This window comes from Delphinapterus leucas, chromosome 7 (genome assembly GCF_059928025.1).
Source record: "Delphinapterus leucas isolate spDelLeu-1000000601 "Yukka" chromosome 7, BTC_Dleu_Yukka2, whole genome shotgun sequence".
NCBI classification, from domain to species: domain Eukaryota; kingdom Metazoa; phylum Chordata; class Mammalia; order Artiodactyla; family Monodontidae; genus Delphinapterus; species Delphinapterus leucas.
The window spans coordinates 99,025,690-99,169,868 of record NC_143135.1 but is presented as its reverse complement, the minus strand read 5'-3'; the positions used below and the strand labels follow the sequence as shown (position 1 = coordinate 99,169,868).

At 42.0% G+C, this 144,179-nt stretch overlaps 2 protein-coding genes and 1 pseudogene across 2 annotated transcripts; 1 reads left to right on the top strand and 2 right to left on the bottom strand.

The window, feature by feature from the left end:
- Window positions 1-51,016: 51,016 nt before the first annotated feature.
- Window positions 51,017-55,596, bottom strand: LOC149748827 (uncharacterized; annotated as a pseudogene).
- Window positions 54,463-58,418, top strand: BSX (brain specific homeobox). The gene is made up of 3 exons (XM_022560420.3): window positions 54,463-54,736; window positions 56,727-56,923; window positions 58,007-58,418. The coding sequence occupies exons 1-3, from the start codon at window positions 54,475-54,477 to the stop codon at window positions 58,244-58,246; spliced, it is 699 nt and encodes a 232-aa protein (XP_022416128.1). The 5' UTR covers window positions 54,463-54,474; the 3' UTR covers window positions 58,247-58,418.
- Window positions 58,419-74,625: 16,207 nt separating this feature from the next.
- On the bottom strand, window positions 74,626-138,160 carry JHY (junctional cadherin complex regulator). Its single transcript, XM_022560406.2, has 8 exons — window positions 137,839-138,160; window positions 123,152-123,671; window positions 105,470-105,583; window positions 90,468-91,129; window positions 86,053-86,347; window positions 78,403-78,483; window positions 77,156-77,284; window positions 74,626-75,214 (listed from the first exon to the last, which is right to left on the bottom strand). The coding sequence occupies exons 1-8, from the start codon at window positions 138,150-138,152 to the stop codon at window positions 75,017-75,019; spliced, it is 2,313 nt and encodes a 770-aa protein (XP_022416114.2). The 5' UTR covers window positions 138,153-138,160; the 3' UTR covers window positions 74,626-75,016.
- Between the last annotated feature and the right edge of the window lie 6,019 nt (window positions 138,161-144,179).

The window sequence follows — 144,179 nt, the reverse complement described above, 5'->3', positions numbered from 1 at the left end:
GGTGTGGGCCGGTCCGCACCGATCCTCTGTGCGGGAATCTCTCGGCTTTGCCCCCCGCACCCCTGTTGCTGCGCTCTCCTCCGCAGCGCTGAAGCTCCCCCCTCCGCCACCCGCAGTCTCCGCCCGCGAAGGGGCTTCCTAGTGTGTGGAAACCTTTCCTCCTTAACAGCTCCCTCCCACTGGTGCAGGTCCCGTCCCTATCCTTTTGTCTCTGTTTATTCTTATTTCTTTTGCCCTACCCAGGTACGTGGGGAGTTTCTTGCCTTTTGGGAGGTCTGAGGTCTTCTGCCAGCATTCAGTAGGTGTTCTGTAGGAGTTGTTCCATGTGTAGATGTATTTCTGGTGTATCTGTGGGGAGGAAGGTGATCTCCGTGTCTTACTCTTCCACCATCTTCCCCTCGTCCCCCTAGTTTCATTCTTTTACATGTAGCTGTCCAGTTTTCCCAGCACCACTTACTGAAGATACTGTCCTTTATCTATTGTATATTCTTGCCTCCTTTCTCATAGATTAATTGACCAAAGGTGCGTGGGTTTATTTCTGGGCATTCTGTCCTGTTCCATTGATCTATATGTCTGTTTTTGTGCCAATACCATACCGTTTTGATGACTGTAGCTTTGTAGTATAGTCTGAAATCAGGGAGCCTGACTCCTCCAGCTCCATTTTTCTTTCTCAAGATTGCTTTGTCTATTTGGGGTGTTTTGTGTTTCCATACAAATTTTAAAAATTTTTTGTTCTAGTTCTGTGGAAAATGCATTGGTCATTTGATAGGGATTGCATTGAATCTGTGGGCTACCTACTCTTGATAGTTGAAGAGTGTGAATATATCAGGGTTACTCTGGAGGTCAGAACTGGCATCTGTGGCTGAGTTGAAGTAACAGGAAGCAATTTGGGGGCTGTCAGTTATGAAGTTATTTTCTCTAGTGCCAAACCAATTCTTTTAGACTCTGCTTTTTTTTTTTTTTTTTTTTTTTGCGGTACACGGACCTCTCACTGTTGTGGCCTCTCCCGTTGCGGAGCTCAGGCTATGGATGCGCAGGCCCAGCGGCCATGGCTCACGGGCCCAGCCACTCTGCGGCATGTGGGATCTTCCCGGACTGGGGCACGAACCCGTGTCCCCTGCATCGGCAGGCGGACTCCCAACCACTGTGCCACCAGGGAAGCCCCCAAGACTTTGCTTTTTGATGTAGGGCCTGGGACTCTGAAAATCACATTTCTCCTTTCCAGCTGGATCCTCGTTAAGTTCACCAGTTAGGGGGCATCAAAGGGAGCCTGGAGAGCAGGAGGAAGGATAAGGGACATCCATGTTCTGGTTTGCTGCTACTGATAGCATTACTCAGCAGTGGCCCTCCACCATGACAGTGGCAATTTGTTCTAGTGTTCAGCTGTTTTTCAGCACACCCGGAGCAAATATCAGTGTGGCCCTTCAGAGGTTATCAGCACTGGGTAAAACTGCCCCCTCAGAGGTCTCAGTCACAGCTCCACTGGGCTCCCCTCCAACCTCCTGAGGTCCCAGCAATAACGAGGCAGTGCCCTTCCTCAGAGGTCTGGGTCCAGCTTTACTGGGGACTCATCTAAACTTCTAGGCTCCAGTAGCCTCTCCCCGTCCCTTTGTGCCCCAGCCTTGGATGAGGTGACTGAAGTTATTATCTCTGTATTACCTCAGTGTCCCCTTTTAGCTTTGTCAGTTATCCAATACCTAGTTTCTTACAGGAAATTCTCTCCATTGAAATTACTAGTATGGTTTCTGGTTTCTTCACTGGACCCTGACTTAATTACTGTCAAGAAAGTTTCATTTAATACTTATATATAGCACTTACTATATAGAAGACACTGTTCTAAACACTTTGATAAATAGCTCATTTAAACCATAATCACATTCTCCTGTAGGTACTGTTATAAATCCCCCTTTCCTAGGGTGGGAAACCGAAATACAGACTGGGTAAGTAACTTGCCCAAGATCACACAGATAATAAATTGCAAAGCCGAGGTTTGGACCAAAGATTTCTGGCTTGAGTTCCTACTTTTACCCATTTTCTCTCTGTTGCTGTTAACTAGCAGTAGTGCCCAGATTAGAGTCTAGGACAACTGACTTCATTCTAGCATTCTCCTGCTGCCATGCTGATGGTAGGGCAGGTTGCCACTCTAGGCTGGAATTCCGTTTGGTGAGCCTTCCAACACTCGGATACTAATTTATATTACCTTTTTATAAACTTCCTGTCACGTATCTCAAGAAGTTCTATGTTATATTGGTTCACCACCTATAGTTAAAAGTTCCCTAGGGCCTTGCATGGTGTCGGGCACTGTGCAGAGTAGATACTCAAAGATGTATTTAAAGAGAGGCTGGGTATATAATTACTGTTAGTATTCATATTATCAGCAACACCTAATATTTATATTAAATGTTAAAAAAGTTTTTTTTTAAGATTTAAAATATTTTTAATTGGGGTAAAATACATATAACAAATGTTACCATCTTAACCATTTTTAAGTGTACAGTGCAGTCGTGTTGAGTATATTCACAGCGTTGTACACCCAATCTCCAGAACTTTTCCATCTTATAAAACTGAATCTCTGCACCCATGAAGCAACAACTCCCCGTTTCCCACTCCCCCCAGCCCCTGGGAAAGTAGAAGTACCATTATATTTTCTAACGGTGACTATTCTAGAAACCTCATATAATATGTAAGACCTTTTTATAGCCAACTAATTTTTACCGTCTTGATCTTATTTGATTACAACAATCTCTTTTTAAAATAAATTTATTTATTTATTTTTGGCGGCATTGCGTCTTCGTTGCTGCACGCAGGCTTTCTCTAGTTTCGGCGAGCAGGGGCTACTCTTCCTTGCGGTGTGCGGGCTTCTCATTGTGGTGGCTTCCCTTGTTTCAGAGTTCGGGCTCTAGGTGCGTGGGCTCAGTAGTTGTGGCTCGTGGGTTCTAGAATGCAGGCTCACTAGTGTGGTTTACGGGCTTAGTTGCTCCATGGCATGTGGGATCTTCCCGGACCAGGGATCGAACCCCTGTCCCCTGCATTGGCAGGCAGATTCTTAACCACTGCGCCACCAGGGAAGTCCTACAACAATAATCTTATAAGCAGGTAGGACAGAGCCTTTTAGAGTCCTGGACCATTTCCATTTTTCTTTTTTAGACTCTGAAGGTATTAAGAAACCTGAAACTGAGATTTAAAAAATTGTGATATATTAACATTTTTATTACATGGAATAAATGAATACTTTTAAAAATGCAATGCCATATGCTTGTCCCAGACAAAATTTGTTTTAAAAAATCCTTTAGAATGTGCCACAGAAGGTGTGGTGAAGCTGTGTGACACATCAGCTTGAAAGTGGAGGATGAACATCTTTCACTCTTGTCAGTATTTCTGTGCAGTTGAATGTATACTCATTTTGAGATAACGTCAAAATGTAAATTTAGGGAGCTTCATTAATGTGAGACTCAGGTGAAATGACTCTTTCTGTCCATCAACACTTCCCATTGGGAAAGTCCGTGGGGTAGATGCCATCCCCATTTTTACAAACCAGAAGGGTCTCAGCAAGCGTTGTTCCTAGTTGAAGATAGGACAGCAGATTTGGTGGTGGTGTCAAGACCTGAACTCAGGTTTTTGGCTGGAAGTGTAAACACTCCAAGCACCAAGCCCTACTCACCGGGCTGCCCACCTTTGGGTTCGCTGCCAACACAAGCAGAATGTTAATAAGGCTGCTGTAAAGGACACTGCTGGGCTCTGCCGAACGTGCTGATTGAGGTGGGCTGCCTCGGAGGTAGTGAGAACCCAGGCTCTGGGAGCAGTCAAGAAGAGGTTTGCCGAACGTGATTTGGGTTTGCTGCAGAGGAGAATCAAAAGTAGGGGGTGGGAGTGAGGAGGAGGGCGTTGCGTGAGATTATTTCTACTTTCCTTTCAGAACCCCCAGCATGGAGCTAAGCCCAAACCATCAGCATGTCTGCTCTCTGGGGGGAGGCCGTCTGGGCTGCACGCTCATTCCCCCACCTTTTCATTTGCAGCAACCTGCCGCTGGTTGTTGGGCAGCCGCAGCTTAATTTGCGCAGTTGGGCCCTGGTTTCCCTAGGAAAATAGTCCGGGTGCCTGGGCCATCCATCAGTATTCTCTTCAGTCCCCCGACAGCTGCTCACTGCGGGCTGGCTCAACCTGTGCTGACCTCATCTTCTCACACAGAGCACAGGAGGGTTTGGAAAAAATTAGTTATATTAGTGACTCCCCGAAACACTCCGTTTACTTGTGATATGACAAATATTTCAGCCATTAGGATCTCTCTGTCTCTTATCATCTTAAATGCACTCACTTACATTCCAAATCACTACTTAATTTAAAAGCCTATTTGTCAAGATTGTCGCAGGCCCAGGGAAAAGGAGAGACAGACGCTCAGCTCTGGCTCGAATAGAATCAGACTTGGAACCTTGATTGAATCTTTCTCCCCAAGACTTATGCTCAGTCAGGTACGATCTAAACACGCCGGAAGCAAGAGACTTAAAGGGAAACCCACACTGGAGAGATTTATAAACTCTGCTCTGAAGTGGCAGAGTGGCAAATGTCTTTATTGCTGGGTGTCCTTGTGCTCCCCAACCCCTAGACATAGTGACTCATTCAGTGAACATTTATTGTACCCCTAGGATATGCTGAGGGTATCTGAGGGTACAAAGATGAAGGGGCAAGTCCCTGTGCTCAAAGCTGTTTTCAGTTTATTATTAACAGTAAGCATTTATTGAGCACTGTTGGCCAGCTATGCTGTAGGAGTCAACCCCCCCTTGCCGGGGGTTCTGCATCCGCAGGTGTGGAGGGCCAGCTGTACTAGGCCATTTTATATAAGGGACTTGAGCATCTGTGAATTTTGGTATCTGTGGGGGTCTTGGAACAAATCCCCCGCAGATGCCGAGGGATGCCTGTACATGCTTTTTTCTTTTAGTCTGCCCCATAATCTTGGGTAATACATTTTATTCCCATTTTACAAATGAGAAGACTAGTCTAATTCTTTAAAATCCATAATATTAAACACTGTGCAATACTGTCTCCCCCCAGAAAACTTCCCCTCGTGGAATTTGTAAATGAAAAGTTTCTGGAATAGACCCACGTTCTACAGACGTGTATTGCATGGTCAAGATACTGATATGCTGTCCGATCTGCCACAGGGACAGAACTATTCTCAACATGTGAGGTGTGAGGACTGATAGAATTCATCATGACAGCCATGTCTAGTCTGTACACGTCAGACACCTTGTTATTTACATTATTAGATACTTCTCATTTTCCTTTATTTTGGTCTCTTTGGTTCCTCTTGAAGCTTGGGCAATTTTTTTTTTTTTTTTTTTAAGTCTCAGCATTTTTCAGTTGTGCTAAGGGGAAGCAAGGAAGGACACTCATCCTACCTGGGCTTGGGTTTGAAGGTTAAAAGCAGAGATAGCAACCTCCTTGGGATACAGCATGGAGGTGATGGGAGATTTTCAACTTGGGTGACTCCTGGGCACCCGTCTGTGCCAGGAGACTTGGCCCCTCACCTCCCAGCTGGTTGATTCAGAGGTAGACTCTTGACTCAAACTTGGAGCCAAGAGGCCTGGACACCAGGTTTTGGAGCAGTCACATAATGAGAACTCAGACTTTGCACAACTCCTGCTGTGGAGAGCCCCTGTAGCAGTTACCTATTGCTGCATAACAAATACTCCAAAGTGTAGTGGCTTCAAATAGACATTTATGATTTCCCATAACTCTGTGAATTGGCTGGGAAGCTCTTCCCAGCTTCTGGGCCCACTCATGCAGCTGCATTCAGGTGGCAGATTGACTGGGAACTGAGCCTGGGGTGGCTTTCTTTTCATGTGGTCTTGTATCCTCATGAAGTCTAAACTAGGCTTCTTCACATGCTGAGACAGTGTTCCAAGAGGGAAAAGGCAAGACACTGCAGCCCAAGTCTTCCCCGATGTTTTACCATTCAAAACCTGCTGCAAGCTAGTCTGGAGTGAAGGGGTGGAGACATAGACTCCATTTCTTTTTTTCTTTTTTTAAAATATTTATTTATTTTGGCTGTGCCGGGTCTTACTCACGGCACACGGGATCTTAGTTGTGGCATGCACGCGGGATCTAGTTCCCTGACCAGGTATCAAACCCAGGCCCCTGCATTGGGAGTGCGGAGTCTTACCCACTGGGCCACGAGGGAAGTCCCTGAGCTCCATTTCTTTTTTTTTTTTTGTGGATGCGCAGGCTTAGCGGCCATGGCTCATGGGCCCAGCCGCTCTGCGACATGTGGGATCTTCCCGGACCGGGGCACGAACCCGTGTCCCCTGCATCAGCAGGCGGACTCTCAACCACAGTGCCACCAGGGAAGCCCTGAACTCCATTTCTTGATGGGAGGAGCTGCAAACAATTGTGGCCCAAGGATGGACTGTGGCAGATTAAAAATGGACACAAAATTATTTTGTGGTCTTTCCGATTAAGGGGTGGAATCTGTTTCCTCAACCCTGGAATCTGGGCTATTCTGGTGAGGTTCTTTGACCAACAGAACATAACAGAAGTTACAGGCCTTACAGCTCCACTCTCACCCCCTTGAAGCATTTCCCATCACCATGTGAAGAGGCTGGTTTAGCCTCCTTGAAGATAAAAGATCAGTGGAAAGAGAGGGCCAGTCTTCACAGCCTTCCCAGCTGAGCCCAGCCCCAGTCTGTCCACCAGCTAAATGTTGTCACATGAGTGAGTCCAGGAGAAACCAACCGAAGTTATTTCCAGCCAACACATAAGGGGAATGAGAAGTAATATGCTATTATTTTAAGTCACTAAGTTTTGTGCTGGTTTGCTCTGCTGCAGTAGAAAAATAAAACAGCTCCCAGCCTGCCCTGCTCTAAGGGCTCTCCCCAAAGTGTGACTGGTCAGCACTCCGTTTGATCCTGTGACTATCCTGCTAATAGGTCTTTTTTCCCCTCAAGGCAGTCAGAGGCTATTTCTGTTGCTTGTAATGAATACTCAGTAGAAGAGAACCCCAGGCAAAGGGAAGAAACTCCCTGTATTCTGGACCCTTTGGTCCATACCCAATCCAGGTGGAAGGTCTCTTTCCAAAATTAAAAAAAGAAGAAATTAGGATTTATTGCATAATCTCTGTTTGCCAAGATCTTTACTAGCTTTTAAAAATTTACCCTTTACATCTTTTTTCTTACATTAAAAATCTTGGTTTCTGACATTAGTATAATTACTTATTAGCATTGTTCTACAATACATAAAATAGTTTTTAAATAATTGCATTAATATTATTACTAGCAATTGAACTACCAAATGAAGTTTAAAGTTTCTCTCCAGCTTTATTTGCCTTTAGAATACATTTCTCTATTACTGTGGTCTAACGTCACTTGGACTAATTCTTCTCTCTGAGTGTTTATTCATCAAATTGATTTATAGTTAATTTTGCTCATTTTAACTTTTAGAAATTACTTTCTAACATACATACTGTCATTTTTTAATATGTAAACCATTTATATGTTTCCAAAGTCAAATTGATATGTTATATTTAAAGAAATCTTGCTTCCAACTATCACCCTGCCAACCCTCCCTCACTTTTATTAGCTTTTGATCTATTTTTCAGTGTTTCTTTTTGCAAATATAAGCAAATACACATGCATATTTGCACTTGGTTCCTCCTCCCCCTTTTTACACAAAAGGTGACATTCTATATACATATATGTTCCACATCTTGCTTTTTTCACTTAGTATATCCTAGAGATCACTCTACATCGGCATATACAGGTCTATCTCATTACTTTTTACAGCTTCACTGTATCCATTGCATGCATGTACCATACATTCAACTAGACATCCATGGACGTTTGAATTGTGAATTGTTTCCGATTATTTGCAATTACACATAATGCTGCAAAGATTAACTTTATATAAGTTGTTTTGAATGTTTGCTAGTGTATCTTTGGGGTAGATTCCTAGTAGTGAGATTTCTGGATCAAAGGGTTAATGCACATGTTTTTCTAGATATTTACAAATCCCCTTCTAATAGAATGATGCCTTTTTGAGTCCCCAACATCGAATGAGTGCCTATTTCCCCACCACTTCATCAATAGAATATACTCTTGAACTTTGGGATTTTTGCCAATCTGATAGATGTAAAGCAGTATCTCAATATAGTTTTATTTTGCATTGCCCTTATTATGAGTGAGGTAGTGAGTCTTCCCATGTATTGGATGACTATGTTCATTTTTCTGCCTGTTCAGATCTTCGCATGGACTTTTAAGTATTATATTGACATACAGTAATAATGTCAGAACAACCAATGAGGTAGGGGGCTGGTATCATTACTTCCCCTTATAAAGATGAGAAAATGGCCAGTTAGAGAGGTTAAGTCATTTACCCAAGGTTACACAGCTAATATGTGTCTGAAGTCACACTCCTGACACTTAGGCCCTGTGGATTCTCTATGGATCTATTTCCAGGAGTGAAACTTGGAGCTTCAGTGTTTTGCTTTCAATAAAGGATCAGCATGTGGATGTCACATCCCTGACACAGGACTGCTTTAGGAGATTCTGCCATGACTGGGCCTAGTGGGGGGCAGAGGAACCTGTGCTTATAAACAGGAGGATGGTACCCGATGTGTCACCTAGCAGCACCCAGCACACTGGGGCCTTTTGAGTCTCATTGGTGGAGGACAGTTGTGAGAGACCTGCAACCTATTTAATTCTGTTAGAGAATCAGTGAGGTGCTTGATGAAGCCATTAACTGGGGTTCGTGTCTCCATTCTACTTATAAGACTCCAGGAGGGCAAATGCTGATGGAAATTTATTGATTTCTTTTTCTGCTTTTACCGAATGGGTCAAATCCATGGTATAACACTGCTGGTTCCAATTAAAATCACCTGTTAGCTTACAAAGGTTGGCCCTTTCCACCCTCCCCCTCCTCCCCCATTTAAAAAGGGTTTAAAAGATTTTCATTTAATTGATTTGCTGTAAAATGCCCTTTACAATTACCCAGATAAACTAGGCATCACCTGTGGAGTAAGAGCCAATTTGAGCTGTTTATCAAGACTTCACCTCTGGCCACTTCTCACCCTGGGGTCTTGATTCTCTGTATTGATAGTTTGCATCTGTCAACATTGGATATTTTTAGTGGGCTGCAGAAAGCTTTTAGGGAGATGGGGATGGTGGGGCTGCATCTTTGAGCAGGTGAAGAAAGCATGATGGATTTTTTTTTTTTTTGTATGAAGTGAGAATGCCCTATTGTGCTGAAAACAAGTTCAGAAAATCAGTCCTGGCCCCATATGCCTAAAAATAATCAGAGTGGGCCCCATTTAAAAACCAGGCAGCAGGGCTCAAGGAAATGGGAAGGCAGGCAGTGGATAAAACTGAGTAACACAATTTGCCCAGTTTCTCTTGGTCTGGGTTTAATGTCAAGCTGTATTTTAATGTTAGGAGAAAGCTGGGGAGCTTTTATGAGAGCTGTCTGTGAAGTGACATTTGTGTTCTTTGAGCTGATGGGGGGCAGGTTAGAAGTTATGGAGGATGGGAAGCAAAGAAAGGACATAAGGCTATTTATTCTAGGTCTTGTGTATTTCTGAAGCTATATTCTTGAATCCACTTAATCACAGAAACAATATCAGTCCTGGCTACAGAATTATGAAAAAAAATTGATATTGGAAAGCAAAAAAATAGGTAAATGTGGCAGAGGAAAGATATATTCTGCCAACTATAGACCAATAATGAAATTGATGATGGCAAAGTTATAGAATAAATCATGAAAAAGAAATGTTTTCTGCCATTTTTGAAGGAGACGTACCTTTGAAAGAAGAATGAGGTATAATTTCCATTCTGACAGGGCCATTCTCTAGACATAGGGAGTCTTGATGGAATAGGGCGGTTGAAGAGAATAAATGACAGAAATTTATGGAAGTTCTTGGCACATAGTAGATGCATGATAAATACTAGTCGTTCTACTTCAGGCTTTCAATCCATCCTTGTCAAACGACTTCAGAGACTTGTCTCCTTCTGCCATCTCTCCTTCCTCCTCGCCTTCATTCTCGACTCTGCTGTGAACCCCACCTTCCACCAACACTGCTCTCTCCTTATTTCCAGTGACCAACTGGTCACTAAAGTCAATGGATATTCTCAGTTCTTATTTTGCTTGAACTCTTTGAGAATTTTGACATTGTTAATGTCTCTCTTCTCTACGAACTTTTTTCTGCCCTTGGGTTCTCTGACATCACGCTCTCCTGGGTTTTCTCTATTCTATCTATAGAATAATAGAAATGCCAGCATTTCTCTGCTGTTCCTTAACCAATAGTGTTACTCGAGGAACGCTCCTAGATTCCATTCCCCACTCTTCTTTTTTTTTTTTTTGGCCGCACTGCGCAGCTTGTGGGATCTTTGTTCCCCGACCAGGGATCGAACCTGAGCCCTCAGCAGTGAAAGCGCAGAGTCCTGACCACCGGACCGCTAGGGAATTCCCTCCCCACTCTTCTTGGAAGTGATTTCAAAACAATGCCTATCAAAATCTCATCAAGGTGGACAACCGAATAGCCATACAAAATAAAGAATTTAGACCCCTACTTCACACCATATACAAAAATTAACTCAAAATTGATCAAAGTTCTAAATGCAACTGCTAAAACTATAAAACTCTTAGAAGAAAACATAGGTGTAACTCTTTGTGAACTTGGATTTGGTCAATGGTTTCTTAGATATAACACCAAAAACAAAAGCAGCAAGAGAAATATAGACAAACAGGACATCATCAAAATTAAAAGCTTTTGCATGTTAAAATATATCATCAAGAAAGTGAAGGGGCTTCCCTGGTGGCGCAGTGGTTGAGAGTCCGCCTGCCGATGCAGGGGACATGGGTTCGTGCCCCGGTCCGGGAAGATCCCACATGCCGTGGAGCGGCTGGGCGCATGAGCCATGGCCGCTGAGCCTGCATGTCCAGAGCCTGTGCTCCGCAACGGGAGAGACCACAACAGTGAGAGGCCCACGTACCGCAAAAAAAAAAAAAAAAAAGTGAAAGACAACCAAAACAATGGGAGAGAGATTTTATAAATCATACATATGATAAGAGATTTGTATCAAGAATTCATAAAGAGCTTTTACAGCTCAGTGATTAAAAGAAAAATAGCCCAATTTAAATATGGGGACTAGATCTGAATAGACATTTCTTCAGAGAAGATATACAGATGGCCAAGAAGCATATGGAAAGATGTTCAACACCATTAGCCATCAGAAAAATGCACCTCCAGTCCACAAGATACCATTTCATATTGACTAGGATGTTGAAAAGTTGGAACTCTTATGCACTACTGGTGTGAATGTAAAATGGTGCAGCCATTTTTGTGTGTTTGTTTGTTTGTTTGGGGCCACACCATGAAGCTTGCGAGATCTCAGTTCCCTGGCCAGGGATCAAACCCGGGCCACAGCAGTGAAAGAGCCAAATCCTAGCCACTAGACTGCCAGGGAACTCCCATAAAAGGGTGTGACCACACTCGAAAACAGTTTAGCAGTTCCTCAAAAAGGTAAACACAGAGTTACTATATGACTCAGGAATTCCACTCCTACTTATATACTCAAGAGAAATGAAAACGTATGTCTACACAAAAATCTGTACACAAATGTTCATAGCAGGATTATCGATAATAGCCAGGAGGTGTCAACAACTCAAACATCTATCAACTGATGAATGGATAAATAAAATGTGATATATCCATAAATGGAATATTATTCAGCCATAAAAAGGAATGAAGTACTGATACATGCTAAAACATCGATGAACCTTGAACACATTGTGCTAGGTGAAAGAAGCCAGTCACAAAAGACCACATATTATATAATTCTTTTAATATGAAATATCCAAAATAGGCAAGTCTATAGAGACAGAAAGAAGACTGGTGGTTGTCTAGGGTTGGGGGAGGGGTTTTGGGAAGAGGTTTGGGGAGAAACGTGGAATGATTGCTAAAGGGTATGGGATGACAAAAATGTTCTAAAATTGATTGTGGTGGTGGATGCACATCTCTAAAAGTCATTGAACTGTACAGTTTAAATGGGTGAATTGTGTGTATGTGAATTATATCTCAATAAAGATGTTTAAAAAATTCTCCTCTCAGGACTTCCCTGGTGGTCCAGTGGTAAAGAATCTGTCTTCCAATGCAGGGGGCGCAGGTTCGATCCCTGGTCGGGGAATTAACATCCCACATGCCGTGGGGCAACTTAGCCTGCATGCCGCAACTACTGAGCCAGCGTGCCTCAGCTAGAGAGCCCGCATGCGGCAAACTACAGAGCCCACATGCTTTCCAGCCCACGTGCCACAACTAGAAACCATGGGCTCCCGTGCTACTAGAAAGAAAACCTGCACGCCACAGCTAGAGCCCATGGGCTCCCGTGCTACTAGAGAGAAAACCTGCACGCCACAACTAGAGAGAAGCCCATGTGCCGCAGCAAAGATCCTGCGTGCCACAACTAAGACCCGATGCAGCCAAAAATAAATAAATATTTTTTAAAAATTCTCCTCTCATAGTGTTCATATCTTAGTGAAAAGTAAATTAATTCAGCCTACTAAGTATCTTTCAAATCTGTCTATTTCTCTCTGTCCAGCCTGCCACCCTCTCCTATTTGGATCACCACAAAAACCTACTGACTATCCTGGCTCCAGTGTGATCCTCTGTAAATCTCCACTCTGCTGCCTTGGAAATCTTTCTAAAGGGCAAACTGGTCACATTGCCTCTTGCCTCAGTCTTGTCCTGGCTTCCCATAGTTTTATTTATTTATTTTCTTTTTTTTTTCTTTCCCATAGTTTTAAAGGTATCAAGTCCAAACTCTTTAACCCAGCATAAAAGGCCCTGTATGATCTAGTCCCTGCTTGTTTATCTCCCTATCCTCATTTCTCACTACTCACCACTCATAATTCCAGACATTTACATCTTCTTTCAGGTTTGTGAATTTCTTTGCCCTATCTCATTTCTCTACCTTTGCAAAGGCTGGTAGTCATTTTGATTTTGGGGTCTCAGCTTACATGTCACTTGCTCTGGAACATTTTTTTCTTAAATACTCCCCTTCTTTACATATTTGGGTTAAATACCCCCTACCCATTGTTCCCACTTATTTTATAAAGTTTACTATGTGCCGGGCACGGTTCTAAGTGCTTTATAAAATTAACTCATTTAATTTTCACAACAACTATAGGATACAGATATAGTACTATCACCTTCATTGTGCAGATGAGAAAATAGAGGCACAGAGAAGCTCAGTATCTTTCTCAAAGTCACACAGCTAGTGGTAGAACCAGGATTTCAATCCAGAAAATATAGCCCTAGAGTTTGTGTGTGATGTTACACTGCCACAATTGCTTAATACATCACAGCACCTATTATACAATTTGTAATTGACTGTTTATCTCCATGTGACGTTTAGTTCACTGAAAGTAAGGATTTATGTCAGGCTTACTCATGGTTGTATTCCCAGCGTGAGGCTTAGTTCCTAGTCCTTTAATTTTAAAACTCAATGAATGAACAAATCAATTAATTAATTTTGATACTTACATGTGAGATGTACAAGAAGAGAGTCATGGGGTTTCTAGCTGGTGGAACGGTGATACTCTGATAATTCTTTGATATTATGTTAAAAGATCTTTTTTTGTTGTTGTTAAAAGATCTTTAATTTGCTGTTACATGTCTCAAGAACTTATGTTCTGGTAAAGTACTTTATACATATCAGATGATCAATAATCTTTGTTTAGTTAGAAGTTTTTTTTTAATTTTTGGCTGAGTTGGGTCTTTGTTGCTGCACGCGGGCTTTCTTCAGTTGCAGCGAGTAGGGGCTTCTCATTGCGGTGGCTTCTCTTGTTGCAGAGCACCGGTTCTAGGTGTATGGGCTTCAGTAGTTGTGGCACACGGGCTTAGTTGCTCCGCGGCATGTGGGATCTTCCCGGACCAGGGCTCGAACCCGTGTCCCCTGCCTTGGCAGGTGGATTCTTAACCACTGCACCGCGAGGGAAGCCCTAGAAGTTTTTTTTTCATGTCAAATTAATGTAAGACTTACAAACATAGTAAAAAAATTCCTATAGGCTCTTTACCTAACGTCTCCAAATGTTAACATATTACATAACCGCAGTATGATGATAAAACCAGGAAATTGACATTGCAGCTATACTATTAACTAATTATACACCTTATTTGATTTTCATTAACTGTTCCACTACTGTCCTGTTTATGGTCTAGGATCCAGTCTAGGATCATACATTTCATTTCTTTGTCACATCTCCTTAGTTTCTTGAAGGAAAGGTATCTCAGTTTTTCTTCATCTTTCATGACCTTGACACTTTTGAAGAGCACTGGTCAGTTAAATTGTACACTGTTCCTCAATTTGTGTTTGTCTGAGTTCCCTCGTGATTAAATTCAGGTTGTGCATTTTGGTAAGTATTCCACCCAAGTGATGCTGTGTCCTTCTTAGCACGTCACATCAGGAGGAACAGAGTGTCTGCATGTTTCGTTACCTTGACCACTTGCTTGAGATATCTGCTGGGTTTCTTCACTGTGAAGGTATTACGTTTCTCACTGTAATTAACAAGCATCTTGTGGAGAGATACTTTGAGACTATGTAAATATCCTGTTTCCAGCCATATTTTCACAAATTTTAGCATCTAGTGATGGTACTTCCTTGAAACAATTACTACTGTGGTGCTTGCAGCCGATGATTCTCATTTCCATCATCCCTTCTACGTTTATTAATTAGAGTGCTACAGTAAGAAAGAACTTTCCCTTTTCCTCCATTTGTCTATTGATTTATTTATTCAATAATATTTATTTATTCAATAATCTATTTATATCAATATAGACTATTGAATATTGTTTTATTCTGTAGATTATAATGCCTTATTATCACTTCTTACTTTATTGCTCAAATTATCCCAGATTTTGAAGCCCCATCAAGTTAGCTTGTGTCATTTCAATACATCCCCATGATTTTTTGAGTCCTTCCTTACTTGCTGGTTCCATGTTCCCTCTGTACTTTCCCTGCCCCAGTCATGTAATCAGCCATCTCTTGAAGTAGGCCTGATCCCTTTTTATTGGACAATAATATTTAGAAACAAAGATCTGGACACGAGGTACTTATTGCTCCTGGGGTGTCATTGTTTCTTCACTCAGTGGGCAGAGCTAGGAAATATATGTATGTGTGACATATACACACCTCTACTTATTTTTATATCTGTCTACCTATTAAAAACATGACTTTGGGCTTCCCTGGTGGCGCAGTGGTTGAGAGTCTGCCTGCCGATGCAGGGGACACAGGTTCATGCCCCGGTCCGGGAAGATCCCACATGCCGCGGAGCGGCTGGGCCCGTGAGCCATGGCCGCTGAGCCTGCGCTCCGCAACGGGAGAGGCCACAGCAGTGAGAGGCCCGCGTACCGCAAAAAATAAATAAATAAATAAATGACTTTATACTGATACCTCCCGTTTCATTCCAACACTCAGGGTTCATTCTACCCTTTCCCTTTATTTGTGATTACTTTCACTCACAGTACAAAAACCTGGTGCTTATTTTTAACAATATATTTACTTATTTGCTCAACCCTAGATTATACATAAAGCAGTTTCGGAATTGCTAACCTATAACCTATTTGAAAAACAAACTTACTAATTAGAGTACAATACTGTGTACTCTTTAGCCTTAGAGTATATATTGTAAATTACTGTCTAAAGTTACTTAGGTTCTTTTTTTCTTCACACCCTTTATTGTCGTTATGTTATTAACTTGTAATAAAGTCAATACATGTTTTTAAAAATGAATAGTATTTGTAAAAATATCTTGAAAAACATAGTGTATATGGACTGTTTCTCTCTCATAACCCGGAAGGCCTGGAGAAATATTCCGAGGCTAGGTACTCCTAGGGAGATCCCTGCAGGTTATTTCTGTAGGGAGAGTCAAACCCTGATCACTTCCTGCCCTACTCCTTTCACCAATGCCCTTCTCTGCTCCTGTAACGCCTTTTTTAAAAATTTATTTTTTGACCGTGCCACGCGGCTTGTGGGGTCTTAGTTCCCCGACCAGGAATCAAACCCAGGTCCTCGGCAGTGAGAGTGCAGAACCCTAACCACTGGACCGCCAGGGAATTCCCTATTTCCTGTTTCTTTAATGCTCTGAGAAGTGCTTTAAAAGTCCTGAATTTCAATCCAGCCCACCTTCACTGAACTCCCCAGCGCTTTGGCCTCAGCCCACGTAAAACCTTTTGATACCTGTCACACCACCTTCATCCATGGGGAGTTCTCCACACCCAGTATCAGTCCTACCTGGATCAACCTCTTAATTCAACCCCCCTTTCCTTTCTCTTGAGTTGAAGGAGGCCACCAGGTGGCGCCTCAGAGTCCACTGCAGTCCCATTTTAAGAGTCAGCTTCTGGAGTGGTGAGTTTGGCAGTAGGAAGTGATTGCATTCCTGAGAAGGGGGAGGGACATTCTCACTGTATTTTTAATTTAGTTAAAAAATTTCTTTCCGTTTAGGTCTTCAGCTCAGCTCTTGGCAAAACAACAAAAGAACCACAATTTAGTCTCTGTCCTGTCTCTGCCTAGAAACGGTGGGTTTCTTCCCTTTTCCTTTCATTAAAACTTCCTCCAAGGAAAAACAAACTTTTATCGCTAGTTAACAGCTGTAATGGGTTTACCTGCCGGGGGCCTTCCCAATAAGTGTGACTGAGGGCCTTGGTCTGTCAGCCTCTGCAAAAAAATCGTAGCCAGGACATCAAGAGGCTGGAATTCATGCAGGAACTCCACCACTATCAGTGCCTCCTCAAGGGGTCACTGGGCTGTCCTGGACTTCAGTTTTCTTATGTGTAAAACGGAGGGATTACTGAACTCCGTGGTCTTAAACACAAATCCCTCAGGAGCCAGGGGTGGGGGTAGGGATAACATAAATCTAAGTAAAGCTGAATTGGAAAGTGCATGCCCTATTAAAATGCATTCATATTTAAACTTTTAAAGAACATTCAGTAGACCAAACAAAATTACATTTGGACATTGAATGTGTCCAGAAAGCCACCAGTTCGCAGTTTGTGAACTAGAGAATCTTTCATTAAGGTTTCTTTTAGGTCTGAGGTTCTGTGATTACTCTATAATTTATTCATACTCTTCTATCTGCTTGGTAGCCACAGCCATCCTTTTCCATCGCCTCTGCATGTCTAAACCCTAACTCCTTCTTACAAAACCCAGTCAAATACCACGTACTTCCGGAAGTTTTCCCTGGTTTGTCCTCTGTAAATTGGAAAACATTTTCTCTCTCCTCTGAATTCTTCTGGCTTTCTGACATACCCTCTTCATGACTCTTATTGCTTTTTTACTGCGTTGTGTTTATTTATGTGCTGGTCACCAATCTTTCCCTACATATATATTTTTAAGCTCCTTGAGGGACTCCATAAATGTTTGCTGAGTGACTGGTATTAAGCAGGAACCAGAATAATGAAAATAAGAAACACAGTCAGTATCAAATGTGGGGGAAGACAGAGAGCAGCTCCAGTGCTCCGCTGGCCCCATAGCTTTGCCCTCTAGAGTTTCCTCTCATTACCTTAACGCTGCAGGGCCAGAGGGATTTTGCAGATGTAACCAAGATTACTAATCTGCTGACCTTGTGACAAAGATCATCTGAGTGGGTTCGATTTAATCTTGAGTCCTTTAAAAGCAGAGAGTTTTCTTCAGCTGGTGGCAGAAGAGGGTATCAGAGAGATTCAGAGCATGAGAAGGACTTGATGCATTGTCGCCACTTTACTGGGCCTGGAATTGGCCTCTGGAAGCTGGGAGCAGCCGTCAGCTGAGAGCCAGCAAGAAAATGGGGAGCTCAGTCCTATATACCTGCAAGGAACAATTCTACCAACAACCTGAATGAGATCGGAAGCAGATTCTTCCCCAGAGCCTCCAGATAGGAGCCCAGACCAGCAGACACCTTGATTTCGCTTTGTAAGGCCTTAAGCAGAGAACCCAGCCGAGCTTGCCTGGAGTTTTGACTACAGAACTGTGAGATAATAAGTGCGTGCTGTTTTAATCCACTAAGTGTGTGGTAATTTGCTATGCAGCAATAAAAACCTAATACAGACGCTCAGCCAGCACTGTGGAGAGACCCTCGTGGGGCGGAGCTAAGGCCTCCAGGTAACAATCAGCGTCAGCGTCAACTTGCCACCTGGGGACGAGCCTTCAGGTGCAGCCCCAGCCAACATCCTGACTGCGGCCTCACAGGAGATCCCGAGCAGAAGCACCCAACCAGCGGCTCCCGAATTCCGGGCTTACAGAAATCATGAACTAAGAAATTATTATCATTGCTGTAAGCTACTGAGTTTGGGGGTAGTTTGTTACACAGCAAATGGAGTAAGTGTGCAGCAAATGTCTAGGGACTGCCTGGCCGCCCAAAGCATGGCCACCACGCGGGCCACCTCCGCCCCTTTATTCTCTGGCGTCCCGGAGTTCAGACGAGCAGGCAGCCTCACTCTCCCTAAAGACAGATCCTCTGGGTCTTTTGCCCAATTCCCTGCCCTTCCGCAGCCCCTCCTTGGAATTCCTGCCTTGGATTCTGAGGATCTAGAGTTGCCCGAGCCGCTCTGATGAGCGAGCTTAAGAGTAAACTAAGACAACTTTTTGATTGGCTTGTTTGTTTTTTTTAACAAAATTAGTTTATTTATTTATTTTATTTTTGGCTGCGTTGGGTCTTTGTTGCTGCGCGAGGGCTTATCTCTAGTTGCGCTGAGCTGGGGCTACTCTTCGTTGTGGTGCGCGGGCTTCTCATTGTGGTGACTTGTTGCGGAGCACGGGCTCTAGGCACGCGGGCTTCAGTAGTTGTGGCACGTGGGCTCATTAGTTGTGGCTCACGGGCTCTAGCACACAGGCTCGGTAGTTGTGGCGCATGGGCTTAGTTGCTCCGCGGCATGTGGGATCTTCCCAGACCAGGGCTCGAACCCATGTCTCCTGCATTGGCAGGCGGATTCTTAACCACTGCACCACCAGGGAAGCCTGGGTTGTTTGTTTTTTTGATATTGAACTTCTCCAAAGAAGATATACAGATGGCCAACAAACACATGAAAAGATACTCAACTCACTAATTATTAGAGAAATGCAAATCAATACTACAATGTGGTATCACCTCATAACAGAATGGCCATCATCAAAAAATCTACAAACAGTAAATGGTGGAGAGGGTGTGGAGGAAAGGGGACCCTCATGCACTGTTGGTGGGAATGTAAATTGATGCAGCCACTATGGAGAACAGTATGGAGGTTCCTTAAAAAACTAAAATTAGAATTACCATATGACCCAGCAATCCCACTTCTGGGCATATACCTGGAGAAAACCTTAATTCAAAAAGACACATGCTGGACTTCCCTGGTGGCACAGTGGCTAAGAATCTGCCTGCCAATGCAGGGCACATGGGTTCGAGCCCTGGTCCCGGAAGATCCCACATGCCGTGGTGCAACTAAGCCCTTGCATCACAACTACTGAGCCTGCGCTCTCAAGCCACAACTACTGAACCCGCGTGCCACCACTATTGAAGCCTGCGCGCTTAGAGCCCGTGCTCCACAACAAAGACAAGCCACTGCAATGAGAAGCCCACGCACCGCAACAAAGAGTAGCCCCCGCTTGCTGCAGCTAGAGAAAACCCTCACGCAACAACGAAGAACCAGCTTGCTGCAGCTAGAGAAAACCCTCACGCAACAACGAAGAACCAATGCAGCCAAAAATAAATTAAAAAAAAACAAAAAGACACATGCTCCCCAATGTTCATTGCAGCACTATTTACAATCGCTGGGACATGGAAGCAACCTAAATGTCCATCAACAGAGGAATGGATAAAGAAGATGTAGTACATATGTACAATGGAATATTACTCAGCCATAAAAAGGGATGAAACTGGGTTATTTGTAGAGACGTGGGATGAATCAGGAGATTGAGATTGGGAGGGGTGGGAGGATTAGGGAGATTGAGATTGACACATATACACTATTGATACTTTATAAAAAAAACAGGTAACTAATGAGAACCTACTCTATAGCTGAGGGAACTCTACTCAGTGCTCTGTGGTGACCTGAATGGGAAGGAAATCCAAAAGAGAGGGGACATATGTAAACGTATAGCTGATTCACTTTGCTGTACGGTAGAAACTAACACAACATTGTAAAGCAGCTATACTCCAATAGAAATTAATTTTCAAAAAGAGCAAACTAAGCTTCCTTAGGAGGAAGATGAGAGAAAAATCTATTTTTTTTTAAAGTGGGAAGAAACAGATTTACTTCATAGGCATATTGGTTTTTTTTTTTGTTTGTTTGTTTTAGATATGGGCCATGCTTTTTGCGCAATTTAGGTTATTTTATTTTATTTTTATTGAAATGTAGTTGAGTTATTGTCTTGTGTTAGTTTCAGGTGAACAGTAAAGTGATTCAGTTATATATATATAAATATATATATTCTTTTTTTACATTCTCTTCCATTATTATTGGTATTACATAGGTTATTACAAGACATTGAGTATAGCTCCCTGTGCTCTACAGTAGGTCCTTGTCAGTTATCTATTTTACATATAGTAGTGTGTATCTGTTAATCCCAAACTCCAAATTTATTCCTCTCCCCCCTTCCCCTTTGGTAACCATAAATTTGTTTTCTATGTCTGTGAGTCTTTTTCTGTTTTGTAAATAAGTTCATTTGTATACTTACACAGCATATTGTTAATTAAGTGATAATAGTATGAAAACAAAACACTATATATAGTCATCAAAAAGATAGGAAAAAAATCTCTCTATATAGATGTGGAACACTGACCAATAGTAACAGGCAACAGATCTATTTTTAAAGGAAAAGAGCAAGGTTCAGAACAATGTGTCCACTTAGCTATCACTGTTGTAAATATGTACTGTGCAGGCATAGAATATCTCTGGTAACAAAGACTGACTTTGGGGAAGAGAACTGGATGGTTGGGGGCAGGGGTGGGAGGGAGCTCTCCTTTTACTATGTATCTTTTGTACTTTTTAAGTCCATGTCCATGTATTATCTACTAAAAAGAAATTCCTTTCTTGGAAAGAGATGGTAGGAGCTCACCAACAGTATACTATTCCCTACTCCCCTCCCTTAACACACTCACAACTAGAATTCTCTGCACACACACCCCTTCCTTCCACGCGTGCATTTGAACAGTTAACGTAGAGCAAATGCTCTCTCTTGTACCACAGGCCCAGCTAGGCACACGAAGGCAGCCATGTGTCTGTGGTGTGCAAGGAGTCCTCATGCATGTACCCAGCAAGAGTCCCGTGTGTGAATATGTGTGCTTTAATGTACATTTATGTATGTGCATATATGTATATGTGTATGTGTGTATGCATATGTATATATATGCATGTGTGCCTCTGACCCAGCCCCCTTACTTGCTACCCTCACCTGTGCCTGCTCCCATGTGTGTACACCTGGATGGAGGCCTCCAATTACAAGGCAAAATAGGTTAAAGGTATCCTATTCAGAAGCACTGAAGGGCCCTAATTATAGGTGACTGTAAAAATCTAATTAGATGAGGACTCATTAGCTGCCAAACAAGGGAGGAGAACGCAGACCTGAAAAGACCTGAATGACAAATGCAGCCTAGGGAGAGAGGGGCTTAAATACCCTTTGAGAAAAACAGGATGGGGTAGACAAGAAGGAGGGCAAGGCCAATAATCAGAGGATGGGGGAATCGTGCAGACAAGTCTTTCCCTGCTTGTTCCTCCAGCATCTGCGGGGAGGCCATTCCACTTGCCTTCCAGTGCTGGTGGATGAAGTAAGAGGAACTTGTGACTTGCATCCGCTCTCTCCTTCCTGCTGTCTGAGCTGCCTCTGGGCTCCCTCAGGAATCCTGGGTCCTTGGTCCCCTCCCACCAGTCTAAATCCATTCTGCGGGCTGCAAACGTGCCTCGTGAAGATGGCTCACATTCTAATCCTAACTCAGCCACTCCCTAGCTGTGTGACCTTTGTAAGCCACTTACACTAAATGAACCTGTTTCCTCCATTGCAAAATGGACTGATAACATCTATCTTCCAGAGTTGTGAACAAGCACAGAATTGTAAACGAGAAAGTGCTACGTAAACTGCAAGTTGCTACGTAATTATTAGCTATTATGGACCATATCAACTGGACCACATTGGACGTTCCTGAAGGACAAGAATCATGTCTGAGTCATCTTTGCGTTCAGACTCCAGCTATGGGTATCTGATTGAATGGAACTGAAGAGTCATTATCACCGTGGGTTCATTAGCAGACCAGAACAAATACGTCCTCTCTGCCCTGGTGTGAACAAATGGACAGAACCACTGGCAATGGGATGGAGCTGTGGTGACTGTACTTGAATTCCAGTATTTATTGAGCATTTATTGTGTAGGAGGCATCATCTTAAGTTTACATGTATTTATTTATTTGATCCTCGCAATGTCCTTAAGAGGAAGCACCTTATCAGCATCATCCCCATTTGAAAGATGAAGAAATGGAGTCTCAGATTTGGGAACTTACCCAAAGCTACGCAGCTGGTAATTAGGGGAGCAGGTCTTGAACCAAGGCAGTCTGGCTCCTCAGCCCACGCTCCTTAACAATGTAGAGTTTAGGTACCAGCTAGCATGGGAATTACATTTGGGGTTTGTGACATTTTTGATGCGCTTGGATTATAGGTAACATTTCCTGAGTAATTATAATACACCAGGTACCATGTTAAGACTTTTACATCTTATCTCCTTTAATCCTTCCAACAACACTATAAGTGCTACTGTTTATTTTCTCGATTTTACAGGTGAAGAAACTGAGGCCCAGAGAGGTGAAACGAATTACCCAAGATCACAGTAAGAGATCAAGGTACAGGTGTACCTCATTTTATTGCAATTGCAGCCGGTGTTTTTCTTCTTTTTTTTTTTCTTAACAAACTGAAGGTTTGTGGCAACCCTGTGTCAAGCAAGTTTAACGGTGCCATTTTTCCAACAGGGTTTGCTCACTTTGTGTCTCTGTGTCACATTTTGGTAATTCTTGCAATATTTCAGACTTTTCCATTATTTATTTATTTATTTATTTTTTTGGCTGTACCACACTGCTTGTGGGATCTTAGTTCCCCAACCAGGGATCGAACCCGTGGACTGTCAGGGAAGTCCTGAAACTTTTTCATTATTATTATATTTATTACGGTGATCTGTGATGAGTAATCTTTGATGTTACTATTGCAAAAAATTACAAATCACTGAAGACTCAGATGATGGTTAGCATTTAATAGCAATAATGCATTTTTAAATTGAGGTATATACAGTGTTTTTTTAGATATAATGCTATTGCACACTTAATAGACTACAGTATGGTGTAAACATAACTTTTAAAAAAATTGAAGTATAGTTGATTTGCAATATTGTATTAGTTCCAGGGGTATAGCATAGTGATTCAGTTATTTTTTTTCTGATTATATTCCATTATATGGTATTACAAGATATTGAATATTATTCCCTGTGTTATACAGTAAATCTATGTTGCTTATCCATTTTATGTATAGTGGTTTGTATCTGTTAATCCCATACTCCTAATTTGTCCCTCCCCCATGCCCTTTGGTAACCTTTGTTTTCTATGTCTGTGAGTCTGTTTTTGTTTTGTACATAGATTCATTTGTATTATTTTTTAGATTCCACATATAAGTGATATAATACAGTATTTGTCTGACTTACTTCACAAAATATAATATTCTGTAGGTCTATCCATACTGCTGCAAATGGCATTACTTCATTCTTCTTTATGGCTGAGTAATATTCCATTGTATAACTCTACCGCGTCTTTTTTATCCATTCATCTGTTGATGGACATTTAGATTGCTTCCATGTCATGGTTATTGTAAATAGTGCTACTATGAACATTGGGGTGCATGTATGTTTTTGAATTAGAATTTTTGTTTTTTCTGGATGTATACCAAACAGTGGGGTTGCTGGGTCATATGGTAGCTCTATTTTTAGTTTTTTCAGGAACTGCCATACGGTTTTTCATAATGGCTGCACCAATTTACATTCCCACCAACAGTGTAGGAGGGTTCCCCTTTCTCCACACCCCCTCCAGCATTTATTATTTGTAGACTTTTTGATGATGGCCATTCTGACTGATGAGGTGATAACCTCATTCCAGTTTTGATTTGCATTTCTCTAATAATTAGCAATGTTGAGCATCTTTTCATGTTCCTGTTGGCAATCTGTATGTCTTTGGAGAAATGTCTGTTTAGGTCCTCTGCCTGCCAATTGTTTTGATTGAGTTGTGTTTTTTCTGGATATTGTTTTATTAGCTTTTTGGATATTAACCCCTTGTTGGTCACATCATTTGCAAATATTTTCTCCCATTCTGTAGGTTGTCTTTTTGTTTTGTTGATAGTTTCCTTTCTTGTGCAAAAGCTTTTGATTAGGTCCCATTTGTTTATTTTTGCTTTTATTTCTTTTGCCTTGAGAGACTGATTAAGAAAATATTGTTATGATTTATGTCTGAGAATGTTTTGCCTATGTTCTCTTCTAGGAGTTTTATGGTGTCACGTCTTTATTTATTTAAAAAATAAATTTATTTATTTTATTTTATTATTTATTTTCGGCTGCATTGGGTCTTCATTGCTGCACGCAGGTTTTCTCTAGTTGCGGTGAGTGGGGGCTACTCTGTTGTGGTAAGCGGGCTTCTCATTGCGGTGGCTTCTCTTGCTGTGGAGCATGGGCTCTAGGCGCACGGGCTTCAGTAGTTGTGGCATGCGGGCTCTAGAGCGCAGGCTCAGTAGTTGTGGCACATGGACTCACTTGCTCCACAGCATGTGGGATCTTCCCAGACCAGGGCTCGAACCCATGTCCCCTGCATTGGCAGGTGGATTCTTAACCACTGCACCACCAGGGAAGCCCTCATGTCTTATATTTAGATCTTTGAAACATTTTGAGTTTATTTTTGTAGATGGTGTGAGGGAATGTTCTAATTTCATTGGTTTACATGTAGCTCTCCAGCTTTCCCAACACCACTTGGAGAGACTGGCTTTCCTCCACTGTATGTTCTTGCCTCCTTTATCATAAACTGATTGATGATAGATGCATGGGTTTATTTCTGGGCTCTCTATTCTGTTCCATTGATCAATAAGTCTGTTTTTGTGCAGGTACCACGCTGTTTTGATTACTGTAGCTTTGTAGTATAGTTTGAAGTCTGGAAGGGTTATACCTCCAGCTTTGTTCTTTTTTCCTCAAGATCGCTTTGACAATTCTGGGTCTTTTGTGGGGTTTTTTTGTTTTGTTTTGGTTTGGTTTTTGGTTTTTTTTGCAGTATGCGGGCCTCTCACTGTTGTGGCTTCTCCTGTTGCGGAGCACAGGCTCTGGACGCGCAGGCTCAGCGGTCATGGCTCACGAGCCCAGCCGCTCCGTGGCATGTAGGATCTTCCCGTACCGGGGCACGAACCCCTGTCCCCTGCATCGGCAGGCAGACTCTCAACCACTGCACCACCAGAGAAGCCCTCTTTTGTGGTTTTTTAAATCCCGTATAAATTTTAGGATTCTTTCTTCTCGTTCTGTGAAAAGGGTCATGGGTATTTTGATAGGGATTGCATTAAATCTGTAGATTGCTTTGGGTAGTATGGCCATTTTAACAATATTAATTCTTCCAATCTAAGAGCATAAGAAATCTTTCCATTTCTTGGAATCGTCTTCAATTTCCTTTATCAGTGTTTTACAGTTTTCATCATATAGGTCTTTCACCTCTTTGGTTAATAAACGTAAGTTTTATATGTACCGGGAAACAAAAAATTCATGTGACTCACTTTATTGCAATATTCTCTTTATTGCAGTGGTCTGGAACCAAACTCACAATATCTGAGGTGTGCCTGTAGAGTTAAAGTTGGAACTTTGTTAGTCACACTCAGAGCCTACATCCTGAACCCCACGATATTTTGCAGTTACTTTGCAAAAGCAGCCACCTCCTTTGTTGAAGCTGTAAGAGTGATTCTATGTGGTCTTGTTCTAAGAGGAGAGAAGTCTGGTTGGGGAGGACCATTATGGATGTAGAGAAGAGACTGAGCAGGTCGTGGTGCATGAGGGCAGAAGGAGGGAGGGGAAAAAGAAAGCTGGTGACAGTGACAGTGTGTCTTCTAAAAGCAAGATATCTTGTTAGTCTCTTTGGGGTGAAAAGATGATATAGGCCTCCAGAGTATTTGTGGCCTGGAGGTGGCACAAAACTAACTCTCCGATGATTAGGCTATAAAGCTTACATGTTGAAGAGAGGTGCTTTGGAGGTTCATCATGAAGAGATATGCATATGGTGGAAGGAATCAGAAAGGATAAGGAGGTATTTGACCTGGGTCTTTTTTTTTGGTTGCGTGGCATGTGGGATCTTAGTTCCCCAACCAGGGATCAAACCCATGCCCCCTGCAGTGGAAGCACAGAGTCTTAACCACTGGACTGCCAGGGAAGTCCCCCTGACCTGGGTCTTGAAGGGAGGAGAGGATATCAGTGAATGAAGAGAGCTGAGAGCGCCTTTCCAGGAACTACAGCTGTGATGCCTAAACTTTCCTTTTTGCAATGGTCCCACATTTGAAAGATTGTACTATCAAAGTACAATAGATTTATTAAGTAATACGTTTTCCTATTTATAATTAAAGCAATAAAGCTGTCGATTAAAGCTCCTGATCATCACTTATTTGCCAACATTTATTCAACAAAACAGGTATTTAGCACCTTCTATGTGTATAGTACTGTGCCTGGTACTTGAAATACATTGATAGATAAGAGACTGCCCTCCTTCAAGGGACTTACTGAGATTTCTAGTTGAAACCAAAGAAACTAGACATCTCTGTCCCATACTATCTTGGGTACATCTGTTATTAGGCCTTTTGAAATATTTGAAAAGAAAAATGATTACCATTTACTGAAAGACAGCGATCTGCCAGACATGCATTGGGCACTTTATATGTGTTTTTATTCATTCGTGTCTCCCCTCCACCTACACTCGAATGCAAGCTTCATGTTTTGTTCACTGCTGTGTCTCCAGTCTCACTGTGATGCCTGCCACATACTAAGTGCTCAACAAACACTAGTCAAAGTGACCAAATTAACTCGAATCTCTCAACAATCCTGCAAGGTAGTGGTGATTTGTGTTCTTTCACTGCTGAGGAATCTAGGACTCAGAGAGACTGAATAAGTTGCTCAAGTTCACGCAACTCTCAGTGACAGGGCGGGGGTTTAAATCTTAGATCTGTCTGACTTTAAAGGTGCTCCTCTCATTCTATTCTTCTGCCAGAGAGGCCTAAAGAGAGGGACACTAGGTTGGAAAACACTGAGATGAGAAACGAATATGCAAAAGAGGGTTGGAGCAGGGGGAGTGGCCTGGGCACAGGGTCAGAAGAGGAGTGGGGATGAGGCTGCCTCTCGTGTTGGTGTGGAAGGCCAATACGCTGGGCAGAGGACTTTGACTGGATTGGGAAGGCACTGTCTAACCCAAATTTCCACTTGATTGGAATTATGTTTTAGAAAGATTAGCAGCAATGCATGGGGTGGTTTGTCTTTTAGAGAGATGGGAGATGAACGGGGTCATTAATTCACCCATCGAGGGAGAGGTAATCAGTAATTGAATGGAGATGGTGACAATAGGAATGGGAAGGAAGGATGATGTCAGGGCAGACTCAAATGCCCCAACGAGGGGTCCAAGATAAAGCTCAGAGATGGATTTGCAGTGACAAGTGGGCGAGGCAGCTGGTACGAATGGTCTTCTCCCTCTTCCTAGAGTAACCTCCAGGTGGGTGGCAGCCTCTGTTTTAGGGCCACAGCTGTAAACAGTCATCTCGGCAGAGCCTATGGCTAGCCATTTCCTTTGCAGATATTTATGGAGCTCTTAGTGTGATCTGTTCACAGCCTCAGCAACAGCACTTTTTCGCACTTTGGGCTTAGGTCAATAACATGCGTTAAGGCTGTGCTGCGGTAGAGTTTGGAGATACAATGAGAGCAGACATGTGGGACTCGATCAGGCTTCCTAGTTCAATCTGTACATAACACCTCCTTTCATGGGAGCAGACATGTGGGACTCGATCAGGCTTCCTAGTTCAATCTTTACATAACACCTCCTTTCACTTTCTTCAGCTGTAAAATAGGGATAATAATTGCACCCATCTTACAGGAGTGCTGTGAGGATTCAATGAGCTAATACAGGTTAAGCAAATAGAACGGTGCCTGACATGTACAGTAGTAAGTGATTAGTATTTGCTAATATGATGTGGAAGACAAAGTCCCTCCCCTCAAGGCCATCATCATGTAACTGTATTCATCCAGTCCAGCAAGACACTGCAATAACAGATACATATACAAGGGACAGAAAGAGTTCTAAAGGGGAGTGATTTTTTTAAAAAAATTTTATTTAAGTATAGTTGATTTACAATGTTGTGTTAGTTTCAGGTGTACAGCAAAGTGATTCAGTTATATCTACGTATCTATTTTTTTTCAGATTCTTTTCCCTTATAGGTTATTAAAAAATATTGAGTATAGTTCCCTGTGCTATATAGTAGGTCCTTGTTGATTATCTATTTTATATATAGTAGTGTATATATGTTAACCCCAAACTTCTAATTTATCTCTCCCCCGCTTTCCCCTTTGGTTTTCTGTGTCTGTGGGTCTATTTCTGTTTCGTACATAAGTTCATTTGTATCTTTTTTTTAAGATTCCACGTATAAGTGATGTCATATGATCGTTGTCTTTCTCTATCTGGATTAGTTCACTTAGTATGATACTCTCTAGTTTCATCCATTTTGCTGCAAATGGAATTATTTCATCCTTTTTTATGGTTGAGTAGTATTCCAGTGTGTGTGTGTGTGTGTGTGCGTGTGTGCAGCGCGTGTGTATCACATCTTTTTCTTTTTTTATTTTAAAGAAGGGAAGGAAACTACAGCTTTATTAAGATATAATTCATATACCCTTTTTTGTTTTTGGTTGTGCCGCGGGGCATGCGAGATCTTAATTCCCTGACCGGGGATTGGACCCGTGCCCCCTACAATGGAAGTGAGGAGTTTTAACCGCTGGACTGCTAGGGAAGTCCCCCACATCTTCTTTATCTAGTCATCCATCTGTCGATGGACACTTAGGTTCCTTCCATGTCTTGGCTATTGTAAATAGTGCTGCAATGAATATTGGAGTGCATGTATCTTTTCGAATTATGGTTTTCTATGGATATATGCCCAGGAGTGGCATTGCAGGATCATATGGTACCTCTGTTTTTAGTTTTTTAAGGAATCTCCATACTGTTCTCCATAGTGGCTGTATCAATTTACATTCCCACCAACAGTGTAGGAGGGTTCCCCTTTCTCCACACCCCCTCCAGCATTTATTATTTGTAGACTTTTTGATGATGGCCATTCTGACTGATGAGGTGATAACCTCATTCCAGTTTTGATTTGCATTTCTCTAATAATTAGCAATGTTGAGCATCTTTTCATGTGCCTTTTGGCCATTTGTATGTCTTCTTTGGAGAAATGTCTATTTAAATCTTCTGCCCATTTTTGAATTGCATTGTTTGGGTTTTGTTTTGATATTGAACTGCATGAGCTGTTTGTATATTTTTTAAAATATTTATTTGTTTATTTTGGCTGTTAGTTGCAGCATGCAGGATCTTTTTTTAAAAATTAATTAGTTTATTTTTGGCTATGTTGGGTCTTCGTTGCTGCGCGCAGTCTTTCTTCAGTTGCATCGAGCAGGGGCTACTCTTCGTTGTGGTGTGCGGGCTTCTCATTGCGGTGGCCTCTCTTGTTGCGGAGCATGGGCTCTAGGCACGCGGGCTTCAGTAGTCGTGGCACGCGGGCTTCAGTAGTTGTGGCTCACGGACTCTAGAGCGCAGGCTCAGTAGTTGTGGCGCACGGGCCTAGTTGCTCCGCAGCGTGTGGGATCTTCCCGGACCAGGGCTCTAAACCATGTCTCCTGCATTGGCAGGCAGATTCTTAACCACTGCGCCACCAGGAAAGCCCTGTTCGTATATTTTTGAGATTAATTAAAGGAGAGTGATTCTTATGGATGCCTGTCTATTGTTCAACCTCATCCCAACCACTGACAGCCAAGCTCTCTTTATATCTCCTCAAACTCCTCAGCAATAAAATGACTATAGCTCTTTCCAAGCCTCCATGACCCTAGGACTTGCCACAAATGTTCAGGAGTCAGAGCCCCCATACAGCTTTGGAGTGGATCTTTATCCCCCTCCAGCTCAGCGGATCTGCAGATGTTAAATCCCGGGACAAACAAGATTATGTTCCCTTTGGAGAGAAAAAAAAGACAATCGTCTTCACCTCTCCCTGGACACAGGTATTCATTTGCCCGATCACCTGCAAAGCAGATGAGCCTCTGAGATGCCCTTTTTCTGTTCACTTAGGGGTGAAAAATTACCAGCAAAAAACCAATTAGTATCTTCTACGAGCAAGTCCCCAGCCTTCTGGAGCCAATTCTTTTACTCCATCCTCTGCACATGAGCAGCATCTACTTTGGGATCTGGTCCTAATTGAGTCCAACCTGTGCTGTTATCATGTGTTAATTGTAGCCCCAAGAGAGAAGAGGGAGGGAGGGAGGGTGGAAGGGAAGGGGCTCTCTCCTTCCTTTGTCTTCAGCCTAGAAGAAGGCAATCAAGAAAGAGGGTGGTTGGCCAGAGGGGCAGAGGTCAGAGATGGAGGAACTACCTAGATGCCTGAGTGGCTGATTTACATGTGATGAAAAAGAATAAAAACGATTCTTTGTTGAGCACCTATTATGCACCAGGCATTATTATTATTATTATTATTATTATTAGGCTTGCGGGATCTTAGTTCCCTGACCAGGGATCGAACCTGGGTCCCGGCAGTGAAAGCGCTGAATCCTAACCACTGGACCACCAGGGAATTTCCACCAAGCCCTATTCTACATGCTGTATCTGGATTAACAGATTAACAGATTACCAGAACAAGTCTCCAAGTTAGGTATTGTTATTAGTTCTCGTTTAAAAAAATGAGGAAAATGGGGGCACTAAAAAGTTAAGTATTTTCCCAAGGCCACGCCACTGAAATGAAGGGAAGCCAAGATTTGGGCCTTGACATTCCTGCTGCTGCCTCTGTGCTTGTACCCACTGTGCTGCACTGCTTCTCCCCTCCGCTGCCCCTTGGCTGCACTTGGAGAGCTGAATCAGTGGCAACATGGGGGCAAAGACTCAAGTGTAGGCGCTGCCGCTGAGAATCACCAAGCCTGGGTCTCCGAGGTCTCCCAGTTATCTGCTGAGAGAGCCTGGATGAGCGCCAGGCAGCGGGTGGCCCCTGAATGTAGAGCTCTGACCTGGCTGCAGACGGGAGGTACAGAGGAAAGAGTCACAGTGTTTGGGGACAGCCGGTCTATTGGGGAAACAGGATATGCAACGGATTGAGATAAGCAAAGGCAAGTGAATACCTGCCATTTGGGCCACGGCCTGAAACCTTAAGCCCAAACTCCCTAGTAAAGCATGAGCGGCCCCTTGCCCTGTGGCCTCTGCCAACCTCCCAGCCTCGGGTGTTTGCCTTGGATGAAGACTGAGAAGAGGAAACCCCTCTCTCCTGTCACAGCTTCTTCTCATTTCCACCCTACTGGCAAAGCCCAGCATCCCCAACTGCAGTAGAATTGCTTGGGTTCAAATCCAGATGCCAGGCTCCAATCCTATTTCTTAGAGCACAGGGCTGCATGTTCACATGTCCTCGGGAAATAAGGGAGGTATAATCCAATAGTGAGTGAGTGGTGCTGCATGCCTTAACCTGAAGAGCGTGCATTTTGCCTGATGGCTTTCAGGATAAAAACATTTAAAAACCACTGCTGAGTGGTGCAAGGCTCTTAGCTCCCCAGGAGGAGGAGTGATGGGAGTAGACCTAGAATTTCTCCTTTCCTGTGAGTTCCTAACAGTAAGGAAGTAGCACAGTGTGGTTCATCCACACTGTAAAGGCGTGGATGGACTCCGAAGGCAGGTTACGTGATTTTGATCCCGGCTCTGCTATTTGTTGCCTCTGTGACCTTGGGCAAGTTATATGCCTCCCTCCGCCTCAGTGTCTTCATCTGTAAGATGGGGAGAATGGTAGGACTCACCCACTCCACGAAAGCCGTTGTAGGAATTAAATGAGTTACATGTAAAGTGCTTAGAACAATGTCCCACACGCATTTAGAGCCATATACGTGTTAACAATTATTATATCTATAGTGCGCATTTCACAAGTTCTGGATGCTGTGGACATGTAGCGACAACCTACGGTTCTGTATGCAGCCTGACAGCAAGAAGGCAATCAAGAGTTACATTTGTCATGATATCTCTAACTTCCCAGGTTCCCTGGAGTTCACCATTATCTCACTACTTATTATTTTATAATTATTAATAATAAATAATTAGTAATAGTATTATTTATTATATAATACAATGTTTAATAATAATAAAAGTAATAATAGTAACAGATTACATATAGAGAGAGCTTTCTGTAAGTTGGGCACCATCCTATATATGTTCTATATGTCATCTCAGTCTTCACATTAATTTTCTGTGACAAGGACTATTATTATCTCCATTTTACAGATAAGGTCCCTGAGGTTTAGAGAAGTTAACTAATTTGTTCACTTTTAAAAAGCACAAAAAATGTGCTGCCTAGATTTAATATAATCCTATGTCATTATCTGTGAATATTATGGACAAGAAATTCTGGGTATAAGAACTATTCTTTTTTTATTTGGCCTCGCTGCACGGCTTGCAGGATCTTAGCTCCCCAACCAGGGATTGAACCCAGGCCTAACCCCTGGACTGCCAGGGAATTCCCAGAACTATTCCTTAAAAGGAAAGCCTTCTAGTGCTTATTTCCAGGTAATGACCTGTTAGGCTGGGAGGAGACTTCTTGGAATAAAAGGAAGCAGAGAAACTCAAGACTGAAGATGTACATCTTAAACTGTGCAAATGTGAAAGTGGGAGAATGTGCACAGCACTTGGCATTTTATTAAGTGCTTTCTGGTTGCACCAGATCCTTTTTGAAACAAGGCATTGTGTAGCTAAATAAATAGTGATGTCACATTCTTTTTCTTGAAGAGTCCCCTACAACAACTGTGAGATTCTCATTTTATAAATGGGGAAACTGAGACTAAGAGGGCTTAGGTGACTTGCCTAAGTTTGGTGCAGAGCCAGGATTCAAACCTACGTCTTACAGATTTCCATCTAGCAGCCTTTCCTTACACTGTACTGCCTAAGAGTTCGCAACACTGCTGGCGCAGCCAGTCAAGCCACCATGTTCATGACACTGCACTAAGCGCCATGGAGGAATCAGAGAGCATCTGGACTAGCCATTCCTTATGCTTCAAACGGAGAGGCAAGACACACAGGGAACTGAGTTAATGGTAGGAGAAATGTCCCGAAGCAGTGTAATCGGAAATAAAGGGAAAGCAGTTCTCAAATGTCAAGGAGGAAGTCAGATTCTGTGCCTATAAAAGAGATTTGTGCACAAAGTATATGGAACATGCTGACCGACGAGAGGAAGCCAAAAGGGAGAGAGCCTGCTGCCCTGGTCAGCCCTCAACCCTGTCATCCAGCACCCAGCTGGACCCTCATGCGCAGAATCCTTTACGGCCGCAAAATGGCCCTTCCTTTTCCTTTAGAGTCGCGAGCGTGTTGCCAGCGTGTTTCATCGTGGTTTGGATTGAGGACTGGAGAATTTACGCCCTGCAGCCCTTCTCCCCAGCATTCTCGTCACTTTAATTGGTGGAGCTGCCTAATTACCTAAATACTTCTGGCCCAGAAGCAGGATGGGGATGTTGAGGCCGGTGCGCCTCTCCCCTCCTTCTCCCCCAGCTGGGCCATCCCCATCTCAATTCCAAAGGCCCAGCAGTTTCCATTGAAGTGTAGCAGCTCCATTTCCCTCCAGTATTAATAATTATGACATTAGAAGGGTGATCTGCTGCAATCCAGCCTTTCTATTTGCAGGCTGGTGGCTGCATATCAATGGCATGATTAGGCAAATGAAATCAGATTGACACTGTCGTGAAATATTCACATGGCCAGAATGCATATGCTTCAATCTCATTGTTCCCATTATTAAAGCCATTTTATAATCTCATAACATTTAGACTCACACTTTGCATTTCTAATTAACTTGAGGAGTGACTTCGCTGGGAATTAATTGCAACTTGTGCATTCTTATACACACAAACTCGCCGAGCAACAAACTCCGGTTGGCAATCACGCAGTTCACCCGCAGGATGGACCCTAGGCTGACTTCTGTTCTAAACCATCCTCTCTGTCAGTTGGGAAAAGTGGCTGGGGACATTGGTTTTCATTAAAATTTGGCTACAAATTGCATGCAGGAACAGTCTGAGTGCCAGAGTCCCATTTCCCTTTGGGGGGACTTGTGTCCACCTGAATAGCCTTTCACAAAGAAGAGGTTTGATGTGAGGCAGCGGTTTTCAGCCTTTTGGATTTCATGGATCAGTAATATCTTTAAAGTAATAATAATGAAGATTTGGGCTATCTAAATAGCTGTCATATCGAGCTATTATATTGCCTTTATTGAAAATTACTTCGGGATGAAGAATGTTGTGTATCTCTCACACTTTAGTTGGTTAGTTAGCATTTGAAAATCTCTAATCAAAAGTCCATACCCTTGAAGTGGCCGCTACAAGCGCTTTAATGATCTCTATCTCCTATTAACATCAGAGCTTTGTTAATGCGCACAGTTGGTGTCAGAAATGGTTTGTTTTTTGTTTTTTTTTACTGGTGAAATGAATGATGTTCAAGACATGTGGATTGGTTAGAAATATTGACGAGGCACTTTTCATGAATGAACTGCATAGCCCGGTAGCCTGCACCCTTCAGAACAGTGCCTAGGCCCAGAATTTTGCCTGGTCGTATTTTAAGAAACGTATACAGGATCTGGCTGCCTGGCATTGCTTAAAAAGTGATCTGAAAAAAAAAAAAAAAAAAGGTTCTGAAGAACCTAGGGGCAGGACAGGAATAAAGACGTAGATGTAGAGAATGGACTTGAGGACACGGGAAGGGGGAAGGGTAAGCTGGGACCAAGTGAGAGAGTAGCATGGACATATATACACTACCAAATGTAAAAGAGATAGCAAGTGGGAAGCAGCCGCTTACATAGCACAGGGAGATCAGCTCCGTGCTTTGTGACCGCCTAGAGGGGTGGGATAGAGAGGGAGGGAGGGAGACGCAGGAGGGCGGGGATATGGGGATGTATGTATACGTACAGCTGATTCACTTTGTTATACAGCAGCAACTAACACAACAACGTAAAGCAATTATACTCCAATAAAGATGTTTTTTTAAAAAAAGTGATTTGCGTCTACTGTGAGTGAAATTTGCTTGCAGGATGCTTGATGGAGTGACTGATTCTCAACTGGGGACAATTTTGCACCTCCTGCCCCCGACCAGGGCATTTACAATGTCTGGAGATATTCTTGTTTGTCACAATTGTGTGTGTGTTTTGTGGGAAGCCATTGGCATCTTGTGGGTAGAGGCCAGAGATGCTGCTAAACATCCTACAGTGCACAGGACAGTCCCCTTCCCCAACAAAGAATGACCCACCCCCAAATGTCAATAGTGCCCAGAAACCCTGGAAAAGGATAGAGCTTCAACTTCATTGAACCCACAGAGCTGGCTGTAGGACTGTTTTTGTAGCTAATTGCTAATGTTTGCATGTGTGGCAGAATTTAGCCTGTGCCTCTCTTTCACTGTAATTTAGGACCTGCTGGTGAAGTTGGAGGGAAGTTACCAATGTCTGTCAAAAAGAACCTAATAGGGACTTCCCTGGTGGTGCAGTGGCTGGGAATCCGCCTGCCAGTGCAAGGGACATGGGTTCAAGCCCTGGTCCAGGAAGATCCCATATGTCATGGAGCAACCGAGCCTGTGTATCACAACTACTGAGCCTGTGCTCTAGAGCCTGCAAGCCACAGCTACCGAGCACGCATACCACAACTACTGAAGCCCAGGCACCTACATACCATGCTCCGCAACAAGAGAAGCCACCACAATGAGAAGTCCGCGCACTGCAACGAAGAGTAGCCCCTGCTCGCCGCAACTAGAGAAGCCTGAGCACAGCAATGAAGACCCAACACAGCCAAAAATAAATAAATAAATTTATGAAAAAAAAAAAAAGAACCTAAAATTTGTGCAAGACCAAGCTGTCTTGGGTCAGTTTGACACAACAATGTAGAGTCTCAGGGGTGTTTTTACTTTGGAAACTTTAAATTTTGTTAATTCCTGCCTTTAAAAAGAAACAACTACCATCCACTATCACCATCATATAGTAACTGAATAAAAATCTTTAATACCAAAGACATTTCTTCCCCCCCAACTTTTTTTTTTTTTTTTTGGCTGCATTGGGTCTTTGTTGCTGTGCGCAAGCTTTCTCTAGTTGCGGTGAGCAGGGGCTACTCTTTGTTGCTGTGGGCCGGCTTCTCATTGCGGTGGCTTCTCTTGTTGCGGAGCATGGGCTCTAGGTGCGTGGGCTTCAGTAGTTGCAGCACGCGGGCTCAGTAGTTGCGGTGTGCATGCTCTAGGGCATGTGGGCTTCAGTCGTGGCATGCAGGCTCTAGAGCACAGGCTCAGTAGTTGTGGCGCATGGGCTTAGTTGCTCCACAGCATGTGGGATCTTCCTGGACCAGGGATTGAACTCGTGTCTCCTGCATTGGCAGGTGTATTCTTAACCACTGCGCCACCAGGGAAGAAAGACCCTTTAATACCAAATACATTTAATAAGAATGATCCTTTAAGTAAAATATGTTCAGCTTTTTAAAAAACTCACTTTTTTCCCTCAACTCATTGCATTACGATTTGCTCCAATTTCCCCTCATACTGGCAAGAATGTGCCCAATTTAGAAGCAGATGTTGCTCTTTTTCTCTTCAAAGGGTATCTTGGATCCAAGGACCAGCCTAGAAAAGGGACCATCTTTCCCAGAGAAGATTGAGAAAATCTTCAGGCAGCCAGGCCACTGGGACATCCTTCCTTCACAGGGCTGAAAATCCACAAATGGTACACCCCTCCCCCAAAGAAAACAAAACAAAAACCAAGTGGCAGGACTCCCATTCTACAGAGGAGAAAAGACGCTTCAGCCACTTGTCCAAAGTCATATGGCTCATATGCTTTCCAGTATCTGAGCCCAGATCTCTCTGCCTCTAAGATCTCAGAAAGGAAACATCTCTTCCGGGATGTGGCCTAAGGACTGTGAGCACGTGTCCATGCAGCGTCTGATGGATCATAGGACTGAATGCTCTTTGGTGGATCATCTGGTCCAGAGATTCCCAATCTTAAACATGATAGATCCGTGAACCTTTTAATTATATACCTTGATTTTTTCCAAGGAAAAATATTTTTTTTAAAAACCCCGAAACCTGACACTACTAATACCATTTCAGCAAAGGAAGGATATTTTAATGCTAGGAGAATAGAAAGGAAATAATTCATTCCTTCATTCATTCAACAAATATTTATCAAGTGCCCATTACATACAGGTATTCTGGGTGTTGGTGAAAAAACAGGGAATGAGAATAGCAAAGTCCTTGTCCTCTTGGATCTGACGTTGCAATAACAATCTCCGTTCTTTAAGTGAAATAAATTTAACTCTATGAAAGATTCTTCCAGTGTTCTTATTGTTCTCTTTTCATCTTAATCAGTAAAATCCTTGTGTGGCAGCACTGGTCCACAGACGAGCATTTGGGAATTCTGCATCTAATGCATTTGTCTGTTTCCAGGGACAGAGCCCTGAAGTTACCTCAGACAGAAGAAAATCAAATCAAAATTTAGATGCTGTCTGGATTCTCACAGGGCTCAAATGGGAAATGGGGCATGGCTTTGTACGCCACTCGGTGGCATGAGCCAGGTTTCCATGAGTGCAACTTCTGACGCTTTGGTTTTATCGGTAAAGTGGCGATGTCCGCCTCACTTTGCCTGCTTTTTCTACACCTTCACGGATAACTCTGGAAACCCTCCAAAGCATTCCAAGCACCTTTCCATCTCCCAGTTCATTGAAGCTCATTAACAGCGCTGGGAGGCTAAGTTCATTTCCCAAACAGGGAAATTGAGCCCCAGGAAGAGGTCACCTGGCAAGGCAGAGATGGCTTTAGGACCAATCCCAGCTCTTCTGCTTTTCATCCATGGATCTACTCACGGGACAAGTCAGAGTTATCTCTGTTCAGAATAGAAAAGGCCAGAAGCATCTCCAGGCCTCTGTACCAACAGCCTTGTTTGTTTCTTCCCCCCAATTGTTTGGGTTCTACCTCTTCCAAATCACCCTTCCCACTCTGCCTGAAGCAGTGACCTAGGAGTTCAGGGTAACGGGTTTGCAATGGCTAGTATCTCTTACTTGCTGAGCTATCCAGCAGGCTTAAATTACTTGAGCAATAAAATTACTTAAATACTGGGACATCCCTGGTGGCGCAGAGGATAAGACTCCACGCTCCCAATGCAGGGGGCCTGGGTTCAATCCCTGGTCAGGGAACTAGATCCCACATGCATGCCACGACTAAGGAGCTGGCGAGCCACAACTAAGGAGCCCTCCTGCTGCAACTAAGACTCAGCACAACCAAATAAATTTTTTTGTTTGTTTTTTGTGGGGTTTTTTTTGTGTTTTGTTTTTCTTTTTCTGCGGTACATGGGCCTCTCACTGTTGTGGCCTCTCCCTCTGCGGAGCACAGGCTCCAGACGCGCAGGCCCAGCAGCCATGGCTCATGGGCCCAGCCGCTCCGCGGCATGTGGGATCCTCCCGGACCGAGGCATGAACCCATGTCCCCTGCATCAGCAGGCGGACTCTCAACCACTGCGCCACCAGGGAAGCCCTGTTTTTTGTGTTTTTTTTAAAAAAATATTTATTTATTTATTTGGCTGCATCGGGTCTTAGTTATGGCATGTGGGCTCTTTCATTGCAGCACGGGCTCTCTAGTTGTGGCACGCAGGCTCTAGAGTGCACGGGCTTAGTTACCCCATGGCAAGTGGGATCTCAGTTCCCCAACCAGGGATTGAACCTGTGTCCCCTGCATTGGAAGGCAGATTCTTAATCACTGGACCACCAGGGAAATCCCAATAAATAAATATTAAAAAAAAAAAAGACTCAAACACTGAAAACGTGTCCCTGAGAGAGGGCACAGTGAAGAGGTAGGAGCAAAGGAGGAGAAGCAGGCCTGAAAGTCTGAGGTTGGAAGGCTGTTCAAGGAGCTCCCCAGGCCACCAAAATCCTCAAGGTGGAAATGAGAAGGCCAGGGTCCTTGCCAAGCTTGACAGTTGGAAAATAAACACTGAGCTTCCCCTACTCTGTGTGAGCTTGGTTAAGTTTGCTTTAGAGAAAGGAAAGTCTGGCTGGGATCTTCAAGCAGCATCCTGTCTCTCCTCTGGCCTCCAGGCAGGCCTGCGTTGCACCAGTCCTGGTGAGTGCCATTGGACTGCACTCCCCTCCCTCCAGCCAGGGCTGTGCAAGCCCTCAGCCCCCTCCATGCAAACTCCTGCTCTTCCCAGTGACCTTCCACGGAAGCTTCCTTGGCCGATGAGAGCATGGGCCTTAACAGGCCTAACCTTGTTAACGCTCATTCTACTTTCTTCTTTAAGTATGGAATTCATTCTCAGTCACTGATGCTATTGCCACGGAGAAGGGTGACTGGGTGACCGTACAAAACAGTGCCTGATACCAAGGTCTTTCTGTTCGGTGCTGAGAAGTATGAAGGAATTTTCTGAGGGAGATGCATCTCTTTTTATTTTGTTTTTTAGGCAAAGGCTAAAAATGAATTCGTGGTTCCTGAGCCCATAACAACTGCAAACGAAATGAAGAATACCAGGAAGCATGGCTGGGATGGGAGAAACATCCTTGGAATGAATGCTTGGCCACGGATGATCTCCAACATGCACAACCAAGAGGTGATTTCTTTTGGTAGAATATTTTATTATTTTTAATTGAAATATAACTGACATGTAACGTTATATTAGTTCAGGTGTACAACATAATGATTCCATATTTGTATATATTGCAAAATGATCACCACAAGAGGTCTAGTTAACATCCATTACCACACATAGTAACAAATTGTTTTTCTTGTGATGAGAACTTTTAAGATCTACTCTCTTAGCAACTTTCAAATGTACAAAACAATGTTATTAACTATAGACACCATGCTGAAGAGGTCACCTTTTATATATAGCGTTTATTATGCTATTTAATATATATGTCCAAACATGCGATGCGCTTAGTTTCTGCTGTCAATAAGTGTTGGATCAATTAGTTAATCAATGAGTGAATACAATCTGTATTTCTATCCAGCATTATTCAGACCACATGTGGAATATTATGTTCAATTCAAGGCAGGCTCTGTTTTAAAGTTCAGAGATCCATAGTGGTGAGAGGGCTAAAAAATGACATGTTACAAGGAGCAGTGCAGGTTCTGGGATATTTATTCTGGGAAAGAGAATACTCAGAGAAAACAGTAGAGCTTTGGAATGTTTGTTTGTTTGTTTAATATTGGAAATGCTTCTCTGTAGCAGTGAGTTTTCTTCCATGTGATTCTGGTGGTCAGAACAGGGATCCGTAGTACAGGTGACATGGAAGTAAACTGAGCCTTCATAAGAGGGAGTCATCGAACTGTCTCGGATCTTTTAGGTGGTAGGCCTACTTTGGGTAGAGGTTGGACAAAATATCTGGTAATGCCCTTTCCTGTTATAAAATTATACTACATATATGTATATATGAGTGTGTAGCATATGGGTCTCCTGTACCCAGACATAGGTTTTTGTTTGTTTATTTTTATTTTTATTATTATTTTTTTTTTTTTTGCGGTACGTGGGCCTCTCACTGATGCGGCCTCTCCCGTTGCAGAGCACAGGCTCCGGACGCGCAGGCTCAGCAGCCATGGCTCCCGGGCCCAGCCGCTCCGCGGCACGTGGGATCTTCCCAGACCGGGGCACGAACCCATGTCCCCTGCATTGGGAGGCGGACTCTCAACCACTGCGCCACCAGGGAAGCCCTGTTTATTTTTATTAATGGGTAAATGTAGGTAAGACCATTCATTCTCTGAAAGTACACTATTTAAAGGAATGTGAATATGGTCATACGTAGATACGCATGTAAAGATGCAGAAGCACATAACAGTGTTTCCTAATTTTTATTAAACACCACGTGCTGGACTCACTAACCACTTTCCATGCATTGTCTCATTTAAAGCTCCCAACCACCCTGTGAGGAGGTGGGACCATTTATTTATGTCCCCATTTTACAGATGGGACGAAGACTCTGAGAGGTCCCAGATAACATACCCAAGGGCACACAGCCAGGTAGACTTGGGTTGAACATCCAGGAGTGTCTGATGATCAGCCTCATAAAAGAGGATCTGTGGGCTTCCCTGGTGGCGCAGTGGTTGAGAGTCCGCCTGCCGATGCAGGGGACACGGGCTCGTGCCCCGGTCCGGGAAGATGCCACATGCCGCGGAGCGGCTGGGCCCGTGAGCCATGGCCGCTGAGCCTGCGCGTGTGGAGCCTCTGCTCTGCAACGGGAGAGGCCGCAGCAGTGAGAGGCCCGCGTACCGCAAAAAAAAAAAGAGAATCTGTGATTTGTATTTAAACGCAGACACACATTCTGAGACTGTGCATTTATTACAGAGACCACATACATACCTGCTGTTGTCCGATTTAGTCATTGGCTCATGGGACAGTGGGACTGCAGAGTGGGTGGTGTAGCTTCTCTTCTGAGTGATGGGCTCTCCCCACCTCCTTCAGGATCTGCTTACCTCAACTTCAAGGAGCCCAAAGGCCCATGGCTGGGCTGGCCTGGCTGGGTCATGAGGTTGGTCTGGGGTTTCCCTGCCATGGCCCATCAGAATAGAAATAACCTCAGGTTTCTTTAGTTGAAGCAAATGAAGTTTTCTGTGCCTTATTTCATTTTGGTTTTTGTGTGCATGTGTGCATATACACATGGGTTCTTGTTTTTATTTTCCTAATGGACGAAGTTGGCATGGGAGAAGCTGAGCTCTCTGCAGCAGGCAGAAGCCTTCCAATGAATGAGGATGGTTAAATGAAAGGAGATGCTTTTCATAATTTGTCTCAAACAATCACTTAATGGGCGCAGGAAATTTCTGCGAAATGGGTGAATAGCGTAGGTCCATTTTATCAGCCCCTTAATGAAGTAAAGCCCGCTGGCTTTTAAGACCCAGGCAGCAAACAAAAAGTGGTCTTTATCCTCACACACCAAATCTGTGCGTCAGTAAAGTGCAGGCCCTGACAGGAATTTCAATTATTTAATCAAAAAGAAAATGAAAGAGGTCTTAAGTGTTGTGATTCGAAGACAGCCTTTTCATAGACCAATCTAGTGTGTGCTCACATTGAATATGAAGCAAAATGGGAAGGAAATTAAGGCAGCTTCGGTTTAAATCATGTGATTGCAAATAGTAAATTAGTTTCCCGATGTTTTCATTTAAGTGTTTAAGTGGAAGGTTTTATTCCTAATGTAGTGTAGTGACACAGAAGAGAACCCTCGCGGAGTCCAGCTTCGCCGTCCTCGTTTGGTGATGCATTTACGCTGGGGCGGGAGAAGGGGGGAAGGGAGGCTAAGATGGAGAGAGAAGGGGAAGGGGGCCTCAGTCACGTTGTGATGCTTTTGTTTCAAATTGCTACCGAAGTAGCTTTCACAGCAAACTCATTAATCGAGCAGATGAGTAACGTCTGTTGAAAATGTACTAAGCAAAATGCATTTAATTTGGAAGGGAAATCTGGAACTGCATTAGTCAGAGCATTTAAATGGCAACATTATCCATTCGCCTGTTGTTTTGTTTGATGCGGGCTCACTGAGTTTGTTCTTAAGGGATAAGGGTTGGTAAAACTGGTCGGCATTGAACTTCAGAGAAAACATGCCCCTCTGGCTTTCAAAGGCTTCTGGGTGGTTTTGCTGGGGCTCAAACGAGAGCCTGCTGTTGGCATGGGCGAACGTGTCACAGGAATCTCTCGGGTAAAGTACTAATTGGGTTGGACTGAGTTGACCCCTGGCTGATGCAACAAGTAGCTGGAGGTCATTTCTTTGCAAATGAGCATCCCTTTGTGTTTGTAATTAGCTTTGATTATTCGGCTGGGGGCTTACAGCTGTGCAGGAGATCAGGCTCTGGGTTCCCTCCATAGAACAACAGTGAGTGGACTTTTAATATCAAATTAAGCACTAGGGCTTGGCATCTCTGAGGGTTAGACTCGCCAGCGTCCCTCCTGCAGCCCACAGTGAGAGGAGTATTACGGTGAATGTGTCTTTAACTGGCACTGTCTTGGCTCTGCTAGGATTACTGACCCTCGTGTATGTTTCAGTTTCATTCACCCGAAGTCCCACCTCCTCCATAAAGTATTCCTTGCCTACCTCAGGCCAAGAGATCTTTTTTTTTCTAGACTCCTAGAAAGCTTTTGGTCTGTGTTTCTGTGATGCTTTCTGGACACTTGATACTGAGCATACACTAACTTACCGTTGCCCACTTTCTTTTTATGGTTGAATGGTATTTTTGCTCTTTCTTTTTATTATGGAAATTTTCAACAAATAGAAAAACAAAGAAAATAGTATAAGTAACTTCCAAGTACTGATCACTAAATTTTAACAATTATTAACCTCTTGTCATATTTATTTCATACCCCCGACCCAGCCCCTGCGATTTACTTACATTTCTCCATTATTCTAAAAGTATTTTTTATGATTGGTGCGTTCAAAGCAGGATCTAATCAAGGACCACACATAGTGTTTGATTTTGTGTCTTAAGTCTCCAGTCCTCACTTTATTTTTATTTTCCTTGTGGCATTGCCTTTTTGAATGAAATGGGGAATTGTCCCATGGAATCCTGGATCTCCTGGATTTCTCTCACTGCTTCTATGCAGTATAGTTTAGCTTGCTTTTGTATCCTTCGTATTTTCTGTAACTTAAAGTTGGATCTAAGCCTGATTGGATTCAGGTTAAACATTTGGCAGGGATACTTTACAGGCAATGATGTGTGCTTCATGTAGCATCACAGCAAGGGCACGTGTGATGTCTGGTTGTCCCACCATTAGGGATGCTAAGATGGATCACTGGGTTGTAATGTTGACAGCCTGATGGCACTGTATAAAGTTACATTTCCTTGTTTGTAAACAGCAAGTAATCTGAAGGGTATTACTTTGGTGCCATTAACAAAACCCAGTTTCCCTATTTCACAGCAAGTGAGAGCCAAGGATGTGCATTAGAGTTTCCTGTTTTCTGCAGCACCTCATAGGAAGAGATGTAGTAATATTAAAAAATACTGGTTGAAGGTATGAATGAACGAATGGATGGACACATGAGGTTCTGAGTGAATAAAGTGAAAAACTTAACATAATGAGAAATTCTGCAAACCCACCTGTGAAATATAAAACTAAGCTAATTATGTTTACTTTGCTGTATAACTTGGAGAGAATATATTAAAGCATGTAATACAATGCCAATCACAGAGGAAATGCTAGAAGCTATTATCCTTAATAATAATTAACATTTTCATCCTGCTTGAGAGTTTTGAAAGATCTTTTGCATATTTTCCTCATAAAATAGTCCTATAATAGTCCTCCGAGGTAGGTGACATTATCCCCACTTTGCAGATAGAGTAACTGAGGCCTTCAAGGGTTAAGTGACCTAGTAAACACAAGAGTATTGTCCTTAGATCAGTTGCATGAGAATCACCTGGGGCTCTCTGATGTGCTACAGAAAGAAGTATACACTGATACTATCTTTATGGAGTACAATTTGGCAAAGCCAGTGAGAATTACAAACTTGATCCAGCAATTTATCATCTAAGAATTCCTATAGACATACTTGCCTATGTGCAAAATAATATATGTGTATGGTTATTTATTGCATTTATTGCAGCATTGTTTGTAATAGCAAAAGACTGGAAACATCCTAAATATCTTATTATCATCGAAGGGGACTAGTTAAATAAAATCCTGGTCGTCCATAAATGTTATAATGTGCAACCAAAAAAAAGTTATGTAGAAAAACCAAAATGCAAAAGAATTTGTATAAAAAGAGAAAGGGGGCTTCCCTGGTGGAGCAGTGGTTGAGAGTCCGCCTGCCGATGCAGGGGACACGGGTTCGTGCCCCGGTCCGGGAAGATCCCACATGCCGTGGAGCGGGTGGGCCCGGGAGCCATGGCCGCTGAGCGTGCGCGTCCGGAGCCAGTGCTCCGCAACGGGAGAGGCCACAACAGTGAGAGGCCCACGTACCGCAAAAAAAAAAAAAAAAGAGAGAGAAAGGATGTGTGTATGTGAGAGGAAAAATTTATATATATTACATAATATTTATATTTCACTTATACATTTATTTATTAATTCAAAAAATAATGTATTGGGTGGCTGGAAGAATGGGATGGGACAAATTTTCACTTTGTAACTTCTATGATTTTTCACTTTGCATTATTTGAATATATTTCCTATAGAAAAAAATGATACGTAATCTAGTTGGAAAAACAGAACCTGGCCGTAAAAAGAGATAAAACATATCAATGTAGTATTTAGCCTATTCCAAAAGCTCAATGAATAGAATATCTGCTAATTGCATGGTGATTAAATACTGTGGACCAGAGTGGTTTTCTGAGGGAAAAGGGTATGAACTGGATCTAGATTTGAATGGAAATTATCTACGTAGATGGGAGGTGATAAGGATGATCCTTCCCAAAAGAAGACAGATGAAAGCAATTTTTAATAATCAAGTTTTGCGAGGCTAAGACCTCAGAGTACAAAGTGGAGGCTCTGTTTTAGTTTAGTTTTGAAGAGATTTCCCTACATTTGCCAGTCCATATTTCTTTCCCCCCCAAAAATCACATGGTATTTTTTTAAAAAGCACATGGTATTACCACACCATCTTGAGGGGCTGCCCACCTTCCAGCCAATAAGGAGGGCTCTGGTAACCTGCACTAAATTATCCTCTTACCTGGTAACTGTCAAATAATACTGCAGTCAATTATAGAAATATTTTCGTGTCAATTTTGGGGGATTCCAATACTGGAAAATATTAAAGACACAGTAGATAAAATTAAATCCATGGCTTAAAAGTGGAGGCAAGATATATACGTATGAGAAAAAGCCTCCAAATGCACACTCACATTTTTATAAGGTACATGTTCAATAAATGTTTGCAGATGTAAACTGAATAAATCACAGAGCTCTTGGCTTCACTGTCTCCCAATATAATTTTCTCTCCTAGTTACAATTGAGCCTGCATCATCTCAGTGATGAAAATATTTTGCTAATTAAGTAAAATGCACAGAGAATCTCTTGGTTGGTTGTTTGTTTTACATGTTTTTAGTTTCATGTGTTGAGGTGTGTGTGTATTTCAAGAGGAAATAAGGCTTACACTTTTCCGAAATGTCTTTGTTCCCTGCACTTCTCTACCCTATCTCTCCAAACCACCTCACAGGGAGCCTAGCAAAGGTAAGGTACCTGGTAGACACTCAGTAAGTAGTCTTTGTATGATTGGTTCTCCCCACCCTCCACCAGAAGAAAATAGACCTGGTGTGGATATCATGTTCTAATTTAATGTTTTTGAACCCTGTCTGGGGGAAAGTAGGAACATGAAGAGTGCAGCCATCCAATAAGAAGGCATCATCTTTCTCAAAATCATCTTCAAGGTATCTTCTAGAGCTAAATAGCTATTCCCCATTTGTATCCAGGAGACCACTCACTCATAGCTTGTACCATCACCACCTTCCCAATACATTGTTTTTTTTTTTCTTGACAAGAAACTCTTCCTAAGATTACATAAGCCTGCTTTTATGTAGCGACACGGTGTTGGATTCATTATTCACTCATGTCCGTGGTAGCCCTAGGGTTCCATTTGCGCTTGCTTTTATCACCACCAGCATCACCACTACCACCGTCTCCATCACCACCTCCATCAGCACAACTGTCACCATAACCACCACCACCTGCAGTATCACCATCATCATCACCAGTAGCAGGGCCACTTATTAAGCATTAGCTGTGTGCCAGGCACTGAGCAAAATACATTACATATATTACCTTTTAAAAATTGAGATGCAGGAATTCCCTGGCGGTCCTGGGGTTAGGACTTGGCGCTTTCACTGCTAGGGCCCCAGTTCCATCCCTGGTCGGTGAACTAAGATCCCACAAGCCACACGCAGCAGAGCAGCCTAAATAAATAAATAAATAAAATTAAGACATAAGTGACACATATCCATTACCTTAAATTCTCTCCAAAACTACCCTATGAGATACAAATATTGTCCCCATTTTACAATTGAGAGCAATAGAGCTTAGAGGGATTAAACAAAATTTCCACAGTCATACAGCTAGTATTTAGCAGTGATGGAGCCAGATCTCTAATCTCAGTCTGTTTGACTCTAAACCCTGTTCTATTTTCAACTGGTTATGTATACTGCCCTCAACATCTTGAAGTGTGTGTGTGTGTGTGTGTGTGTGTGTGTGTGTGTGTTCATATTCCAAAGTTAAAACTTTAAAACATCCTTTCTGGTTCTAGTTATTACAGGTCATGGTATGAATTTATAAATCCTCCAATGAGAAGATTTGGGGAGATTGTGCTCTTAAATCAAGGGCGATAGTTTCAAGTTCCATTCCAGATGAGAAATAAGCAGCATCTATTATTGCTTTACTTGTCTATTTTTCAAAGATAATGTGGTTGGAATGAAGAGAGTATGGACACTGGGGTCAGATAAACCTGAGTTCAAATCCTAGCGTACAAAGCTGAATGAGCTGTACGCTGAATGAGCTCATGACTCTACCTAAGTGATCTTCTGTTTCTTTGTATGTAATAAGGAAGAGTTGTGATATTCAAATGAGAAGGCAGAGCAAAATATATGATGTATAATATAAATGCAAGAAGTTCACCCCATTATCCATAGTGCCATCATTGAAATTGCTAAAAAACATTCTTCAAAGCCTTTCTTTAAGTGATTAAATCGATATTATTCTTAATTTATGGATGAGCGTGAGGCGTGTGATCAACTTTGAAATCACGTATAGTTTACATGAAAATAAAGACTTGCAGAACTTTTACTAAGGAATAAAAGTTTCATGTCCCTTATAGGCAAATATCAATTAAAAACAACTATGTTCTAATTTGGGTCCAGTAACTTACGGAGAAAAGCTAAAATCATAATAAAAATAATGTAGTGAATTTTGATTTGAACATTTTGGGGTTAAAGTAAAATAATTCTTTTTTCTTTTATATTTTAATTTTAAAATGACTTTTGAATAAATATTACATTCATATGATTCTTACTCAAAAGATACAAAAAGGGCAATTAGGGAAAAACCTGCTTCCCATCAAGTCCCCAGGACCTCAGTCCCTAATGGCAACTAATGCTATGAGTTTCTTTTGTATCTTTCCAGAGGTATATATAGAATATGTAATCAAATTTGTGTAGTTTCCCCCATCCTTCCCCCTTTAAAACAAATGTTAGCATACTTTGCTCTTTTCAATTAAAAATACATCCTAGAGTTCCTTTTGTTCTGGGTTTGTGTAATTTAGCCATGATGTGCAAATCATATCTGTTGGATAAATGACGATGTGCATTTGTAATTTTGATATATATTACCAAATTGTTCTCAATAGAGATTGTACAAATTTGCATCAATATATGAGAGTGATTCTTTCCCCCACAGCTTTGCCAACAGAGTGGGCAATTAGATTTAAAAAATTTTTTATTCGACAGGTTAATGATGTCTCAGTGTAATCTACTATTAGTCTTATTTTTAGTATTATTGTTAGCATCTTTTAAAATGCTTAACAGCCATTTATTTATATTTTCTTTTTGGTGAACTCTTTCAATCCTTTGCCCATTTTTAGATTGTACTCTTGATTTTTTTTTTATTGATTTGTAGGAACTTTTTATATATAAGGAATTATCCTTGTGTCTGGGATATGAGTTGCAAACACTTTCTCCCAGTTTATTGTTTGTCTTTTTCCTTTGCTTATGATAACTTTTGCCATGCAGAATTTTTAAAAATTAGTTAATTTTTTAATCAATGTTTTCTTCTCTGACTTCCAGGTTTTTATGTTATACACAGATTATCTACCATCTTGGTCACTGTAAGACAAATTCAATATTATTCTCTTATAGTGACAACATTTGTACCTCCCATTTTTTTGGTCCACTAACTTGATTGCATTACCAATGACAGTTTAAAGAATAAATATCATAAATATCAATCTGTTTCATGAACAGTATTCTCAAACAAAATATAAATGGCCCAGCATTTTAACAAAACATACCAAATATTTAGTTCCATGTACATAGTCCTTTTGGAAATGTTTACAAATTTCTATACCCAATAATAGAGTTTGAAAGGGTCTTACAATCTCTAACATTAGAAATTCACATTGTATTATGGTAGCAATTCATGAACTTTTATTTTTAAAACTATGCATACTAATTTTGTATTGTTTAAAGTACATTGTGCTAGTAGGTGCTAAATTTAAAACCTGACATAGAATTTGAATAGTTTGGAATGGGAGAAAAGAATACTTAAAAGACATTTTGTTAGCTTATTGGGTTTTTTCCTCTGGTAATACACTTGGCTACTCTTCTACGGACTCAGTGAGGAAATGGTGGAACACTAATAAGAAACCTATTCAAACCTCATTCTTATTCTACTGTATGCCTCTTAGAGAATTAAGAAATGATAGGTAATCTCTCGTATTTCAAACCTTTAACTTCAGGTGTTTTTTTTCTGTCACTTTTTGAAGCATGTTTTGAATTGAGATGCCAAAGGCAGCATAGAAAACTTAAAGAAAGAAATAAAATGAAAGTTTTTTAACTCTTCAGACTGACCTTGTCCTGAACGAGCAAACTGGATAGAGTTAGTCCTCCTTATGTTAGGAATATTGTGATTTGAATACCCTATCCTTGAATGTGTTCTCATAGAATTCACATCCTAATTTTCAGTGTAAAAGCAGTATTTGAAGATGCATTTGCAGGAAGCATTCAGTGACTCCTGTTCTTTTTCTAGGCATGTCATCCACTTTGGTAGTGCTTAAAATAAAGTACTCAGATAGAAAGTAAGTTGAAACAGACAACAAGCAATATAATACAAAATGTTATGAGTAAAGTGTGTTACTCAGATCCTTCTAAAATACATTTCTCCCTTTATTTTGAAGGCCGCAGTATAGGCACCTTGGCTAATGGAATCAGTCTCTTCCTTTGATCATCAATAGGGTTATCTTTTTGGAAAACTAAGTCCCAGTTCAGATGACAGTTTTAGATGAGGCTGACATGAAAGAGAGAAGGCCTGTTTAATTATCAGCTCCCTGAAAAACATGTATTTTCTCTCTTTAAATTAATAATTCTTCAGATGAAACCATAAACAGGAGCTCCATCAGGTCTTGTGGGTTGGGTGGGGGAAAATTTATTTGATCCTTAACTTTTGCCCAGAGCAGTGAACGGGATCTGATTTTACACGTCTGCCTGGCATATGGTTATAGCCTGCTGGCTCTGGGTGATCAATTTCGGTCAAATGAGAATGAAAAATAAATGTAACGTGAGTGCATTTATTTAATCTCCTAAAGCTTGGGGAAAGCTTGCGAAGACAGGTAGTGAGTACCCTGGAAGATAGTAGATGCTCAATGAATGTTCACAATAATAGAATATAGTGGATAGATGAAGGGCAAGTATTGAGAATGTGCTAGGCTGGGTGGCTTCAGCAACTGCTTTCCATTTTTTTAAAATTTACTTATTTATTTTTGGCTGCGTTGGGTCTTCTTGCTGCGCGCTGGCTTTCTCTAGTTGCGGTGAGCGGGGGCTACTCTTCATTGCAGTGTGCGTGCTTCTCATTGCGGTGGCTTCTCTTGTTGTGGAGCACGGGCTCTAGGTGCGCGGGCTCAGTAGTTGTGGCACACGGACTTAGTGGCACCGCAGCATGTGGGATCTTCCTGGACCAGGGCTCAAACCCATGTCCCCTGCATTGGCAGTCGGATTCTTAACCACTGTGCCACCAGGGAAGTCCCTGCTTTCCGTTTTCTATGTGTGTCTACCTACATTGGAAAAGGGTAAAAGGAATTATGGCAATTTACTAGACACCTGCTGTCCAATAGGTAACCATTTGCCATATGTGGTTATTGAGCGCTTGATATGTGGCTAGTCTGAACTCCTGAACTGAGATGTGCAGTAAGTGTAAAATACACAGTGGATTTTGAAGATTTAGTATAAAAAAAGGAATGCAAAAAAAAAATCTCAATGATACTTATATTGATTATATGTTGAATAATAATATTTTTGATATATTGGGGTTAAGTGAAATACATTACTATTTCTCCTGTTTCCTCCTACTTTTTAAATGTGACTAGTAGAAAAATTTAAATGACTTATGTGGCTTGATTTATATTTTTCTTAGACATCGTTGGTCTAGACTTTAGAGATAATCTAGGCAATGAAATATTTCTGCTTTTAAGGGGCAAACTGTTTGCAAGCTATATAAAAATATGACATTTACTCCTTACCTGGGCTGGCGGGAGTGGAGGGAAGAGGGAGGCCTGTTGGCTCTGTAATGCCTCTTCCTTCTACCCTTAAGACTTACCCGAATTGATTCTCAAGATGGGGCTGGGCACCTTGGGGGCCTCCTTCACCCCACCGGGGAAGAAGGATGGGCCAGGCCAGAGCGCCAGCATCATAGAGAAACGTGCCAGCTTTCTTCGCCTCGCGATTTCCCCGAGGGTCTGGGTCGTAACTCTTAGAGGAATGTGAGGCCGGACCCGAAAGGAACTTCTCCAGGACAAGCCCCGCGTGCACAGCCTGCCCCTTGCCCTGTGCTCAGGCCCCATAGCCCCCTTGGCGAGCCCAGCTGGGATTATCTGAGTGCGCTGGGATAAGGGGTTCTCCTTAATGGACAAGGGTGGCGACCGAGGAATCCCTGTCTCTGCCTCACTTCCGATCCCCCAGTTCCTGCCTCCGCGCCCCCAGGGGCCTGCATTGGTGCGGACGGCGGGTCGCACTCTCTCAGCCACGGAGCTTGGTTTCCCAGCATCGCTGAAAGGGGAGAGGGAAGGAAAACTCCCGCAGTCCTGGAAGTCCTTCCACTTCCCAGAGCTGTCCAGTTTCCTCCCTCCGTCTCCCACTTCCTAGGTTCCCACTGGGGCGGAGGCGGAGGCTGGAGAGCCGGACTCCCGAGGGAAAGTCCCCCTCGGCAGTGCTGGGCTCTTGGGCAGGAGGGTTCTGGCATGAGCAGAAGTAGAGAAAGGGGAGCGTGGGCAGTCGGCCCCTCCTCCCGCTCGTCTTGGCCAGCGAGCAGGGCCTGGGGAGATAGCCTTAGCTTTGGGGGACAGCAGGGAATGTGAAATAAAATTATATGAAATAAGGGGGAGGGTAAGGACTGAGCAGGCTGTCTACCCCGCCCCTTCCCTTCCCTCCTCGGATCCCTCGAACACTCGGGGGACGTGTAAGAATGAATTCTGAGAAAGGGTTTGTAGCGCCTTGGCTCCAAGGTAACTGCTACCCAAAGGCGTTTTTTACTGCCTCTGGTCCCAAGGGACATTCGGTAATCTTGTCATTTCTGTTTCTGAGGCGGAAGTTAGTCCCTGCCCCCAGAGTGAAGCTAAAATCCCACCCCCAAGGCTGGGTGCAAATCTGTGCTCGGTCTGTGTAGGGATGGAGTGTAAGCGCGCGCCGGCTCGGGAACGCTCTTTACAGAGGCTACTTCTGGTTGTAAACCCGCCACGCCCTCAATAGCCTCTAATACCTTTAGGGTCTTAGGAGACAGGATGCCTCGGTTTCCACTCACAGGAAAGAGTAAGCGCTCGCTGGCAGCAGGGTGGATGTGGGTAAAGTGTGGACAGTCCCCTCTTCACGAGTCTCCTGGGTCTTCCTTTGGTCCTGCGGGAGATGACTGGACCAGGGCTAAGGACCAAGCAACGCCTCCTGGAAATCTTCTATGTTCCCTCTCCGTGGCCACCTGCTTTCCGGTCTTCAGTTCTTACAATTATAAACTTTAAAAAGATCACATTTCACACTCCAGGACAAAGAGTTCTGACTTCGTTTAGAGGCTTACTTGCCAAGAGCTTATTTTAAAGTTATTTCCCCCTTCGTCCTCCTTCTTCTGGCTCTCCTCATCTGTTTACCATTTACCAGTTCATCCTTATGGAATACGACGCTCCCACTTCTTGGAGCTCTGTAGTTTGGGGCCTAATTGATTCTGGTAATTAATTTGTTCTACCTGCTAGATCAGATGGAAATCCTACCCGTGCGCCCAAGGATTAGCACTTGGCTTCCTAACACCTCCTCTAATTATCTAATAGCATGGGTTGTGAGGACTCAGTCTCTATTAAAACACTTTTACTATTAGCAGTGGTGATTGGAATTGTGATGATGACTAGATTTCAACAAATTAGAGCTTAAAAATGGGGAGATGGGAGAGAAGTGGCTTCTTTTAATTTCCCTGAGTTTAACATCAATAATTAGAGCAATTTTCGGAGATGCGAGCTGAAATTACCCCTGCTGTGCTGTAGATGATCACCTTAACTTTAGCAAATTGACTCCAGGGAAATAAATGTGACAGATTTGAAAAAGACAAACATTAGAAAACAAAAGATTGGGAGGGAGGAAAATGAAAAGAAAGGCTGCAAAAGGGAATGGGAAACAAAAACACAGTACAATTATTTGGGGGGGGGCGCTAGGGCTGAAAAGGATAGTATAGCAGAAATAGCAGCCTATGTGAGCGGAATGAGGAGAAAGTAATGGAAATTTGAGAGGAGGTGGAGGCTGGCATTTAAGAGGTAGTTTTGGACATATTTACACAGATCAAATTAATTGACTAATGTAGGTATAACTTTCCTCACACCATCCTCTAAAACGGAGGTAAAGAATGTTATGATCATCATCAACGTTTTATTTATTTACCTCGACAATCCAGTCATCCCTCAGTCATCAACTTAAGGTGGGCCTAGCGGATATGGACTCTCTCCTCACTTCTCCTCTTCCCCCTGTGCTATCATTTCTCTAAAGTTTTAAAGCCCTGGCCCCAGTGCTGAAATAAGTGCTTTATTCCGGTTGCTTCGGGGACCTTTAAATGCCTTCTGCTCTCTAAAGAGGAGTTTGTCCGAGGGTAGAGACTTTATCTCTTTCGTTTTCTTTAAAAAACGGCCGGGAGCTAGGCAGCTCCTGCCGTGGCGGGCAGAAACTGAGGTCGAGAAACCTGGTAGGAGCAAGGACCCGGTCCGCTCGGCTGCACTCTCCCCGGGCCTGGCCGGTCGTATTCAGCACCGCGGACAGCTCCCCGCCCCGCCCCGCGCCCACCGCACCCTCCCCTCTGTCTCTGGCAGCCTTGCCATTGGCTCTCCCGACTCCCCTCTCCAAGCTGCCAATTCTCCTACACTTAGACCCAACCTACCCAAGAGCTTATCTTCTTGCCTCTCCAGCGCCGGGGGTAGCCCAGGCCGAGGAGAGAGCATCAGGGATCCGAGCCTCGAGGGTGGTTGGCTCTCGACCAGGCGTGCTGAGACGCTGCCTGCTTCCTACTCGTCGTCCCCGGTCCCCGGCCCCCGCCCTGTGGCAGGCGCTCGGTTCAAGATGAATCTCAACTTCACCTCCCCTCTACACCCGGCGTCATCTCAGAGGCCCACGTCCTTCTTCATCGAGGACATCCTGCTGCACAAGCCCAAGCCGCTAAGGGAGGTGGCCTCTGACCACTTCACCAGCTCTCTGGCCTCCCGGGTGCCTCTGCTAGACTATGGCTACCCCCTCATGCCCACACCCACCCTCCTGGCCCCTCACCCCCATCATCCTCTACATAAGGGAGACCACCACCACCCTTATTTCCTCACCACCGCGGGTAAGTAACAGGGGCCTCAAGGTATGGGGAGAGAGAGAGCGAGCACATCTTCCAGCATAGACCCTAAGCCTGTGACGGATGAGAGGAAAGGCCAGAGCTGGCTGGGACTGGCTTGGCTGGGCCTCCTTCCCTAAGTGACAGTGGAAGGTTGGGGATATGGCTGAGAACACAGGGAGCTCCCTTGAGGCATGCCAGTCCAGGGTCACTCCTCACTTTCTATAACGGAGGAAACGTGCCGAGCCAAGAGGTAGCTGCAGATTTTGTCGATATTCTTGATGGGCAGTGTTCAGTTTCCTTTCTCTTGGTCTTCCTGGCCACTTTGGTCCATCTCTCGGTCCCCATCCCTACCTCTCCCACTCTGAGGGAGACCCCTGACTATCCCACCCCACAGAAAGGAACTCAACTTTCCAGCCCAGAAGCTCAAAAGGCTCCAGTGGGGCCAGCTCTCTCCTCCCAGGCGCTGAGCATTTGCAGGTAGACACTGCAGGGGTTTGGAAGTGAAGGAGGGTTTGGGGATATTCTGAGGACTGAAGGTTTGGGCTGGCCCGAATAAGGGAGAGAAGGTAAGGAAAAAAGAGGGAGAGACGCGGCTGCTCATTAACCCTCTTTACTCCCAACATCTAGCACTTAATTCACAATCATGGGCTGGGCTGCCCTCCTTTGCCCCTGTTGCTGATATCTCTGGAGCCCAGAGCCAAAGTATTTTGATTTCCCAGGCATGGCAAAGAGCGGGGACCAGCCAAGTCTGGTTGGGACAGGGAGATGCGGGGAAATACCCAGGTTTCTTTTGTGCCTCTCTCTGAAAGGCCACATTCACGCTTTCTTTTCCGGCATCTTCATTCCAGACAGAATAGAATAATTCGTTGAGTCCAGATGCAGAGCGCAGCCGGAAAAACAACCCTAGTCGGGGTGGGGGCTAGACAGACGTGAGCCAGTTTGTGAAATGTGGGCGCTGGAATCCACGACAAAAGCTAAAGCGTTTGTGAAGCGGTAAAACCCAGACTTCGGGGCACTGGGTTGGAGGGGCAATTGTGAAGCCTGCGTCCAAGTCCGCCTCTCTGCTTTGGCTCCACCGCCGGCCAGAGACAGTCTCTTTCGCGCTGCACCCATGTTCCCGGCAAATAGTAGTGGCCAAAGCCAGAGATACCGAAACTACTAGTTTTCTGTTTTTGCTGTTCCCCCCCTGGGATCAGCCGATATTGATGTCTGCGGCGGCTGGTCCGCTTGGTGCGTCTCAGACATGGTAAAGCTTGCGAAGGTCAGGAAAGACACGAGAAGTCTCCTGCGGCCCGGGAAAAGCGTTTCAATCCTTCTGCGTGCGGTTGGAGGGAAAGAATGAGAACTAGATGGGTCCCCAGCGCGACCCCGAGACTGATAGGAAACGTGCGAGGCGGCAATTCCCCTTCCGTTCTCGCTCAGGAGCTGCCCCGCACGTGAGAGTGTTGGCCTGTTCCCTTTGGCCGCAGGCGGGAGAGTGGAGGCGGCTCAGGGAAGAGAACGGTGTTTTTTAGTGAGGTTGGGAATCAGGATCACATTCACGCTTCTGTCAGCCCCAGGACATCACTGGTTGTCGTCAGGGGTCTGGAGGATTGGGGGGAGGGGGGATGGTGAGGAGGAGGATAGCTGCTGGACCCTCCGACGTTTGCAAGAAAACTTCGGGAGGCGCAGCCGAGGACTCTCCGGAAGTTTCTCCAAGAAGACAGTATTTAAGGCCTCCGGATCTATTTTATAATTTTCTTTTCCGTTTTACTTACTGTTTATTGTGTGTGTGTGTAGATGGCCTTTCTGATAAAGATCTCCAAGCGCTATTCTTGTGATTTATTCCCCCTGCCCTGCGATTCCTGGGAGAAGCCCTGGAGAAGCCGTGGGGCGAGGCGGGGACCGGCGGGGGCACGAGGTGGAGCGGGTGCCGGGGACGAGGGTGGGGAGTGGAGAGGGGGTCGCCCGGGAAGGTCGGGCTCTGCCCACTTGACCGCTCTTCTCTCCGCAGGGGTGCCTGTCCCGGCGCTGTTCCCGCACCCCCAGCACCCCGAGCTGCCGGGGAAGCACTGCCGCCGCCGCAAAGCTCGCACGGTTTTCTCGGACTCGCAGCTCTCCGGCCTGGAGAAGAGATTCGAGATCCAGCGCTACCTGTCCACGCCCGAGCGGGTGGAGCTGGCCACGGCCCTCAGCCTGTCCGAGACGCAGGTGGGCCGGAGGAGGGGGAGGCCCCATCTCCGCTTGCTCCTCTCCCCCCGACTCCTAACGCCTCTGGACCGGCCGCGGAGTTCTTGCGTGCAACGACCCCGCTCCCCTTTATTCTAGGCTTCTCCGAAGACCCGTAGTAAAAGTACCGACACCTCCAATCTCTTGTCGACTCACCGAAGCAAAATCTCTCGAGCGGGTTCTGGACACGGAGGAAAAACCCCTCGAGTGATTCTGATGCTCACTCCCCGCTTGAGAACTAGCATTTCTGTGCCTCCCCACCCATTTCTGATCAGGGCAGTAACCCGGGTCACACGTAAATCGGTAAGAGATAAGAGGGTTCTTGACCCGAGAGAAACCCACACAAGATTTTTTTTCTTCTTTAACCTCTCTCACAGCCGCGAGTCTTCATAGCCACCCCTCCCAGCACAGACACAGACAGACACACACACACACACACAGACACACACACACACTAATATAAGCCTCCTTTCTACTGCCCTGTCCTGAGTGGAAGGACTGTTTTCATCTTCCACCAGATGCTATTCACCTGCAACCTCAAAATACCTCGCTCCACTCCCCTTCCTATTCTCTGTACCTGGAAACCCAACTTGCTGTGAAATCATAGCCCTGCCAGGCCCCAGTGATTTTTCTCTCTGATGAGAAGCAGCAAGTCTGCTTCTCATCTTGCTGTCCAGCAGTCTTGCTGGACCCGGTATTTAGATGTCACAGTCAGAGGAACGTATTCTGAACAGAAAGGAAACTTATCCACGCAGCACTTACTATTAGAAATTCTAATTAATAGCAGTATTAGTATTTACTAAACACACCCTTTTGAGCCTCATCGTTATTTCAGGACAAGTACTTCTGAGAGCTAGGATGTTTGATTCTCATTCAAGCTAAGACAATAACTTGTGAGCCACTCAGGTGTGACTTAACCCAAGGTTGGGACTGTCACAACTTCTGGATAATTCATCAGTGGATTGCGGTCTATTTTCTTAAACTCCAGCAATCACTTTTGTCTTAGCTCAGTAACCATGGGTCTGAAGGAATGACGTGATTTTCTTTGTTTCTCCCCGGAATCAGGTGAAAACGTGGTTCCAGAATCGGCGGATGAAGCATAAAAAGCAGCTGAGGAAAAGTCAAGACGAGCCCAAAGCACCTGATGGGCCCGAGAGCCCTGAGGGCAGCCCCCATGGCCCCAAGGCCGCACCCGCCGAGGCTCGGCTGGGCCTGCCCACGGGTCCCTTCGTGCTGACCGAGCCGGAGGACGAGGTGGACATTGGGGACGAGGGGGAGCTGGGCTCAGGGCCGCACGTGCTCTGAGCCGCCGGGCTGGGGAAGGCGGGGAGGACGCAGAGGGGCGGGCCATGGACATCGGCTCCGGGAAGATAAACACGACACACCTGTTAACCCTCCAACACCTGCGGGGCCTGCGCGGCGCGGCCTCCCGAACCCCTCCCCCGCCCGACCGCCAGCTCGCAGCGCCGTGCGGGGGCGAGTGTGCGCCTGCTTGGCTCGTCCGCTCGCCCCGCGTCTTCAGCAGCGCAAACGGGAGCACGGGCTCTTGGCTCCCTAATTCGGTGGGGGACCTCTTCCCCGCCGCGACTGCAGACCCCTCGGCCCTCGCCCCTCAGCCACCTGTCCCCGCTCCGTTGGCCAGGCTCTCCACCGGACCCCTTGCCCTTCCTTGGGCAGACCGATGGGCTGCAGGTAAGGGACCGGGTGTCTGGGCCCTCCGCTCTGCGGGGATCCGGATCCGGACCTGATCCTTAACACATTCACTCCCGGACAGACTCGCGCGCCACCCGCCACTAACCTCCCACTCGCCCCCCCCCCCCATCTCTAACTAATACAGAGGCGACTCCCTCCTTCTCAGGGCGGCGCTTCCATCCTCTAGCGTCACAGTTCCCCTCAGGAGCTCGTGGTTCTGCACCCAGGAACCCTTTTTGAGCTTGTGGTCCCCCAGGCACCCGCGCTCTTTACTCTGGTTCCCCCTCCCTCCGCCCCCGTTCTGAGCGGCGCTCACGCGAGTCGAGACACTTGGGCAGAGCAAACCCACCGAGCAATTTTGCTTCCCGGCCTTGTTGCGCGCCTGTCCAGCAACTCTTCCATGTCCCACCGGTTACTGATATTTTAAAAGCAAGTGTTCCTCGGGTTGTGTGTGGAAGTGCTCATTCTCGTTGCATTTTAGGGAACTCGGAGTTTTAGCAAAATGAAACCTAAAGGGGAATACGCATCCCCTTACAGGCGTGCACCTGTTTGGGGACACTTGAGGGGCGGCAGGAGTCCTATTGGCCCTGCGCGTTGCCCCCTCCCTTTCCCCCTGGGAGGTCTCCTATTCTTTTCCCGGGTTTGCACTCTCTTTAGATAATAAAGGGCTCGCCGGGCAAAACTGGGAACAGACACGAGTTTCCGGGAATCGTTTGTTACCGCGACCTCCTACGCGCACGCTCCCTCCCCTCCGCCCTGGGCAGTTTCCTGTCCCCCGCAGGAATGAGCAGGGCTAATAACTTTTCCTTAACAAATTCCCGTCTCCCCGTCGCCGATTTTTCTGTTTTTAATCGTTTAATAGTCTAGAGTTCCACCTACGTGAAAAAGGTTTCTGCAAATAGTATTTTTTGACTCTGAAGTGCTGAAAGGACAGAGATCTCTTGATATTAGGAGTGTGAAATTATGGTAATGAATTGTGTGACGACACTACATACCCAGTACACTTATCAAGTATAGCAGCCGTGCCAGAGGCGACCTCAGTTTCCCATCTTCCTTTCGCCCCGGTTGTGTATTCAGGTAACAGAGACCAGGAAGGCCAGAAAAGAGTGTCTGTGGCTAGGTAGAGGACTGACTCTTGGGTTCTAATGACTAATAGTAATTACGAAAATAACAGAGGTGTGAGCTTGGGTTACATTTAATTACACTTTTCCGTTCCTTATTTCTCTAATAAGAGGATGAATCCTAAAGATCCTTCTGGGTCAAAGTTCTATGATTCTATGAATGTAGCAGCAGATTTTTTTTTTTTTTCCAGTAGGCTTGTTTGAGGAAACATTAACTTAAGCAAAGATAATCGTCAGAGTGAGAACTTTATCCAATCTGCACCATTTAGGAGGCAAAGCTATTGCTTTAAAAACACAAGCATTGTATATACTATTTGGGTTTGCCAAAGTGCTGTCAGTCAACAATCTGTGAGTCATGGCAAGGATTATTTTTCTCTTCATAGACAAGGAAATAGAGGCTTGGCGAGATGGAAGGATTTACCCATGAAATCAGGACTAGCTAAGAGCCAAAGCAGAACAGAAAATATCTCTTCTGACTCCTTGATCACTCCTTTGCCCAAAACACTTTGCTTTCTTCTGGTAACATGGTTGGCATTTTGCTTCTAACACTTTGTAAGGACCCCTCTTGTATTTATTTAGATTGTGTAGATGTGCTACAAAAGCAAGTCTAGGTTCAGGTTTCTCCTCTCTCTCCCTGTTCAGATAATGACAGTACTGTTTTAAAGCAGGGGTTTTTGGCAAATGCTTTGTGAAAGACTTAGTTATATAAAGAAAGCAATTTGTGAATAAGAACATTCCTAGTAACCTGGGAGAGAAAGTGGATACTGTAACGCAAGGGGAACATCTCAAATACTTCTAATCCCAGGAAGAACAACTACTAAAAGGGATTTTGGGGGAGAATCTTTGAAGTGAGTAGAAATACTATGTTTTGGGAGAAATGAAAACAGTTAAATTAGACGGTTAACACAAACCCCAAAGCACCAGGCATTTCTTTCTTTCTTCTCGTCTTCACAAGAAGATGGCAGGGCTTATTCTAGGTCTCAGAGTAGCAGACTAGCTACATTTTAAGACTCTCTGTCTTGAAAAGGCAGGTAAAGAGGAAACACTGTTAGCAGAAGCACAGCTCTGCTTGATCAGGGGCAGGATGAATCCTGGGGCTCAGGGAATGGCTGTGTCTTTCATTTATGAGCATCAAACACAAAAAGATGCTCATTCTGCCTCGCCTTGTCTCCCTCTGTGGCTCTTCCTGAATAGATTAGTTAGGAAGGGAAGAGCTCAGATACGCAGCACCAGCCACACTGACGGTGGTACCATTTTCTCATCAGACAGTATTCCCTGAAATTGGCGGCCAACAACTCAACAGCAAAGTTCTCCTAGTTTTTCTTTTCTTTTCCCTTTCTTCCTTCCTTCCTTTCTTTCTTTTTTAATACACAGGGAGTTAGTGATGATAGTAGAGGATAGACACAATTTAGTCTCAGTTTAATGTAACATGATAGCACTTTTTGGTTTCGGCCTTCAATACTGATCAGAGCCTCCATAGGCTGAAAAGATATTTTGTCTGAATTACCCAGGCTTTTGCCTCAACTCAGTTTCAATTGGTGGTGAAGATCTGACAAAACCATGTTCATTATGATGCATTAAAGTAAAGAAAGACATACATAGGTCTGATTCTGAAGGGGCAAAACCATCTTAAAATAGCCAAGGTGGACAAGTCATCCTACATGTAATCCCAAATGTAGTAAATAATTTGTTCGGTATTTGTTCTCAATGCTGTATCTGATGGACTTCATTTCATAGCGTCTCAGAGAGGGACTCTATAATATTTCTACTCACGTGACATAAGAACACAAGAAATCGACAACACGTCTTTCAGCCCAGTATTAGCTGATAGTGGCGCTAAGAAATGATTAATTGGAATCCATGACACCACTTCAAAAGACAGAGAACTGGCTTTTGTCGATGGATTTGATAACTAGAGATAAAGAGGTGTGAAGGCACAGAGCAAGCAGAATGCTTTCTTCTGCTAAGAGAATCGTGCAATAAACATACTTAGTTGAAGCAGTGACTCCCTGGTCTTCTTGAATTGGGCTCAGTGTGTGTGCAAAAATAATGAAATATTTTATATTTATGTTATATTCTTGGCAGCACATTTTAAAGAGGATATTGACAAACTAAAATTCATCCAGGAATGAATACAGGAACCTAGATAGTAAAAGGTATAGGAAACAGAGGAGTATGAGCGTTTCAGCTTGGAGAAGCAAGGCTTTAGAGAGGGTTGGGAGAGGAGATTGGCTGTGTTAGTTGTATTTCAATGGCTACAGAGCAATTACGTATCGGGAGGGTATGTCTAGTCTGTCCTGCTAGAGAGGGCAGAACTAGAACCAATGCATGGTTCCAGGCAAGCAGATTTTGGAACAATATTTGAGCAATTTCTATAGGCCAGGTCCTGTGTTGTCCATCAGTAGAACAGGCTAAGTCCACAAAACACTAAGCACTTTTCACTAGCAAAGTTTGATCAGAAGCTGGAAGGCAAAACATTTAAAATTATTTGTCATCTTACTAAGAATAAGATTTTACTTCATACACTCTAATTTAAATAAATAGACCAGGACTTCCCTGGTGGCGCAGTGGTTAAGGATCCACCTGCCAATGCAGGGAACACAGGTTCGATCCCTGGTCCGGGAAGATCCCACATGCCACCGAGCAACTAAGCCCGTGCACCACAACTACTGAGCCTGTGCTCTAGAGCCCGCGAGCCACAACTACTGCAGCCCACGTGCCACAACTACTGAAGCCCGCGCGCCTAGAGCCTGTGCTCCACAACAGGAGTAGCCACTGAAGTGAGAAGCCCGCGCACCACAACGAAGAGTAGCCCCCGCTCGCTGCAACTGGAGAAAGCCTGCATGCAGCAATGAAGACCCAACGCAGACAAAAATAAATAAATAAATAAGATCCCACATGCCACGTGGCCCGGCCGCCCCCCAAAAAAGATACCTAGAAAGCAACAAAAATAAATTTAAATAAATAGACCTATCACAATTAGAAGAGTTAACGGAAACAAGAAAAAGAAGAAAAGAATATTAACTTTAATTCATTAAAGAAGTCCCAAAACCTCATTCTAGAAAGTAAATGAAAAGAAGGTGATATCCCACTGAGTTGAGGGCAAAGTTATAGTCAGGAAGGAATTGTCAGTGTTAGAAGAGACATTTGACAAAAATCTAAGCCCTTCATTTTATAAACGAAGACATTAAGATCTAGATATAATGAATGTCTGGCCAATGTCAAATAGACAGTGGCAGGGGCTTCCCTGGTGGCGCAGTGGTTGAGAGTCCGCCTGCCGATGCAGGGGACGCCCGGTTCGTGCCCCGGTCCAGGAGGATCCCACATGCCGCGGAGCGGCTGGGCCCGTGAGCCATGGCCGCTGAGCCTGTGCGTCCGGAGCCCGTGCTCTGCAACGGGAGAGGCCACAACGGTGAGAGGCCCGCGTACCGCAAAAAAAAAAAAAAAAAAAACAGTGGCAGAATTAAGACTAGAAGCCAACTTTAATTATCGTAGCTTACCACTAATTCATATTGTGATAAAGGTGGCAGTGGGGCTATTGTCATTGTATTATGTGGAGGAGAGGGTTTTGCATAGCAATTTTGGATGTAAAATTTTTAAAAATTACCTGGAAATTATCTAGCAAATTCTTAGATCAATTTATGGAAAACCTTCTAATTAAGAGCAATCTGAAACTTAAATTGACATTCCTAGGATGTACTGAATCCCTTAGCCCTATTTTCATCCAAGCCACAGTTGAATAACCACTTGCTGGGATGTTTTCTTTATTTTTCTTTTTTTTAATTGAAAATGATGTTTTATTTGAATAAGGCATAAAATAAATTTATACTATTATAATTTATGCCAATCCCTATAATATGCTTACGTTTTATTTTTTTTCTTAACTACAAACTTTTACTATGTTAATATATGTTGTGAATGATCATAGGATACATTTAACATATAGCGCCGGGATGTTTTAGAAGAGGTTCATATATCCTCTTGTAGGATGAGCTAGATGATGTCTCAGCTACTTCAAATCCCCCCAATTTTCTATTCTAAAATTTTTGGCTTAATCTCCTTTAATTACAGACAAAGCAACTTAGAGTCAGAGACTGACTTGCCCAATGTCATACAGGCTATTAATTTGGTGAGTTACAGAATTAATACATGCAGAGGTCAGAGATAATTCCAATAAATATTCAGAAGTGAGATGAAAATTTGAAATGACCCTCATGTTTTCTCTTCAGTCAGATTCTCCCTGTTGTATTTTCTGATTTTAATCCCACCTCCTAAAGACACGTTTCTCCTTCCCTCTCAGAATTCCTGGTGTGTACACTAGATAACCATCCCTCCATGATTTCATTTATAATAATTCTGTGAGCTCTCTCTTATTACTCTCTTTATAATATTGTGGAACCACATCTGATTTGGCATCATTGCCACTGGCTAGATGGCTTAGAGACTTCAATTCTAATCTTACATTAGCTAATGATTACATTATTTCTCTTACTTGGCATCCAAAACATGAGGAGAGTACCCTATAAATCAGTTAAGAGTGGGGAGGGGATGTGAGATAACAGTTATCAAAGTATATACTGTGATATCTTGGATGAAAAGTGCTAGGGAAAGATGACGAATTACAATATACATCTGAACATAGCAGTTTGTTCATTGATACCAAACTTCAGAGGACATCAACTGTAGCAATATGGTTACCTAAAAGATGAGTATTAGGGACTTTCCTGGTGGTCCAGTGGCTAAGACTCCGTGCTCCCAATGCAGGCGGTCCAGGTTCCATCCCTGGTCAGGGAACTAGATCCCACATACTGCAACTAAAGATCCCGCACGTGGCAACAAAGATCCCGCATGCCGCAAAAAAGACCCAGCACAGCAAAATAAATAAATTAAAAAAAAAAAAAAGATGAGTGTTAGTCTTGTGTGCCTTCGCTATCATTACAAAGGGGATATTATGTCTCTTTCCAAGGAATTTTATTTTTTTATAACTTCATCTTAATTTCTCTTTGTCACTGACCTCCCGTGTGGACTGAGGGGACAAGGCAGCCCTGGATGAAATAGGAGTCAGAAAGTGTCATTGAGGATGCTTTATCTGGAAAGCTCCTTTTTCTCCCCCTTACCTGTCCCAGCCCCATGCTGCCCCAGGTTTCTCTTATCCCATTTGGTGACAGACATGATGTTATATAAGGAGTCAATTTAGAAAGAATTGCCTATGATTCCAATACAGAATGTACGATGGAAATCCAGGATTTAAGCTTCCTTCTGAAGCCTTTAAGAAATTTTTTTGAGCTTAAAAAAGGCACACCTTTTGCATATATCTCTGTAACAAGAATAACTAAAAGAGTTGTTTAGAAATATTAACTAATATAATCCCTGGCAATTATCTGAACATTTCTAACATCTGTGCTCTCCCTAGCCTCCAGGGCTGCAGATAATGGAGTAATCATGTGTGCTTGCCAATATTCTAGCCAGAAGTTAAAGAATGGCCAAATAGGGAATTCCCTGGCCATCCAGTAGTTGGGACTCGGCGCTTTCACCCGCCAAGGACATGCGTTCCATCTCTGGTTGGGGAAACTAAGATCCCGCAAGCTGCAGGGCGGCAATCAATACCCACGTACATACATACATATACCAAATAATCTTTATTCCTCTCAGTGCTTCACCTGGGAAGGGAAACAAACTATAGAAAGCAATGGGAATAAAGATAGGAGATGGCTCTTTATCCCGAGTTTAAGATGTGAATAATTTACAAGCTAAAAACAAAATAATGAATACTTTATGCTTGCTCTGCTCTTTTCTCATCTGTTTTTTTTCTTCAGTTCCTAAGTTCTCTAATTTTAATTTTAAAGATTTGAGCTTTATCATTTACCTGTGCACAGTGTTTAAAAAGTCAAATAGTTCTACAAGGATTATTTAAAAAGGAAGCGGTCCCCTGTCCCCTTCCCTATTTTCTTCACTACAGAGGCAGCCAGTTTCTGTTTTGGGCTGATTGTTTTGGTATCTTATCTACCTTCATGTTTCTAAATGACTTCACTGCATTGCTGCTTTTTGGTGTTTCTATTTCAGGAATTATCTAGTACTTCATGCTATAAAAGATGAAGGTATAGTTCTCTTTCTCCCCTGTTCCCACCACATATGTGCACCCTCTCTTATCTCTCCTCTCAAAACTGTAATTTTGCTTCGAGCATTATTATGATGTGCATGTGTAATTCTCAGCTAAGCCAGGTAGTCAGCTGTGATTACTTTACTTTTTCTGCAAGACTTTTTGTTTTTCTTGGAATTAAGGCTCATTGTATTATTCTTAATTTTTAGTGTACTTGTGACTAATTTAACTCCAGTTCTTCACCATTTGTCACTACCTCCCTCCCAAGTGTTCATGTATTTTTTAAAAATTTTTACTGGAGTAGAGTTGCTTTACAATATTGTGTTAGTTTATACAGTACAGCAAAGTGAATCAGCTATACGTATACACATATCCCCTCTTTCTTTGGATTTCCTTCTCATTTAGGTCACCACAGAGCATTGAGTAGAGTTCTCTGTGTTGTACAGTAGGTTCTCATTAGTTATCTATTTTATACATAGCATCAATAGTGTATGTATGTCAATCCCAATCTCCCAGTTCATCCCACCGCCCCCTTCTCCCTTGGTATCCATACGTTTGTTCTCTACGTCTGTGTCTCCATTTCTGCTTTGTAAATAAGATCGTCTATACCATTTTTTTTTCAGATTCCACATATATACGTTAATATATGATATTTGTTTTTCTCTTTCTGACTTACTTCCTTCTGTGTGACAGTCTCTAGGTCCATCCATGTCTCTACAAATGACCCAGTTTTGCTCCTTTTTATGGCTGAGTAATATTCCATTGTATATGTGTACCACATCTTTATCCATTCCTCTGTTGATGGACATTTAAGTTGCTTCCCTGTCCTGGCTATTGTAAATAGTGCTGCAATGAACATTGGCATGCATGTGTCTTTGAATTATGGTTTTCTCTGGGTATACGCCCAGGAGTGGGATTGCTGGGTCATATGGTAGTTCTATGTTTAGTTTTTTAAGGAATCTCTGTTCTGTTCTCCGTAGTGGCTGTACCAATTTACATTCCCACCAACAGTGTAGGAGGGTGCCCTTTTCTTCAAACCCTCTCCAGCATTTATTGTTTGTAGATTTTGTGATGATGCCCATTCTGACCGGTGTGAGGTGATACCTCATTGTAGTTTTGACTTGCATTTCTCTAATAATTAATGATGTTGAGCATTTTTTCATGTGTTTGTTGACCATCTGTATGCCTTCTTTGGTGAAATGTCTATTTAGGTCTTCTGCCCATTTTTGGATTGGGTTGTTTGTTTTTTTGATATTGAGCTGCATGAGCTGCTTGTATATTTTGTTAATCCTTTGTCAGTTGCTTCATTTGTAAATGTTTTCTCCCATTCTGAGGGTTGTCTTTTCATCTTGTTTATGGTTTCCTTTGCTGTGCATGTACTCTTAACACTTTGATTTCCTGAACAGATTTCTCCCAGAGCCCCCTGGTCTGCTCCCCTATGGATTCTGGGTCAATGCATCTTCCTTCCTCTTCATCTCAGGCATTCCTTTCATTTTACTCTTGTTTCCTCTATCTTCCTTTTTCTTGGTTTACTCTCTCATTTTGGTGGAGCACACGGTCCTGTAGTTTCCTTATTGGTGTATGAAAAGTCAATGTTTTGAGATCATTCTTGTATAAAAACATCTTTATTCTAGTTTCATGCTTTATTAGTATTTTGTCTAAGTATAGAATTCTCAATTGGAAATCATTTTGAATACTTTTGAATAATTTTGAAGGCATCATTCAATCGCTTTTTAGCTTCCAACTGCTGCTGTGAAGTCTAACGCCATTTTGATTCTTGATTCTTGATATATCCTGTTTTATTTATTCATTTGTTTTCCTTTTTGGAAGCTTGTAGGGTACTCTCTTTGGAGCCAGTGTACTGAAATTTTGCAGTGATATGCCTGAGTTGGAGGTCTGTTTTCACCCACTCTTTTGGATACTCAATAGACCCTTTCAGTCTGAAAACTCATTTTTTTCAGTTATGGGAAAATTTCTTAAATTAATTCTTTGATGATTTCTGTTCCTTTTTTTCTATGTTCTTTACGGAACTCCTATTATTTTGATTTTTTTCAGCCTCCTGGATTTATCCTCTAAATTTATTCCTTTCTCTCCTATTGTATATATTTTTGCCTTTTCACTCTGCTCTCTGAAAAAATTCTGAATGTTATTTTTTAACCTTTGGATTTTTTATTTCAGCAATCACGTTTCTAATTCCAAAGATCTCTTTAATTTCCTCCTCCTCCTTTTTAATGGTATCGCATATAATATCCTCAGATGTTTGGAAATCCCTGATTGTGTGCTCATATTTAAGTAGGAGAAATAAAAAGCTCATAGGAAGCTCTGAATACCCAGTGCGACCTGCTGTGAACTTTCCTGTAGGATAACATGGTTGAGTTCTTCAGTTGGAGAACCTCTGAAATCAGAATTTTTAGCTCTTTTCTTTTAGGCTGGTCAGATTCCCCAGAGAAGAGTTTTCCAAATTCCTGCTTATAGGATGAAGGCCTAACATTCTGGGGGCAACGTGTCAGAGGAGGACCAGAGGTCTCTGTATTTAGAACACCTGTGCTCACTGTTGTCTCTGTTCTCAGGATGGTGCCTCCTAACAGCCCGTTGTTTCTCACTCCTGAGACTCTGTAGAGGGTCAAGCAGTCTTTTACCAGGGTGGTGGAGGGAAGTCATCCTTCATTTAACCCCCTCACCCTCTTCCCCCCCTACTTCCAGCAGTAATTGACACCATCAGTTCCAGAGCATTTTGGGCATTCTGTAGTGTATATCAGATTGATTCTTGGATTTCCCCATTGCCTGGTTACAATTTAGTATTTTTGGAGGCTTCCAATTATTATTATTATTATTTTGCAATTTATTCATCTGCTTTCCAGTTTTTAAAAAGTTGCTACTGGTATCCCTCTTCCTGTTCTCCCTGTTCTTATATGTTTATGCCTTAAAAAAACCCATTACTGTGATTTTAGCGGGGGGCTTGCCAAGGGAGGGAAACAGATGTGTGCGTGCGTGTGCATGTGTGTGTGGGTGCTCAATCTACCGTATCTATCCAGATGTCTCATAATTTGAATCTAAGATTATTTTATTCTGGCTTTTACAATGAGTGATGGAGGTATTGATCTTTTACCTTGATGTTTCTTTTATGTAACTGAATTTGTTAAGTTCGAGAGAGTTGCATTATCATTAGAACATATTAAAAGGCTGGCTTCATTACCAAAGCACAGGATGGCCCTTCTTACCTCATATTCAGTGATGTACTACCAACGGCTTGGGATCTATCCATTTGAAAGCATTGGAGGTTAGTTAGTCCTTAAGAATCTTTGTCTGTGAAAGGTCCTGAATAGGTTTGCAGGATATTCGTAGAAATTTCAAGGTGAGGGAATTTATGTTATTTCATTTTCCTTGGTCTCAGATTAATTTAAAACCTGGGTCCGTAATTCTCTGAGTAGAGAATCAAAAAAGATAAACAGAGAAAGCAAAACAGAGCCACACAGAAATACACACACACATGCACGCGAGCGCTTATAAAGAGAATGATGCAAACAGGACAAGGAGAATTGGAAGGTGATCAGTTAAGACATTAAGTGTTTTGTGACGCACGGACGCGTCTGCATTTTGCCCTGGTGACAGGCCATCAGCTCGTTTTCAGAGGGCTGCTGCCTTCTTCAGCTCAATCCGCAGATCAAAGCAAAACTGTCTGCTTGCATTTTGCAGTCAGAATGGGGATGCTAATTTATACTCCTTAATGTGTGAGGGTAAGAGACTCCTTCAATTAACTGAATTCTATAGCTGGCAAAATAAAAGGTATACAAAGAGGCGCAGGCTGGAAGAGCCGAAATTCTCATTAAATCAAAAGGTCCCGTATTCATTACCTTGTGCATCTGAGGCTAAACACTAAATATGGGGATCATCAAAGGAGGTTTAATGGGTTAAATTGAGAATATAATCTAATTAAAACATTAGACACGGCAAATAGTTCTTTGATATTCATCTAAAGGTTTCATTAAAAATGGGTACTTGAGGTTTGTATGATAGATTATCAATTTTAAGTAGAGACCGCATCCTTGGTACTGATTCAAAGTGTCACCATTGTGTGGAAGCAGGGGAAATGGGAAAAGACATCACTGCCAGGTGACAGGTTAGAGATACAAGGTAAGGCCAACCAGGATTCATGATAGTGATTTTGATCACTGTCTGCATGACAAAAAAGAAAGCGTAAGGATTAATTTAGGAGACAAATTTGCCACAGAGGAAGGAGTCCATTTGGGGCCCAAATTATTTGGTGTAGAGATCTACAGTGGTTTTTTTCACTGGACATTCATTCTATTCTCTACTTCCTTCTCCTGTATAGACAGCTTCCCAAAGGATAACTGATTATACTTTGTGGGTTTTAAATTTCGGAAAGTTATTTCTCCCAGTGTCAAATTTGCACCATAAGCATATCTCCTATTTAAGCATCTCTTGCAAAAGCTTGGGACTCTAGCAATAAGAGGTACTCTCAAAAGCCAGTCTGGCAGCCCTGGTATCAGGTCTGGTCTCTACGAGCTGTCAACTCAGTAAAGAAAGTCTGTGAAATCTCATCAGATATTTCCAGGGTTGCACTAAATTTATTTGCCTGAAATGCTCATATCATTGTAATCCTCTCGACCTGTTAGAGCTGTTTAATAGCGGAAGACCATTTATTCAGCTTATTGAAAATTAATTACTTATATTGCGCAGGTTTGCAAGGGGACAATGAAAAGGCAGTGGAGAGGCAGCAAGGGAGATAAACCTTGCCCACGAAATTCTTTTTTCTTCTCTTCATTTTACCCAAAGAGGCCCTATACTGAGTGGTAGAGAGAGCTGCAAAATCTGTTCATTTTGCATCTTATTGCGTCTCTCATTGTGATGTTTTCATAACCTTTTGGGAAAGCCCCAACTTTTCAGTTATTCCACTGAACCAAAATTAAGTAACCAAACATGAAGAATGGGAATCTTTAAGATGAGAGAATAAAATGAATGAACAAATGAATGAATGAGTGAATGAATGAAAGAAAAACCTGCCATCCAAAACCTTTTGCTTTCCATTGAATGGATGTTTGCTTAGGGAATTGAGACATTTTGTATTTTCTCTGTACCTTTGTGAGAAAGATGTGTGGCTTTGCTTAATGAAGTTGAGAGGGGGAGTAGAAACAAATACTGTACTTAGTCTGGAGGCAGTGAGTTGCGGGGACAATTCTGAATATCAGATTTTTAGCTATTCTGAGATCCTACTTCAGTATATTTTAAAAAGTGGAATAAATAGCTAAATAAAATTTTATTAGAATACATAATTCTCCTTTTTTGCCTTTATAATATAGAAATTTTGTCTGACAATATAGACCGTTTCTTATAATGAGGGATACAGAGGGAGGAGATACTGGATAGACAAAATCCACAATAGTGAAAAACTGACTTTGTGCTAGTTTAAATCCTGTCTCACTGGGAAAACAACTAAAGAGGCAATGCAGCATTTATGTGTCCTTTCGTCTTTCTGTTTTTACCCATTAGGAATAAAAGTTATGAAAACTCACTTAGCATTAGGGAGAAGTCCTATAGTCACATCCTGTAGAATACTTGAGTGTTAGAGAAAATGTGTATTATTCAAGATTTATCCTTACTCTGATAGGAAAAGATGATCTTTAAAAAGGCACATTTAGGGCCTTCCCTGGTGGCGCAGTGGTTGGGAGTCCGCCTGCCGATGCAGGGGACACGGGTTCGTGCCCCGGTCCGGGAGGATCCCACATGCCGCGGAGCGGCTGGGCCCATGAGCCATGGCCGCTGAGCCTGCGCGTCTGGAGCCTGTGCTCCGCAACGGGAGAGGCCACAACAGCGAGGGGCCCGCGTACCGAAAAAAAAAAAAGGCACCTCTAGGAAAGCAACCTTAATTTTTCCTTAAGAACTTTATATTTTCAAGTGCGACTTCTAATATAATGGTAATACCTGTTTTGAAGCACATGTTAGAGTTAGTTAAACTTGTCCTGGTATGTGCAGACTATCACCCAAATTCAGTTCATTTTATGCAATTTTTCAATAAGTAATTAAAAAAGAATCCCTCCTGAGTTTATCCAGTCTGATATTGTAGAACATTTGCTATCAATTCGAAGTTCTCAATTAGCTCCAGTGTTGTTCTAATTACTGGATGTGTTTTCAAGCAACTCCCAGCTAATAACTGTTGGGATGAAGAGTCATTTTCTCGCTCTAGACTGGACTGTGCATGCTCATGCTTACTGTGATGTTTTGACAATGATTCATTAACCAATAATAAGGCCCCAATTGGAACAATTAGACATCGATGCCTTTGCTAGGCTGACCTTTTATTTTGTTCCTCAATATTGTCTTTTCTTCAGTTGGTTTCTAGATAACTCCCAAGAGACTCCTTACTATACAAAGCAATATCATGAAGACAGCTGTCATTAAATTCAGCTACTTGTACGAAAGCTGCGTCTAGGAGGATGCTCTTGTTGGAAACTCAAGATGGAAAAACATCATAAAAGGAGTCTATAATAAGAGAGAATACATGATTTAAAGGTCCTTTATACCAGTTCATAGAGATTAGGGAGTTAGGCACTATGTCTTTCAATGGCTTGTATGACATCTGGTCAAATCCAGGCCCTCCATCATTACGTCACTCAAGTTTATGGTTCCTTGTCTTCTAATAGGCAGATTATTTTTATTTCCTAAATATCTGAAACAGAAATATGATAAAAATTGATCACTGATCCACTCAGGTCTATAAAAGATCAATGTTATTGTTAATAGTACAATTGCCTTTAAAGGAGGAGCCAGACAAGCGTTTGTCATTTACTGCTTTTGCAGAACCTCTACCCTGTCTTAGTATCATGGTGCCTTAGTGACATTCTGCTGGATCTTACCATTGTGGGATGACTTGGGGCCAGATGAAGTCTATTTTGATCTATTCTTTGATTTCAACCCCAGGCTCTCAGCAAGTATGTTCTATTTCTTTAGTCAAACTCATTTTAGATGCTGCCTGTCACTTTCCGTGTTTGTGTACAAAGAATTTTGATTGCTCTAGGGTCATATATACCGGACGGTAAAGCTTTGCCTTGAGTGTAAAGTTCCTGTGAAATGTTGTTTGATATCAACTGGATCACTGAACCTGCTTCAGCTGGGTGTGGGTTCTTAATAGGAGGTGTGAAAGTGCCTGAAGGATTTAATGCTTAGGCTGAGAGAAATGGTTAGGGAGAGGTTTTTAAATGTTCTGAAAAAAAAATTGAAATAGTGTCTCTTTTATTGGTCAGCATTTGAGTTGCACTGTAGATGTCTCTTACAACTTCATCAATGTAGTAATAAAGTTGCCAGACTGTACATGTTAAAAATGCAGGGTAGATAGTAATGCATATTTCTAAAAATGGAACTTAAATGTTGGAAGTTCATGTCCCAAATTGAAATATATAATTACATCCTCCTTGCACACACAGAAAAACAAGAACTCTCTTCCCACAAACAAATAATCAAACAGTGCTCTCCTTGCTGTTGAAAGATTGGAGTTTAGATCTGGCTAGTCTCCCATTGTAGGACTGAAGGACTTCAGAGTCACTTATCCTTTCTTGATCTCCAATTCCTCTTCTGAAAAATTGGCACTTGAACGAGATAAACCCCTTCCGAGCTCTAAATTCCTTTAAGATAATTTAGTAGAAATGGAATGTTTAAAAAATTTACCCTGTCCCTTTAAAAATGAAAATATGGCAATGTCTCTTATGCATTATTTTTAGCTTCCAGAGCAAGTTTTAAAATGTAGGGAAGTTTTAAAATATAGGGGAAAAAATCATTCTATCTCATGTTTCTAGAAAAGTCTTTAAACATGTACCTTGAAGGGTCCTCTTCTTTTACAGATACATTTTAGGAGCAGCTTGGGCTGTGATTTTCCTGAACTAACTCCTCATATATGCTATGATTTTCCAAATACTACTGAAACATGATTCTCCAGTTTACTGTTTATGTTCAGATACTTGTTATCTTTCCAGACTTTCAATGCTGTTTCCAGTATTAAGAAAAAGTTTTGTACAGGCAGCTTTTCTACCACATTGTGGTATATGTAAAATTTGTACAACATAGGAATAAACCTCCAAAGCCAGTCCTTATGCCACCTGTATAGAGACACGGATTTTCCCTAAATTATTGTTAAATGTGTCCATTTCTGGATGTAGCCATCTAAGAATGCAATGCCCATCTAGTACAAGCAAGTAAGTAAAATTTAAATCCTAATTTAATAGGATTTAAAATAGTCCCAGGGACTATTTTAAGACCTGGGAATTTCACAATGTTTATGCAGTTTCAAAAGATTCTTTAAAAGGGAAAAAATATTTATTAATATTGACATTCAGTAGGATGTTTCTGTGGGATGTTTTTGTCTTACCTAATGTTTTTGTGTGGAAGCACACATTTGATGATATTTTAAGGTATTTTTGATGGCAAGATGTTCAGCAAATTTATGTACTTGGAGTCAGCAGCTTTGAGAAAGTGTCTCTCTCAGAGGTGCCCGAGTTGAGTGCTTTTGGACTTGGTGGATTTCTAATTAATATCTTGATGCTCTGTTAGAACAACATTGAGATTTGTTTTACTTGAGTAGCACATCTAGAAGCACTTTCATTTTTTGAATTTTACATATAAACCCTTGGCTAAATTTAGAGATTTTTGAAATATTTTGGAAATGATATTGCAAAATTTACCGGTGTTTAGTCCAAGTTGAGTTCTTTTCAATAGAAACTGAAGTGTTTATAGTTTTTTTTTAATCAGAAAAATGAGAAAGAAACACAAGTAGATACATTTATTTCTGGGTAACTTGAAGAGTTTCATTATGCTAAGAAAGGGTAGCGATCATTTAAGAAATTCAAAGAGCCAATATAAAGCCAAGAAGAAATGAAAGGATCCAGTATAAAACCAAAAGGCTTTATTCCCTAGTTCTTATTCAGCCCCAATATTAACTGATTTGAAAATAAATAATTAAAATAGTTTTTCTTCCTGGAAAGTAAAATATGGCGCCGTAATGTAATAGGGCCCCATATTTTAAACCCTGTACGAAGCAAACGTGGACTGCAGTTAGGTGACGATGCTAGGTCATCACTCTCAATGCAGAGCAGTGGGCTGGAGTTTCTCTTCTCCAAGTCCATCCCCTGGGCATCTCTGGTCATATCTTGTCTATACAATATGAAGGGCTTTAAAAGCAGCCACAGCCTGTTTTTCCCTTTCATGTCTGTTCTGCAGTACTTCCAGCAGTGAGATTTCAGGTAAAATGTCTCCGTTTCCAGCATGGGTTGGATTTTTCTTTTCCTTTGAGGCTTGATCACTCAGATTTGAAGGTTTGGGTTTGGGGATGGTCTTAGCATATTCCAAAGCCTAAAAGCATAAAGATAAAATTTTATTTGAGATGGGAAGTGAACCCTGGATTCCTTAAATTAAATCTAGTCTTAGGAAAGGTTTATTGATAATATAATTGGAGACTATTGCTACAATAATGTACTAAGGGATGGATGGAAATGGAGACCAAATGGAAAATACAAATAATGCAATATAACGCACAGTTTAAACAAAATCAATTAGCCACGTAACAAAATGCTGTGGAAAAAAAGAGAGTTGAAGAATGATATGTACGGTTGTGACGCTGGATGTTTTCTTTATAAAACTGAGTTTTATTCAAGTGCTTGAAAATAGATTTCTTATGTGTTTGATCTGTTTAGCTGCTGGCAGTCTTATTAAAACCAAACCTTTATTGAGGAGATATTAACTGACCTTTCCATCCAAAGAGGACTTGTTACAGCTTGAGACCAAAGACATCACTGTAGTTGAGATAAAGCTGAGTCTCCATTGTTACACCAACTATTCTTGTTTCTGGGTTCTTACAACTCTGGCAAGTATTTATTAGAGGTTGAAAATTATTGTTTCCTTTTCTTTAGCATATCTATAGATACCTGGATACTAAAAAAAGGCAGTCTTTTTTTCAGTGATGGCAGTTCTGACAGGCATTACAAGAAAAATGAGATTACTGAATATGATTTCTAAATCTGCCTTTATATGTTTTACTTTTCTAAAATTAACCATTTTTTAAAACTGAAGTATAGTTAATTTACAATGTTGTGTTAGTTTCAGGTGTTAGTTTCAGGTTAGTTTCAGTATATATATATATATATATATATATATATATATATACTTTTTCAGATTCTTTTCCATTATAGGTTATTACAAGATATTGGATATAGTTTCCTGTGCTATACAGTAGGTCCTTGTTGTTTACCTATTTCATATATAGTAGTGTTAGATGTTAATCCCAAACTCCTAATTTCTCTCTCCCCACCCCCAGTTTTACAGTTTAATAAGAGTTTCTTGAGAGCTAAAATGGGAATGGATAGTATATGTAGGTCCTAGAAGGGGAAAAATCTCCAAAACAGAAAAACTCCAGACTTCTCAGTGTGTGTAGTTGACTTCTATTGGAATTTCTAATTATAGACTTGTTGCCTTGAATTTCTTCATGAACAAATAATGGACTGGAGAAAAAAAGAAAAAGTGGCATCATGGAAACTCAATCAAGTGGATTGAGGTCTTCAAGGTCTGAGGAAGGAAGGCAATAGATAGAAAATATGAGAGTCTGTGAAAGAGAACACGAAGTACAAATTCCTAAAAGCACCAAAGGGTCACTTGTCCCTCGTGCAAAGGGTCCCACGTCCTTCCTGGGACTGAGGCAGAGACTTGTACTGCAAAGCTCGGTGTCTCCATAGAACGTATTTCATTCACATCACAACTTAGAGTTGGATGACTTCTGAGAGGGAGAACATCCTGTATTTATCATTTTTATTGGGTAGAGGAACCTATATAGTACCATCCCTTAGGAGAAATATAGGGAATGAACTTGAGAGAAACAGTGAAGGACTTTCCTCTGACATAAGCACCCAGACATGGCAAGAAGATGCTAATTTCTTAAAACTTATTTAATGGTAGAGAAGGAAATTGATGGTTAATCAGGATTATTAGTTTTTTTCTATGAAATCACCTAACCATTGAATTTTTGTGTGAGAAACTCGAAACACTATACTTGGAGGAAAACATGTGGAAGACTAAAGATAACAGTGAACTTCAGGGAAAAAAAGAGGCTAACCTTCCAGCATCATATGTGTGTATATCATTTTTACATCAATATCTGTGAATGATGGGGAGCCGCAGGAACAGTAGTAGCTAAAACATCCTCTGTGTTCAAATAATGTGGAGAATTCATTGTCGTGAGGTCACAGAGGTTTCCTTTTAATTCTAATTAAAAAGACAACTGCCTTGGTGAGAATTTCTTACCTTCTGCCGAGGGACAGCAGATTTATTTTCAGTCTTTGCTATTTGTGGCTTTGACGGGATGGATAGTGCCTTCATGTTGTATTCCTTTACTTGTTTTGCATATTCCTTTTGCTGTATTAATTTCTGCATCTGTTCAGAGAAACAAAGTGAGGGTGACTCACAGGTCCTGCTAGATCGCTCTGTTCTCTATCTAAATTGACACTAATTTTAGTGAGCTGGGCACGGGGGAAATGGGATCACCGCGTGTAAGGTGACAGCAGTGAAATGGTTAAGTTAATGTCTCTCCTAGAAATAGTTTCTCTTGAGGGGCGGAATGTCACCGCAATAGCACACCCAGTGTTCACTTAACAGTGGCTAAATCCCATTCAGCCTCTTCTTTGTTGCGTTTACCCAATTTATTTTCACTTTTGCTTCCAACTTTGAACTCTACTCTCTTTTTAGGCCTTGAGTGCAGCTGCAGTTAAAACACATTAAATGAAGATCTCCTTTCACTAGAGGAAAGAGAATAAAGTGGATGTACTTTTCATGGCTTGGGAAACTCGTACCCTGAGTGTCTTCTCTGTAGCCACTCCTCAGTATTATCAAGATAACTCTATTGGGAAAGACCAACGACCATATAACACACACATCTCTTTTCATGTGCATGTGTCCCACTTTTCTGTTTGGGCCTTCAAAACTAACTAAAAGGTGGATACATAAAACAACATTGGCTGAGTAATTTTATTTTATGGTAGAAGTAGTGCCCGGGGCTTATTACCAATGCTGCTTCAGAAGGGTCTCTATTCAGAGGGAGACATTTGAATTAGGACTTGGTTCTGGGGGTATCTTTTTTTTTTTTTTTTTTCAGGTCCATACCTTTGTTTTTATTTATTTATTTATTTTTTACATCTTTATTGGAGTATAATTGCTTTACAATGGTGTGTTAGTTTCTGCTTTATAACAAAGTGAATCAGTTATACTTATACATATGTTCCCATATCTCTTCCCTCTTGCGTCTCCCTCCCTCCCACCCTCCCTATCTCACCCCTCCAGGCGGTCACAAGGCGCCGAGCTGATCTCCCTGTGCTATGCGGCTGCTTCCCACTAGCTATCTACCTTACGTTTGGTAGTGTATATATGTCCATGCCTCTCTCTCGCTTTGTCACAGCTTACCCTACCCCTCGGTTCTGGGGGTATCTTTATACAGTTTTGCTGGAAGACAAATGGCAAATCCAACCCTGGAATTGCTATATGTACATCACACTCACTTTGTCTCTGATGGACTCAAGGTCAGGTCCGAGGCCTCCAAGCTTCATGTCTCTGTTCTGATAACCTTTCAGCTTGGAACTCTAAAAATACAATCAAAGAGACAGTTTCTTTTAAAGACTTGTATGTCCCCCACCCTCGAGTTGTCATGGCCACATAAGAAAGGGAAGAAGCAAAATGAAGAATGGCAGCCTGTGTGGACCGTGGGAGAGTGGGTGTGTTTCCCGACAATTTTTCCATTTTAATGGTCGTCACTGATAACAGTTTCTTTGGTAATTTGTAGCTGGTGAGCTAACATGTTTGGACTTTTCTACTTCTGCAATAAAAAACATTGAAATTCTGAAAATTATAAATAAAAAATTTCAAGTGAGCGAAGTGCTGCTTTGTTATTAACATTTTTAACGTAACGGATACATTACTAATTTAACGTAACGGATACGTTATTAATGTAACGTAACGGATACATTACTAATTTAACGTAACGGATACGTTACTAATTTAACGTAACGGATACATTACTAATTTGCTGCTGTTGCTATGAGTAGTATGTCTAGTTTTGTACCGTTCACTGAACCAACAGATTTCCCTGGAAGAGGCGATCTAAACGAATCAGGTAAGCACACTGCCTCGAAGAGAGAGCACCCTGTCTAATGTCATAATGTTCAAAAGAAAGGAAACATTTAAGGGTTAAGAGTCTAAGCAAGACCCACTGAGAAACTCATTTTATTCAGTGTGATTTTGGATATTTTGAAAGGTACAAAAAATTTTATACGACAATGCTTATTACTGTTGCATATTTAAAGGGACAGAGTATGGGCTTCCCTGGTGGCGCAGTGGTTGAGGGTCCGCCTGCCGATTCAGGGAACGCGGGTTCGTTCCCCGGTCCGGGAGGATCCCGCATGCCGCGGAGCGGCTGGGCCCGTGGGCCATGGCCGCTGAGCCTGCGCTCCGCGACGGGAGAGGCCACGACCGTGAGAGGCCCGTGTACCGCAGAAACAAACAAAAAAAAAAAATAAAATAAAATAAAGGGACAGAGTAACAGACCGAGGCTATTTAATTATTAAATTATGTCGGTCGAGCACAGTAACAGGCAGGAAAAATACTAACGCGCTCCTGACTGTAGGATAGGTTAAGATATTCCCCAAACTCCCACTTTTGACATGAAATCTGACTTGCTACTTGCAGCAGATACCCTTGTGGGGAAACAAAGGCCTCTTTTCTTTGCATTTGTGAGTTCATTGAGTTGTCTTCCTTGGGAAGGGCAGGAAGGACGATACCAAAGAGATGGTTTGGGTGACGGCAATGATCTTAGGGTACCTCAAAATTGGTGCTTAGGATAAATTGCCATACCGCAGGGGCAGCAGTTCTGAACTAACCGTGTATGGTGCCACCTGTCTATATGCTAATGGCAAGGCATGGTATTTTTCTAAATTTGGAAAGTTCCTGTTAATTATTAAGTCCTAAAATATACAATATATCTAACGTGCCCTTTCCTAAGAGAGAATTTGGCAGAGGGTGCATCTTGGAAAACCTTTAATTGGATTGGCACAGCCCCTCCCCCTTTCCCTTTATCTTGCCTTGAATGTGGATGTGATTTCTGGAGATACAGCAGCAATCTTGTAGCCAGGAAAGAAAAAAAGAGCAAGAGAATTGAACAAATACTGGTTCTGATGTTTTGAGCTATAGAACCACCGGTGCTAGCAACTACCTACTTGTGGATTAACTATGTAAGAAGAATGAACCCTTCTTTTTGAAATTGCCGTAAAGAGTAGTTCTGTGACTTGTAGCTGAAGGCAGTATTTCTAAGGTCCTACAAAATTTTTATAGTACATAGCGCTTCACAGGGCCAAAATCATGTGTCATTTAGGCAACACTTCTACACTGCAAGGATTAAAAGTTCTGTAAACAGAATTTGCCTGATTAGTATGTTAAATATTTGTAGTCAAAACTCTTTCAGTGCATCTAATTCTAAAAGTTCAAAGAAGATCCTTTCTTAAGTCTTTGGACTAAAATAATTAAAATATAGTATACAGAAGAATATAATATATAGAAGAAGTATATAGAAGAAATATTGTTCATTGAAGGCATTTCAAAATCATAAATCTCCTTTAAGAGAATAGACTCATCACCCAGCAAAACCACTACAGCTGCTTCCTGCCCTTTAGATGTATCTGTTCATACTTTTATAAAATTGTCCCTATGCTACAAATTATTTTGTTATTTTTTTTGCTGAGAAGGTTACCATTACACTGTATTTCCCTGTCACTACATGTTTTCTGAAAATGTGATTTTTATGTGTAACATTCTATTGTCTAGTTATAGTTGAATTATTTAGCGATTCTTCTAAATGTTGAACATTTAAGATGTCCTAGGGATGAGCATTGTTTGTGGGCTACTCTGATTATTTCTTTGAGATAAATTAAGAGAAGTGAGATTATTGAGACAGAATCATGAACATATTCAGGGCCATTCATGAACACTTCTGTTAACAAGGTAGAAGAATGCTCTTTTTGTCCAAACCTCGATGACACTGGGTATTATCACATTTTAAAACCTCTGCTAATTTTTAATAGGTGAATGAACTCAGATATCCTATACTTTGCGATTGCAAATTTGTTCTTTATCTGGCATATGCCATCTCCGCCATTGTTTTGAAATCACTAAGTTACCATTTGCCAAAGTAAACCAGTAATGAAAAAGGAGAGAACCCCACTCACATCCAAGTCATAAATCCAGTTTGTCCAAAACTGATGAGACAGAAATGATCAGTGCCCAGAAATCGCATCCTTAGTCTGAAGCAGCTTAGCTTTAATCATTCCACCAACTGACAAAAGATGTAATGTAAAGCATGAATAATCGCTTATTGCATCCCCGCTGAAGTTCTTACTATCACCTCGAATAAACATCGTGGCTGTCACAGAAAAACAGAGCCGAGGGTCTAGCACCGCAGACTGACACGAAGGAAAGAGTGTGGCCCGAAGGGGTCATCTCCAAATGCCACTGACTCCTTGACAGGCTGAGCTGCTTCCAGTGAAGAGATGTTTCTCAAGGGAGAGCGATGGCTCCTAACAGAGTTTGTTCTGGGTGACTGGCAATGAAAAATCCTGGATTTACTTGTTAGCTTCAAGTAATCTTGATTGGTTCTCAGGGCTGTAATTTTGTTTGATCTCTTTCCATCAAAATTCTTTTTCACAGCTTTATTGAGATAAAATTCACACACCACCAAATTCACCCATTTGAAGTTGTACGGTTCAGTGGTTTTTAGTATAGTCATCAAGTTGTGCGAAAGTCACCACAATCCAATTTTGGAACATTTTCATTGACCTAAAAAGAAACCCCGTACCCATTAGCAGTCCCTTCCCTCCCCCCACCTCCAGCCCTAGGCAACCACTAAGCTACTTTCTGTCTATTCAAAAGGCTTTCATAGTCAAATAATCCCTAGAATTTAGTTTGATTTACCTCTCTTTGGCTGTTACAAGACCAAAAGGTCACAATAACACCATGCCACCCCCCATTTTTAAAAATTAAATCAACAATAATAGCCTCATTAGGTCTCCAAACACGGGGAAAATAAAAGCATGTTTTCAAAACATCCCCGGCGGGGTTTGCTGTTACTCTTTGCATGAGATGCACACAGGGTGACATCAGCCAACCCTGGCTCTAGCTGACGGCTGACCAGACCAGATCTACCCCTTGGAATTGGTGTCCACTGGTCGTGGCTTTGGCAGAGTCTGGCATAGGATCTCCTGGTGGAAGGTTTCTGCCGGCCATCAATCACAGGTCTTCTCAAGCCGGAAGAGTGACTTTTATTGTAAACGGGACGCAAAAGGTGCCTGACTTGGAAATGACATTGACTGTCCCGGGAGGACTTGTTTCAACTCTGAGAGGTCGTGCCCTGCTGTGGGGGACACTGCGGGGCTTTCCTCCAGAACATTCCTCAGATGTGTAAGGGTGAGAAAGTTACTCAGAGACGGGACGGAAAACAATGCCTCAAATACTGCGGAACAGCAAGTGAAGGAAATTTGCTCTGCGGTTGCTAAACTTAATCCAAATAAACCTCGTCTTAGAAGCAGTCAAGCAGCAACACCCGGATTGTCTGTGACAACAAACACACGGGTTAATTACTGCAGCTCAGCTCGACACAGCTGTCAGAGAACTCCTTAAGCAGTTACTTTGTGGCCGGTTGCGGTAGATACTTTTATTACTGTTTGTCATCACTTGTGCTGTGTTTACTCTCTCACTGCCTGATGTCTGCATTCAGTGGCGTGGACAATGCTGAATGTCGTAAACTGGTCACAACAGAACTGCCAGGAGAAGAGGAACGGTGCTTGGGCCTATTATCTTGACAAATCCTCAGATTTTTAATGTGATTCGAGTCGATTCCCTTGGCAACCATGAGATTTGCTTTGACTAGGAAATGGGCATGACCTGGGGAATGAGTCCCTCTGTCTGGGGCCCCGGCTACCTGCTGTCATATACAAATAGCTCGGTTCTAAATCATTTTAGCTTCTGGAATGGCTTCCCGGACAAAGAGTGCTTCTGTGTCTTTGTCGGATGTAGGCTGAAAGTCTTGGATGGAGAAAATGGATACGTGTGGATTGCAACATCTCTGAGAGAAAGCAGGAAGGCAGGGATTTCCCAAGTTGGAAAGAGGGCTTGGGAAGTGGGAAGTGGAAGTTCTCTTTCTTCCTCTTCCCTTCCCTCCCCGATCTTAGATGTGTCATGATACACACCATCACTGGGTACTGTCCTCTGCCTTCCCTCGGTAAAACACAGATTCAAACCACCAAAAGGAGAAGGAAGGGAAAGGAAACTAACATTTAGTTGATGTCTATTCTTTGCTAGGCACTAAGCTAAGGTTTTTTTTTTTTTAAATTTATTCATTTATTTATTTTTGGCTGCGTTGGGTCTTCATTGCTGCGCGCGGCGAGCAGGGGGCTACTCTTCGTTGCGGTGTGCGGGATTCTCATTGCGGTGGCTTCTCTTGTTGTGGAGCACAGGCTCTAGGTGTGCAGCCTTCAGTAGTTGTGGCAGTGGGCTCAGTAGTTGTGGCGCACGGGCTTAGTTGCTCCGCAGCATGTGGGATCTTCCCGGACCAGGGCTCGAACCCGTGTCCCCTGCATTGGCAGGTGGATTCTTAACCACTGTGCCACCAGGCAAGCCCTAAGCTAAGGTTTTAATACATTATTTCACTTAACTGTCAAACCAAATCTACAAAAAGAACAATTCTGATTGTGCGTATGAGGAAATAGGGGCTCAGGTGAATCAATAACTTGTCCGAGTCACAGAGAGATTAGGTGATGAGAACTTAGAAATGGCTGAGTGCGTGACTTCCAATAAACCCTGCTCATTAGGAATTGTTAAAAGCTTGCATTGTCAACAATAATCCACAGTTGGCAAGAACCCTAACCCAGAAGGTTCTCTTCCAAGGTAGTGAGTTTGAGCTCTTTTTTAGGCCCTGGTAACTCGTAAATTCCAGAGTGACAGCATGCCCTCACCTTGAGAATGTGTTGGCTCCTGAGCTCCGAATACATTTCCCTATAGAAATAATAATACGCACAGTGTCTGGCTTCCTAGTCCAGTCTACAAACCCTATTCTATTTATGAAGTACTTGAAAACAGTACTAATCATACCTCAGATTAGGTACAATTAACTGTCAAGTAATAATGTTTTGGTGGAAAAATAAGTTACTTATGAAGCCAGGAGCACATTTCTTCTTATTTACTGTGAAACTGGGGATCATCCCAGCTCTAAACAACCAGTAGTGGTTTCCACAGCCTGGGCAAGAATTAGGTACCCCGGCAGGACGGAGGATGTGAGGGAGGGTCACGTGAGGAGCTCAAGAAGCCCTCAGGTCAGCGTGTGGGAAGGGGCGGAGGGAAGGACCCCGGGTCTGTGAGTGAGCTGAAGGCCTAGGCTCGCAGGTGGCGGCAGTGGGCTGGGGCGTTTCATGTGCATCAACCTCTGAGGTTCTGTCTCAGGAGGACACACCAAGCTGGTCCTCCTTTTCTTCTCTGCAATAGGACCCACTGTCATTCTAGTCCAGCTTTCCCTTCTTCTCTTCAAGGCCACCCTTTCCTTTTTTTCTGAGGCTCGCATGTGGGTGTCCACTGACTTCACGATCCCCTATTCCTGGAGTGCCCTGCACCTGCCCTGCACACCACAGCCAGAGCAGTCTTTCTAAAACATTAATCTAACTGTGGTTAAAATTCTTCCATGCCCCCTGCCAACCCCCCGCCCCTACACCAGCTGAGGGATTAGAGCCCTCCTTCTTCCAATGACGAGCAAGATCCTCGAAGACCCGGTGCCCGACCTACTTCTCCACTGTCACCTCTCAACACTCAGCACCTCCCAGTTTGAGTGACAGCAGACCTAAAATGCATCAGTTCCCAGCATGCTTTGTGTTCTCTCAAGCTTCAGAACATTCACTTACACTGGTCCCCCTGCCTAAAATACTTCAAGTCTTCCTTCTTTTGCTAACTCTCAATCATCCTCTAAGATGCCTCACGATCACCTCCTGAAACTCTGCTTGACTTGCAGGTGGGGATGTGTCCCCCTCTGTGCTCCTCTGTGTTCACTGTGCATCTCTCTCTCTTTTATTTCAACATGATACTGCTGGGGAAAGGGCGTGGCTCGTTTGCTATACGTCCCAGCACCTGACACATTTCCTGGTAGGAATTCAACACATATATGTTGAGTTGAACTAAGGATGGCTCCCTAAATCTGCCTTATAGTGGATGCCCCACGGGTGTCCACTGGTTCCCCGGCTGCTGGGAGTGTTGTCTGCTACAGCTCACAGTCGAGTCCCTCCCTAAGAACTGACCTCAGCCAGATGGAGCGGCTGTGCCCAAAGTTACAACCCTCCCCCAGAGACAGTCAATAGCCAATGGCTGATCCATGTGGGGGAACATCTGGGTTCCTTGCCTCTGAAGGGCCATCCCAACTTCAGAACCCTCATAGGCTTGGCTGAGGCGTCCTTTGCACCAGCCTCAAAGCCACCCCTTCTCCCTCACCCGGCCCTGCCCTCTCCCTCCCCGACAGGGGTGGTTCCCCGGTAACTCTCTTGCTCACAAATCTCCATTTCAGAGTCTGTTCCTGGCGGGGCCAATCCACCACAGGACTATTGCTTCCAGCCAGTAAACTGGGCAACTACTTCCCTGTTGCCCAGTAAAGCAGAATGCATTTTCCAGCCTTTTCCTTACTATTTGACACTAGAAACAAGTGATCTTTCCTGAGGGGTTTTTATTGTTTGTAACAGTAGAGAAACACAAAGGACATAAAAAGACTCCTTCAACTCTCCTTCATTTCTTCCTGGAAACCTTCCTCTTTGCCTCCCACCCCCATTTCCCTTATTTAACAAAGCAGACCTGATGGGAAAGACCTAAGTGCACAAAGGTGCTAGTCATGGTGAATCTTAGGTAAACACAGAACTCAGTAAAGCAAACATTTCAGAAGAAAGCCCAGTCATTGGCTGTCCTGGGTGTTTTACTGCAGGAGCTGAGGTGAGATGAAGGCTGAGAAGGGGTGGGGACTAGAGGAAGAAGGAGGGGCAGCAGCACCCCTATTCCAGGCCTGTGATAAGGAGAATGAAAATCAAGGTCCCTGTGTATTATCAAAATAAAAGGTTAAGTAAGTAAGATGCTTTTATTACCTTAATGCTGCTTCTTTTCCTATGCTTCTTCCCCTTTTGCAGTTGAAACAGATAGCCTTCAGAATTGCTACGGCTAATTTTCACTTGGTTTCTTTGGCTTCTCTCTGAACTGAGTTGGGATTCACTTTCCACCCTTGACGGTATGGGTGGAAGCGTGACGCCGGGTAAGGCCCCTTCGTGGGGATGCACCTCAGTCAGATGCATTAGCGCTTGCTGATGCTGCTCCATTGTCTGGGTGAGCCGTGAGTCTGGAGAGGCACTAGCAGGTTGGCTCTCAGAGGAAGAATGGAACTTCCTTAAAGGAAAAAAAAAAGCACAAATCTGTTAATGAAACCTAGATACATAAGACTTTTAGCATAGAAGTCTTTATGAACCATTCATTTGATGTATTTATCACTCCCCCAATCAAATTAATGTTCTTTAGCTTAATCTTTTCATAAATACATTAATTTCTTAATATCCTCTATTTTTTCTTTACGATAGTCTAGCTCTTACTTAGAACTTTCATTTAGTGCATTCAGAATAGAAAAAACATCATTCTGAAAAATCAAAGGCATTCCCACCACAAAATACCTGGACAGGGTGGATTAAATTAAACAAATGCCCTTTTAATTAGATAGTTGGATTTGTAAGAGAGACAGGGAATCTTCAGAGACCACAAACTAAACAGAAACTAAAACTAAAGCAGATTTAGATAAGATGAAGCTATGGCTTTCTTTGAGGGAGTTTGGACCTAAGTGCTTGAGTTTCACCATTCAACACTGGTATGGGATATGTGAGATCTTGGCTCTGTGTCGGGCAGAGAATCAGAACTGAGATGCCTGCGTGAAGGCTGTATGTAACCCTTGAAGCGCTACACCCTCAATAAAAAGGTAAATTAGTGAAAAACTCATTCACCAGCCTTGGAAAACAACAAAGCAAGACTATCTGTCTTAATGTAGGCTCTGAGCTGGGAAAAAAATTCCCTGTGAATATCTACGGGACAATATTTGGGGTTCAAATTTACCTTCCCCACATAATCATGGAAATCCAACACCAAGAAATTAACATAAAGTGATCTTAGAGAAAGGATACCTCTGTAGTATCTGTCAGAAGCAAGTTCTCTGGAAGGATACATTCCCACCCAAGCCTGCCTAGGTGTCTACAGAGAAGATGGATAAACAAAAGTTCACAATCCAAAATCCTAGAACATGTGAGTAAATAACCTACCAAGTATGAGAATGAGCAGATACACACACAAAGCAGTAGCAGATTTCTAAGAACTTAAGGTAATTGAATATTAGACAGCATTCATAAGGAAGCATGTTTATAATGATTAAAGACATGAAAGAAGAAATCAAAACCCCGAGAAATATATTCTGAAAAAATCACAGGAAGGTTTTAATCAGAACCATGTAGAACTCCTAGACATGAAAAACACCATTACTGAAATTTACAACTCAGTGGATACACCAAAGAGCATATTGGGGCTGAAGAGACTTAGAAACTTAGAGGAAATTTCTCAGAAAGAGGCATAGAGGGATAAGAGATGGAAATAAGAAACAGTTAAAAAGACACAGTCTAGAATAAGAGAATCAAATATACATCTACTTGGTGTTTCTGAAGAAAAATGAGAGCAAATTTGGGAGACATAATATTCAAAGGAAAAATGGGTGATAATTTTCCAGAATTTATGAAAGAAATGAACACTCAGATATAGGAATCCCAGAAAAATCACAAGCAGGATTACAAATTTCAAACCTAGATACATCACAGCAAAGCTTCAGAACACCAAAAACAGAGACCTCAAAACCAAGAAGAGAAAAAAAGACAAAGACAAAAAGAATGATAATTACATTGATAAAAGACTTTTCGAAGAAATAGAGAAGCCAGGAAATAGAAAAACAATGTTTTCAAAGAGGTTAATTCTTTATCAAGTTAAACATAATTTAAGATAGAGAGGAAAGTAAAGGAATTTCCGGTAAATTTACCAGTGAAATGTACTTGCTGAAAGAACTTCTAAAGGATCTACTTCAGGAAGAAAGAGTAAAATGGAAAAAAGAATGGGAGGCAAAGACAATAATAAACAACTGGTTAAATCTAAAACAGCACTGACTCTATACAACAATAATAAAACAATGATTAGTTTTAGAGCTATAAGATGCTGGATAAAAATAATATGTATGACACAAAGGGTGATTGGATTACAACAATCCAATGATTTGAATATGTCTGCAGGAGAATAGAAATTTTAACACTAGACTAGTTAATAATGTAAGTTAAAAAAAAAAAAAGAGAATAGAAAGAGAATATGCATTTCCAAATCAGTAGAGGGAAGAAGTAGCAGAAAGTTCTATCAGTTCAACAGACAGTATTAAAAAAATAAAGACAATATGTATTGGAAAAAGTAGGGTGGCTAGGACAAAGTAACATAGTAGAAATTAATACAAATATATGAGTATCACAAAAGTAAGTAGTTTAAAGTTTAATATCTGCCCACAAATAACAACAAAAGAAAAGCCAAACAAAAAAACACATGAGAACTAAATAGTTTTACTGGAAAATTCTATGAAATCTTCAAGAAGCAGTTCCAGTTGTACATGAAGTCTCCCAGAGGATATAAAATGGGGGAATTATTTTAAGGCTGGTATAATCTTGATAACACATCCAGGCGGGGGCCAATGGCAGATTGGAGAATTTTAAGCCAGTCTCACTTCCTGCATGTGAATGTTAAATCCTAAACAGTGTTAACAAATCAAATCAAGCAATATATTAAAATAGTGTGACAAGTTGGGTTAGTCCTAGGAATAAAAGGATGATGGAATGTTAGAAAATCTGTTAACACATTTAGCCACATAAAGGATTCAAGGAGAAAATTTTTCAATTGATGCAGAGAATTTGATAATATTAAATATCTATTTATGATAGAAGTTCTTTGCAGGAAAAAAATAGGAATAGGAGGTCATTTCCTATTTACCTCCCTAACTACTAAAAATTAAATATTTTTAATGGCAAAAATGTTAGACTCACTCCCTCTAAAGTCAGGAAAAAAAGATGAGAATGCCTGCTATCTATCTATCACTATCTCTCCTAGGAAGCGAATTCTGAATCTTATTAATTGTACATTCCATACCTCCAAGTGGAGCACTTAAATGTCTTCTGATTAATTCACGTGTGTCAAACTGTCTCCCTACTTTGAAAATAAGCTCCTTGAAGGTTCCCATGCATCATACTACTTTTGTATCTTTTATAGCATTTTAGTCCTATATTCAGCCATATCAGGTATGTAATAAACACATTTGACTGAATGATATCAAGAAATACCCCGATTTTAAAAATAGCTTTTCTTTCTTCTAATTATAGAAGTAATGCATCTACACTGTAGGGAACTTGGACAACTCAGAAAATATAAAGAAGAAATTAAAAATAATCCCAATCTCTCTTGCCAGAAATAACCACTATTGACATTTTGGTGCATTTTTCGTCTTCTCTGCACATTTTGACAGAGTAGATAGAGCTCATACTCCTTAGGTGTAATTTTTGCACTGTACTATTTTCTCTTTATAGAAGAATTTCCTCATAAACATGGTTTTTAATGGTTACATGATATTAAATATTATAATTAATCTAAACATTTCCTTATTCAATTATTGTTGTCATGTCTGTAAATGATATGTATATATTTTTTTATTGAAGTGTAGCTGACGTACAGTGCTATGACAGTCTCTGCTGTACAGCAAAGTGACTCAGTTATCCACATATAGACATTCTTTTTCATGTTCTTTTCCATGTGGTTTATCACGGGATACTGAATACAGTTCCCTGTGCTACACAGTAGGACCCGTTGTTTATCCATCCTAAATGTAATAGTTTGCATCTACCAAGGCCGAATTCCCGGTCCATCCCTCTCCCTCCCCATCCTCCCCCTTGGTAACCACAAGTCTGTTCTCTATGTCCGTGATTCTGTTTCTGTTTTGTAGATAGGGTCATTTGTGCCATATTTTAGATTTCTCATATAAGTAATATCATATGGTTGTAAATGATATTTTTATACCCAAGTGTTTTTTTTCCTGTATTTTAGATTATTTTCTTAGGATAGACCATTACAGAGTTGGAGAGAATTTGTTCCCTCTGAACATTACTTGCGACCGTCAAAATATACTGATCTTTTTTGACTGGGTCCCTCTGCCCTTCTCCCTCCAACCTCTGGTTTAACGACAGTGGAAAAAGTAGAGGAGACAGGGAAGAAGAAATACATCAAAAGTGGACTATTTTCTGCAGAAATCAAAGGCAAGAACGTCGTTAGGAGAATTTTTCCTCTTGCCTGACCATCGCCATGAACGGCCCCCGCCCCTCCACCCCATCCTCCCCGTCCTGTCTTTCTCTAGCAGCCTCTTATTACTCTAGAAAACCACTTGAAAACAGGAAATTCTTACCATAATATTTCTAAGTTCTTATACTTTGTTTCTGTATAAGTCCGTTTGGGTTGCTTCTTATTTTCAGTTGATCCATTATCATTTATGTTAGAAACAGACTGAGAGCCTTTCTGGCTAAGGGATGCATGTTTCTTATTCAGTTCATGAAGATAGTTCAAGTCCATATTGGAAAGAGTGTCAATGTGTAGCTGCTGATTTGAAAATCTTTTCTCTTCTTGGTCTTTGCGTCCTCTTTCTGTATTAACATTCATCATTGAGTGACACCTGGTAGAATTTTTATATAATACCTTGTCAGAAGCCTGGTGTGGTGGAGCAAATTTATTGGAGGTTACTTTGGGTTCCTGGCTTCTCGGTATACCTGAGTATTGTAAATCATTGCTCGGGGCATTCATAATCACGACTGTTTCCTGTTTCACTGCAGTATGTATAGGCTTATTTGGGGTTTGCTGCTGTCTGGAAGCGTTATTCTGGTTTCCTTGACTGACAACCAGCTCTTCAGTCACCAAAGACTTTGGGCCATGCCGGTGTTTATGCTGTTTTTGAATCTTGTGCGTGGCTGGTCTTCTGGAAGGTTGCTGGCCATTGGTTGTTTCTGAAGATTGACCTCTGGGTCCATTGCTTGATTTTGCATTTTCAAATTGAGACCAGTGTTCCTGGTAATCCTAAAAAGATATTTTTAGTTAATATAAAGTTAAAAGATTGACACTCTTCACCAATCTTAGTGTTTCTCAAACTGGGAGTTAAGACTTCTAGGAAGGTGACCACAGAATTGAAAAGCGCTAAAGAAGGAGAACAGAGGGTCCTTTCCTCATTTCGGGCAATGAGAGGGTGATTAGCTGAGTGGTTCCTCCTGGCAGTTTCAGATTATGAATTTTCTAGAAGGAAATAGCTTAGAATGGGCATTATATTAAGGGCAAGTCTTTGACTTAAAATGTTGTAAAATGAAGTATTACCAAATGGGGGAAAAAAGCAGCTTTACCTCTAAAGAGCTGCATACAAAGGAAGTGCGAATCAACATCAAAATATGCAAGTTTATCTTAACTAAGATGAATATTTTTAAAAACATTATCCAGAAAGAACATCAACAATTTGCTTTGCCCACCAAGTACAAGTTTAATATGAAATACAGTTCAGATTATCAGATCTTCTTACTCACATAGGTCAGAAGCTAGAAACGATCTCTTCACCAGATGAAACAAATTAGATCTTATTCAGAGGATTATAAAAGAGTCTGTGCGGTGATAGGACATCTGTGAAACCACAAGGGTTGTTTTGCTTCTGTTCCTTAATATAGCCTGTACTTAGGCAATCAAACATCTGGGGGAAATATTTCAATTTCAGAGCAGTCTTTATGCTTTCCAAAGTCTTGTAACAACAAAATGTACTCCTGGTATAATGGATGCACTATGTAACTATATTGTGCTAAGACATTTAGACGTATTTCCCGAGGAATAAAGCGCTCGTTACTTTGTGAAAAACTAGCTGAGTTAAGAGGCCTTTGGAAAAAAAAAAAAAAAAAAAAAAAGAGGCCTTTGGAAAGAATGATTAAATGCTTACTGAAAACAGTCCGAGGACCATATGCCTCAGTGTGTTATATAACTGCAACATAATTCTTCCTTGCTGAACACACGTATAAAGAGCCTCTGTGGCCTGTATCTATGCAACGTTAATCGAAAAATGCAAGTTACCCAGATCATTTGAGAAAAAAAACTTGAACAAATCATGTTTTTGCTCAAATTGTTTTAAGGATAAGTTCAACTTTTATTTCACTTTTCTGATATAATTGCTAAGGCTCATCCTGCTCCTGTATAATATTTACTGGTATTCTACTTCTCATGAAATCTCATTGTAATGATAAGGTTGAGATTATTCAATTTAAAACAGTAATACACAATATGACTTCTTATATCAGATTTTCAAGTAAGAATGACTTATAATTCAAAATGTAGAGTAAGTTCTCCTTAGAATCTGAACTTTTTGGAGGATTGGCCAGGTTCTTAGTAGCTCCTCTAAACTTTAAGTTTTTACCTGCGGTGCTCCAGAAAAGAAAATACTTCCTTTTCTGTCTGTATTTCAATGAAGAAGGGTCCTTCTTTTCATGCAATATATTGAGCTGCATGGGGGAAATGTGGGCAAGGAGGCTCTGCCAACAGACAGCCCAAGAGCATCCTTCCTTGTAGTGGATCCAGAAGAACATTGTTATTTACACTCTTGTAGGTGTGTTCATGAAACACAGCAGCTCTTTTCATGGCTGTCATCACTGTTTTGAAGGTCAAAAAAGATCCCTCTTTGCTATGACCTAGAGATATTTATTAATGCTGATAATGTCATTCTTTTCAATATTTGTTCAGCCTTCTTTTAAATTGAAGGATAGTTGATTTACAATGTTGTGTTAATTTCTGTTGTAAAGACAAGTGACTCAGTTTAACACATATATACATTCTTTTTTATATTCTTTTCCGTTATGGTTTATCACAGGATATTGAATATAGCTCCCTGTGCTGTACAGTAGGACCTTGTTATTTATCCATCCTATATATAATGGTTTGCATCTGCTAATACCAAACTCCCAATCCAACCCTCCCCCACTTCTACTTCCCGTTGGCAACCACAAGTCTATTCTCTATGTCTTTGAGTCTGTTTCTCTTTCGTGCATAAGTTCACTTGTGTTATATTTTAGATTCCACATATAAGTGATATCATGTGGTGTCTGTCTTTCTCTTTCTGACTTATTTCACTTAATATGATAATCTCTAAGTCCAACCACGCTTGTTCAGCCTTTTAATTGCTAGAAAAATAAGTGACCAGGAACTCTTTTTCTGCTGCCATATGACTGTACTTGTCTAGCTCTGTCTCTCTCATTTCCACCAAAAAACCCTATCAAGAATGTTTTTTCCTGGGCTACCAGACCCAAAATCTTGGGTTACCACTTGGTCTTAATCCTCTTATATCTTTGCAGCTGACAATTCAGATGACAGTAGTGCTCTTCACAGGGTGCTTTGTCAACAAGGCCAAGGACTCATCATTTCATGAGAAACTTCATTTGCCTCGAGTGTTAAATCCACTGTTCACATAAATGTAAGTGGCCAGAGACGGCATTTCAGTCTCCAGAAAGAAAGACGTTTATGGGCTTGATGTGATATCTCTCACCTTCCGAGCAGCCTACTTGAGATCTGAGGTTTACTAAAGATTTATTACCTACAGTTGAGGCATCAGGTGTCACTCTTTAGGTGGCAAGACCCTAGTTCCCTGAAGTTAATATACAAAGCCATTCTCAGGCTATTTAATCTCCGTCAGCACCGAAATCCTCTATTTCATCCCCCTCTCACTGGGGTTCTTTTGTTACCAACACTCACAATCAGACCGGACCAAGCACTCAGAATAACTGCTTAATGGCAGTAGGTTTTCCCAGCACACACAAAGCAGAGTCCTTTGGCTGCAGCGTTAGCACCGGGGGCTCCTGATGCCTAATGCTGGGATGGTAATTTCTCAGTAAGATCTGGGCTCAGTTATTAATGCTCCTTCATACTGTGCCGTCCAAGGGAAGTCTGCCCCCAACCCTGAGACAGGCAGCATCTGGCTATTTCTCTTTCACGACTTTTTCCGTTTACATGACCTAAGCAGAGGGGAGAATGCACGCTTTGATGTCAGCCAAAATGTTAATCTGCTTTAAAACAAAAGCCGTTCTTGCTCTTAGTCACCCTGATCGACCCTGGAGTCCTGAGGGTTGTGCCTGGGCTCCAAGATTAGCTCTGAAGTTTCTTTTGTGTTTACTAACAACAAAACACACATTCTTTGAGTCTGGGTTATACATTCCATTCGATAATATTAATAAAATTTAGAGAACACAGTAGCTCTAATTTTCAGTGCTAGTATAGAAGGACTCTATGCTCGGGTGAATAAAAGCGGCATAGCTCTGTTGATAGTGCTGAAGGAAAACCAAATGAATAGCTCTTTGGAAAGGTGGGAAGATCACTTAGGATGTGGTCACAAGGATGTTGACATAAATAAGTCAAAGACGCTGCATATCTTTCGTGCTATCATTTCTTTTGCAAGAGTTATTTTATTTAGAGGCAAGAAAGGAAACATCCTGTTTCATCCTTTTGAAGACTCATGTATTTGGGGAACTTTCTTCTTTCCCACTGACAGCATGCTCCTTTCCCGGGAAGGATCTTCTGCTGGTGGGAGTGTATACCCTCTTGCACTGGCCAGCAAGGGTCTGACCCTTAGCTCAGTACTGTGTCTGGTTCTGAGCACACGGTGGAAATGGGATTTGGAAAATCTGTGAAGATTCACAGGAGAGCACAAAGCGATTAGGGCAAGACCTATGTGGACAGGTAAAGTGAAGACGGATTGCTTGGCTTGAAGTAAGGATCTTAGGCATGTGCACGGCACTTAAATAGAAAATGATGAGGATGACCGTCAATTCTCAGTATTTTTTTAAATAGATCTTTATTGGAGTATAATTACTGCACAATACTGTGTTCGTTTCTGTTGTACAACAAAGCGAATCAGCCATATGCATGCACGTGTCCCCATATCCCCTCCCTCTTGAGCCTCCCTCCCACCCTCCCTATCCCACCCCTCTAGGAGGTCACAAAGCACCGAGCCAATCTCCCTGTGCTATGCGGCTGCTTCCCACCAGCCAACTATTTTACATTCAGTAGTGTATGTATGTCGATGCTGCTCTCACTTCGCCCCAGCTTCACCCTCCCATCCCACATCATCAAGTCCATGCTCTATGTCTATCTCTTTATTCCTGCCCTGCAAATAGGTTCATCAGTACCATTTTCTTTTTCAGATTCCATATATATGTGTTAGCATACGGTATTTGTTTTTCTCTTTCTGACTGACTTCACTCTGTATGACAGACTCTAGGTCCCTCTACCTCACTTACAAATAACTCAATTTTGTTTCTTTTTATGGCTGAGTAATATTTCATTGTATATATGTGCCACATCTTCTTTATCCATTCATCTGTTGATGGACACTTAGGTTGCTTCCATGTCCTGGCTATTGTAAATAGAGTTGCAATGAACATTGTGGTACGTGACTCTTTTTGAATTATGGCTTTCTCAGGGTATATGCCCAGTAGTGGGATTGCTGGGTCATCTGGTAGTTCTATTTTTAGTTTTTTAAGGAACCTCCATTCTGTTTTCCGTAGTGGTTGTATCAATTTATATTCCCACCAACAGTGCAGAAGGGTTCCCTTTTCACCACACCCTTTCCAACATTTACTGTTTCTAGATTTTTGATAATGGCCATTCTGACTGGCATGCCATTCTGACCAGCGTGAGGTGACACGTCATTGTAGTTTTGATTTGCATTTCTCTAATAATTAGTGATGTTGAGCATCTTTTCATGTGCCTCTTGGCCATCTGTATGTCTTCCTTGGTGAAATGTCTATTTAGGTCTTCCGCCCATTTTTTTAAAAATCTATTTATTTATTTATTTATTTATTTTTGGCTGTGTTGGGTCTTCGTTTCTGTGTGAGGGCTTTCTCTAGTTGAGGCAAGTGGGGGCCACTCTTCATCGCAGTGCACGGGGCGCTCACTGTCACGGCCTCTCTTGTTGCAGAGCACAGGCTACAGACGCACAGGCTCTGTAGTTGTGGCTCACGGGCCCAGTTGCTCCACGGCATGTGGGATCTTCCCAGACCAGGGCTTGAACCCATGTCCCCTGCATTGGCAGGCAGATTCTTAACCACTGCGCCACCAGGGAAGCCCTTCTGCCCAATTTTTAACTGGATTGTTTGTTTTTTTAATATTGAGCTCCATGAGCTGTTTGTATTTTTTGGAGATTAATCCTTTGTCTGTTGTTTCATTTGCAAATATTTTCTCCCATTCTGAGGGTTGTCTTTTTGTCTCGTTTATGGTTTCCTTTGCTGTGCAAAAGCTTTTAAGTTTAATTAAGTCCTATTTGTTTATTTTTGTTTTTATTTCCATTACTCGAGGAGGTGGGTCAAAAAAAGATCTTGCTGTGGTTTATGTAAGAGTGTTTTTCCTATGTTTTCCTCCATTTGTAGTTTATTTTTGTGTATGGTGTTAGGTAGTGTTCTAATTTCATTCTTTTACTTGTAGCTGTCCAGTTTTCCCAGCACTGCTTATTGAAGAGGCTTTCTTTTCTCCATTGTACATTCTTGCCTCCTTTGCCGTAAATTAGGTGACCATATGTGTGTGGGTTTATCTCTGGGCTTTCTATCCTGTTCCGTTGATCTATATTTCTGTTTTTGTGCCAGTACCATACTGTCTTGATTACTGTAGCTTTGTGGTATAGTTTGAAGTCAGGGAGCCTGATTCCTCCAGCTCCGTTTTTCTTTCTCAAGATTGCTTTGGCTATTTGGGGTCTTTTGTGTTTCCATACGAATTGTAAAATTTTTTGTTCTAATTCTGTGAAGAATGCCATTGGTGGTTTGTTAGGGATTGCATTAAATCTATAGATTGCTTTGGGTAGTATAGTCATCTTCACGATATTGATTCTTGCAATCCAAGAACATGGTATATTTCTCCACCTGTTTATGTCGTCTTTGATTTCTTCCATCGGTGTTTTATAGTTTTCTGAGTACAAGTCTTTCACCTCCTTAGGCAGGTTTATTCCTAGGTATTTTATTCTTTTTGTTACAATGGTAAATGGGAGTGTTTCCTTAATTTCTCTTTCTGATTTCTCGTTGTTGGTGTATAGGAACGCCAGAGACTTCTGTGCATTAATTTTGTATCCTGCAACCTTACCAAATTCATTGATTAGTTCTAGTAGTTTTCTGGTGGCATCTTTAGGATTTTCTATGTATAGTATCATGTCATCAGTAAACAGTGACAGTTTTACTTCTTCTTTTCCAATTTGTATTCCTTTTATTTATTTTTCTTCTCTGATTGCCATGGCTAGGACTTCCAAAACTATGTTGAATAAGAGTGGTGAGAGTGGACATCCTTGTCTTGTTCCTGATCTTAGTGGAAATGCTTTCAGTTTTTCACCATTGAGTATGATGCTTGCTGTGGGTTTGTCATATATGGCCTTTATTATGTTAAGGTAGGTTCCCTCTATGCCCATTTTCTGGACCTTTTTTTAATATCATAAATGGGTATTGAATTTTGTCAAGAGCTTTTTCTGCATCTATTGAGATGATCGTATGGTTTTTATTCCTTAATTTGTTAATGCGATGTATCACATTGATTGATTTGCATATATTGAAGAATCCTTGCATCCCTGGATAAATCCCACTTGATCATGGTGTATGATCCTTTTAATATGCTGTTGGATTCTGTTTGCTAGTATTTTGTTCAGGATTTTTGCATCTATGTTCATCAGTGATATTGGTCTATAATTTTCTTTTTTTGTGATATCTTTTTCTGGTTTTGGTATTAGGGTGATGGTGGCTGCGTAGAATGAATTTGGGAGAGTTTCTCCCTCTGCAATTTTTTGGAAGAGTTTGAGAAGGATCGGTCTTAACTCTTCTCTAAATGTTTGATAGAATTCACCTGTGAAGCCATCTGGTCCTGGACTTTTGTTTGCTGGAAGATTTTTAATAACAGTTTCAATCTCATTTTGTGATAGGTCTGTTTATAGTTTTTAATTCTTCCTAGTTCAGTCTTGGAAAATTGTACCCTTCCAAGAATTTTTCCATTTCTTCGTGGTTGTCCATTTTATTGGCATATAGTTGTTTGTAGTAGTCTCTTATAATCCTTTGTACTTCTGCAGTGTCAGTTGTGATTTCTCCTTTTTCATTTCTAATTTTATTGATTTGTGTCCTCTCCCTTTTTTTCTTGATGAGTCTGGCTAAGGGTTTATCAATTTTGTTTATCTTCTCAAAGAACCAGTTTTTAGTTTTATTCATCTTTGCTATTGTTTTCTTTGTTTCTATTTCATTTACTTCTGCTCTGATCTTTATGATTTCTTTCCTTCTACTGACTTTGGGTTTTCTTTGTTCTTCTTTCTCTATTGTTTTAAGTGTAGGGTTAGATTGTTTATTTGAGAATTTTCTTGTTTCTTGAGGTGAGATTGTATTGATATAAACTTCCCTCTTAGAACTGCTTTTGCTGCATCCCATAGGTTTTGGGTCATCGTGTTTTCATTGTCATTTGTTTCTATGTATTTTTTAATTTCTTCTTTGATTTCTTCAGTGATCTCTTGGTTATTTAGTAGCACACTGTTTAGCTTCCATGTATTTGTGTTTTTTACAGTTTTTTTTCCTGTAATTGATTTCCAATCTCATAGTGCTGTTGTGGTCAGAAAAGATGCTTGATACAATTTCAGTTTTCTTAAATTTTCTGAGGCTTGATTTGTGACCCAAGATGTCCTGGAGAATGTTCCATGTGCACTTGAGAAGAAAGTGTATTCTGCCACTTTTGGGTGAAATGTTCTATAAATATCAATTAGATATATCTGGCCTATTGTGTCATTTAAAGCTTGTGCTTCCTTATTTATTTTCTGTTTGGATGATCTGTCCATTGGTGTAAGTGGGGTGTTAAAGTCCCCTACTATTATTGTGTTATTGTCGATTTCTCCTTTCTTGGTTGTTAGTATTTGCCTTATGTTTTGAGGTGCTCCTATGTTGGGTGCATAAACATTTATAATTGTTATATCTTATTCTTGGATTGACCCTTTGATTACTGTAGTAATTACTGTAGGGATTATGTAGTGTCCCTCCTTATCTCTTGTAACAGTCTTTATGTTAAAGTCTATTTTATCTGATATGAGTAATGCTATTCCAGCTTTCTTTTGATTTCCATTTGCATGGAATATCTTTTTCCATCCCTTCACTTTCAGTCTTTATGTGTCCCTAGGTCTGAAGTGGGTCTCTTGAAGACAGCATAATATGGTCTTGTTTTTGTATCCATTCAGCCAGTCTGTGTCTTTTGGTTGGGGCATTTAATCCATTTACATTCAAGATTATTATTGATATGTATGTTCCTATTAACATTTTCTTAATTGTTTTGGGGTTTTTTTGGTGGGTCTTTTTCTTCTCTTGTGTTTCCTGCTTAGAGCACTTTCTTTAGCATTTGTTGTAAAGGTGTTTTTGTGGTGCTGAATTCTCTTCGCTTTTGCTTCTCTGAAAAGCTTTTGACTTCTCCATTGAATCTGAATGAGATCCTTGCTTGGTAGAGTAATTTTGGTTGTAGGTTTTTTTCTTTTATCACTTTAAGTATATCCTGCCACTCCCTTCTGGCCTGCAGAGTTTCCACTGAAAAATCAGATGATAACCTTATGGGGATTCCTTTGTATGTTATTTTTTGGTTTTCCCTTGCTGCTTTTAATATTTTTTCTTTGAATTTAATTTTTGTTCGTTTGATTAATATGTGTCTTGGTGTGTTTTTCCTAGGGTTTATCCTATATGGGACTCTCTATGCTTCCTAGACTTGGGTGACTATTTCCTTTCCCATGTTAGGGAAGTTTTCAACTATAATCTTTTCAAATATTTTCTCAGACCCTTTCTTTTTCTCTTCTTCTTCTGGGACCCCTATAATTTGAATGTTGGTGCATTTAGTGTTGTCCCAGAGGTCTCTGAGAATGTCTTCAGCTCTTTTCATTCTTTTTTCTTTATTCTGCTCCTTGGCAGTTATTTCCACCATTTTGTCTTCCAGCTCATTTATTTGTTCTTCTGCCTCAGTTATTCTGTTATTGATTCCTTCTAGTGTATTTTTCATTTCAGTTATTATGTTGTTCATCTCTGTTGTTTGTTCTTTAATTCTTCTAAGATCTTTGTTAAACATTTCTTGTATTTTCTCAGTCCGTGCCTCCATTCTGTTTCTGAGATTCTGGATCATCTTTACTATCATTACTCTGAATTCTTTTTCAGGTAGATTGCCTATTTCCTCTTCATTTATTTGGTCTTGTAGGTTTTTACCTTGCTCCTTCATCTGTGACATATTTTTTTGCCATCTCATTTTTTTTTTTTTTTTAGTAAGTGTGATTGTGTTCCTGTCTTACTGGTTGTTTGGCCTGAGGCTTCCAACATGGGGGTTTGTAGGCTATTGGGTAGAGCTGAGTCTTGGTGCTGAGATGAGGAACTCCGTCAGACCTCACTCCGATGATGAATATTCCCTGGGGTCTAAGGTTCTCTGTTAGTTCAGTGGTTCATAAGAGGGAGGCCTGGGAGATCAGGAGGGGCAGGTGGGAGGGGCCCTCCGGGAGGAGCTGAGCGGGAGAGAAGCAGAGGGCAATTGCCCTGCCCACTCGGGCCTGGGGAGCCTCCTGAGCTCCCAGGCCGATCCCCTGCCCTCCAAAGCCCTCTCCAGGCTGCATAGCTCCTTGGGGGCATAGGAGGGAGGACAGGAAGATCAGGAGAGGCAGGCAGGAGGGGCCCTCCCAGACGGAGGATCAGGAGAGGAGAGGAGGGCGTTTGCCCTGCCCATTCAAGCCCAGGAAGCCTGCTAGGCTCCCAGGTGAGGTCCCCTGCCCTCTGAGACCAGGAGTGGAGGGCACCCTGGGCCCCTTCTGTTCCTTGAGCCTAAGCCACACCCTCCACAGCCCCCAGGGCCTTTTTCAGCCCTGTGGGTCCTGAGCATTTTGCCCCACCCACTGCCCAAACCTCACCCTTAGGCCCCACCCTCCACAGCCAGGGCCTTCCCCCCCACCCTTTTTTTTTTTTTTCCTCTTCTTCTTTTTTTACTATTGTGATATTGTTGTACCTTCCGGCCATTGATTCATCTTTATTTTTATATTCTTCCTAACATATCTGTCAGTTTCCTAGTCTAATTTTATTTTTTACTTTGTTATTTATTTTATTTTTTTTGGCTGCCCCAGGCGGCTCGTGGGATCTTGGTTCATGAACCCAGGGTTGGGCTGAAGCTCCTGCGGTGGGAGCTCTGAACTCTCAGTATTTTTAAAGTGAAAACACACAGGCTTAAATGGTCCAGGGACCTTGTTTCCAGCATATCACCCTTTCTTTTCTTGTCCTCTATCTCCAGTTTCTGATCCTTTCAGCATATAAATGTGTTTAAACCTCTTCTATTAAAAAACAAAAATGAAACAATCCCTTACTTGATCTCATTCTCTGGTTAAACCTCATCTCTTAATCCACAGCCAGACATCTTAAAATGTAGGCTGGTCATCATTTCTCCAGCTCTCATTCTGACCTCTGTATCCTGCGGGAGAGCCCTTATTCTCACTGAAACCGCTTTGCTCAGGCCACCAATGACCTTTTAGTGCTAAATCCTGTGGTACCATCTTCTTTAACTTTCTGTTTTTTCAAACTTACACAATTATTTCAAACTTACAGAAAAATGGCAAGAATAGCACAGAGAACCCCCAAATATCCTCACTGATCCACCACTTTTTAACATTTAGCCGCATTTCTTCATTCTCTCTCTTTCTGTAGATCTCCCACTCTCCATTTGTAGACAAACAAATCTACATTCTATCATTTATAGTATTATTGTTTGTATCATCATTACTTAGTTTGTCTGAATCATTTGAAACTTGCATATATGAGTTGCATATATCACTCCCTTTTCGTGGCACCTTTTTACTTGTCTTCTCTGCAGAGTTGAACCCTGTTCACTGATTTCCCTTCCTTGAAGTTTTCATGTCTCAGGTTCCATGACACTGTTTTATCCTGGCCAGCTTTCTGCCTCTCTGGCAATCCCTTTGTAATCTTTTACCTTCTCTACCTCTGCTCTCCCTTAAAATATTCTTACCGATTTCTCCAGGGCCCTGTTCTTGACCTTCCTTTCTTCTCCCACTACCTACAATTCCTGGGGCAGCTCAGCAATTCCCATGGCTGCAACCCACCAGGGAATTCTTATGATGCAAATGTATACAGGCTAACTCAGATGTCTCTCCTGAGTTCTAGGTCCTCCTCCCTACAGGCACCTCCTAACTCAACGTCAGGCCCACTGCTGGCCTCACGCACCCCTCTTTCATTCCCAGAACCAAAGCCCTCCTTTTCTTGCTCAGTGGTGTTGGTGCCACTAATCAGACACTCAGAAATTATTCTCTTTCTCTCTCCCACGTTCACCGTGTATTTAAGCAATTGCTAAGTTTGTTCATTCCACTTCCTGACCACCTCAAGGCAGGGGCTGAGGGGGATCAGGTGCTGTCCTAACCTGCCAGGAGTTCAGTCCAGCCAGTGGAAAAAGATATACCCACCATCCTGCAAAGCGAACTGATGGCATGTGGAGTGTGGGGCAAACAGAGCAAATGCTGCCACCTTTCCAGTTCTCTCATCATCTCTTGCAGAAATTACAGCAGAAGTCGCCTGACTGGTTCCGCTGTCTCTGCAATCTTTATTATTCTCTTCCAGTCTATTCTTCAGACCTTGGCAGTTTGTTAACATGCAAGCCCAATGATGTCATTAACCTGCTTACAATTTGCCAGTGGCTTCCTGCTCTCCGTAGGATAAAATTGAAAATCTTTTGATCGGCATAAAAAGCCTTTCATGGCTCCTAGCTGACCTGCCCAGCCCTGTGTCCCTCATGCTTTGCCCTTTAGCTACTGAACTCCAGGTAATACTCAGGACAGGCTAGATTGCCCTGCATTTTTACACCTCTGCTCCCATTCGTCTACTTGGCATATTTTGACTCATCCTTCTAGGGGCAGCTCAGGTGCTCTCTCTTTTCAGGAAGCTTTTCCTGTCTTTTTAGGGCAGAATTAGGTGCTCTTTTAGTTACACTAAAAGAAAGAATTAAATTATACCTACTTTTATATCACTGCATTATAATGATTACATAACTGTTTTCCCACTACCAAAAGTTTTAAGCTCCTTGAGGGTAGGAATCTTTTTTTTTTTAAAAGGATCTTTTGTCAAGTTTTATTTACTTTTCTGAAGAGTTTTTTTTTTAAAAAAAAACATGTCTTTTGGGCTAGTCACCTAAAAGCTAGTGGTTGGAATATAGTAGGTACTCAATAAATATTTGTTGTCTGAATTATTTTGATTTCACGTAAAGGTATTTCTTAGTAGTGAGTTACTCATTGTTAGAGTAAGTTTTCTGAGGGATATGCAGATTCTTTGAAAATCATCTTTCAAGAAAAAGATTTCAAATGAGGCCCATTTTCACTTGAGATTCACTAAATGACCTTTAAATGGTTTTTTTAATCAACCATTAAATATTGAGATCAGCTTTGGGTAAAGCAATGTGCTAGGAGGTGGAGAGGAATACAATGCTAAGGTTCAAGGAGCTTATCGTGTAGTTGGTACAAAAGAAACACAGGCAACAGCTAATGAGACAATGGCCGAATAGGATTAAACCCTGGCGGAGTGGTCCCAGCCACAGGCACACCAGGACAGGGGTGGGAGAGGCAGGAGGGGGACCACAGAGAAGCCATCTGAGCTGGGTAGTTGAAGAGGAGAAAAGAAGTCAGCCTGGAGGTTTGTATACTGAGTGCCCCGCCAGCATGCAGGACGCGCAGCGAACACCTAACAAATCCTTTCCGAATAAAGAAAGGGAAACATCCCTTTGGCTGCTCGGTCTTGCTGTCATTTAGATGCAACAGTCTTAAGATGCTTTGCTCCTTATTGCCTTTCCTCAGGAGTGGGTTAGAAACAAATGAGTCTTGTACCCTCAGAGATGAAACAGTATCCTTTTTGCTTTCTTCTGATTTTCTTCTGTACGAAGTTTCTTACTGTCTCTGCCTAGGGCCATGCCATGCGTTAAGCACCGTGATTTTACCTTGATTATTTTATCATTGGCCGAGACTCCTAGTGACAAGTGTGAAAGCTAGAGTTTGCAAGAAGCCTACATGCTTCAACTGTGTTTCCTATAGTAATTTAAGTAACTAGAGATAAAGGATCATAGATTTATAGCATTTTGCAGCTGGGATGGACCTTGTAGTTCATTTCGGCCAATGCTTTGTTTAAGAAAAAAGAAACTTAAGGCTCGGGGGAAGCTGAGATTTGCCCAAGTCACGCATTGAGTAAATGGCAGGTCAGGGCCCAGAGCTCCCTGTCTTCTGACCCAGTCCTTTACCCACAACACGTAACAAGCCTTAAGGCGTTTCCTTTGTCCCCTCGATCCTGTTGGCCGAGCTGCCTAGGCTCTCCATCAGGTCCGGTAGGAGACCCTGTCCTCTGGGTCCACTTCTAGGAGACATTTGTCCCCATCCTCCCAACTTCTGGGTGTGGCCTCCCTGGCATCAGCTTTCAGGAAGCTTCAGGTGAACGGCTGTTTTCATTTCTTTCTTTCTTTCTTTCTGTTTTTTTTTTTTTTTTGGCAACTCTAAGAGTAGCCTGGAGGCTACTGCAGAGGCAAAAAGATGATTTGAACTGTCCCTCTTTTCTAACTTTTCTGAAACTGGAATGAATTTTATTCTTCTTCTTATTACTTTTCCGCTGTACATAGTTTTAACTAATGACGTCAACAGGCCCTACAGGCTGGGTGATTTCAAAGGGCTTTATCCCTTACGAAGCAGGTATAAAGCCCGGTACAAGAGCAACTGCCCCATGTAACAATATACACTGGATTGAGAAGACATCAGCTGCTAGAACTGTTCTTGATTCTTCTAGAAAAACAATCAGTGGGGACGGTTTCATAAAAATCTTCCCTGAAACCATATTGTGATTTCAAAGTAGTAAACCCATGGCCAAAAAAAGGGATGTCATCACGCTAAATTACTAGGTAGTAGGCGTTTATGTTCTGCAGACGAGGCCTCGGTGAGGCTCTGGGGATTCCCACCCATTTTTAGGGACCATATCCCCCATCACCTAGGGATACTGTATGAATGATAACTCCAAAAGGAGACAGACTTGGGAGCAGCACAGTATTGGACAGTATTCTGGAACTGTGATTTTTTTTTCCTGCCTGTATTTTCTCTATGCCATTCCTCTGAATGTTTGAAGAGTGATATGATGATTTTTCTCTAGGAAATAGAACACCGGGAAAGTGGGTAGGGTTGGCTAGCTGAGCAAGTAATGACCCATCTGGGCAGAAGGCAGTCTTACCCATCAGAAGGTGGGTAGCTATTCTCAGGCATAAGAATAAACCCTTAAGTGATAAGATGTCAGTCACAAACATCACTTAGATCCAGCAGTAACCCTTGAAACACACTTAAAATTCAATCTAGCAGGTGACCTTTAGCTGTTGGGCTTTTTGATGCCATTTGTCTTCAGGGTCGATAGTGACATTTCCAGTCTCTCTGGTGTTCTGAATAGACGTCTTGTCAGTTACTCTGACGGGGTAGGAGATCTAAGGGGGTAAAACATATACAGCACGTTAACTGGATTCATTTTAGTCTTATGGCCATGGGGCTCGAGTCTGTACTCTAGAAAGAGGTCCTGCGGGGTTACATTTTATTTATAGTTCATTTCAAGGATTCATCTCAGTCCTTAGGTATCTGGATTATTCCCAAGGAAAATGGGAATAAACAATGTTTTCTCTTGCAGGGATGATGTGAGAATTGGTGTGTTGAGGTCAAACTACTAATTATTGGGTTGGCCAAAAAATTCGTTCCGTAAGATTATGGGAAAAACCCGAATGAATTTTTTGGCCAACCCAATACTTTAAATGCTCAATACGTACTCAGGGGACCTGATTTTCGAACAGTTATCTGAGCCGGACGCTGCAACTAATGTTTAAGTATACCAAACAAATTATGAAATAACACTATACCCCAGGATGATGATAAGAACAACAAAAATAACTAATATACATTGAATGCTCATGATAGCTGTCCTAAGCACTTCGTATACATTAGTTAATTCTCACAGCAGTCTTACCAGGTATGTACCTTTTATTATCCCCTTTTTGCAAATGACAAAACTGAGGAACAGAGAGGTTAAGTAACTTGCCCAGAATCAACAGCTAGTAAGCAGAGGAGCCAGGCAGTCTAACTCCAGAGACTGTACATTTAGCGATTTTGCTAAATTAACTCACTTATTGGAAATATCATCTTTGACTTGCAGACTTTGTAGTTTTGACACCCCATAAATTGGAATGATGTAGGTTAGTGGTGCTCAACTTCAGAAAGATATTAGAATAACCTAGGAAGCTTTTAAAAGTTAATGTTCTGGTCCCATCCCAGATCAATTAAATCAGAAGCTCTGGGGGTGGCCCCAGATATAAGTCTCGTACTTTAAAAGCTCCCCAGGTGGGTCTTACCTGAAGACAGGTTTGGGAGCCAGTGATGAAGGCAGCTGTGTGGGATTTCGGTCCCCAAATTATTGATGGATTTAGGTCCCCAAATTATTGATGGATTTAAGTCCCCAAATTATTGATGGATTTAGGTCCCCAAATTATTGATGGATTTAGGTCCCCAAATTATGGAGGCTCTCATTAGCTACCTGTTTTAAGTCAAGGAATTAGATTGTCTTCTGTGCTATACGGAATTCTAGCCACCAGGTAGCATTTCAGAAAGCAAACTTAAAGTTCTGCGATAGTAATGTTGGCAAAGATTCTGGCGGTAATTATCCAGTACACCCTCTATCAACAACGTCTATCCAGTACACCTGGTAGACGTTCCTCCCCTCACTGCCTAATCACTTGCCCCTTCTCCAGGCAGGAGTTATCTGCTTGTCACTATTCGCATAGGTTTAAAGATCTTGACAGAGAAAGAAGGAACAAGGTGGCTTGTGAACAGTTCCTTTCTGTGGGAGACCTGGTCCTTTCAAACACTCCCTGGAGTAAAATGTTAGACCTTTGAATCTCTGTTGTATCAGTGATAAACATTATTTTCCATCCTCCAGAAACCTAAATGCTATAAGGCTCTTCCTTATAAGAGCAGTGATAGGTCTGTCTGTAATTTCTATCCCTCTGCCCTTTGAAATAACGTAGAATAAGTCAATCCCTCTGTCGGAAAACAGCCCTAAACTGGTAGAACCTAAGATGCCTTCCCCAAGCCTTCTCTTATATAGAAGACTTCTCAAGATGTCTTTGTCATTCCTCCTGGGAAAGATTATTCATATGGGGTCCTGTGGCCACCCTGCTTTGTCACCTGCAAGATGCTGGTCTCCCCATTTCTAAACTGATGTCCTTAATTTTAAAATTTAGATTCAGGATTTGATACTTGTTTTGTTAAATTTCCCCTGGTGGGCTGTGTGGTGTGAGAAGTAGCAAGGTGGAACGCTGGAAAGAGCATGGGGTTTAGAATCTGTTATGGCTGGGTTTAAATTCTCCCTCTGCTGCTGACTTTTTATGCAGACTAGTATTCAATGCAGAAAGAGGCAAAAATACTTGTTAAATATTAACTAGTAAGCAGGCATTTGACAGTGAAGATAACCTCATTCCTTACCACTCAAGGTGGCTTCTCTGACACAAGAAAGACAATTTGTTCCTTTTGTTTTGGGTGTAACCCCCTCTCTCCCTGAATGCCTCCCTATCACAATTGCCCTACTAATATATACAAATAAGGGAAATAGTGTGAAAGTTTCAGTACTTAAAGGATCTGAAAATGGGAAAAAATGAAAATATAACTTTTTCCATGTTTGAATTCTCACCGCTAATACAAGGTACAAAATGTACTATTGGATCATGGCAATTTTTAAATGACAGACGGAAGTAATGAACAGGTTTTGAGTGATTACCTACTCTGCAAATGGAAAACTTCACAATACCGTGGAACAGTTTAACTTGTGCTGAGATGGAAAGTTTGGAGTTGTAAATGCTATAAATGCCCAAGGTCAGGAACCACTTCTCGTGTTTCCATCTCTCAGTCCCTCACTGGTTCCAGAAACATGGGATGACGGTAAAAGTATTAGATTTCACAGCTTCTGTCATCATTTGCAAAGGCTTTGGTCCCTTACTGCCATGACGTTAAACAGATACACAACTCATTTAAAAGAAAAATCACCTCCATCCTGGAGGAGAAATGAAGGTCGGGGCAGGAAAAGAAATCTAAATAGGCTGCCTAAGCAGGCGAGGAAATCCTCCTTTTTTAAACGTCAAACACGCAATGTCTTGGACAAGCTGGAGCCTGGGAGAAGTTGGGTTTATTCCTAGATCTGCCACTAGGGGGTTTGATTCCGGCTTTTGTAAAGGGGACTTAGTTACTAATTTGGTTTTTCACTGGTGATATTCATTGTTTGATTAACAACGATGGGATCCCTTATGGAGCTCTGATAAAAATTTTACAGATGAAAAATACATTGTCCTACACTTCCTTCCCCAGAGAACATAGGATGTATAATATTTCCATCCACAGGCTGTTTTGGTAGAACTTGGTGTCTGAATCACTCCACTGAGTCTCTGAGTGAGTAAAACATACTTCTACATTATCTCTTTGAAAGTGGAATGGGACACAACCTCTGCTAGCTATTTCTTTTTTCTTCCTTGGTGAACCATTCTATTAATACCAATCAAATCGAGAAAATGATCAAATGAAATTGATTTTGAGCATCATAAGCTGTGTAATGTCTATTCTGTTAAATTGGGGCCATAATTGCTTCTCCACTGAAAAGATACAACAAAGACAGCAATCATGGCATGTCATTATCCCAGACTAGAAAACCGGCCTTTGCTGGGAGGACTTCAAAGGCTTGTGGTTCTCGAATTGCATTTGCTGCTATTGTCGGAGCGCAGGCAATCTTGATTAGGTGTTTACACTGAGGTAAGGCGCAGAGCGGAGCGCCTGAGTGCCTGGGTCTAGAGCCATTAAAAAATTGTACATTATGTCCCTGGCTTTGAAGTGAGGGTTTATATGTAGGAGAGCAACTCAGATTGCGTACAGCTGAGCTACATTGGGCAGCTACTTCTCTCTCAAAGAAACTCATCAGGTTCTTGGAGAATCAGCGCCACAAAAAAAGTTGATGCTTTTCCAAGAGCTGTATGTGAGTCACTGTGTGTCCGCAGAGACACACACTGAAACATGTTTAAATAGAATATCACTGTGTGGTCCTGCAGTCGCAGGAGGTTCGGGTCCTTTTTTCCTCTCTATTGTTTTCTGTTAATAACCTTGTATTTAGATGTCCTGGGGAGTCTCTCATTAATTTATTAGGTCCCTTGTTGTTCTCATTCCTTGATGGTGTTAACAACGAGCGTATATCCCAGTTAAAATAGGCCAGAGAGTCCTAATTTTCTAAATGTGGTACTTGCTTGCCATCATTCCAGCACAGCTGTTACTGAATCCCTCTCTTTGGGGCGTAATCAGCGGACTCAGTTGATGTTTCTCTGTTAACTTGGCTAATGAGTGATCTGCAGTCTTAACTGCTATTTCTAATACACTTTGCTCTGTGTCAGTCTGCACCTGCTAAGATCAATGGTACTGCCCCCTGTATTGACAAACGGCCAGCAGAAGGGGTGGAGGCACGGCAACACAGAGAGCCTGCCACGGTCAGGCTCCAACACGGGGGATTTAGTACAGCTGTTTGAATTATCTGGGGATTTGTGTTAATTATTCAGCTATTTAGAGACAAGACACCTGAAACCTGAAATGTTTGGCTCTGCCTGGCCACCTTCTCCATCCCGTAGAACACTTCGTAATGTGTCACATTTAGCACGTACGGGCTCAGGAAGGAATTGATGACACTGACACCTCTGGATATAGTGTTTTTACATTCATTTTCCAGAGAAGATACTTGAGCTTTTAACAACCCCAAACTAATTATGCCAGTCCCCTCCTTTAAAATCCTTTGATGCTTTTACATTGCCCTTACCTTTTAAGGTTTATAAGGCCCTACATCCTCTCCTCTTCAGCCTCCCCTCCCTGCTCTCTTTAGACTGTACTTTTTCAGGTCTGCTGTTGGGCCACACGCTCTGGGTCCACACACAGGGCCGTTCTTTGACTGGAAAGTCCCCTTTACCTCACTTATTCTGACCAATCCCATTCGCTGTTCTAGCCTTGGCTGAAATATAGTTAGCCTTCCCTGATACCCTGGAGGAGGTTATAACAGATGCACCCGAGCTCACGGCCCTAGTGCTCTGTCCTTTCCCTTGTGTGACAAGTTTCACCCTGGTCATTATGTTTGTCTCGCCTCTAGATGTTAAGTCCCATGAGGGCAGGAAAAGTAGGGACTCCGTGCTGGACTGTTCGGCTCCAGAGGCGCTACTCCCATGAGCTACGTGGTGGTTCTGGATGTGCCTGGCGCATATGTGCTCAATAAATGTTACTGAGTGAGAAGATCAATCTACATTGCTCACTGGACGCCCCGTTTACATCAGAACACATCTAATCTAGCGTTTATCTGGCTAGATCCGTGGTTTATATTAGAGCCTGGAGGCTATCAGCAAAACAAGGTGGAAGCTAGGATCCCATCTCTGTTCTTTCCCTCGCTGGTTCGGCCCCAGGCCCAACGGCCCTTCAGCACTTCAGCCCTCGGAATTTGCTGTTCCCTTTTCCAAGGAAGCCCTCTCTTCAAACATTTGCCTGGCGGTTTCTCCCACCTCCTCTGTGATCCATTTACAGTTGTAACCCCGCTCCCAGCATCCCCTCTCCCTCTGCTGTGCTTCATTTCTCTCCTCACCATTACATCACCTACTAGTACGCTGATGATCTGTTTTGTCTATTGTCTGTCTCCTCCTAATAGAAAGTTAGCCCCACGAAGGCTGGGATTTTTGTCTGCTTTGTTCACGGATGTATTCCAAGTACTTAGGACAATGCCTGACACATAATAAGCTCTTAATAATTATATGCAAATGAACGAAGCAATCAGCCGTTTTCAAGAACGCGAAAGAGATTTTTAGGAATGTGTCTGAACTTCCCGTTAACACAACTCAGAATATTGTAGGTGTGACCTCTGGTTGGTCACAGGATTCAAACTGCTCCATCACTAAAATCCTTCAGTGATTCCATGTCATGTAGAGGAAAGGCCTAACTCTCCAGCACAGTAGGCTAAAACTTGAGCATGTATCAGAATCAGTTAGAGGGCTTGTTGAAACACAGAGGTGAAGGCCTCACCCCAGAGTTTCTGACTCAGGAGATCTGGGCTGGGGCCCGAGAATTTTCATTTCTAATGAGTTGCCAGGCGGTTCTGATGCTGCTGGTCCGGGGACCACATCCTGAGAGCCCCCGCTTTAAAATGACACACAGGGGCCTACATGAAAGGCCCATGCCCATTTCTCTAGCCTAAATACGCACACGCCCATCCTCATGATCTAGTCATGCACAACACGGAAGTTCTCCTTAACTAACTTGCTAGATTAAGTAACACTCTCCAGTCCTTTCTTAAGATAGTGGGCCAAATGCTCATGGCTGGTCAGCTACTCTGTGGTATGCCTTGGTATGTCTATTTCTACTAGTTGAGTTATATAGTTACCAAGAGTCTTTTATGAGTGTTCTCAAACCTGTCTATTCCTATTGTACGTGTTGTTAAAATTATGAACTTTCTTTTTAAAGGTTAGATCATCTGGAGATATCTGAGTGTGAATAGAGAGTTGTTGTTTCCATGAAAAAATAAGTTAAATAATTTAGAATGTTCCTAGGGGAACAGTCACAAAAATCTAGAAAGATTATGATATTAGCTCGTTTCTAAACACTTTTTAAGTTTTTACGTTGCTTTCAAGAAATCGGGGGCTTCCCTGGTGGCGCAGTGGTTGAGAGTCTGCCTGCCGATGCAGGGGACACGGGTTCGTGCCCCGGTCCTGGAAGATTCCACATGCCACGGAGCGGCTGCGCCCGTGAGCCGTGGCCGCTGAGCCTGCGCGTCCGGAGCCTGTGCTCCGCAACGGGAGAGGCCACAGCAGTGAGAGGCCCGCGTACCGCAAAAAAAAAAAAAAGAAAAAAAAGAAATTGGAAGTGAACACCATAGATCTTTCAAACTGACGTGAGAAAGATAATACAAAACTGTAGTCCATAGAATATACACTGACAGGAAGGCCCGGCCCCTCAGTAAAAGGTTGGTGAATTAATGTGTATTTATATACTTTAAGTGAAAGTAAAGTACTTAAGGTCATCGTTTGTCACATCTGCTTTAACCACTTTACTTGATTAACTGACCAACTGCCAGGTCATGACCAGCACCGAAGTGCTTCCTCCTGTACCCACAGGTCTCTACTTAAACAGTGTCCTTTCTCACCCTCATGCCATCCCATATGCTCTCTCTGCCTGTGGTAACTTTGCTGTCCACCTCCACCTGTTACTTTCTACTTCTCCCTAAAGAGTCAGTTCAATGACTGCCTCTTCCGTGAAGCCCTCTCTGACTTCCCCCGACAGACTTGGGTACTTCTTCTTCTGGGTTCCTTTGGGGCCAGACATGTATCCAGGACAGCAGTTATCACTTGGTTCTGACTGTTTACATGTCTGCTTCCCACTTGGCCAGAAGCTCCTGAAGAGCATATACACTGACAGCAGTTTATAAAATGACCACAGGATCGTAGCATCTGGGGGAATTTGGTAAAGAGGCAAAGAATGGCTCCCATCACCATAGCTCTCGACTTCACTGCACAACAGCGCACTATGGCCTGGGTTAGACAGCACAGAATTATCACGTTCTCCAGGCACATTTTGGACACCTATCCTTAGACATGATTAATTCTGTTCAAGTTCTGGTTTTTGAAAGGGCGTGCTTCAGTTATGGGGAAAGTTTTCTTTCCATGGATCCCTCCTCAGTAATGTCGAATTAGTGAAGTGTCACTCTACAGATCAGATAAATAAGTGCCGAATAGTGCATACAAGAAAGATGCCTTAAGAAACTTCTTGTACTGAAAAACCATAAAGTTCAATTTAAATTATGCTGTCATAAGTAAGTGTTCTTGTTGTGGTTGCACAGGGCAAAATAAAAAACAAAAGGTCAATCAATGAACATACCCAGAGTACCTACTCTGTAGAAGCATATTTCTAATGAGTATAATATGAGATATGGGACTCAAAAACACCATCAGACTAGAGGAATTCTGTAAAAAAGAATTCTGTGTTTCTAACCAAACATAATTAGAAAAAGATGATCGTAATTTAAATAAAGGTAAAGTTTAATTTTATAGACAACCAAAAGTTTCACAAACCATGAAATTTAAAACCATGGAAAAGGAGAGTGTCACATCACTTCGATATTAATCTTATCCAATAGGAGACTAATTTCAAATCAAATGTTCAATAATAAATATAACATATTTATACAGGGCTATATGACTATGCAAAGTGTTCACATACAGCATCTTATTTGGGCATCTCAATAATCCTGGGTCTGTAGAAGAAGGCAAACATTTGTAACCTCACTCTGATGGGGAAAAACAAAGCTCAGCAAGGTTTTTTTTGTATTTACCAAAGGTAATAATTGGCTCTAATAATAACGGGGCTCAAATCTGGTCTTTCAATGCCAAATTCCATTATTTAAGTCAAGAGCACAAGCTCGTTAGTCTTTTTTATTTTTTCATTTTGAAAGTGGTAAAATTCGGAAACCCCCCCAAAACTATTTAAAAATCACATTCCTTCATCAAAGATGTAGAAAGTGCTTACTGTATGCCAGGCTCAGGAGTTCAGAGATGAGCCTTTAGGAGCTCAGAGTCATGTAAAGACATACAGACACGTACACTAAATAGTGCAGTGTGGTGTTATGGATTCTACAGTGGATGTTCAAGGATGAGGGAGGAACTCAGAGAGTCTTCATAAAGATAGGGGACTTTGAGTTGAATCTCAGAAGGAGGCTGAGATTTTCCCAAGCAAACAAGACAGGGAAAAGTAATCCATCAGCCTGGACAGAGGCCCAGGGGAAACACTGGGTTCTGGGAGCTGTGAGTTCCCGGAGTACGACTGGAGCATAGGATGCAACGGAGGAGTTACAAAGGATGAGGCTAAAATGGCAGGAAGGAGCCAGGTCACAAAGGGCCTCGAGTACCACTCTGAGAGTCAGAATTTTATCTTGAAATCAACAGGGCCTCTCATTAAGCAGGAGATTGATATGATCAGATTTGTATCTAAGAAGAACATTTGTGAAGGAAGTGGAGAAGATAGATTTGAAAGAGTTATGATGTGAAATTGCACTTCAAAACCAAAGTGTCAAATATTCATATGTTCCTTATCACCAAGTGTAAATATTTGAAATACAACTGAGACCAAAGGCAACTATTAAAGAAATATTGCCAACAAGTTGGGTACAAGACTGTAGGGTCCTATAATCCATGGGGCAGTGTTTGATTGACTGGGGACCCTCAGGAGACAGCATGGTGAGTGTGAGGTGTGTCCACCCCCGTTGTGTACAGTCTTTTGGGAGTCACATCATAGAATGGGCTGCAAGAGCCTACAGATGTTATTCTTTTGACAACACTCTGTTCTTATTCTAGCTGCAGTCACGTCCCTTTCATTTTGAGACACTGTAGCCTGAAAAAGAAAAAAAGCTGCTCAGGAGAACCTATTCCCGGGGTGGATTCCTTTCTCGTGGCTTAAGGGATGACCAGTGGTAATAACAGCTTCCCTTCACTGAGTGTCTGCCACGTGTCAGGAGCTTTGTATAAGCTCTTCCAATAGCCCTCCAAGGCAGAAATGGACCCCATACAATAGATGAAGAAGATAAGGTTTGAAGAGTCACTTGCTCAAATATCTAGTTGGTGGTACCACCTAGTACACAGAAAAGCCAGCATTTAACCCATGATAGTCTGACTCCCAAACCAGTGTTCTGTTTCAGTTTCATCTCTTCTCCCACTATATTGTGTTGCCCCCTAGGAGAGAATGCTGCTTCCAAGGCTGGGGTCCCAGGGCTTACACAGTCTTTTCTCTTTCATCCATTCACGTCTCAACTCAAATGATATCTCCTCAGAGAGCCCTTCCCCAAGTACCTCGCTAAACATCCCAGTTACACCCTGCTCATTACTTTATTAAAGAAAGTTGATTCAGTATCCTTTGAGATGTTTATCCCTTCCTGAAGTTATTTTGTTACATGTTTCCTGTCACCTGACTGGATGTAAGTCCCTTGAAGGCCGGGCTCTGCATGTCTTGTTTTCTGTTACATCCCTAGCACTAAGAAGAGTACCTAGCACGCACTGTTGCTCAATAAATGCTTGTTGGCTGAGTTACCTGCTGCCCCAGCAACAGTCTCAAAGATGTGCTGATGCTCAGAATGGGTAGTGGATTCTATATAGGACTTTATATTGTTTAGAAGGCCATAGCTAATTGAATATGCACACTGCAAAGTATCTGTAATTTCTTTAAGAAATTTCAAGGAAAAAACCAGAATAACATGTATAAAGCACTTACTGCTCCTTTCTGAGTCTGTACTAAGTCTCGCCTTCATCAGCCTTCAAAGTCACATTAGAATCAAGATAGAAAGGTAGCTCAGGACTTCCCTGGTGGTGCAGTGGATAAGAATCCGCCTGCCAATGCAGGGGACACAGGTTCGAGCCCTGGTCCAGGAAGATCCCACGTGCCGCGGAGCAACTAAGCCCGTGCGCCACAACTACTGAGCCTGTGCTCTACAGCCACGAACCACAACTATTGAGACCACGTGCCACAACTACTGAAGCCCACATGCCTAGAGCCCGTACTCCGCAACAAGAGAAGCCACCGCAATGAGAAGCCCGCACACCGCAATGAAGAGTTGCCCCCGCTCACCACAACTAGAGAAAGCCTGCAGGCAGCAACGAAGGCCCAAACACAGCCAAAAACAACAACAAAAAAAGGTAGCTCATTGTTGAAGAGACAATTTCCTTTAATGGTAGATCATAAATTGACTCAAATTCTAGTGAGTTTCAGACAAATACTTATGGTTATGAAACAAATCATAAATAAAAGTAAGCACTGAATATTCACCAGCAAAGTTATCGGCCGACTGTGATACTTATGTGCCGTCTAGCGTGTGTTGGTTTTTACATCAGTTCCTTGCCTCACACATCACGTGACTAAGATTTTGCAATGTATTCAAACGTGATTTTTCCAGTGCATTTTAATGTGAGATTAACAGATCTATGAAAAATGGTGAAATGATTGTGGAGAGATTGAATTTAAAAATTAGTGGTTCTACTCTGAGCCATTATTTTCAAGCAAAAGTGCAATTCAGGTGACCCTGAGCAATCAGGGGGCTGTAAAGTTACCAGGGTTCCTACAAAACACTGTACATTCTAAACACATAGGCGTGGTTCAAAACTAAGAGATATGGAAAGGTATAAAGTGAAAAGTTTTGCTCCCACCCTACTCCCCCTCCACCCTCTTACAATTAACCACCTATGTATCTTTTCTCACTTTTTTTTTTTTTTTTTTTTTTTTGCGGTACACGGGCCTCTCACATTGCAGAGCACAGGCTCTGGACGCGCAGGCTCAGCGGCCATGGCTCACGGGCCTAGCCGCTCCGCGGCATGTGGAATCTTCCCGGACCGGGGCACGAACCTGTGTCCCCTGCATCAGCAGGCAGACTCTCAACCACTGCGCCACCAGGGAAGCCCTACTACAGCCATCTTACAGAAAACACAGAACAAACCTTTTGGCCAATCCAATAGTTCCCTGTGCTATACAGTAGGACCTTGTTGTTTATTTTATATGTAGTAGTTGGTATCTGGTAATCCTAAACTCCTAATTTATCCCTCTCCCACCCCCTTTCCCCTTTGGTAACCATAAGTTTGTTTGCTGTGTCTGTGAGTCTGTTTCCGTAAATAAGTTCATTTGTGTCACATTTTAGATTTCACATATAAGTGATACCATATGGTATTTGTCTTTCTGTTTCTGGCTTACTTCACTTAGTATGATAATCTCTAGTTGTATCATGTTGCTGCAAATGTGGCATTATTCTGTTCTTTTTTATGGCTGAGCAGTATTTCATTGTATATATGTATTACCTCTTCCTTATCCATTCATCTGTCGATGAAGATTGTTTCCATGTCTCGGCTATTGTGAATAGTGCTGCTGTGAAAGTAGGGGTGCATGTATCTTTTTGAATTATAGTTTTGTCTGGATATATGCCCAGGAGTGGGATTGCTGGAACATACGGTAATTCTGTTTTAGTTTTCTGAGGAACCTACATACTGTTTTCCCCAGTGGCTGCACCAACTTACATTCCCACCAGAAGTGTAGGAGGGTTCCCTTTTCTCCACACTCTCTCTAGCATTTGCTATTTGTAGACTTTTTAGTGATGGCCATTCTGACCAGGGTGAGGTGGTACCTCACTGCAGTTTTTTTTGTTTGTTTTTGCGGTACGCGGGCCTCTCACTGTTGTGGCCTCTCCCGTTGCGGAGCACAGGCTCCGGATGCGCAGGCTCAGCGGCCATGGCTCATGGGCCCAGCCACTCCGCGGCATGTGGGATCTTCCCAGACCGGGGCACGAACCCGTGTCCCCTGCATCGGCAGGTGGACTCTCAGCCACTGCGCCACCAGGGAAGCCCCTGTATACACTTTTATACAACTTTAGCTTCTCTGTTAGTAATAATAAATCCTGATATGTTGTCCATCCATAATGGTTCATGAGGAACATCTCATTTTTTTAATAGCTACAGTACTCTGTTATATGAATATACTATAATTTATTACACATTCCCCATATATAGACATCTGGGTACTTTCTAATCTTTTGCTATTAGAAATGAGGACGAAATGAATGATTTTGTTCAAGGGTTATTTCAAAACTGCACACATATAACTAGGATACATTCCTGGGAGTGGAAGATGTTGGGTCAATTTAAAAAATAATAATTACTAACATGTATATAGGGCTCGCTATAAGCCAGGCATTGATTTAAGCACTCTCCATATATTAACTCATTTAATCTTCTTAATAATCCTTTGAGGAAGGTACTAGTATTATCTCCATTTTAAAGATGAGGTTACTGAGGCACAGAGAGGTTAAGCAACCTGCCCAAGGTCAGATGGCTAGCAGGTGTCAGTGTCAACCAACCTGGCTTGAAAGCCTATACTCTTGGCCATTAAGCTTTGCTTTCTCAAGGAGTGTGTGTAGTATTTGTATGTTAAGTAGATATTAACAAATTGTCCCCCATACTAGTTAATCCAATTTATTCTCTCATCAGCTTGACTGTACTTTTTTGCCCAGAGGTAAACTGGGCAAAAACTGGGAATTTTGTTGGTTTAATTATAGATGAAAAATGGAATCCCAATGTAGTATTAATTTGGATTTCTCTTATAATGACCAAAGTTGAATATCTTTTCATATGTTTAATAGCCATATGTATTAACTTTTCTGTGAATTATCTATTCATATCTTTTGTGAATTTTTATATTGGGATATTGGTCTTTTTCTTATTGATTTCTAGGAGCTCTTTATATATGAGAGCTATTAGTGTTTTGGCTGTGATATGAATTAGAAATATTTTTTCTAGTTCTTTATATTTTGGCTTTCTTATGCCTTTTTTCTTGCAGAAGCTTTTGATATTTATGTACAGTTGACCCAAACAAAGTGGGGGTTAGGGGCACTGACCCTCCACGCAGTTGAAAATCTATGTATAACTTTACAGTCAGCCCTCCATATCTGTAGTTCTGTATTTGTGAATTCAACCAACTAAAGATCGTGTAGTACTGTAGTACGTATTTTTTAAATAATCCACAAATAAGTGGACCTGTACAGATCAAACCCATGTTGTCCAAGGGTCAACTGTAGTCAAATCTATCAGCCTTTCGTAGATTTTGGACCTCAAATCGGGTCCTACCTTTATCAAATCACAATATCAGATCATGTATTCTCACACTAATTTGGTTCTATTTCTAGACTTTCTATTCTTTTCTTCTATTTTTCTGTCTGTATATGCATTAAATATTACCCTACTATTTAATTAATGAGGCTTAAAATATACTCTGTTATCTAGTGGGGCTAGATTCTCTCATGACTCTTAATTTCCAGAGCTTGCTTTACCATTCTTTTTTTTTTTAAATTTATTTTATTTTATTTATTTTTGGCTGCATTGGGTCTTCATTGCTGCATGTGGGCTTTCTCTAGTTGCGGCGAGCGGGGGTTACTCTTCCTTGTGGTGTGCGGGTTTCTCATTGCAGTGGCTTCTCTTGTTGTGGAGCACGGGCTCTAGGCAAGCGGGCTTCAGTAGTTGTGGCATGCAGGCTCAGTAGTTGTGGCATGCAGGCTCAGTAGTTGTGACTCACGGGCTCTAGAGCCCAGGCTTAGTAGTTGTGGCATATGGGCTTAGTTGCTCTGCAGCATGTGGGATCTTCCCGGAACAGGGCTCGAACCCATGTCCCCTGCATTGGCAGGCAGATTCTTAACCACTGCGCCACCAGGGAAATCCCTACTTTATTATTCTTGCCTGTTTTTTTTAATGTGAACTTTTCAAGTTTTTTTTTTTTTTTTAAAAAAGGTTCACATTTTTTACTGGGATGTTGTGAACTTCTTAGACTTTCAAATCTTCCCAAATACAATACACTGCTTAAGACCCTGTCTGATTCAACTGGGCATGGAGGCTTGCAACAAAATGATATATTAAAAAGCTGGGTTTTCTTGGCCATGTAATGGTAATTGACATTTATTCATTCATTGAACAACAGAGGTCATGTATCCTTTCAGTATTTCTAGTTTTAAGATATTTGTCATCTCTTTCAAAGAAATGAGTAGGGGAAAACAGACTTTCAAATATGAAAACCTTCCAGATGGATGCTGCTTAATATAAAACAGCCTCCAAACCTGCCACCCCAACTTCTTACCTCCCACCCCGCAAATCAACACAGCAATCCGATCAGCCATTGCAAACATCAAGGGTCAATGGGTACTGACTTACACAATTGTTACTGTAGGTTTCTGAAAAACCCTTTATGTTCTTTCTGTGTGGTCCAAGCACCAACTGCCTTGGCATCACCTCGGAGCTTGATAGAAATGCAGACTGTTGAGTCTCACCCCAGATTTACTGGATCAAAATCTGTATTTTAACGAGATCCTCAGGGCGTTCTTAAGTATCTTAAAGTTTGAGGGAAAAAAGGATCAGTGGTTCTTAAAGTGTTGGCCTGGTAGCAGAAGTGGCGTCCCCTGGAACCATGTAGAAAATTCAAATCCCTGGGCCCTACCCTACCCCTACATGATAACAGAAAGATAATAGAAATTATCTTTCTAAAGATAATAGAAATCCTTGGGTTAGGTCCAGGAACAAGACCTCCTGATGATTCTGATGTTTGAGACTCACTGCTCTAGATCAGTCTTAATGAACACTAGGAATACCTGGGGAGCTTTGAAAGCTCCCCATGCTTACGGTGTACCCCAGATGACTTAAATTAGAGTTTCAGGGCTGCAGGCCAAGGAACCAGTATTCTTTTCATTTTCCAGGTGATTCCAATGTGAAGCCAAGGACAAAAGCCACTGCTCTAGTCTGGAGCAATGCTTCTCAAACCTGGCTTCATGTTAGAACCACTTGAGGATCTTTTAAAAAAATACTGATGCTCGGGATCTCACCCAGATACATAAACTGGTCTGGGTAGAGCTGAGAATCACTTTGGGTTTTTTTCTCAGATGAATCTAAATTCCAGCCAGAATTTCAAACCACTGCTCTAGAAATACCGTTTCTCCCACATAAACTTCAAATCACAGTAAAGAGAAGGAGATGGTAAATAGTTTGGAGGTGATGGAAGACAGACACGTTTCATTTCCCATGTACTTACTGAGCCCTTACAATGTGTTAGGCTAATTACCATGAAGATTAAAAATAAATACAAAGCATAGTTCTTGCTCATCAGGGGACATATAACCTGCACTGGTAGAAAAACCTGCACATACTGCATATATAAATAACGATTTGAAAGGAACACATTCCATGCTACTGACTATAATTCAATAAACAAGTTATACCTATCATTCTATCATTGTAAGGTCAAACTAATTTGTATCCTTTTTTAAAAGAATAGGAGTAAAATGAAGGAAATATAGGTTGGAAAATGGTGAAGAAACAATTTTGAATATAATTAGCAATCAGCCCTTAAACATTTGAACCTGGAGAAAGTGGTGGACAAGGTCAATGGCCACTTCAAAGAATAATTCACAAGCTTAAAGACTGGGCAAGCCTAAAATGCTTTAAAGTTTCCTCCTTGGCATAATGAGAAGAAAATTATGCTATGGAATCACCGGCAACACACCATGATATTGTTTGTAAATTAAGTTATAACTATTAAGAAAAATTAGCAATTACAAAATCAATTAAAGAGTTTATAATAAATCTTTTTTCACTTTTATTATTAGAGATATAACTAATTTTTTTGGCCTATTTGCCTCTTCTCTTTTGAGAGAACACATTTAAAAATAAAGGAAAAATATTGTCCTAGTCTAGGAGAAATTATTGGCTATAAACATTTTTCATAGAATTTATATTTTAAAATGAGCAGCCAAGCAAAATTCAAAATTTCACAGAAGTTTTATGGAAAAGTACATTAACAACTAAAACTGAGTCAAAAATGTTAAAAATTCTGTTTGAAGTCAGCTAAGTATTCATTTTGATAATCAACTAAATATACACACCCATTCCTTTATTATTAGTTACAAAGGCAAGGATGTGACATAATCTTTTAAGACCATATAAGGAGTTTCTCAATTAAGAAGAAAAAATCACAAATGTTCACCCACCTTATCCCTCTTGTTCTATCAGGAAATACTTACAGGTTAGAACAGGTGAGAGTACTCTACATAATATCAGTTTGAATTTGGGAGAGGTCTAAGGGCCTGCCTATTTAATGTAATAACCTCTCCTTCATATTTGAAAATGATCCCACATTAGTGGGTGATGAATTTCAAGTTGTCTCCTCAATAAGGGTGGTGGATGCACTGATCCAGCCAGTTTTCCCATGTTCACAAACATATCAACTAGGAAGTGGGCAGATGTGATCTTTATGTGCACCCATGAAATAGAACTAAGTTTACTGGCTCCAACAGGCTTTTTTTTGTTTGTTTTTTTCTGTTTTTTGGCCGTGCCGCACAGCATGCGGGATCTTAGTTCCCCCACCAGGGATCGAACCTGTGCCCCCTGCAGTGGAAGCGTGGTGTCTTAACCACTGGACCACCAGGGAAGTCCTCCAACAGGTTTTTTTTTTTTTGAGTTTTTTTTTGCGGTAGGCAGGCCTCTTACTGTTGTGGCCTCTCCCGTTGCGGAGCACAGGCTCCGGACGCGCAGGCTCAGCAGCCATGGCTCACGGGCCCAGCCGCTCCGCGGCATGTGGGATCTTCCCAGACCGGGGCACGAACCCGCGTCCCCTGCATCGGCAGACAGACTCTCAACCACTGCGCCACCAGGGAAGCCCCCTTCCAACAGGTTTTGAATCCATCATCTGGGATAGAATATACCCTCAAAACGATCAGATGAGAAAGGGACGGCACTTATTATTATTCCAATTTTATAGATGGGGAGACTAAAGTTTGTAATGGTATCACATCATTTGCACAGGATAAAAGACTGTACAGTGATTATCAGTGGAAGTTGGAAAGATAATAGAAAGATAATAGAATCGACTGGATAATAAAAAAAAAAATACTCATGTTGTATCCTGCCCTCCTTGCACTACCACCCAATATGTACACAGAATCTAAGTTGAGAATCACTTCTGTAAGTGAGCTGCTGTTATTGATATGAGTGTGTCATTGCACCTCCAATGTACTGGAGGAATTTAATAGGGTTGAAAACCAGTGCCTTAGTGGGAACAAAGGCAACCAACATAGGGAATCAGACTCTCAGCCCTGTATTTTATCTAATGGAGCACACAGTTAAAAAAAAATTCTACGGTCCCTTGAATAGAAACATTTTGAATATAATAATTGAATTACAGCACTGTAAGCCATTGATGGCTTTTATTTTGCTCTTAAGACTGTGGAATAATTCCCTTGATTCTTCAAAGAGGGGCAAGGGACACGGAGTTCATTTTACTCAGCCAGGTGGTTACAATGATGTCACCATCCCAAAGGAAGTGATACCTAGCCATTTCAAACAAAGGCAAATTCCAGTCTAGTGCTCAGAAGGGATTTTTAAGTAGCTGCTACATACCTGTTCTGGGTGAGTTTCCCGCCTTTTTTTATTGTGAAGTTGAAGATAAGAGTCTGTTTTCGGAGTGGGTAATCCCAAGGTCAGTTTGTTTTTTTCCACAAAATACTGTTTGGACTTCCTTCGCCGAGGGCCGTGTGATCCTGGCAGGAATACCTCACTCTGTGAACTTGAACTCTTCAAGTACTGAGAGAGGTTGCTGGACTTCTCCTCCGGGTCACTGCTGCTCAGCACTGAAAACGGCCCGCTGCGATGGGCACCATGCTCGTAGTTTGGGCTTAAAAATTCACTCCCAAGTAAGGAGGCTGTGCTCGGTGGGCTCTTCTTCTGTTCACCTTTCCCCCCTGAGAGTTCCATCGAAGTCTCCTTGGAAGGGTAAAGTGGATTCAAAGTCAGATTTTCTGCAGAGCTGTCCACAGACTCTGGCAATGCTTCCACAGCCAACAACTTCCCCTCCTCTTTTTTCCTCTTCCAATTTGGGTCATATCGCAGGTCTGAGTATTTGTCTTCTATGGGTTGTTGACTGCCCAAAGCAGAAAAGAAATGTCAAGTCCTTTATCCAAACAGATTTACTCATTCTCTTTAGCTGATCATCTTATTCGAAATAATCTCCATCTTTCTCCTACACTTTTCCTTTTACTATCTACATGGGAAAGACACATCCCAGGCTCAGATTAGACCTACACACTACACATAAGGGCAAAAAGTCATAATTACCTAAGTTCATTGAAATATGGAATAAAAATGGGGGATGGGGACTTCCTTGGTGGTGCAGTGGTTATGAATCCGCCTGCCAATGCAGGGGACACGGGTTCGAGTCCAGGTCCGGGAAGATCCCACATGCTGCGGAGCAACTAAGCCCGTGCGCCACAACTACTAAGCCTGTGCTCTAGAGCCCGCGAGCCATGACTACTGAGCCCTCATGCCTAAAGCCCGTGCCCCGCAACAAGAGAAGCCACCACAATGAGAAGCCCGTGCACCCCAATGAAGAATAACCCCCACTGGCTGCAACTAGACAAAGCCTGTGCACAGCAACGAAGATCCAACACAGTCAAAAATGAATAAATAAATAAATTTATTTTTAAAATTTTAAAAAATCAAGTGTACAATTCAGTGATTTTTTAAAAATGGGGGATGGTTAATTTATATATGCTGGAAAACAAATGTCTATAATGTTAAACCAGTAAATGGCCTTGATGCAAAGAATGCTGTTACTTAAGACACACCATAAGTTGAATAAGTACCAAGCTGCTGAAGATAAAATGGATTTCACACTTAGCTAGTGATCTACACATTTAGCTGTTTATCTGGGAAGGGAAATTCGACTGTTGCCTGAACAACGACTCAGTCTGAGCCTTTCGTGGGAGGAAAGCAAGACTTATCCCAACTGAATACCTACATAGGTTCATCCTCCTGTATCAGTGATTTTTACTTGTGACTTCATTTCGTCTTTGTAGATTTTATCAAATGTGCTACAGAAAGATCCCTAACTTTTGGAATCAGATGGTGCCTCTGAAAGCTCTCAGTTTGTACTCTCTTGGTCAAGTCTATGTACACAAAACTCAGTAGACAGGTCAGTGTGAGCTTTAAGCTGTAGACAGCCCTATCTGAATAAAAGGTTAAGCACAGGGTCCAGCCCGAGGGGAGTGAACTGGTCTGTAATCAGTACATATGACCCCAAATAAAGTCCTCCCTTTTCTCCATGACGATCTCAATTTTCAAAGTACCTCCTAGTCTTAACCAAAAAAGAAAAAAAAAATGCTGGTAATATGGCATATTTAGTGGCTGCTTTGATCTTCAAAAGCTAAATGGGAGAGATTTTCCTTCCTTGGTACAGTAGATGCAATCCTCTAATCAAAAAGAAAATGTAAATCATCTGGGCTTTTTATGCTATTTGATATTCCCATTTATAGAGGACATAATTTTATGCTGGGTAAACAAACTAATGGTGCCCCTAATGTTAATTTAATCTTCTTAATGTGGACCTAGAGTTCTTTGATTTGATGTAAAGCAAAAACTAGAGCAGAAAGCCCCAACTCCTATGTCTTGCTTTTTTGGCTGCGCTGCGAGGCTTGCGGGATGGGATCTTAGTTCCCTGACTGGGGATTGAACCCGGGCCACGGTAGTGAAAGCGCTGAGTCCTAACCGCTGGACTGCCAGGGAATTCCCCTTGTCACTTTGAATTTTTAGTTCGCATATTAAGACAGAAAACTTCTTGGGATAGGCTTCTCTTCCTTTTCCACCAAGGGAAGAAAAATGATATTCTCCTCCAGCAAAGTGCCTGAATGGAGATGGTCCACGTTTGTCAGGAAATTGACATCAAACCGTGCAACTCCCCGCTCCCGAAACTCCACAGGGCTGCCTGCCTCTGAGGCTTTGAGGAGGTTTCTCCATGTGATGTCCCCTCATGTGAACTTACAGGAGTTTTGGGCCCTGCCTTTCACTTGACTCCAAGGGTCACTGGGCATGTAGTGTCCCAGGGGCAGGGAGGGGGCCAGCAGGGCATAATCTAGATTTGGGACTGGACAGACCTGGGCTTAAGTTCTGGGTTTGCCACTACCTATCTGTGCATCAGCTGGCAAATCATGTCACCTCCGAGCTGGTTTCTGTCATCTGCAAGTAGGGATCAATTATATTTGTTCTGTTTATTTCTCAAGGTTGCATAAAATCAAAATGAGACAATATAGCTTTACTTCATGTTCTGTATTTGTGCTTATTTCACTATGGCAACCGTATCTTCTCACCTGGTTAAGGTCCTGGGCAGCAGGGACAGAGGGTTATCCTTCCTTCCCTAACCTCTACCCTGTGCTATGGGCAGAAGAGGCAACAAGTGATGCTTCAATCAATAACTGAGCATTAGATATTTATTTTATTTTATTTTTTTTTTTTTTAGATATTTTTTAAAAAAACCAACAGCAGTAAACTAGAACCTAAACATGCAGAAAAACTTCCTGCATTGGACCAAATCAGTGAATGATTTTAGGGCTTATCTTGTGCTGCATTAAGTATAAGGTTCAGCAGTGGTTGTTTAGATGGGGAAGAAAAGATGAAAGTACATCTTCAAGTAAATAAAGATATAAAGATTTTTCGAAATGAAGAAACATGCCATTTCCCGTATCGATGATATATTGAAAGGAAAAAGTGAGTCTAACTCTCCTCGTTCATTCATTCACTTGATTCGACAGAATTTAACTTTCCTCATGCATTTGCTCGCTGGCTGATTCTATATTTATTGAGCACATACTAAGTTAGGGGGATACAGCGGTGAGGGGGATACAGACCAGGAAGTGAGCTATTTGTGATTAGAGTGATGAGTGGCCATCAGGGCTCGGGAGGGACATCCAATCCCATCTTGGGGGAAAGGGCAGCCTTCTGAAGGAAGTGATGGCTTAGCTGAGACCGAAGGCTAAGAAGGGCAGGAAGTGTAAGCCAGGCTGAGGAAACAACACGTAAAAAGGAATGGAGGGGAGAGAGAACATGGGGCTTTCAAAGAACAAATTCTACGTGGATAAAAGGGAAGGTGGGAGGATTAGAACTCAGGGTTAAGCAGAGGTGAAATCTTGAAGGGCTTTGTAAACTCTGTGAAGGATTTGGCTTAACTGCATTAACTTGAGAGTTTGGATTTATTTAATTAAGTAAAAATCATTTAATTAGCGAGCAAAGATGTTATAGTAAGACAAATACTTTTGGATAGGCAAAGTGATGTTTTTGGAAAGGATTATGTACAGAGGCCATATGGTTTTTGGGGGCAAAGTTTTAGAACAGGTAGCCCTGTCCTCTGCACTATTTAGAGCAGGGGTTGGCAACCTTTAAAAGTCACACACGTTATTGGAGCCCACTGTCTTGCTGCTTTTCTGGGTGGGTTGTAGAGTGCTGGCTTCGGGAAGATGGCACAGAGCACACACTACTTACTACGTGCTGATCTAGGGAAAGCTTACAGTGGATCTCTAGTTTTCTCCTTATGGCAACCCTATGGGGAGGTGCTATTATTAGGCCCATTTAATAGATGAAGAAACAGGCTTCTGTCACTTTTCCAAGGTCACAGAGCTAATACGTGGTGCAGCCAGGATATAGACCCTGGCAGTTGGCCCTGGGATCTGGCTCCTGTCCAGTAACTCGCCCTGTATCACGCAGCCAATCCCAGAGGTGGTGGTGAAGTAGGTGTTGTTGCAGGGCCTGCCTTAGGGGAGTTAGTGAATCGGTCGGTCAGTCAGTTGGCCGGTCAACAAATATGTACTGAGTGGCTCCCCAAGTACTAGGCACTGGAGATGAGTGGTGAGTGAAACGGAAACAGGCGGATGGAACTGGCTGCTGAGTGAGGAAGACAGGCGGACGGATCTTACGCACCAACAGTACAGAACTACAGAATGTTATGGGCATTTAAACTAGGAGGACAGACCTTGTTTATCGATGAAAATATGTTGACCTCTTATTTCCAGATCCAATTGCTAGATGATATCTCAAAGTTCATTCCAACTCTCTTGTTCTGTGACCCTATGATGAACTCACAAGAGTCAATAAGCGAGGAATGCCCACTCTTTTTAACAACTAGGTAGTCTTTGATGATTGAAGGAAATGGAGTCTCTGACTTCCATCTCTGCAGTTATACTAAGAAAACTGGCACTCACACTGGTCACCAGACTTAACTAGCATTAGTTGATGATGGCATGATGTCCACAGTCAGGGCTATAGACACCCCTCAGTCTCATGGAATAAATGATACGGAATATTTTGGTTCTGAGAAATGGTACCGTAGAAAGTCAAAGGACGAGGGTCCTAGAATCAGACTGCCTGCGCTCAATTCCTGGTGCCACCAGTTACCGTGGAAGTGTGGGCAAGTTATTGTTCTTCTCTGTGCTTCAGCTCCTCATCAATAAAATGAGGATAATAATAGTACCTACCTAAAAAGAAAATAATAGTGCCTACCTCATAGTCGTTGAGAGTATTAAGCACATTTATATACGTATATATGTTTAGAACTATGCTCTCAGCATGGAGTAAGGAAGGTCCCAGGAAGGGCCGGTTATAAAAGCACATGCCAACGAGCTCCATCACTGGTCTTTGCTCGCTGTGTGTTGCGTTCTGTCACCAGGACACAACACTGGTGTGTACCATGCTTCCTCCTGATAGATCTCAAGGGATTCTTCTCTCCCTAGGGCTTAAGTTATTTCCAGGACACAAAGTTGTCTCGTGATGCACTAAGTGGGACCTTAGTGGCCTGAAAGAACGAACACTTATCTTTAAAAATCCAATTTTTTTTTTTACCACGACCTAGGCAGCATGGAGTGTCTGTTTGAACTGTAATTTAGGAAATGGGATTAAGAAATGTCGGTGTTTCCACATGATGAGATATTTTAAGAACTGCTGGAAGATGATGAGGAAGATAAAACTGGGAGAATTCAATTACTTTAGACCTTCAGAAAGAGCCGTAATTTCCAGCCTCAGCAAATTGCCATGCTTAGATGCCCACGGAAGCAATCTCACACGCCCTGGGAAAGACGGACATTTTAAGTGAAACCTGGAAAATACAGAAGGGTTTGAAACAAATCAGACATAATGAGTTGCTCTGGCTGCGAAGGATGTTTTTGAACCAATCGTTTGAAGAGACACTCTAATAATGTGTATTTACAAGATGAGAATCGGAAAGTGTGGCTCTTCTAAGAGCTTTAATGACACTGTACCGTGTACACCTGCCATGATTGTCTTAAAACATCCCCCTTTCTTCCCTTTTTGATGGAAACCATGTGTTGAGACAAATGGGAGTTTATGTTTTGCAAACTATCGAGCATGGAAAGCTGTAATACTTCACAGAAACAAATCTAATGGTTGAAATAGAACATGATACTAAAGAACCCCATTGTTCTGAGCTTATGTGCGGAGAAGCTCAATTGTGTTGTGTGGTCCAGGTCAACACACTGGAACAAAATGAGTGTGAAGTGCTCCTTCATCAGTAATCTTGTGCACACAAAACACGTACCTCATTTCCTCCCCATTTGACAGGAAGGTTATACAGACAACGAGTACACAATGCTTTTGTTGCCGTTCAGACAACAGATGCCAGGTCTGCCCTTCAGATGCCCAGGTTAGAAATGGATGCAGACAGGAAGGGGAGGGTGGTCTCATATGCGTATGCCATCCTGTCTGCTAGCTCTAATGGACCATATTTGAGCATGACTGTGACAACCTCAGTCCAAATAAAATCAAATCTCCATTTGACGAAGAGCCTCATATTCAGTTTAGTATTCAATCAAAAAATTACTAAAATTAGAGCATGTTTCTAGTACAATGAACATCCTTTGCACTCACAGTAAAATATTCAATAACTGGCCATTTTGCCTGTCGAGGAGGTGAATAAAAGCATTGCTATTAATCATTTAGCAGTTATTTATTTGCCACTTTAAGTAGGCAGTTAAATTGAAACTGCACATGTTATTATTGATTTAGGTTTAATTTAATCCTTTTAAACAGAACAATTATTCCCAATTTATATGCCATTAAATCTTTTATGCATATGAACAGCAAATTCAATTTCTGTTTAAGTGTAAAGTGTTTTTTGTGTTTTTTTTTTAAGTGTAAAGTTTTTAATGCTTCTTTAAGGAGCTATAAAACTGACAATTGTTTCCAAGGATTTCTGAGTTCTGTGTTCATCTTAATCTTTTTATCAACAGCTTTTAAGTAAATAAATCCAAAGGATTAAAAAAATCACTTTTGCAAGTACGAAATAAAATGGTTCCACAAGTCTACTGAAATGCTTTGGGGAGGCTATTTACAACCCAGAAAATTTCATTTAATGCAGGCATTTATTCTGCTAAAAATATTAAACATCTTAATAGAAGAAAGGTAGTTTAATGAACCAAAGGCCAAAGACTGTCTTTAGAAACACACTCAAGTGAAGGGACTGGATTGTTATCTGGTGAATTTTATTTACTGCAATTATAGAGTTTAGATAATTCCAACTAAAGTCCCTTTTTTTTTTCTTTTTGACAACAGGTTTATGGCTGCAAAATAACCAGATATTTGCCCCAAGTTCTTATTAGTGCCAGTCTTGATTCAAGGACAATCTGAGTGTTAAATGAAAATAAACTATCTTAAGAGGGCGTGTTAGTAATTGCAATGTAAAATTCTAGTACCTCGTTTCTAATTAACATTATCTTATGTGAAACAAAGGCTGCATCTTCACGAGGGAAATGCTGTGTGACACAGAACCTATTTAGAAACATAATTCCTCTCGTTCAGTGAGAGTTTACAGTGCTCAAGCCAGACATTTTCTGTGGAAGGCCTGGATATTCTTTTCATTCTCCAGAAACAATGGCTAAAAGCCAGGGACCCAGATTTACAACATGTCCAGGTGCATACACTTTCTTTAGACAGAGTCTCTTGTATTTTAAATGCCAGATATTTACAGCAACAGAATTTCCAGGTAGCTGTGACTTCATGGGAAAAAGTACTAGACAGGTCTTGACACCTGGGTCCTGGTCCAGATTTTGCCACTGAGCAGCTGTGTGAACTTGGGTGAATTTGTTATCCACTCCAGGCCTCAGGTTTCTCCTTTTACAATAAGGAATAGACTGACCTTTAAGAGTCCTAACAGCTCTCAGAATTCACGAATTTTTAAATTGAATTGGGCCTATCATGCGAAACTCAGCAATGTATATAAGTGTTGGGGAAAAAACATTTATTTTAAATTCAATCCATTAAAAATTATAGAAACCAAAGATTTCTCCATTTCCACATTTGTCAGGGAGCAGAAACAGATGAATGCAGTGGAGGTCATGAATTAAACTGTCTCCTTAGTTACTTGGTTACAACCTTCCTAATCCTCTTGATAAACCTGCAGGATTGCAGGTGATGTAAATTTAAATTACACTTTGTGAGGTTTCAAACTCACTATTTATTTACTTATTTTAACACAGTAATGCATCCCCATTTGGAAATAAGCTAGAAAGGAACTCGTGGTCATCTCCGAGGGCAATAAAATCCCAGGAGTCACAGTGGCTTTAGCATTTCTGGTGGGGACTGTGCCTCTGATAGACACAATTCATGCCCAGGCACACGCCTTACTCCCTCCTCTGCTTGTCTGTCACGATGGCACCGTGCCTGCTCTGAGGAGTGCATCAGGGTTTGACTGCTGCACAGTTTGTGAGCAAGTGAGCATAAAACAGCAATGATGGGGCTTCCCTGGTGGCGCAGTGGTTAAGAATCCACCTGCCAATGCAGGGGACAAGGGTTCGAGCCCTGATCTGGGAAGATCCCACATGCCGCGGAGCAACTAAGCCTGTGCGCCACAACTACTGAGCCTGCGCACCTAGAGCCCATGCCACAGCTACTGAGCCCATGTGCCACAACTACTGGGCCTGTGTGCCACAACTACTGAAGCCACCACAGTGAGAAGCCTGAGCACGGCAACGAAGAGTAGCCCCCGCTCGCCGCAACTAGAGAAAGCCCACGTGCAGCAATGAAGACCCAATGCAGCCAAAAATAAATAAATAAATTTATATTAAAAAAAACAGCAATGATGATGCCTACGACAAGTCACCTCTCTGCTATGACTATACCCACGTGATCAGAAATAAATAACCAAAACGCTAGTAGCTATCCCCAAATACTCTGTGAAACCCCTAGAATTCGGTGTATAGTAGAATGTGTTTGAAAGAGGTTGGCCAGCCAATGGCCTGAAACTGAAAATCTACCTAATCAAGACAGTATAAATCAACGTGGATGAATGCTGCTAGAAACTAACAGGAATGAGAGTTGACTCCTGGAAGCTCTCAGAATGTTCTTGGTTATACTAGAATATTAGATCTAGCCTCAAATGTCACATTTACTCTCCCAACCAGAGCAAAAAAAACAAAACAAAACTCTACAACACTTATGAGAGGAAGTAATCTCCCCTCAGCTTAAATATATCCAGTGTGTCCTACAAAACAGTCGGGGAAATTAAAATACTGAGTTTTAGTTTTTACTAAGTCTCCCTTTACCCACTTTCTGTTTTGCTTATCCCATACTGCTACTGAAGTCCTAGAAATCATCATTCAATATTTCACTTGATTCTTGTATTATTAATTGGAAACAACATACAGTGGTCCCTTGGTATCTGCGAGTGATTGGGTCCAGGACAGGCAGGGGATACCAAATTTCACAGGTGCTCAAGTCCCAGAGCCGGCCCTCTGTATCCACGGTTCCACATCCGCTAATTCAACCAATTATGGATTTTGTACTACTGCAGTACTATTTATTGAAAAAATCCTTCTATGAGTGAACCCGCTCAGTTCAAATCCATTTTGTTCAAGAGTCAACTATATATGAAAGTGTTTGAGAGGAAAAATTATATACCACCATAAAAATGAAGATTATTATTCCTGAGTCCTTTTCTTACCTTCAGACAATTCTGAAATTCAGTTCAACTAAGAATACCTTACTGTACCTGTCTCCCACCCAGTAATTTCTGGCACACGGTGGTTTATGAGACAGAATGTGGGATCTTGTGAAGGCTACACTTCCCACGTGATGAGAGAGACCTCAGTGAATGAAAACATTCCGTTTCCCAGGAGAGCTGCTGACGAATATAGGCTCTATGACCTCACTGCCCAAAGTAAAATGCCATTAATATTTATAGTATTCTGAGGGCACAGGATCCTTTATAAATTTGTATTACTTTACTGAAATTTATAATATTACATGCATATTTTAATCTGGCCTCAGTTTAGTCCATATTGAAGTCGTTACACCTTTAATTTTTGCTAGAGAGCAAAACTGAATCCTTTATCAGATCAGCCCTTGATCACCTATCTAGATACTTATAATTAGAAGCTCAGACTTTGATGTTAAAAGAGAGTTCATTCAGTTAAATTTCTGGCTCTGCCACTTAGTAGCTACGTACACCTACACAACTTTCAGGGCCTTGGTTCCTTATCTGCAAAATGGGGATAATAATGCCGATATCTAAGAGCCTCTTGTAAGGATAAATGAGATAATATATATCAAGCAAATAGTCCTACAAATGGTAGCTAATTATATTGAAGTATTTTTGTACATAAGACCTTATCAAACACATATACTAGTTACTGTACTGCTGCTTTCTGGTTTGTTTTTTTTTTTAACATATGAGGTTTCAGAAGGCCCCAGAGCTGAAGAGGTTATCTCTAATGCTCTAGGAATTACATTGATCTCTTTCTTCTGAGTGCCGAGTGTCATGGGGCTAGTTCTGGAGTGGGGTTTAAGGATTATCATATGAAGATCCTCTTTCCACTCTTGATTCATTCACTGCAGTCAATGCTGCTCCAATTTCCATTAAGTAAAAGGTTTTCTCTAATCCATATACATCGAACTGTGGCTTGACTTTGCGGAGGAACAAGGGAGTAATTGCTTTGAGGAGCTTCTAGTAACATCAAAACACAAGAGTAGGGCTCAAGTGATTTTGTCAGGCAGCTTTTAAAACGGTTGCCCATAAAAGCAAGAAGAAAGAGATCTTCTTCCGTTTTAAGGCAAGGCTTTGACTAATTATTTTGAACTACAATTCCCAGAATGCCATCTGCCTGACAGAAATGAAAGTCTTCTTGAATTTCATACTGAGAGCCTGAGATCAATTTGTCTATTTCATGGCTAGTAAACTACTCAGATCCAAGTAACAATACACCTAAGAAAGGTTTCCAAGGCTAAAGTGAGGCAGAGAAAAGGGGCCAGTAACAAAACACTCGCCTGAAGGATATTTTTGAGGCATTACTTGGCTAAATGCTTCAGTTCAGCTTTCCTTTGTAGTACAGAACTGGTCCTGTAAATGTTCAATGTATGAAGTACAGTCCAAGCAATTACTAGGGCTGTAACCCATTCTAACCCTGGGGATTATAGTCCATCATTAAGGATTTCCAAGGCAAATCCGTCCAAGGAAAATACCATTATTTAAGGATCTCTGAATCAGAAGGCCAAGGCCCTAATGATGCTTTTGACTTTGTATAAGTACGGTTTTTTTATTTTGAAATATACTGAGTGGTATTTACATTGTCCTTGGGTAAAAAGCAAGGTTAAAGTCAGGTCTCTGAGCCCCACTCAAAGAGGAAAAACTCAACATTGGAGAAATGAGGTCACGTAATGGATCCTTGCCTTGGTTTCTTCATCGTAAAAGTACAGACAAGAATACCTATCCACCACAAAAGATATTTCTTTTCCGATGCCCCTCCCACCCCCGTAGTAAATAAAAGTACCATTTATTACCTAGGAGACTATGACTCTCCTAGATTAGAGCTACAATACAAACATGGTTTAAAGGTCCCCAGCCTTTTTGGCACCAGGGACCGGTTTCGTGGAAGACAATTTTTCCATGGACGGGGGTGGGGGTTGGGGAGGGGGTGTGGTTCAGGCGGTAATGCGAGTCATGGGGAGCGATGGGGGGCGGCAGATGAAGCTTCATTCGCTGGCCCGCCGCTCACCTCCTGCTGTGCGGCCCGGGGTGGGGGTGGGGGGTTGGGGACCCCTGGTTTAAAGCATAGAGTCAGACTGCAGGAGTTTTCCGTTCCACCACCCACCCGGTGGAATAAATGGGTATAACATAACTGGTTTCTTTAAGCCTCATTTGTAGTCTTCAAGATGGGAGCATTATAGTGTCCACCTGTTGAGGCTGCCATAAGGATTAAATGAGATGATACATGTAAAGCGTTTGGCACAGGGATGGGCTCGGGACAAGCATTCTATAAATGCTATTGTTGTTAGAACCTTAAAGTAATCTGTGCCTTTTCTTGTTCCTTCCAACCCCAGTTCTAAACTGTCACCAAGTCCTATCAGTTCTTTATAAACATAAAGAATTACCTATGAAGTAATTAATTCATAAATTACCTATGAAGTAAATGAATAAAAGATTGCTACGAAGGATATACACTCATATAAGAGTATATGTGGGTTGGGACTTCCCTGGCAGTCCAGTGATTAAGACTCTGTGCTTCCACTGCAGGGGGCGAGGGTTTGATCCCTGGTCAGGGAACTAAGGTCCCCCATAACGTGTGGTGCAGCCAAAAAAAAAAAAAAAAGAGTATGTATTGATGTATTGGTTATCTCTGAGAGGAAGACAGGGACGGATTTGAGAAGGGGAACCAGGAAACTATCTAGCATTTTATGTTTTAAAAAATATATCTGAAACAAACATGGCAATAAGGGTAAGATGGTATTTTTCTCTGTACTTTTCTGTAGGTTAGAATTTTTTCTTGATTAAAAAACTCAGGGAGTTTCCTGGCGGTCCAGTGCTTAGGACTTGGCGCTTTCGTGCTTTCACTGCTGTGGCTCGGGTTCAATCCCTGGTTGGGGAACTAAGATCCTGCAAGCTGCACGGCGCAGCCAAAATACATAAATAAAATAAAAAGTATTTTAAAAAACACCTCAACATCAATAACAAAGCACTCTGACGTTGGGTGACTTTATCTCTGCCAGCTTCATCTTCCTAATCTGTAAACTGGGAATAGCAGCACTTTCTTGCAGGATTACAATGAAGAATTGAGTGAAATTCTTCAAAAGAGATGGCCTTTCGAAAGAGATGTCATTACTGTTATTGCTGTCATTGTAATTATTACCATCTGGTAGTCTCTTTGTCCACTGTGTTTTTACCCTCTAATTCATAATGCACCAGCTTGCAGAATAATCTCCCTTGCACACTGCTTCATCTCGCTGCCCTCCCCAGGAACCTGCACTTTCTCCTCCAGGTGTGCCCAACCCAGTCCAGTCAGGGGCGGCTGGCTGGTTAAAGCCTTCCTAAGCCCCTCTTTTGCCCCCCAGCTCTATGGCTGCACCTCAGTTATAGCATTTATCACTTGTACAGTGGACATACGAAGAGAGCGTTCGTTAAGTCCAATTTGTTCTTAAGTCCAACAAAGTTAGCCTAGGTGCCCAACTAACACAGTCGGCTGTAGAGTACTGTACTGGAATAGGGTTATGATACCTTCGCGTCCTTGAAAGTTTGCAGCTTGAAGGTTCGTATGTAGGGGATTTGCTGGACTGCGCTGTGAGATCCCCTAAGAAGCAAATGAGCTCGATTCAACTTGACATTTCCAGTGAAAGAGAGAAAGAGGGAAAGACGAAGAAAAAGACTCAGGGCTCGGCTCTCATTCTGGCTCCACACAACCCTTCGCTGTGACTGCATTCTTGGGGACACGTCATTTGAGTTCTGTGTTCCACGTCCTACCCGCGGCGTGGACTGGGGGCACTCCACGACAGTCCCCGTCAGCAGGCCCCTCCTCTGTCTACTTTCCCTACACTCAGAACAAATCCTCTGCCATCAAGTGGGGCTCAATGTGCCACACACATTCATTCTAATTCTCTTCTTTTTTTCCCAAATCTTACCTAGTCTCCAAAACCCTGCCTGCCCAAGCTCTAGGCCTTCCAATAAACTTTCCTCAATTTACTTTAACCCTAATTAAAGAAACATCTAACACATATAGAACTTATAGTCACTGTTCGAAGCGCTTTTTATATATGTATACATAGACTTATTTTCGCCTCACTGTAAGTCTGTGAGGTAACTATTATTACTATCCCATTTTTACTGAGGAGGAACTGAGGCACAAAGAGTTTAACTGGGCTTGGCCCAGGTCACACAGCTAGTCAGTGGCACAGTTTGAACCCATATGGTCTGCTTCAGATGCTCTGTACTTTGCCACCATCCCAAGACCCCTGTCTAATCAATAGCTTTTAACTTCAGTACTCTAGCATGTCATTTATATTTTCATTAAAACTGAGTAATATTGTACTCATTTAAATCCTCTTAGATGTTTTGGTGGCTTCTAGCCTAAAGTTAATACCGCATAAGTACTGATTATTAGAAATTAAATCTTTATGTAATTATATAAGCCCGGGAAGGTAGACCTCCCCTAGCTCAGGTAGGCTTCTACCCCCAGAACGTACTGTACTGATAGTGATGGCAATCCTGTGAGAGAAGCAGGCTGGCTCATTTGACAGATGAGAAAGACTGAAGGGACTTGTTTCAAATTATACACTAAACGGCAGTGCCTGGACCAACTCAAGACCACCTGGCTCCAAGTCATGGCATTTTGCTAGACCAGGCTTTCGGGGATTTCTCCAAGTGAGGTCACAGCAGTGGAGACACTTGGAATATGGACAGGAAATAAGGAGCATAAGAAAGGCAAATGCCCTTATTATTAATAACTATTCTCGTCTTATGCGTTGTTTTAAAAAATAGAAATGAATGTGACAAAAATCTTGGCTCCGAGCTGTCGTTAGCTGCTTGGAGACCTGTCTCACACACACTATGAAGGTGCCCATTACAACAGCCTGTCCAGAAACAGACTCACAGACTTAAAAAATAAACTTATGGTTATCAAAGGGGAAAGGCTGGGGAGAGGGATAAATTAGGAGATTGGGATTAACATGTACACACTACTATGTATAAAACATAATCAACAAGGACCTACTGTACAGGGAACACTGCTCAATATTCTGTAATAACCTATACGAGAAAAGAATCTGAGAAAGAACAGATATATGTATGTGTGTAACTGAATCACTTTGTTGTACACCTGAAACTAACACAACATTGTAAATCAACTGTACTCTAATATAAAATAAAAATTAAAAACAAAAAACAAAAAAACGAAAACCAAGAGCCTGTCCTCACTTTCACTTGGGACAGTACCAGTAATTAACAATGCATTTCGGAACCCACTGTTTTCTTACACAAGCCAATTCCTTACCTGTTATTCGCACCAGCATCTTGGGTATGGAGGTTTCTCTGAGCTGCTTTTCTGCTTGCTTCCTCTTCCGTCTCACTCAAGTTCTCCTCCTCTAAGCTGTCAGGCTCCATGTCGTTGTCCTGAATTTGGTCTTCAAGTTTAGACTGGGACTTGATCTCTTGAGTGAGGCTTTCTGAATCAGATTCCAAGGAGTCTTTTGAAATCAAATGTAAGTCTTCTTTCTTAAAAGGTGGCTCTGTGGACTGGACCTTTAAGTTGGTGTGATGAACAGGAGACTGAATAGAGAGCTTGGGAATTAATTTACGATGAATCATCTTGAGAAAATAACAAAAATGAACAGGGATACTCTTGTGGATGGCAGCAGCTGAATGTTTAAAGTCGTGGTTCGCAAAAGAATTTGCCTAAAAAAATTATATTTATGTTACTCTGTGACTACTGAAATCTCTTTAATGCCAATGTTAATCAAAAAATTAAATAAGAGAAACTTGTTATTACCTGCAGGCTTTTGTATGCCCCCTTTTGTGTGTATGAGAAAGGTCTATTGGAAAAACTGTTATGTTTTTCTCTCTACAGAAACACATCTGATGTAGAGCTCATAAACAGTCTGAGTAATCAAATGCAGCTTTATTGAGAAAATTAATGACTGGATTCCTTTTTTGAGCGTCCAAGGGCCTGTTACAGATAAGCCCGGACAAAGCGAAATGGCTAATTAGGGACAGTACTTCAATGCATTATTTCCAAGACCCAGGGCACTGATATAAATATGCCATGTTCAGTAGTATTTATGGACAGAGTAAAACAGGTTCAGGGTCTGCCTTTTGGAAAATAAAGGAGAGGGAGAGAAGTAGAGTATGGTTTCCACAGTTGGAACTGTAAAACTGATGGAAGCTGTTTTGCTCCTAAACCTATATTGGCTGACTCTATCATTTGGAAGACTTTTTGATATCCAGATTGCTGTTAGGTAGGAATGTGTAATTTAGGTGGACATTACATAGAGATCAACCTCAGCTCAGAGGAAAAAACAAAAAACAAAAAACCCACGATAATGATTAAAACTGTTCAACAAAAGATTTGGTGGCCTTGTGAATTCTGCCATTCAGTGATTCATAGCAGAGGCTGGGTGTCCACCTACCTGAACGGAATGCAGTTGTGGGGAATGCTGGGTGGGTGAAAGATTGGCCTGAATAACAGCTCGGGTCCCTTGTAACTAGCTTAAGAGTATGATTCCAAGTGAGCCCTCCCTGTCTCAAAGGGCTGTCATAAAGACCCACGAGATGGTTTACGGAAAGGATGCTTTGAGTTCACATAGGATTGAAAGGAAGTGATGTTTTTGGATGTGCTTCCTTTCATCTCTACTTGGCATTTCTATTTGCTCTGTCTTCCATCTCACTGCCTTTATGCTGTTTTTGTTGTTGTTGTTTTTCTGTAGGTCAGGTAACAGAAACAACCTTTCTCATCAGAGATTACTGTAAAATTTGTTTCAATGGCTTGCTCTTGTTCTTTGGGCAAATCCTCTCTTTAATTAAATAACACGACCTTCTTCCTAGTCCTAGTTGACCTTGTTGCTAATATTTCCAAGAAACATCCTCAACTCCTTGGAGGAAAGCAACTTAACAAACAAAACAGACCAAAGGTAACATTCATACTTAAATACATCTGATATTTAAATATCTATGGTTTTCTTTTTAATTCAAAGTTCCCCCTGTTGGTAGACTAACATATTATTGTCAAACTGCACAGACCAGTTTGCTGTATTAATTCTCTTATTTTAAAAATACGAATTTCATTCTACCATATTATTTTAATTTTGATAAGCAGATCAACTGTTGCTTTTAGGATATTTTTAGAAAGTGTCAAATCCCTCAAATACTAACACATTTTAACTGAAACAGTTTGTGATAAACACCAGTCTTACTTTAAGAGTTCAAGTCACTGTACTTGGGATCTTAAAGAAAACTTAAAATAATCATTATATTTCAATTTGGAATTGCTCCTTCATGAAATAATTCAGTCCCTTCAATTTCTCTTTTAAATACATGGACTAGGATTTCTTGGAGTTAATCAATTAAAAATGTCCATAGAAGAAGATATAATTTTTGTCATTAATGAAGTTTGGGAGATTATGAAGAGAGCAAAGGCAGATACCATCCAAGTTGGGTCGTCTGTGGAAGGTGTGATTTTATGAAAGCATGGGATTAAAGTAGGAAAAGCTGATAGCTGAAATAAATTAAAAGCGGGCCTTTTAAATGTAGTGAATGTGGCTGCCTAGTGGCACAAAGTTTCTCACTGAAATTTCTGACCAAGAGGGGCTGACACATCTCCTAAATAAACAAGACAGACAGGGATAAACCGGTGGCACTAAGAAACGGCTAATTCCCTAGGGGTCCCTTCAAGACCTTGGGCCTAGCCCATTAGTACTGGGAGAAACACATTTCCTTCTGTAGGTGAAAAGGAGCCCTGCTTTAAGGACTCACCTACCAAGATGAGTGGTAGAGGAAAAGGTGCCCTGTTTTGGAACAAGCCCGAAGCTGCCCAAAGGGGAGTTGGGTTTATTTTCTCCACCCCCCTTTTCTCCGATGGACAAGACTGGGCAACCAAGAGCATTTTAAGGCCCAGGAAGTGATGGGTCCGGTGGGTCTGATGCCCTGGACCGGTCTAATCAACCCACGCTAGGGCTGCTCTGGGAGTCTGGGCGCCAAAGTCTTTCCAGATCCCGGTCACCTGGGCCCCGTCCCTGCCTCGGCCACCGTCTGCCCTTCCCGCCTGGGTCCCAAGTGCTCCCCGGCGCGGGCTCCTTTGAGTTCGCCCCGTCCAGATCCAGTTTCCTCGAGAGGTTTCCTGCCGTCCCCACTCCCAGTCCCACCCCTCCCAATCCCCTCCTCTGGCACACCGCCCACCCCGCCTGTCACCTGCCCGGCGTTCCTGGCTGCCGCGACCCCGGCGGGCCCTCATCCTCAGCGCCTCCGCAACCTGGCTGCCCGGCGCCTCCCAGTCCCGCCCCGCGTCGCCCGGCGCTGCCCTGGAGACCGGGGCCAACAGGGCCCACCCCGCGCGGCTCGGCCAGCACGGCCGTGGGTGGGGCCGCACCGGGGGGCGGGGCCGGTGCGGTCCAGGCTCCAGCATCCCGATCACTCGGTGCCCTGTCTTGTCCTGGTGGAGAGGGTGGGAACGGTTGTGATGAGGGTGGCCAGGGGAGAGCTCCCAGGACCCCGGGAGCTCTCGAAGAAGCTGCTCGCAGGTCACACTGGCTTTTCCAAAGTTGTAATGCAAGGAAAGACGGGGCACCGAGTGGGAGGAGATATTTGCAACACATACTGCTAGGAAACGTGAAGAACAAGTTAAGAAGGCAAAGAATCCAGTTAAAGAATGGGCAAATGACTTGAACAGGAATGTCCCAAAAGAAACCCAGTGGCCAATAACTGTTGTTGATTGAAAAGGTGCTTAATTCATTAATAATCAGAAGCGGATAAATTAAGACCACCGTGGATATAGCTCCATACTCACCAGTTGGGCATGCGTTAAAATATCTGACAGCGCCCAGGGTTGGAGAGGAGGGAGAGCAAAGACCCCCCCATATACTGCAGACGGGAGTGTGAGGCCTTGCAGACACTTTGGAAAATGGCTTGACATTAGCTAGAATGTGTACACCCTATGGTTCAGCAATTTCACCTTTAGGCATTTACCCCACAGCTGTGTGTGCTTCTGGGCAACCAAACTGGAAATAACTGAAATGTCCATCCAATTGATGGATCAACATTAATGTCCATCAATAGAATAGATAATTAAACTGTAGTATTCCATATACTGACCTACTATACAATAGCGAAAATGAATGAAACACAGCTGTGTGCAATGATACAGAGGCATCTTAAAAATATATTGATAATATTGAGTTTTAAAAAAACCCAAATAATTTTGTATATAAATATTTATAAAGGCAAAATTAAACTGTATTATGTTTATGGATGCACACTTAGTAAAGAAAACTATGAAAACAAAACCAAAGTAGTGATTCTCATAAAGTTAGGATTGTGGTCAGTTCTGATGGGCAGGGCAGGGTGGGGATTTTTAGGGAAGAGTGCCTTTGAGATTGTATTTCCTGACTTTTAATGCTGGTTACATAGATATTCATTTTATAACAATTGATTAAGCTATACATTTATGTACGTGTAGAATATTACACTATTTAAAAAATCTTCAAAGAAGTGTAAAGAAAGGAAGTGTTGGGAATTAGATTCATATTAACACAGCATTAAAACCACAAATAGATTTGAATAACTGACTTCAGAGAGGCAGGAATTCTTCAATGTCAGTTGCCTCATTAATGATCGGAAACACAGAGAATTGGAAAAATCTTGAGTACTCAATTTTACCATTTTTTATTCTGCTTTTTATTAGAGTTAGATTTTTTTTGACAAGGGAATTAAAACCTTTATTATGGTAAAATAATTGAACCCTACAACATTGCTTGCTTTATTTGATTTGATTATGACTCAGGAATGCATGACTGATTAAAGCTACATCCTAGTTTTGTTTCATATGCTTGTGGTTGATGCTATTATCTTTAAAAATATCTATTTGCTGTCACCTTTGACTTTTAGTTCAACAGTGATTTATTAATTTACTGGTCAAATTTCATTATAAAAACTTAAAGTAATTTTCTTCCACCTTCCCTTATTTTATTGAAATAAATATAGTTGGAATTGACTAAGAGGCCTCTGACTGATTTGGAAATAACTTTTTTCATTAGTGGCATCTTTTCTTTAATTAATTAATTTTTTAATTGAAGTATAGTTGATTTACCATGTTATGTTAGTTTCAGGTGTACAGCAAAGTGATTCAGTTGCGTATATATATGTACCTACATATATATGTATATATATATGTATTCTTTTCCAGATTTTTTTCCCATATAGGTTATTACCAAATATTGAGTATAGTTTCCTGTGCTACACAGTAGGTCCTTGTTGATCTATTTTATATATAGTAGTGTGTATATGTTACTCCCAAACTCCTAATTTATCCCTCCCCACCACCATTCCCCTTTGGTAACCATAAGTTTGTTTTCTTTTTTCTTTTTACTTTTTTTTTTTTTTGGCCACACCACATGGCTTGTGGGATCTTAGTTCCCCAATCAGGGATCAAACCCCGGCCCTGGCGGTGAAAACACTGAGTCCTAACCACTGGACCCCCAGGGAATTCCCCATAAGTTTGTTTTCTAAGTCTGTGAGTCTATTTCTGTTTTGTAAATAAGTTCATTAGTATCATTTTTTTAGATTCCATGGATAAGTGATATCATATGATATTTGTCTTTCTCTGCCTGACTTACTTCACTTAGTATGATAATCTCTAGGCCCATCCATGTTGCTGCAAATGGCATTAATTCATTCTTTTTTGTGGTTGAGTGATGTTCCATTGTATATATGTACCACATATTCTTTGTGTGTGTGTGTGTGTGTGTGTGTGTTACGCGGGCCTCTCACTGTTGTGGCCTCTCCCGTTGCGGAGCACAGGCTCCGGACGTGCAGGCTCAGCGGCCATGGTTCACGGGCCCAGCCGCTCCGCGGCCTGCGGGATCTTCCCGGACCGGGGCACGAACCCGTGTCCCCTGCATCGGCAGGCGGACTCTCAACCACTGCACCACCAGGGAAGCCCTACCACATCTTCTTTATCCATTCCTCTGTGATGGACATTTTGGTTGCTTCCATGTCTTGGCCATTGTAAATAGCCTTTGAGATCGTATTTCATGACTTTTAATGCTGGTTACATAGATATTCATTTTATTATAATTCATTAAGCTATACATTTATGTATGTGTAGAATATTACACTGTTAAAAAATCTTCAAAGGAAGGAATGGTTGGGAATTATGTTCATATTAACACAGCATTGAAACCACAAACAGATTTGAATTACTGTATTCAAAGAGGCAAGAATTCTTCAATACCAGTTGTCTCACTAATGACAGGAAACGTGGAGCACTGGAAAATATCTTTAGTACTCAGTTTTACCATTTTTTATAAAATGAGTAACAGGTTTTTGTTTGTTGATTGGTTGGTTTGTTTTGGCTGCGTTGGATCTTCGTTGCTGCGCGTGGGCTTTCTCTAGTTGTGGCGAGCGGGGGCTACTCTTCGTTGTGGTGTGTGGGCTTCTGACTGCGGTGGCTTCTCTTGTTGCAGAGCCGGGCTCTAGGCATGCAGGCTTCAGTAGTTGTAGCGTACGGGCTTAGTTGCTCCACAGCATGCAGGATCTTCCCGGACCAGGGCTCAAACCCGTGTCCCCTGCATTGAAAGGCAGATTCTTAACCACTGCGCCACTAGGGAAGTCCAATTTTACCATTTT

Excerpts from the sequence above, each read along its gene's own strand:
- JHY (XM_022560406.2), bottom strand. The coding sequence starts at position 138,152 with ATGATTCATCGTAAATTAATTCCCAAGCTCTCTATTCAGTCTCCTGTT. Across the intron at positions 123,672-137,838 it reads GATGCTGGTGCGAATAACAG|TCAACAACCCATAGAAGACA; the intron begins GTAAGGAATTGG and ends TGCTTTGGGCAG. Across the intron at positions 78,484-86,052 it reads GGAAAAGAAGCAGCATTAAG|AGTTCCAAGCTGAAAGGTTA; the intron begins GTAATAAAAGCA and ends TTGTATTTTTAG.
- BSX (XM_022560420.3), top strand. The coding sequence starts at position 54,475 with ATGAATCTCAACTTCACCTCCCCTCTACACCCGGCGTCATCTCAGAGG. Across the intron at positions 54,737-56,726 it reads TTATTTCCTCACCACCGCGG|GGGTGCCTGTCCCGGCGCTG; the intron begins GTAAGTAACAGG and ends TTCTCTCCGCAG. Across the intron at positions 56,924-58,006 it reads TCAGCCTGTCCGAGACGCAG|GTGAAAACGTGGTTCCAGAA; the intron begins GTGGGCCGGAGG and ends CCCCGGAATCAG.